General features: G+C 45.3%; 4 protein-coding genes across 4 annotated transcripts; all 4 read right to left on the reverse strand.

Annotated features, from left to right (window-relative positions):
• Window positions 1–440: 440 nt before the first annotated feature.
• Window positions 441–103,465, reverse strand: LOC141106811 (uncharacterized). Its single transcript, XM_073597738.1, has 6 exons — window positions 101,698–103,465; window positions 81,039–82,150; window positions 58,383–59,646; window positions 37,621–39,794; window positions 35,775–35,928; window positions 441–4,205 (listed from the first exon to the last, which is right to left on the reverse strand). Exons 1-6 carry the CDS (start codon window positions 103,453–103,455, stop codon window positions 2,454–2,456), a joined length of 8,214 nt encoding a protein of 2,737 aa, XP_073453839.1. The 5' UTR covers window positions 103,456–103,465; the 3' UTR covers window positions 441–2,453.
• LOC141105463 (uncharacterized) lies at window positions 60,968–65,221 on the reverse strand. The gene is made up of 5 exons (XM_073595315.1): window positions 65,078–65,221; window positions 61,883–62,002; window positions 61,582–61,794; window positions 61,301–61,501; window positions 60,968–61,192 (listed from the first exon to the last, which is right to left on the reverse strand). The coding sequence occupies exons 1-5, from the start codon at window positions 65,219–65,221 to the stop codon at window positions 60,989–60,991; spliced, it is 882 nt and encodes a 293-aa protein (XP_073451416.1). The 3' UTR covers window positions 60,968–60,988.
• Window positions 103,466–103,780: 315 nt separating the features above from the next.
• Window positions 103,781–111,300, reverse strand: LOC141104932 (uncharacterized). Its single transcript, XM_073594739.1, has 4 exons — window positions 111,191–111,300; window positions 105,122–105,391; window positions 104,832–105,032; window positions 103,781–104,738 (listed from the first exon to the last, which is right to left on the reverse strand). Exons 2-4 carry the CDS (start codon window positions 105,317–105,319, stop codon window positions 104,523–104,525), a joined length of 615 nt encoding a protein of 204 aa, XP_073450840.1. The 5' UTR covers window positions 105,320–105,391; window positions 111,191–111,300; the 3' UTR covers window positions 103,781–104,522.
• A 5,998-nt stretch (window positions 111,301–117,298) lies between these two features.
• On the reverse strand, window positions 117,299–134,899 carry LOC141104976 (uncharacterized). The gene is made up of 2 exons (XM_073594786.1): window positions 133,767–134,899; window positions 117,299–118,690 (listed from the first exon to the last, which is right to left on the reverse strand). Exons 1-2 carry the CDS (start codon window positions 134,877–134,879, stop codon window positions 117,455–117,457), a joined length of 2,349 nt encoding a protein of 782 aa, XP_073450887.1. The 5' UTR covers window positions 134,880–134,899; the 3' UTR covers window positions 117,299–117,454.
• Between the last annotated feature and the right edge of the window lie 9,280 nt (window positions 134,900–144,179).

Raw genomic sequence — 144,179 nt, forward strand, 5'->3', positions numbered from 1 at the left:
CGATCACAACTAATGACCTGAAAAAAACAAACAAAATGAGTGAAATGAAAACGAACACATTTTTTTGGGCAGTGCACATGTCTACAGCTTAGTAGATGATAAATTAGACAGATAACTGAGAACCCGCAGATGTCACTCTCTAACGAGCTTTTAGATGTTTTATGAAGTTCCAAGGATTGTCTATGTAAGAGGAAATATATATGTTGTAAACGCCTATAAGAGGCCACTTGGCATCCTGGTGTGAGTCGGTCATTTCGCTGGTGAAATAAAAGGTTTGTTTTCCTGGAGTCCGTGTCCGGAGTCCATTCCTGGTTTCCCAGAACTCAAAGAGCCGTTTCCTGCAACATTTATCTGGTGCATTGGCCGGGAAACCGGGTGTGACCGCTGTGACAGGGGGCAACACTACGAGCAATTGTTGTCATTCCACCGACACACACAACTTTGTTTCTGTTCAATACATTTGTTTATTATAATTTTACTTTTAAAAAGATTACATTTATAGAAACAAGAAATAGTAAAAAGGTAGAAATGCGATTGGTCAGGAAAAAGACTTGTCTGGAATGTGGAGGCGGAGTCGTACTATACAATACACAACATGTTACATTATTATAACAAAGTATTGTAGAAAAGATCACACCATAGAAAATGGGGGAAAAGGAGAAAATAAACCCAGATATTAAGGAGAAGTTTGTGTAAGAGGAACACCTTAACAATCACCACCATTTTATTCTCCAGGGCCTCTGCATTCAGATAATATATGTTTGGGGGTTTTACAAATCTTCAGGCCCAAAATGTGCAAAAATAATGCAAAAACATCTCTGAGAGTGAAAGGGTTAATGTGAGCTAGACGGGATCACTCTGCTGTGCTCACACATTAGAGCTCCCCCTAGCTGCAGCCTGGTAATAACATTGCTAGGAGGTCTATTCATTTATCTGGTACATACTTCCCATCTTTCTCCTGACATTTAGGGGTCTATTCATAAAATATTTGCATAGAAATTCACCCGGGGAAAGTCCATGTGCATTCCTTCTGTGTGAATGGGGGAAAGATGAACGTTATTAGGATATTTGCTGTGCTGGTCGAATGGTTTCCATTCATTTAAAATGGAAATGATTGCATTTGGCCACTAGATGGAGATAATTTCCATGGTACTTAGCGCCATCTAAAGGCCAAATGTGGTATTTTATGTCAATGGTCGGTATTAAAACTACAGTGACAGATTTTTGCCACTAGATGGAGCTGATGATCCAATATTTGTCATGATTGGATAAATGCGTGTCACAATCGTTCTACAATTTGTTTTAAAATAGATCCCTAAATGTCTGTGAAATCTTCCACCACAAAATGTACTCAGCCAATGAGAGGTAATGACTCCATTGTTATTTTAAAAGGCCTAGAGGACTGCCTTTTAAGTGGTGGGGTTAACGTGTTTCGTCCTGGAAGACGATTTGAGAAAACAGACCTCTTGCAGAGTTTACACCACAAAATGTACTCAGCCAATGAGAGGTAATGACTCCACTTTTATTTTTCTCCTGCTATCGATGGCCAATACGGTACAACACTTCATCCATGTCTTTGGTGATCTCCTTATCAACTGTTTCTTACATGGTGAAGATCAGCCATGGAGTATATCTGAGGTGTATATCAGGGTGTGCTTCTTCCCCACATATCCAGCCTGTCGGGTCACCTGAGACCAGGTGACAGATGCACTCTGTAGGAATTGGAAGTGCACCGCTAGGTTGCAATGGATTGAACCCTGGGAGGTTCAGGAAGCAGGTCTACTGGATCACTAACACAGATCCCACTGGGAGCTAGAGCATAGATTTCCCAGGGTGCGGAGTCTAAGAGCCAGCAGGTGTTCACCAGAGCCTCTAGTGGTGAGGATGGACTGAGCTGCAGTCTGGCTCCAGGTCGCGGCCCCCAGGGTCTCACAGCTCACGCTCACAGTAGACTATAGAAGAGGAAGGAGTCAGCAGGCTGGAACAAGGAAAGTAAGGGATAAGCCAAATGTCAGGGCAACTAGCAGACAAGGATAAACATAACACGCCAAAGGTCAGGGTCACAAGCAGACAGGGAAAGTTGGGAACAGGCCAAAGTCGGTAACTGGAATAAGACATAGAAAACACAGCGAGTACACACGAAAGGTAACACACAATGGTTGATCAGCACTGCTGGCTTGCAGTGCACAGGTTAATATAGGGTTCCCTGATAGGGCCTGGGGTGGGGCCATGCTTAGAGGAGAGGTTATAAGACCAGTCAGGTGTGAGTGGCTGGCCTCTTAGTCTGAACACAGGAGGAGAAGGTAAGCTGACAGAGAAAGATTATTGCATAACCATGACACAGCAACATTCATATACAAGACATTTACCGGACTCACTAATACACCTCGAAGGTTGTGTGGGACCCCTGATGTACAGGAAGACAGGACTTCAGTGAGGAACATTTCCCTCACTCAGGACAGGAAAGTGGCATCTCCCCCCGTGTGAGATCTCTGATGTGTGTTAAGACTAGACTTCCGTGAAAAACATTTCCCGCACTCAGGACAGGAATACGGCTTCTCCCCGGTGTGCGATCTCTGATGTCTGTAAAAACTGGACTTATCTGAAAAACATTTCCCGCACTCAGGACAGGAATACGGCTTCTCCCCCGTGTGAGATCTCTGATGTATGTAAAGAGTGGACTTCTCTGAAAAACATTTCCCACACTCAGAACAGGAATACGGCTTCTCCCCTGTGTGTGATCTCTGATGTGTGGAAAGCTTGGACTTCTTTGAAAAACATTTTCCGCACTCAGGACAGGAAAAAGGCTTCTCACCCGTGTGTAATCTCTGATGTGTATAAAGACTGGACGTCTGTGAAAAACATTTCCCACACTCAGAACAGGAATACGGCTTCTCCCCCGTGTGAAATCTCCGATGTGTATAAAGATGGGACTTCTGTGAAAAACATTTCCCGCACTCAGAACAGGAATATGGCTTCTCCCCCGTGTGCAATCTCTGATGTCTGTAAAAACTGGACTTATCTGAAAAACATTTCCCGCACTCAGGACATGAATAGGGCTTCTCCCCCGTATGAGATCTCTGATGTATGTAAAGAGTGGACTTCTCTGAAAAACATTTCCCACACTCATAACAGGAATACGGCTTCTCCCCCGAGTGCAATCTCTGATGGCTGGAAAGATGGGACTTCACTGAAAAACATTTCCTGCACTCGGGACATGAATACGGCTTCTCACCTGTGTGAGATCTTTTATGCTCATTAAGATTGCATTTTAAACTGAAACATTTCCCACACTCAGAACAGGAATGCGGTTTCTCCCCCGTGTGCAATCTCTGATGTCTGTAAAAACTGGACTTATCTGAAAAACATTTCCCGCACTCAGGACAGGAATACGGCTTCTCACCTATGTGAGATCTTTTATGCTCATTAAGATTGCATTTTAAACTGAAACACTTCCCGCACTCAGTACAGGGAAACTTCTTATCTGTTGGAAAAACGGCACCGTCCCTCACAGTCTGAGGTTCCTCAGGATAAGAGGAATACGATGGTCCGGCTCCGTCCCGCACAATCTGAGGTTCCTCAGGATAAGAGCAATACGATGGTCCGGCACCGTCCCTCACAGTCTGAGGTTCCTCAGGATAAGAGGAATACGATGGTCCGGCACCGTCCCTCACAGTCTGAGGTTCCTCAGGATAAGAAGAATACGATGGTCCGGCACCGTCCCGCACAGTCTGAGGTTCCTCGGGATAAGAGGAATACGATGGTCCGGCACCGTCCCTCACAGTCTGAGGTTCCTCAGGATAAGAGGAATACGATGGTCCGGCACCGTCCCTCACAGTCTGAGGTTCCTCAGGATAAGAGGAATACGATGGTCCGGCACCGTCCCTCACAGTCTGAGGTTCCTCAGGATAAGAGGAATACGATGGTCCGGCACCGTCCCTCACAGTCTGAGGTTCCTCAGGATAAGAGGAATACGATGGTCCATCTACACTGTGTGGTGCCGGATGGACATTTGAGGTAGTCGGGTTTTCTTCTGGACTATACTGTGTGATGTCCTCATCTTCTACTTTACAGTCTGGAGACAAAGTGAGACAATCCTCTGAGGTTTTCCTCATCTCCCGTCCATCTACTAAAATAGAAATACAAAGATTATTACTAGACATGAGCAGATTGGTTCCCCTAAACCAGGACTCCGCCCACATCAGGCAGCTTTGTCTCTGAGGATCTTACAATTCCCCCCTCAAGGTAACTAGTAAATGGGTCCTCTGATCTCCTACCAGTTCATTTCTTTATTCATGGACCTTAGTCAGAGAGTGAGGAAACAACGAGAACTGTCTTTTATAGGAGTGACAGTGATGAGGGGATTATAGGATGAGTGTCAGGAGTATGTAATGTACAACATAGAATATATAATGCAGGGGTTAGGAGTATGTAATGTACAACAGAGTATATAGTGTAGGGGTCAGGAGTATATAATGTACAACATACAGTATATAGTGCAAGGGTCAGGAGTATGTAATGTACATGTAGCACCCTGGTGTTTAGGAAGGGTGACTAATAAATTTAGTTTGCGAGGTGGTAGTTATCCTTGCTGATTGTTAGGAGATCTACTGATTCCTCTTTAACGTTGGATTGCTGCACCTTTTCTCTTCTGTCACTGATCATGAGCCACTGGCGTGGCAGGAAAAAAGCCAAGCTCCCCTGACCCTGTCCTAGTGCCATAGTCGCACAGGTACTCATTGATGACCCTCTGCTGCGTGTGCAGCCGCTGCAGCATGGCCAACGTTGAGTTCCATCTGGTGGGCATGTCATAGATGAGGCGGTTCTTGGGCAGGTTGTATTCCTTTTGGAGGTCAGCCAGCCGAGCACTGGCATTATATGACCGGCGGAAATGCACAGACTTTCCTGGCCTGCCTCAGGAGATCCTGTAAGCCCGGGTACCTGCACAAGAATTGCTGCACCACCAAATTAAGGACGTGAGCCAAACAGGGAACATGGGTGAAGTGTCCCTGTCGGAGAGGAGGTTGGTGCCATTGTCGCAAACCACCATTCCTGCCTGAAGCTGGTGTGGCGTCAACCACCTCTGAGCCTGCCCCTTCAGAGCTGACAGAATCTCTGCCCCAGTGTGGATCCTGTCTCCTAAGCACACCAGCTCAAGCACCGCATGGCATCTTTTTCGTGCTTGTGTAGTCCCTTGAATGCCTACGGAGCACCGCTGGTTCCGAGGACAAATCTATAGAGGAAGAGGCCATGGAGGAAGAAGAGGAGAGGGTGGAGGAGAGAGGTGTGCCAAAATCACCACTAGTAGCATTTTGGAGGCGTGGTGGCGGAACAACCTCCAACACTACTGCACCCTGTCCTGCATCCTTCCCAGCTGCCAGCAGAGTCACTCAATGCGCGGTGAAACTTAGGTAACGTCCCTGTCCATGCCTGCTTGACCATGAGTCAGCGGTAATATGCACCTTACCACTGACCGCCCTGTCCAGCAAGGCCAAGACATTGCCTTTCACATGCCGGTAGAGAGCCGGAATCGCCTTCAGTGAATAAAAGTAGCGTTTGGGAACCTGCCACTGAGGTACAGCACATTCCACAAATTCACGAAAGGGGGCAGAGTCTACCAGCTGAAAAGGCAGCAGTTGGAGTGCTAGTAATTTAGCCAAGCTAGCATTCAGCTGCTGGGCATGTGGATGGCTGGGACAGAATTTCTTTTGCCAGTTTAGCAACTGGGGTAGGGAAATTTGCCTGCTACAATTGGACATTGGTGTAGCGATAGCAGATTGCCCACAAGTACTTGTCACACCTAATTCTACAGCTTCATTCCTCTCAGTGCATGTTTCTGAGAGAACTGAAGGTATAGTGGGATTGGAGATCCCAGCTGATGAGGAGCAAGGAGAGGTCCGCTTTGTTCTTTGGTGTGGGTCTTTTAAGTATGCTTGCCAACGGACTGCATGGGAGTTCGACATATGTCTGGTCAAGCATGTGGTGCCCAAGCGGCTGCTGTTTTGGCCACGCTTGATACACTTCAGACATATGTTGCAAACAGCAACGGTGCGATCTGCTGCACACGTCTCAAAAAAGGCCCACATCAAAAAACTTTTGGAAAACGCGCGGAGTCAGTCACTGCGGTGTGATGCTGTTGGTTGGCTGCCCTTAAGCTGGCCCCTGGAGGGCATTCTGCCTCATTGGAGATGTGCCTCCTCATCCCCTCTCCTATCAGGCACCCACGTAGAGTCAGTGACCTCATCATCCTCTCCCACTTCGTCACTGGAGCAAATCTGGCAGTATGCAGCAGCTGGGGGAACATAACTGCCAGTTTGTTGTCCTTCTTGGACACCCCCTCTCTCTAGGCTCACGTTACTGCCTTCCTCAATCTGGGTACCATCATCGGAGCCTTCAAAATGCTGCGCATCCTCCTGCAGCATGTACCCAACACTGTGGTCGAACAGTTCGGGGGACTCCTCAGGGCATGATAGTGGGGCTAGGGAAGGAGTGACTGATGACATTGAGCCGATGGAAGAGGTTTTGCATTGGCAGCCAAAGTACTCTGAGCCTGGGTGACAGAGGATGAGGACGGCTTGGTCATCCACTCTACCAACTCTTCTGCATGTTGTGGCTCAACAGCCAGCTGATGAAAAAAGGGACAAGCGTGCCCCACGGCCACGTGCTGAGGATGCACCGTATCCACGACCAGCACTGTTGGCTGCAGACACAGAGCCTGCTTGCCTTCTTTTAGTGGCCTGTGAGCATCTGCCTCTCCTTTTTGGCCTTCCAGAAATACTGTATTTGATGTATTTGTAATGTATTTGAATAGGTACACCAGGAATAGCCTGCAGTGAGATGTAGCTGAACAAAGCTGGGATGTATATATATACTGATTCAGAATATACTGCAGCTAACTGAATCAACTGCCTGCCTGTAGTATATTAGGAAGAGAACAACAGGAACGGTCTGCAGCGAGATCTAGCTGCACAGGATACAGTACTCAATATATACTGCAGCTAACTGAATGATGATCTGCCTGCCTGTAGTATATTAGGAAGAGAACAACAGGAACGGTCTGCAGTGAGATCTAGCTGCACAGGATACAGTACTGAATATACTGCAGCTAACTGAATGAACTGCCTGCCTGTAGTATATTAGGAACAGAACAACAGGAATGGTCTGCAGTGAGATCTAGCTGCACAGGATACAGTACTGAATATACTGCAGCTAACTGAATGATCTGCCTGCCTGTAGTATATTAGGAACAGAACAACAGGAATGGTCTGCAGTGAGATCTACCTAACTGAATAAACTGCCTGCTCAAAGTAAATGAAATGACACTCTCTCTATCTATCTCTCTATAACGCCAGCAACACACTACACAGGGCCGACGTGCAGGCGGCCTTATATAGCATGGGGCGTGTACTTAACCCCCTCATCCATAATTGGCCAAAGGCACCGTGATTGGCCAAAGCATGCGGGTCATAGTGCATGCTTGGCCAATCATCAGCCAGCAAACCACTGCGAAGACGCAGTGCATTATGGGCCGTGACGCGCCTCTCGAATTTGGCGCGAATGGCCCATAATGTTCGATCTTCGTCGAACAATCGAATAGCCGAGTTTAAATCAAACTCGCGTTCGACTTGAACTCGAAGCTCATCCCTAGTATTGTACAACATAGAGTATATAGTGCAGGTATCAAGAGTATGTATTGTACAACATAAAGTATATAGTGCAGGGATCAGGAGTATGTAATGTACAACGTACAGTATATAGTGCAGGGGACAGGAGTATGTAATGTACAACATAAAGTATATAGTGCAGGGATCAGGAGTATGTAATGTACAACGTACAGTATATAGTGCAGGGGACAGGAGTATATAATGTACAACATAGAGTATATAGTGCAGGGGTCAGGAGTATGTAATGTACAACGTACAGTATATAGTGCAGGGGACAGGAGTATATAATGTACAACATAGAGTATATAGTGCAGGGGTCAGGAGTATGTAATGTACAACATAGAGTATAATTAGGGTCAAGACTCATGATATTGGTAATCAGTAATGGGTTATATGTTCATCAGAGACAAGTTGCAGAGGTCCCACACCGCTGCCTCCCATCTCCTGAGACTGCACTCAGTGACTTGGGTCTGAGACTATACAGACATATCCCTCCCCCCGGCACAGCCAGCAAATAACAGAGCAAGTAACCCCAGGAGAATTCTTATGTCAGAGATCTTGCTAGACCTGGGCATGGGGCAGAAGACCCAAGGTACATACCCCAGGTGCCTGGGTCAAGCAACACCTATAGTGAAAATCAACATTTTGCTGCCAGCTGAACCCCAGAATCTCCATAAATCCAGTCTAGATACATAAATTGTGTCTGCAGCACAGAGAAGGAAGATTATCCGAGAGAAATACAGGAATACAGGACGGGGAACACAGCTCAGGAAAGTGACCAGGGTATTACAGGCTGATATCATCCAGTCCCCGCCCTACTCTAGACCAATCAGTGAGCAGTATGGGTGGAGGAATGTATTTAGTGTTAATGACCCACCTGTGCTGATCTCTGTAGGAGTGTCCTCCTCTATAAATGTCCCCGTTATTCCATCCTCCTCCATAGACTGCTGATCATCCCTCACATACCTCTCTTCTTCTTCTGATTTAACCTCAAATTCTATATCAATTGGATCTCCACTCTAAATCAAGAAAATGAGAGAGAATATCATCTGTAAAATATAAGCTTACATACAAAATACACACATCATCTTCACCAGTCCATGTTTTAGATGTTCCATCCCACCAACCTTGTAACAGTGAGGGATGGTGTGACCTTCCTGTGTGGAATCCCAGGAATACAGAGGACGGGGACATCTCTCTGGTGGGTTCCTGGTATTAGGTGGCTCCATCATATCCCTGTGTCCTTCTGAAAACACCTCCATCACTCCATACTCCTCATCCTCCTCTTTATATGCTTCTTTAACAACAATATTATCATCCCCGAGGTTTCCACTCTGAATATATAATAAACATTCATTTTAATAAACATGTTTGTGTATAAATCAGAACCACCAATAATTGTTCCTCATCTACCTGATGATGGTGAGGGATGGTGTGATCTTCCTGTGTAAAATCCCGGGAATACAGAGGACGGGGACATCTCTCTGGTGGGTTACTGTAGCTGGATGTCTCCACCATGGTGTCCTGGTACAGATCTTTGTGTTCTTCCTCCATCACCCCATCCTCATCATCTTCCTCCTTTATCTCTTCTTTAACCTCAACTTTAGGATCTCTCAGGTTTCCACTCTGAATATATAATAAAAATGACATCAATGGTAACAATGTAGATAATGTACAGATCCTAATGATACTATCAGTGATTGTTCCTCATCTACCTGATGATGGTGAGGGATGGTGTGACCTTCCTGTGTGGAATCCCGGGAATACAGAGGACGAGGATATCTCTCTGGTGGGTTCCCATTACTGGATCCATCTGTAGGAAACACACACACTGACTGAATACATTGTTTCTATGTGTTTATCAGATGATGGGGGATCTAGGTGGAGCCTCCGTACTGCTCTCTCCTTTACAATAAAGTCTCCTCTTACCCGGTGATGTGAGGGGCGGCTGATTGTCCATCATGACGTCCTTGTAGAGATCCTTGTGTCCTTCTAAATACTCCCACTCCTCCATGGAGAAATAGACAGTGACATCCTGACACCTTATAGGAACCTGACACACACAATGATACAGTCACCATCCAGACACATCCCTTGTGTTGAACCTTCACAGACATCAGGAATAGTTATTTCCCCCTCCATAAAGATTATAAATTCAAACATACGTCTTATAAGTTCACCTCTAAATAAACCCCCCAACCCGTATTATCGTATAATCCCTTAGTGTAGACTGAAAAGGTGAAATTGATGGAAGAAAAAACACATTTCCGAGATGAAGAGAATGAGGAACACATGAGTACAAAAGAGGGACTTTGTTGGGAATGAGGGACAGACCCTCCAGATCAGGGACAGTTGGGAGCTATATGTGTGTATCATCATCTGCTGGAGATAAAAGACATTACAGTGACTATGGAGGAAGAGGACGGACATGACGGGGGGTTGGGTGTAAATACAAAATAAGATCTTATTACCTCCTCTGCTCCCGATTCCAGTGATGTTTTCAGAAAAGGTTCCACCTGCTAATGGCACTGTCAGACATTTGGTGTGCAGTACTGATGTCCACCAGCGGGTGTCTCCTGGCAGTCTGGGACTGTCAGGTGAGCTTTCTCCTGCTGGTGGTACTATGTGATCTTTGGGCCGCAGTACTGACGTCCACCAGCGGGTGGTTCCTGGCAGTGTGGAGCCGACACCATCTCCTGCGATCAGGCGTCACCTGAGCCTGATTGCAGATGTGTACAAATACCCGGCAAACACACACACACCTTGTCTTGGTATCTTCCTTGCGCCCTGACCTTAACCTGAGAGCCTTGTACCCTGAACCTGATCCTGTCCCTGAACCCTGTGTACCTGAACCTGTCCCTCCTGTGGCCCTGTTATCCTTACCTTTGCCCTGCAGCCTTATCCACCCATCCCCTCCTTGTCCTGTTTGCTCCCTGTTCCCATCTGCTGACCTCCCGTTGATGACCCTGGCCTGGCAACGTTTATGATATATATATATATTTGTCTGGTTATTGTTATTTGTGGGTCTCTGTCTGTGATTTGGTTGGTTGTGCACTGTATTATATTGGAGGTGGTTGTGTTTATATTTGTCACTTATCTTTAATAAATCACAATATTCTCACTTATATACGTTTGGTTTCCTCTGTTGTTGTCCACGCAGTTCTGGTCTCACCTGATACGTGGCAGATGTCTCCTCGCTACTTCCTACCTCATGGAACTTCCTGTCTTTATCTAATATCACTTCCTATTTGTAGCTGACATCATTTCCTGTCTTCCATAGAGACTTCCTGTCTCTATGGTAGAAGTGAGAAGATCACCACCTCGTGGAGCTCAAAGGAACTGCAGCCCCAAGAAACGTCTCGTAGTGTCAACACGGCCTTGTGCTGGGTGTGTATGTACTGTATATCCTTATAGATGGGGTCATCTCCATTCCCACCAAGGGGGGAGAGAAATATATTACTGCCTAATCCAGTCTTTCTCAGCCAGGGTTCCTCCAAAGGGTTCTAGGGGTTCCTTGAGCAATGGACAATTTCTGTCTCTCACTAACAACTGACATCAATGATCTGTAAAGAGGGCAGTCTTCCTACTGATGACGATGTAAGAATGTCCCTCTATCACTGACCACTGATATAAGGGGGTCCTTCTCTCATTGGTCACCAATGTAAGGGACCACTACACTGACCACTGATATAACAGGTTCTTCTCCCATTGGTCACCAATGTAAGGGACCGCTACATTGACCACTGATATAAGGGGGTCCTTCTCCCATTAATCACCAATGTAAGGGGCCACTACACTGACCACTGATATAAGGGGGTCCTTCTCTAATTGGTCACCAATATAAGGGACCACTACACTGACCACTGATATAAGGGTGTCCTTCTCGCATTGGTCACTAATATAAGGGACCACTACACTGACCACTGATATAAGGGGGTCTTTCTCCCATTGGTCACCAATGTAAGGGACCACTACACTGACCACTGACATAAAGGAGTCCTTCTCCCAATGGTCACCAATGTAAGGGACCACTACACTGACCACTGATATAAGGGGGTCCTTCTCCCATTGGTCATCAATCTAAGGGACCACTACACTGACCACTGATATAAGGGGGTCCTTCTCCCATTGGTCACCAATGTAAGGGACCACTACACTGACCACTGATATAAGGGGATCCTTCTCCCTTTGGTCACCAATGTAAGGGACCACTACATTGACCGCTGATATAAGGGGGTCCTTCTCCCATTGGTCACCAATGTAAGGGACCACTACACTGACCACTGATATAAGGGGGTCCTTCTCCCATTGGTCACCAATGTAAGGGACCACTACACTGACCACTGATATAAGGGGGTCCTTCTCTCATTGGTCACCAATGTAAGGGACCAATAAAACGACCACTTAAAATAAGCTCTGGGTTTGGATTGAACCCATGTTTGAACAGAATTTGGCGAATGGCTGAAGTAAATAGGTGTTCAGCTAACTGCAACTTTTGGCTGCAGTATTAGTACCGCCTCTAAATGTGGCAGCTTCTTGCTCAGGTTGGTTGATAGGAGGTTGGTTGTCACAAGTGTCCTAACACCCAGTGATGTAAATCCACCAGGCTTATTCAGCTGACAACTGGGGATTTGCTGGTTGGCCAGTGAATGTAAATGTTAATAAAAGTACGAAAAAAACTGTATGGACCCCCCACCACCAAGAAATTTATACTAGAGCCTTATTAGAGCATGCAGCCTGACTGGGCAGGGAAGGGTGGGGGGTGGGGAGTGAGCATGCCTCCTCCTGAACCATACCAAACCACATACCCTCAACATGGGGAGATTATCTTGCCAAGTCTATTCCGTCCTGTTTGTTAAGTTGAACAAGTCCAATGTATGAGCTCGTATCGGGGAACATGAGGAATCTGTACAACATAAGACATCGGGAAATGTATAGGGATGGTGAACCCGCGCAGTGGAAGTAAAGGCTTATTTGGTGAAGTTTGGAACTGCTGCCTCCCAACAAGCAGTCACCCTAAATGGGGACAGCTGAGATATATTGAGAATGATAGAAGGGTTTGGCGCTGTTCCTATTTAGTTTCCTACCTTCATATAGGTTACTAGATACAAATAAAAATATAGATTCCTAGGTGCACCGTGCATATGTCAAATATTAAATACAAATTAAAAATATGAATTCCTAAGTGTACCGTGCATATGTCAATTAAATATTCTGCTGCAATATTGTACAATCATAGGTGATACATAAACATTGAATACGTAACTTAAATATGTGGTATTACTAAAGAGGGAGGGGGGGAGGGGAGTGAGATGGGGAAGGGAGGGGGTGTAGGAGATCTGCTCCTGAGGAAAAATTGGCAATGACAAGATAAAGTGCAAACGTGCTTCAAAAAAATTCTTTAGTATGTCTCTTGTGCAATTTCTTGTGCTGTGGTAATAATCCTTCACTTATAATATCTCCTTGCTCTGAAAGTGCAGCCACTCACCAGATCACTTCACCCCTGCGGGGGTAGTAGGCAGTTACAGTTTTTGCGCCACTGTACAGCGATCGCTGGCGGGCTCAGGATCGTGGTATATCATATGTAAAGAGAGAGGGAATGCCCATAGCGTAAAATTGCTTTTAAAAGGTTTTATTACACAAAATGGAAGGGTACTCACACTTTTGCAGTAAAAATCAAGCGAAATGGTAAAAAACGTCAAAACCGTCACAAATGTCCTTCAGTGCTGGTACAGGAGGTGATGTTTGGGAAGCACAAAAGTGTGAGTACCCTTCCATTTTGTGTAATAAAACCTTTTAAAAGCAATTTTACGCTATGGGCATTCCCTCTCTCTTTACATATGATATACCACGATCCTGAGCCCGCCAGCGATCGCTGTACAGTGGCGCAAAAACTGTAACTGCCTACTACCCCCGCAGGGGTGAAGTGATCTGGTGAGTGGCTGCACTTTCAGAGCAAGGAGATATTATAAGTGAAGGATTATTACCACAGCACAAGAAATTGCACAAGAGACATACTAAAGAATTTTTTTGAAGCACGTTTGCACTTTATCTTGTCATTGCCAATTTTTCCTCAGGAGCAGATCTCCTACACCCCCTCCCTTCCCCATCTCACTCCCCTCCCCCCCTCCCTCTTTAGTAATACCACATATTTAAGGCTGGCCATACACTATTCAATTTTCCTGTTCAACTTTCCTTTAGATTTACCAAAACCATATAATAGGAGGTCAAACCTAAACACTTTCAATGTGTATGCAATCAGGCAGGCCCTTGTACTACATAGTTGAAGGTAAATCTAAAGAAAATTGAACAGGAAAATTGTATGGTGTATGGCCAGCTTAAGTTACGTATTCAATGTTTATGTATCACCTATGATTGTACAATATTGCAGCAGAATATTTAATTGACATATGCACGGTACACTTAGGAATTCATATTTTTAATTTGTATTTAATATTTGACATATGCACGGTGCACCTAGGAATCTATATTTTTATTTGTATCTAGTAACCTATATGAAGGTAGGAAACTAAATAGGAACAGCGCCAAACCCTTCTATCATTCTCAATATATCAGGAAATGTATATCTGTCTGCAGAACACAGGGGAGATTTTGGAACTCTAATTTATGGTCACCTGGAAATAATGAAAAGGAGAAAGTCCATCCAAACCGTGAGATTGGTCAGAGACTAATTGGTATCATTCTGGGCATTGCCAGACTAGGTCTTGGTGACAGAGTGAAGGGTGGTGCTGCTCATGCTATATGTAACCCTCATCTACATCATGGACAGCTTCTTCAGCTTCTTAGTAAATAGGATGAAAATCTTCACAATCCTAAAGAAGAGGTTGGGGGCCCTGAGTGGTCAGAGAAAGGCCCAGCACCCCAATGTGATAACAAAAGCCTGCCACCACCCTCATTTATAGCTGGCTACCGCAGTAAGCGGCATTGGAAGGCTAAAACAGGTACCAAAGTCTGGGGAATGCCCAGGATAAAACCAAAGCCTACTTACCACCAGCTTGCAGACAACCAAATTGACCTGTCTAACAGTACGCGTTAAAAAAAGGGGTTTAGTCCGCACGCATTTGCATACGCATGCGTGAGCCACAGAGCCACGTCACGGCACCCTTGTATCTGTGGTCCTAACACTAAACTATGAGTGTCCCCACAGTGGAGGCACATGCATTTTAATGAATAAATGAGAGCAGCCATTGTGCTATTGCTGGGTGTTTGGTGTGCTCCTGTACCTTTAAGGAGGGGTGGGCTCACTTTCAGTCCACCTGCTCTCATTTATCCATTAAAATGCATGTGCCTCCACTGTGGGGACACTCATAGTTTAGTGTTAGTGTCCACAGTCTCTGACCTTCTCTTGTATCATGTCCTCAGTCTGTAACTATTTCTTGTATCATGTCCGCAGTCTCTAACCATCTCATGTATCATGTCCTCAGTCTCTAACTGTAAAGAACATAGCACATATCATGAGGGACTCCATTTTAGTTCTAGGGAACCATTTTATGTTTCACAGGAAAATTGAGAAAACTCAAATATGAGTTTTAACTGAAACCCACATTATCTTTAAGCTGTTATCTATAGAAAACCTTCTCAAGGTTGCCTATACATTTTAGCTAGAATATGGAGTTTGGCCTAGCTCATGTTTGTTCTTGATAAGATTAGTGTGTCCTTCACTTGTTAAGAAATACATATATAGTAGAAATGATGCAAGATTTTGTCTTATAACACCAGCTAATAGTTAAATATTAACTGAACCTATTTTCATTTCAATGACATGTATAAGGTTAGTAAAACTCCTCCCATCCCTCAAACTGCATAAATACTGTCCCTTTTGACCAATACAAATTAGATGTCATAAAGTGGCTAAGCAAACCTGTCTCCTGTGTCACTTTATTGATATCTCCAGGCCTGGGGGTCAACGGAGGTCTTCCTGCATTACCTGAACCTATCTGGGTGGTCTTAGAAGCCGTAATTGCCTACAATCTGGGGGCTCGCCGGGATAAAAAGCCAAATAAAATCATATCTGAAGGTAAGTCTTCATTTTGTCTTTATTGACGAAATATTTCTTGCCTCAGCTCTGATTAAAGCTTTTTAGACCCGTAAATTAGTAGGGGATAAGAACCACGCCAGAGGTTAATATTAGAGGGTTTTTGGGAAACCCACAAAGATAAGCAGTACTGCATACACATATATAGAGACATTCCTTTTGGGAAGGGATATGAAGTGGTTAATGAGGAAATAGACTCCGGTGACCCCAAAATCCTTTGCTTTTTCTTATCTATCGCATTAGAAGTTATAAGATAATCTGTTGTGTGTGTGTGGGTCAGAAGACTGGGTGGTAAGAACAGTCGGCTCCCACTGTCAATATGGGTCAGAAACAAGGTAAAGAAGATCCTCCCCCTCTTCCCAATCCAGGAGAAACGTGTAAGGATTTTGTAGCCAGAATTTGTGGTACTAATTATGAATTCATAGTCCCATGGGTTTCAAATTTAGCGGGATGGACTGAAGCCATACACAGTGTAGACCCCTTTCCCCGGGATGGCGCTAATGATGAATTTCACATAGATATGATAAAAGGATTGTGTTTAGGAGATAAGAGAGCTTTCCCTTGGTACCCCGGGGATCCTCAATGGGATATGGATTATATGGAAAAGGGAGGAGAGAACTGGTTAAAATACGCCCCATATTGGTTTCAGAGGGATAATAAGAAACAGAAAAAGCCCACCAAATGTTTAAGTAAGGAAGATTATGACCAGAAACATAGAGAAGAAGCCGATAAAAAGAGATTTGTCCCTGACCCAATAGCCCCACCCCTGCCAATAGTCAGTCATCCTCCACCCGCATATGTACATGTCTATCCAAGTTTAAGAAAGGAAGATATTGATCTTCTGGCTGGACATTATGCAACCAGACAACGGCAGGTCCCCCCCGCTCCACAACCACAACAGCAGATCCCTCCCACTCCACAACAAGATAGACAGCACCCACAGAGGGCCCGAGTCGAGGTAGGTGAACCAGAAGATGATAAGGGAGCTATAGGAGGGGTAGTTTCACCACCCGGCCAAGAGCAGGAGGAAGAAGACGTTAAAGGGGATAGAATACTTAGTCCCCCTAAAACAAAGAGTGGAACTGTATATAGTAACACTAACCTTCAAACACCTTTCATGACCATTGGAAATGAATTATTAAAAAAGGTAATAGACATTGAGGACATTGACAGGATAGTAAAACATTGCCCCAAACCCACCGCCTCTGCAGGTGGCACTTTAACTTACTTAAAAAAGGCCTGTAAGGGTAGAAATTACACACAGGAAGGCATGCGTCTTATCATTGATGGTATCATAGGACACACCAGTTCCTGGAACTGGACAAATGTTCCAAGTATAAACACTATTGACACTGGAAACGCGGGAGTATATGGGTTAAACACAGTACCAGGTAGGAACGCCATGTGGACAGAATTAGAGACTGAAATGATGAGAGTATTTAAAAATAAAAGTTCCCTCCCTACTGCCATAGCATGCAAACAAAAGTCAGGAGAAACTGTAGTTGAATTCTGGAAAAGGTTTCATGAAAATTGGACAACAGAAGCTGGATTAGCTACAACTACTGATGTGGGAGCTTTGTTTATTCAAACTTTTATGAATAATCTAAAACCCCAGTTCGCCTTGGTGGTGAAACAGATGATATCTGAATGGACCACACAGACGATTGACCAATTTCAGGAAACTTTAATACAGAAAGAAGCAGCAGGGTGTTTTGATGTAATAAAAGAGAAAGCAGTGAGTAGCCTTTATCAGGGTGGAGTGCGAACTCAGCCTCCCCAAGATAATGGTGGACAATGGGGCAGTGGAAACAGAGGCAGAGGAAGAGGAAGAACAAAAGGGAGAGGGCATGGTTTTTCCAGACCACCCCAGCAGTCCCGCACATGTTGTTTTAACTGTGGACAACAGGGTCACTGGAGAAATCAATGTCCTTATGAATGGAATAACCCAAATACTCAAGATCAAGATCAAATGCATACAAAGGGACCCCAATCTAGCCAACCGAATCAAGTTGCCCCAAAGCAACAGGGTCCCCGATTCCCTATACAGTGGAATCAACAGCAACTGAAATGAAGCTGCCCGGAAGGTAGTATCCCAGCATTTCCTTTGATCTCACACTCTTACAATGAACAACCAATTGTGACCCTATATGTCAAAAATAGGCCTGTTCCGTTTTTAACCGATTCAGGGGCAACTCGGAGCACCCTCAGTGAGGACTACTACAGAGGTGAGACTAAAATTGCTGAACCTTCTATGGGAATTAATGGGATACTTACCAAAACATACAAAACACCACCTTTACCAGTAAGTGATGTTGAAAGGGGAGGTGCAACAGTCTTGCATCATTGTTTCAGGATTATACCAAATTGTCCTGTGAATCTCTTGGGTAGAGATTTGATGGGAAAATTGGGTATAACACTGAAAATGACTACTGAAGGAGGGGTCTTCGTACACTCCAAGGTAATACCAATATATTACACTGAGGATAGTGATCTCCCTCCACCAGATGATCCGGTATGGTCAAAAAGCTCCTTGGATGTAGGTCTTATTTCTTGTACCCCATACAAGGCAGCTTTAAAATCATGGGCACAGCCGGTTTATCACAAACAATACCCCATTTCAAAAGAAAAAGAGGAAGGAGTGGCCCCAATGGTGGAAAGGTTCCTGCAGCTAGGAATTCTTAAAGAGACACTGTCACCCTACAACACCCCCATTAACCCAGTAATGAAGCCAGACGGCTCTTACAGGTTTGTACAAGACCTCAGAGCTATAAACAACCTAGTAATACCCATTGCTCCCATAGTGCCTGATGTGCCATCACTCTTAACTTCCATACCATCCGATGCAGAGTATTTTTCGGTCATTGACCTTTGTAATGCATTTTTTTCAGTTTCTGTTGACGAAGAGACACAGCCTATCTTTGCATTCAATTTCAGAAACCGACAGATGACGTGGTGTAGACTACCTCAGGGCTATGTAGACTCCCCTGTAGTGTACACAGTGGCCCTCCAGGCAACCCTGCGGTCTTGGACACCCCGCCATGGTTCCGTCCTACTCCAATATGTTGATGATTTGTTGTTGTGTAGTCCAAGCCAGAAAGCATGTAAAAATGATGGTTTAGATCTGTTACATTGGTTAGCAGACAATGGTCACAAGGTTTCTAAGAAAAAGCTACAATGGTGTCAGGAAACTGTTGAATACCTTGGTTTTGTACTCTCCAAAGGAGAAAGGAAAATCAGTCACAAGAGAGCTGCGGCTCTCGTGGGTCTGCCCCGCCCACTTACTAAGAAGGACATGCTATCCTTTCTTGGAATGATTGGTTACTGCCGCCAATGGATACCTGATTGTTCCTACTATGATAATCTCCTGAGGCAAGCCACAGGTACTGACATGCCAGATTGTGTGAAATGGAATGATGAAATGTACAATGCTTTTGTGTATCTTAAAACTGCAATGGTCACATCTCCTGGACTTGGACTACCTGAATATGGTAAAATGTTTCACTTGTTTGCAAGGGACAACTGTAAAACAATGGCGGGGGTCCTGGCTCAGGAGCATGGGGGGAAACTCCGCCCAATTGCGTTTTTTTCAAAAGTTGTGCCGATGCCAGTACAGGGCATGCCGGCGTGTCTCAGAGCTCTGGCATCCTGTGCGATGGTGGTGGAAATGGCTACATCATTCACTCTAGGGCATGCCACCACACTACACACCACTCACAATGTATCCATTCTACTAAAAAACATCCATACCCAGCACATGTCAGCCCAGAGGCTGAGCGGTTATGAAGTAATTTTACTTTCTAACCCAAAACTTGAGATCAAATATGCCTCTCCCACTTCTGGCCCAGCTCCAATCCTGAATGCCTTGCTAGGCTTGAAAGGTGAAGAAGATGAGGTAGTGCCTCAACATGAATGCATGGACCTCATCCACCAAGACACATCCCCGAGACCAGACATGTCTTCAACTGCTCTCCCTGGAGCACAGAATGTCTTTGTGGATGGGTCTTGTTCAAGACCAAATGATAACACATACCATGCAGGGTATGCTGTTGTACAGCTGCCTGATAAAATACTGGAAGCAAACCCTGTCCCATTCCAATCAGCACAAGCTGCAGAACTTATAGCCCTTACTCGAGCTTGTCAGCTTTTTGAAGGGCAGGATGTAAACATTTACACAGACTCCAAGTACGCGTACGGTGTCGCGCATGATTTTGGAGTCATATGGAAAAGGCGGGGCTACATAGCAGCAGACGGTAAATCCATCTCACATTCCACGCTTGTCACAAGTCTGTTAGAAGCTATACAATTACCAAGGTCCATAGCTATACTACACTGTAGGGCACATACAGGGCAACAGGATGACATAGCCAAAGGCAACGCCTTAGCTGACAAAGCAGCAAGAGAAGCAGCATCCACACAGCCTGCAAACATACAAATGCCATTACTCTCACCAGAAATTCCTCTTTTGGATCAAACATTGCGTGATCTCCAAGCATATGCCACAGACCAAGACATCCAGCAATGGAACTCAATAGGTGTGCAGACAAACCCAGAAACTGATCTTGTCTGCCAAGAGGGGAGACCATGTATCCCTGTAGCCAGTGCACCCATTTTTATTTCACAATACCATGGGATAGGTCACAGAGGGTGGAAAGTCACATGTGAACTTTTGGATAAGGATTTTTACATTCCAGGTCTTCCCTCTCTCGTTAAGGCATATGTTTCCAGATGCATCACATGCATTCGGAATAACCCTAGCAACCCTCACAAAGCAAAACACGAACATCTGATATATCCATCTACACCATTCACTCATCTGCAGATAGATTTTACACACATGCCCAAACTAGGTAAAAGACAGGAATATTTGCTAATAATAGTGGACATGTTCTCAAGATGGATAGAATTGTTTGTAACTACAAAGGAAGATGCACAAACAGTAGTGAGGATTCTGATACAAGAAATTATCCCAAGGTGGGGTTGCCCACTACAGATCAACTCTGACAATGGTCCTGCATTTGTGGCCAAAGTTTGTCAAGACCTGGTAAAAACACTGAAAATAGAATGGAAGTTTCATATTCCTTACCACCCCCAGAGTTCAGGTATAGTGGAAAGGATGAACAGAACCATCAAAGATAAGATCAGGAAGGCCACTGGAGGTACGTATGCAAATTGGAAGAAGGTCCTACCAGCTGTACTAGCCGAGGTAAGAATGACACCCTCTAAAAAGACAGGATACTCTCCTTTTGAAGTCTTAATGGGTAGGCCATTCCCCACCCCATGGGCCAGACAGCCACTTATGTTAGAAAGAGGGGACCTAGATCTTATTCAGGAAGAATATGTAAAAAAACTTATTGAAACTTTGGATAAAGTTGAAAGGAATGTTGCTCGCACCTCTCCTTCTTCTTCACAGGAACCTACACACCCTTTCCAGGTGGGTGACACCGTGGTGGTCCAGAGATTGAACCGCACCAAGAAACAAGAGTTTCCCTTCGGACCCCCAACCACAGTGATCGCAGTCACCCGCACAGCTATTTTGGTAGAAGGACAACAGGCCTGGATTCATGCAAGTCGCGTAAAGAAGGTCAACCAGGACCCTAAGAAGCAAGGCAAAGATAAAGCACAGAGAGGTGAAGCAGGTGATATAAATCCTCGAAAACAGAGTGAAGCAGGTGGTCAAGACTCTGAACAAGATGACGTCGCTTATTTCACCACGGACTTCTGGGAAAGCCTTGTGCCTCCTATGCTGGGCTGCCCTGATTGTGTTCCTGCCAACTTGGCTGATAACTAACTGTATTTATTATTCTGAAGATTTGGGACTCATAAAGGGTATTTGTGGGGCCTCTAACACTCTACAACAGAATAATACACATGACAGACACAAGAGAAATGAAAACTCAGAAAGTTTTACAGATAAAATGTTATTATTGAAGTTTAAATATAGCTACGCCCAGAAATCTGGATTTGAAAAATGTTGGATATGTAGTAAACTCCATCCTAGCACTGCTAGAATCCCCTTAATGGCAGTACCTCTAAACTTCACCCCACTCCTTAATGGCACACCTCCTGTCGTCCTCACAGAAGTCATAAGAACACTTTCAAATAATACCCTTACTTTCCAAATTACTGGTAGAAGTCATTCCCCAGACTGGTGTTTTAGGCTGGGAAACTCCACAAATGGAGCTGAAGTTTGCCAACAAGCTAATATTAATTTTTCAATGACTTCAATTGAAAGCCCTTTCTTTCATACTTCAGAACCTGCCCTAAACACCACTCTAATAAACTTTCTTAACTCCAGTTCCACTTCCACAGTAGGACAATTATTGTCGAGTTTAACTTTTTCCAGTTTTTCTGATGAAATGATGACAATATTCAACAAACGATCCTTAGCTCTAGGAAACAGTATTTATATTTGTTGTGGAAAAATCTGTCACCCTTGGATCCCCACCGAACCCCAAGGATGGTGTTATCTTGCATCCCTAGTCCCCATCATGGGCGTAGTAGGAGATAGCAAGGGAAGACACCTCCTTGAAGCTAGCATGCATCCTAGGTACCCCCTCAAACACCGCAATAAAAGGGAGTTATTTCTTACAAAGGATAAGGCATGGGCTTGGTTCCCCTCATGGACTGGGTGGGGAATAGACTTAATGAAAAGGTTGAATAATTACACTGGAATCATTGATGAAATAATGGAAAAGAATTCTGATGATATTACTAAATTAAATATAGAAACTAGGGCAATTAGAAAACAATTAGAACTACACGAGTTAGCCATAGAAAGCATGAGTGCTGCTTTAACTGGGTTATGTGAAAACACAGAAGATTATGAGTGTTGTACCTGGTTTCATAACACAAGTATGGAGGTACCAGATTATTATGATATAATTGCACAACACCGGAAAGAAGTAAGCAAATTACAAGATGAAGCTAGAAACATTGCTAAGACATGGGATCCTTTTGCAAACCTAAGTTCTGGGATAGGAATTTTGGCATGGATAAAAAGTGCTGCCATAACTATAATTATGATTGTTCTTTTTGTTTTGTTCCTATATGCCTGTTATAAGCTTATAATGTGCATAATTGTTAAAGCATCCCGAACCCCTGATCCTGCTGCTGCGAATAGAATTTATCTGAGTATGTATTATGATAGAAGAAAATTTACATAACTGTGAAAGATAGTGAGCCATATAAATAATGTCTCAAAGAGGGGATTGTAAAGAACATAGCACATATCATGAGGGACTCCATTTTAGTTCTAGGGAACCATTTTATGTTTCACAGGAAAATTGAGAAAACTCAAATATGAGTTTTAACTGAAACCCACATTATCTTTAAGCTGTTATCTATAGAAAACCTTCTCAAGGTTGCCTATACATTTTAGCTAGAATATGGAGTTTGGCCTAGCTCATGTTTGTTCTTGATAAGATTAGTGTGTCCTTCACTTGTTAAGAAATACATATATAGTAGAAATGATGCAAGATTTTGTCTTATAACACCAGCTAATAGTTAAATATTAACTGAACCTATTTTCATTTCAATGACATGTATAAGGTTAGTAAAACTCCTCCCATCCCTCAAACTGCATAAATACTGTCCCTTTTGACCAATACAAATTAGATGTCATAAAGTGGCTAAGCAAACCTGTCTCCTGTGTCACTTTATTGATATCTCCAGGCCTGGGGGTCAACGGAGGTCTTCCTGCATTACCTGAACCTATCTGGGTGGTCTTAGAAGCCGTAATTGCCTACACTAACCATCTCTTGTATCATGTATTCAGTCTCTAACCATCTCTTGCATCATGTCCTCAGTCTCTGACCTTCACTTGTATTATGTTCTCAGTCTGTAACCATCTCTTGTATCATGTCCTCAGTCTCTAACCATCTCTTGTATCATGTCCTCAGTCTCTGACCTTCTCTTGTATCATGTCCTCAGTCTCTGACCTTCTCTTGTATCATGCCCACAGTCTCTAAACATCTCTTGTATCATGTCCTCAGTCTGTAACTATCTCTTGTATTATGTCCACAGTCTCTAACCATCTCCTGTATCATGTCCTCAGTCTGTAACTATCTCTTGTATTATGTCCACAGTCTCTAACCATCTCTTGTATCATGTATTCAGTCTCTAACCATCTCTTGCATCATGTCCTCAGTCTCTGACCTTCTCTTGTATCATGTCCTCAGTCTCTGACCTTCTCTTGTATCATGTCCACAGTCTCTAACCATCTCTTGTATCATGTATTCAGTCTCTAACCATCTCTTGCATCATGTCCTCAGTCTCTGACCTTCTCTTGTATCATGTCCTCAGTCTCTGACCTTCTCTTGTATCATGCCCACAGTCTCTAAACATCTCTTGTATCATGTCCTCAGTCTGTAACTATCTCTTGTATTATGTCCACAGTCTCTAACCATCTCTTGTATCATGTATTCAGTCTCTAACCATCTCTTGTATCATGTCCTCAGTCTCTGACCTTCACTTGTATTATGTTCTCAGTCTGTAACCATCTCTTGTATCATGTCCTCAGTCTCTAACCATCTCTTGTATCATGTCCTCAGTCTCTGACCATCTCTTGTATCATGTCCTCAGTCTCTGACCTTCTCTTGTATCATGCCCACAGTCTCTAACCATCTCCTGTATCATGTCCCCAGTCTCAGCCATCGCTTGTATCATGTCCTCAGTCTCAACCATCTCCTGTTGCTTGTCCTCAGTCTATAACCATTTCTTGTATCATGTCCTCAGTCTTTAATCATCTCATGTATCATGTCTGCAATCTCTTACTTAAACACAATGTTAATAGTTATAGCACAATTTCCATTCGGGGCACCTCTAGCAGACATGATACAGGAGATGGTCAGAGACTGCAGACATAATACAGGAGATGGTCAGAGACTGCAGACATAGTACAGGAGATGATCAGAGACTGCAGACATAATACAGGAGATGATCAGAGACTGCAGACATAGTACAGGAGATGATCAGAGACTGCAGACATAATACAGGAGATGATCAGAGACTGCAGACATAATACAGGAGATGGTCAGAGAATGCAGACATAGTACAGGAGATGATCAGAGACTGCAGACATAGTACAGGAGATGATCAGAGACTGCAGACATAATACAGGAGATGATCAGAGACTGAAGACATAATACAGGAGATGGTCAGAGAATGCAGACATAGTACAGGAGATGATCAGAGACTGCAGACATAGTACAGGAGATGATCAGAGACTGCAGACATAATACAGGAGATGATCAGAGACTGCAGACATAATACAGGAGATGATCAGAGACTGCAGACATAATACAGGAGATGGTCAGAGACTGCAGACATAATACAGGAGATGGTCAGAGACTGCAGACATAATACAGGAGATGATCAGAGACTGCAGACATAATACAGGAGATGATCAGAGACTGCAGACATAATACAGGAGATGGTCAGAGACTGCAGACATAATACAGGAGATGGTCAGAGACTGCAGACATAATACAGGAGATGATCAGAGACTGCAGACATAATACAGGAGATGATCAGAGACTGCAGGCATAGTACAGGAGATGATCAGAGACTGCAGACATAATACAGGAGATGATCAGAGACTGCAGGCATAGTACAGGAGATGATCAGAGACTGCAGACATAGTACAGGAGATGATCAGAGACTGCAGACATAGTACAGGAGATGGTCAGAGACTGCAGACATAGTACAGGAGATGATCAGAGACTGCAGACATAATACAGGAGATGATCAGAGACTGCAGACATAATACAGGAGATGGTCAGAGACTGCAGACATAGTACAGGAGATGATCAGTGACTGCAGACATAATACAGGAGATGATCAGAGACTGCAGACATAGTACAGGAGATGATCAGAGACTGCAGACATAATACAGGAGATGATCAGAGACTGCAGACATAATACAGGAGATGGTCAGAGACTGCAGACATGATACAAGAGATCAAAGCATCCTCACCAGTGCCTATCAGAGGCGGCCTGCCTTTGCCCCGATCAGATCGGCGATCTCCCTGTTTCATGGAGCTGGATTATAATTGGCCGGGCCGCAGTAACAATGTCCCGCCTCCTGTGATTACGTCACACTGATTCAATGTCCCGGCATTGGATCAGTGTGCCGTCTATCACAGGAGGTGGGACTTTGTTACTGTGGCCCGGGCAATTCAGCTCCCTGACACAGAGATCACCGCTCTGCAAGGAGAGGAGGAAGGGGAGGACAAGACCTTAAGCCGCCAGGATTACACCCCGCAATACGCGGCCACCGCGACTGTGCAATTATCTGCACTTTTTTCTTTCGGCAATATGTCGAAAACACCATTTTCCGCCGATATATTTCGGCCGATGAAATTTCGGTGCACCCCTAATTATAAATACACCTCTTAATAAAACCCTCATCCGTAGTATAGTATTATCCATTATTATAAACTGAGAAGCTGAATTAGATGTATCATTTCCGAAATGAAGAGAATGTTTCGGCCCCGTAAGTGGGGGAATGTTCTGACCCTGAAGGGGTTAATGTACGATTCCACACTATATATGTGTACATACCTCCCAACTTTCTGAGATGGGAATGAGGAACTTCTATTAGCAAAAGTATGAAGGCATAGGACACACCCCCTGCCACACCCCTTATTGTAAACATGTACAAAAATAATTGGTTAAACCCACAAGTGCATTTTTACCACTAATATTCCTTTATATTGGCTTTTAAAATTTACAAATGCAGCAGAAAAATGTAGAAATTGGATGGAAGGTTTGGCACCGGGAAGCACTTTTTGATAGATAAATAGTGCATTTTATATACATGTATATAGATCAGACCAACATGAGGAGGAAAGAGGGACTTTGTTGGGAATGAGGGACAGTCCCTCCAAATCAGAGACAGTTGGGAGCTATATGTGTGTATCATCATCTGCTGGAGATAAAAGACATCACAGTGACTATGGAGGAAGAGGACGGAACATGACGGGGGGGTTACTGGGTGTAAATAGGAAATAAGATCTTATTACCTTCTCTGCTGCCGATTCCAGTGACGTCTCCTCTCTACTTCCTCCCGCCTCACCTCTCACCCAGAACTTCCTGTCTGTGCCTGACATCATTTCCTGTCTTCCATAGAGACTTCCTGTCTCTATGGTAGAAGTGAGAAGATCACCACCTTGTGGAGCTCAGAGGAACTGCAGCCCCGAGAAACGTCTCGTAGTGTGAACACGGCCTTGTGCTGTGTGTGTATGTACTGTATATCCTTATAGATGGGGTCATCTCCACTGCCACCAAGGGGGGAGAGAAATATATTACTGCCTAGTCCAGCCTTTCTCAGCCAGGGTTCCTCCAAAGGGTTCTAGGGGTTCCCTGAGCAATGGACAATTTCTGTCTTCCAGTAACAACTAACATCAATGATCTGTAAGTGGGGGGGAAGTCTTCTCACTGATGACAATATAAGGGGGTCCTTCTCCCATTGGTCACCAATGTAAGGGACCACTATACTGACCGCTGATATAAGGGGGTTCTTCTCCCATTTGTCACCAAAGTAAGGGACCACTACATTGACCGCTGATATAAGCGGGTCCTTCTCCCATTGGTCACCAATGTAAGGGACCACTACACTGACCACTGATATAAGGGGGTCCTTCTCCCATTGGTCACCAATGTAAGGGACCACTACACTGACCATTGATATAAGGGGGTCCTTCTCCCATTGGTCACCAAAATAAGGGAGCACTACATTGATCACTGATATAAGCAGGTCCTTCTCCCATTAGTGACCAATGTAAGGGACCACTACACTGACCACTGATATAAGGGGGACCTTCTCCCATTGGTCACCAATGTAAGGGACCACTACACTGACCACTGATATAAGGGGGTCCTTCTCCCATTGGTCACCAAAGAAAGGGACCACTACATTGACCACTGATATAAGGGGAACCTTCTCCCATTGGTCACCAAAGTAAGGGACCACTACATTGACCACCGATATAAGGGGGTCCTTCTCCCCTTGGTCACCAATGTAAGGGACCACTACATTGACCACTGATATAAGGGGATCCTTCTCCCATTGGTCACCAATGTAAGGGACCACTATACTGACCACTGATATAAGGGGGTCCTTCTCCCATTGGTCACCAAAGTAAGGGACCACTACATTGACCACTGATATAAGGGGGTCCTTCTCCCATTGGTCACCAAAGTAAGGGACCACTACATTGACCACTGATATAAGGGGGTCCTTCTCCCATTGGTCACCAAAGTAAGGGACCACTACATTGACCACTGATATAAGTAGACATGTGCATGAAGAAAATATTTGTTTAGTTTTGTTTAGATTTGGTAATCTAGGTATTTTGTTTAGTTTAATTCGGTTGATTAGTTCAATTCGTATTCGGAATTCATTTAATGTATTTTTCAAATTTTCTTCTAATTTACAGATTTTTTTCGATTGGAAACATTCGAATCGATACATTTTGAATTGGCCGATTTGAAAACTTTAGATTTTTTTTTTCCGATTCAAATGTGGCAAAGTGAACAAATAAAAGAAAATCTTCATCAAATGATTACAATGACTCTTTAAATCACCTTTGGCTTAACTAAAACCGCATTATTTCCAAATGGTCCTCTAATAACACACACAGTCTTTGATTTCAGAAACATGTTTACAGTTCAAATTCGACTGGAATTCCATGTAAATATTTAATTTTTGGAAATTCGGACAAATTTTGTTTCCTTATTCGGAGCATTCGGTAATTCGGGTATCCAGATATATCCAAATTATGAAAAATTTGTTTGAATATTTATTCGGAACGAAACAAACCGCACATGTCTAGATATAAGGGATTCCTTCTCATGTTGGTCACCAAATGTAAGGGACCATTAAACACTTAAAATGAGCTCTGGGTTTGGATTGAAGCCACGTTTGAACAGAATTTGGCTTGTTTAGGCGGTTGGCGAATGGCTGAACTAAATAGGTTTTCATCCAATTCCAACTTTTAGCTGCAGTCTTATTACCGCCTCTAAATGTAGCAGCATCCTGCTCAGGTTGGTTGACAGGACAAAGGAGAAATGGAAAAAAAAGAGGGCGCATCAACCTTGTGCATTATCCTTTAATGTATTTTATTAAACAAGTAAAATTAAAAACTACTCAGAAACATTTGGAAAAAAAACGCAATGTAAAAAGCCTTCAGATGATGGCCATCGGTCTCACGACAACAGACTCCAGATGGTAATGGAGAAGATTATAAGGGCCACTGCCGGCTGACGCGTTTCGAAGGAATACCTTCTTCCTCAGAGCCCAGCAGTGATATCTCCTTCAGTTTCTCATATATACACACATATGAGAGAGTGCGCACCAATGAGGCACCTCCCAGAGGTGCCCAACAAGATGGTGGCACCCAAATAACTGACACGTGACTTTCTCAAGGCCTTGATGCAATGCGTGGGAGGAGCCTAGGACACAGTCTGCTGAATACATTGTATCAAGCAGCAGCAGCTTGCGTAGCAAGCCTTGTCCTTACAAGCCAGCTGAGATCTGCCTATCTGCTTATCTGCATGCCTAAAACAAGTCAGGCACACGTGAGTGTATCACTGTGCTGTTTTGCCTGTGAACTTTTATTGTAACAATATTGCGCAATGTTTTCTCTCTTTGTTTATTTTACATAAAACCACTTGCTACTGAGAATATTACCATTCATTGTGGCTGTGGAAGAAATAGCTCAGAGGATGAACAAATAAGTACTGCAGGAATCCAGATATCCCAGATTACTGAGGATTGAACTGTCGCCTGTTACTTATCCTATCTCATGAATTTAATCATCTATATTTAATCAGATTCTATTGGCACTATTTATCTATTTATACTCATCAATTGTATATATATTGCACCTTTATAAGCATATCATTTTTATTTTTTATTACGGAGGATTCAACACTTATCACAGGGAATATATCTAATTTATTTATTTATTGGCACTAATTTGGATTGATTACTATTTGCAAACGCATTTTTAGTATATCTATACACAATTGTTGCTTAGTTTACTTTGGAGATATCGCACCACTTCCAGTGGATTGGTATAACTGGAGGAACACAGTTTTTAAATATCTGCGATTTTTTCATATATTTGCGATTTTATATATATGCGATTTTTTAGCAATTTGGTAGCAATTTTTTTCACATTGGTTTTTTAGCACAAAAAATTATTTTCTCACATTTATTGAACTTTGTATCAGAGCGCATCAAGCTATGTTATATGTTTTAATTTTTAGGGGATTCTGACCACTATATAATTGATACCAGCTTGATATCATTGTCAATCCAACAATTTTTTTATTTAATTAATTGCACGTGCATTCACATACATTTGATTTACACTTATTTGATTGTATATGTCACGCTAGAACATTATTGCGCTTGGTGTTTTTGTTTATTTGCAGACTGTCCTAAAGATTTCTTGACTTAAATCCCCGAGCCACTCCGGAAATAGATTTCCCCCGAAGCAACTCTCTGTAAATGATCAACGATCAGATGGATAGCTATCCTCACTAGAAGGGAAATTTGGCCTAGACTCAACTATATTTACTACTTGTTTATATTTTTACACAATCTTATGTATTTCGGGATCCTCATTTAGGCCTCCAGGGGTGAGGCTCCCAAGGGTGAAGATCCAGAAGGCTTCTCGCTTACATAGCCTCTGGTGTCTCCTCCCCTTATCTAAATCACCTCAAATAGACTCTATCCCAAAGAACCTTCATACCCGATGGGTCGCCTTGGTGAGCTTCTTGGATGTGCCGAGGGACTGGGTATTTCACTCTTGTTCTAATAATGTCGCATTTATGGTCAACAATCCTAACTTTCATGGGCTGAGATGTCTGGCCTACATAAAGGCGACCACAAGGGCAAATAATGCCATACACAACGTACTCTGTGCCACAATTAATAAAGTGTTTCAATTGGTGGACCCTTCCATCTTTCCCTACTACAGTCTTCTTCCTGTGCCACATATACATACTCTTTGTACATCTTGCCGCATGTATGCGTTCCTTGATCATCCGATCGAGGGCGAATACTGCTGTGCAAAATGTAAGCACATTGTTTCCCTGGAAGCCCAGGTTCTGAATCTGGGGAAGCAACTGTCAGCACTGAGAAGTCCCTCCATACTAAAGGTGAGCCAGGAACGTACACGGCAGGTGCCGGCAGGGGCCAGCACAGAGGCGGGTGGAGACAAAGAGGTGCTGGCAGGGGCCAGCACAGAGGCGGGTGGAGACAAAGAGGTGCCGGCAGGGGCCAGCACAGAGGCGGGTGGAGACAAAGAGGTGCAGGCACTAGCAAAGAGTAGATGGGTGACAGTCAGGAGGGGTAGAGGGGGAAGTGCCAGGGAGGCCAATCCAGGACTGGAGCATCCCAATAAGTACGCTCCATTGAGTGACATTGGTGTAACCAGTCAGGGACCAGCACTGCTGGAGATGAGGGACTCTCCTAGCTGCCAGGGGAAGAACTCCTCCAGTGAGAGTGGGGGGGCAGCAAAGGGAAAGGAAAGACAGATTCTGGTGGTAGGGGACTCAATTCTTAGAAGGACAGAGAGGGCAATCTGTAACCAAGACCTGAAGCGCCGAACAGTATGTTGTCTACCGGGCGCTCGGGTTCGGCACATCACGGATCTTGTGGACAGATTACTGGGAGGGGCTGGGGAAGACCCAGCTGTCATGGTGCACGTTGGCACCAATGACAAAGCCAGAGGCAGATGGAGTGTCCTAAAGAACGATTTTAGGGACTTAGGAGCTAAATTGAGGAAAAGGACCTCCAAGGTAGTGTTCTCAGGAATACTACCGGTACATCGAGCCACACCAGAGAGGCAGAGGGAGATTAGGGAAGTAAACAAGTGGCTGAAGAGCTGGTGTAGTAAGGAGGGGTTTGGGTTCCTGGAGGACTGGGCCGACTTCTCAGTCGGTAACCGGTACTATAGAAGGGACAAACTGCACCTAAATGAGGAGGGTGCAGATCTGCTGGGAATGAAGATGGCCAAAAAGTTAGAGGGGTTTTTAAACTAGGCGATGGGGGGGAGGGTCCAGAGACAGTGATAGCCAGCGCGGAAGATATTCCAGAGGGTAGTATTGGGGGCATTAGTGGTAGGTTAACCAAAGCACAAAAACACAAGGTGAGTATAGTAGCAAGTCCAAGTTGCAATCTTGAAACACCCAATACGGGGACAATATGCGACCAGTCTAAACTATGTGGCATGTTCACCAATGCCAGGAGCCTGGCGGACAAGATGGGTGAACTAGAGATACTGTTGTACGAGGAGGATTTGGATTTTGTGGGAATTTCAGAGACCTGGTTCAACAGCTCTCATGATTGGCTGGCAAATATTCAAGGGTATACCCTATACCGCAAGGACAGAGAGGGTAAAAAAGGGGGAGGGGTATGCCTATATATCAAGAATAATGTACAAGTGAATGTGAGAGATGACATCACTGAGGGAGCTAGGGAGGAGGTGGAATCTTTATGGGTAGAGCTCCAAAGGGATGAAGCTAAGGGGAAAATAATACTGGGAGTATGCTATAGGCCCCCTAACCTGAGGGAGGAAGTGGAGACGGATCTCCTATCACAAATTGGATTAGCAGCAAGGATGGGAAGTGTTATCATAATGGGGGATTTTAATTATCCAGACATAGACTGGGCGGAGGGAACCGCGCATTCATTTAAGGCTCGCCAGTTCATTAGTGTTTCTTGCAGGACAATTTTATGGGTGAGATGGTAGACGCACCAACTAGAAATAAAACATTACTAGATCTACTGATTACCAACAATACAGACCTGATAACAGATGTGGAAATACGGGGCAATTTAGGTAACAGCGATCACAGGTCAATTAGTTTCAGTATAAATCACACAAATAGGAGACATGAAGGGAACACAAAGACACTGAATTTCAAAAGAGCCAACTTCCCTAAACTACAAACCTTGCTAAAAGGCATAAATTGGGATAAAATATTAGGAACAAAGAATACGGAGGAGAGATGGGTTTGCTTTAAGAGCATATTAAATAAGGGCATTAGCCAATGTATCCCATTGGGTAATAAATTTAAAAGAGTGAACAAACATCCTGGATGGCTTAACTCCAATGTAAAAATGCGTATAAAAGCAAAGGAGAAGGCCTTCAAAAAATACAAGGTTGAGGGATCATCCACAGCATTCAGAATTTATAAAGAATGCAATAAGAAATGTAAGGGTGCAATTAGGATGGCTAAGATAGAACATGAAAGACACATAGCGGAGGAGAGCAAAAAAAATCCCAAGAAATTCTTTAAGTATGTAAACAGTAAAAAAGGGAGGACAGACCATATTGGCCCCATAAAGAATGAGGAAGGACATCTGGTTACAAAGGATGGGGAGATGGCAAAGGTATTGAATTTATTCTTCTCCTCAGTCTTCACGAGTGAATCGGGGGGCTTCAGTAACCAAAACTGCAGTGTTTATCCTCATGACACAACACAGGAAGCACCTACATGGTTAACAGAGGACGGAATTAAAATTAGACTTGAGAAACTTAACATTAATAAATCACCGGGACCAGATGGCTTGCATCCGAGGGTACTTAGGGAACTCAGTCAGGTGATTGCCAGACCGTTGTTCCTAATTTTTACAGACAGTCTACTGACTGGAATGGTACCAGCTGATTGGAGAAAAGCCAATGTAGCACCAATATTTAAAAAGGGCCCAAAAAACATCCCTGGGAATTACAGACCAGTTAGCCTAACATCAATAGTATGTAAACTCTTGGAGGGGATGATAAGGGACTATATACAAGATTTTAGTAATAAGAATGATATCATTAGCAGTAATCAGCATGGATTCATGAAGAATCGTTCTTGCCAAACCAATCTATTAACCTTCTATGAGGAGGTGAGTTGCCATCTTGATAAAGGAAGGCCCGTAGACGTGGTGTATCTGGATTTTGCAAAAGCATTTGACACAGTTCCCCATAAACGTTTACTGTACAAAATAAGGTGCGTTGGCATGGACCATAGGGTGAGTACATGGATTGAAAACTGGCTACAAGGGCGTGTTCAGAGGGTGGTGATAAATGGGGAGTACTCAGAATGGTCAGGGGTGGGTAGTGGGGTTCCCCAGGGTTCTGTGCTGGGACCAATCCTATTTAATTTGTTCATAAACGACCTGGAGGATGGGATAAACAGTTCAATCTCTGTATTTGCAGACGATACTAAGCTAAGCAGGGCAATAACTTCTCTGCAGGATGTGGAAATCTTGCAAAAAGACCTGAACAAATTAATGGGGTGGGCGACTACATGGCAAATGAGGTTCAATGTAGAAAAATGTAAAATAATGCATTTGGGTGACAAAAATATGAATGCAATCTATAGACTGGGGGGAGAACCTCTGGGGGAATCTAGGATGGAAAAGGACCTGGGGGTCCTAGTGGATGATAGGCTCAGCAATGACATGCAATGCCAAGCTGCTGCTAATAAAGCAAACAGAATATTGGCATTAAAAGGGGGATCAACTGCAGAGATAAAACGATAATTCTCCCGCTCTACAAGACTCTGGTCCACCCGCACCTGGAGTATGCTGTCCAGTTCTGGGCACCAGTCCTCAGGAGGGATGTACTGGAAATGGAGCGAGTACAAAGAAGGGCAACAAAGCTAATAAAGGGTCTGAAGGATCTTAGTTATGAGGAAAGGTTGCGAGCACTGAACTTATTCTCTCTGGAGAAGAGACGCTTGAGAGGGGATATGATTTCAATTTACAAATACTGTACTGGTGACCTCACAATAGGGATAAAACTTTTTCGCAGAAGAGAGTTTAATAAGACTCGTGGCCACTCATTGCAATTAGAAGAAAAGAGGTTTAACCTTAAACTATGTAGAGGGTTCTTTACTGTAAGAGCGGCAAGGATGTGGAATTCCCTTCCACAGGCAGTGGTCTCAGCGGGGGGCATTGATAGCTTCAAGAAACTATTAGATAATCACCTGAATGACCGCAATATACAGGGATATGTAATGTAATACTGACACATAATCACACACATAGGTTGGACTTGATGGACTTGTGTCTTTTTTCAACCTCACCTACTATGTAACTATGTAACTATGTGCCACAGTTTTTGATGCTACACTTATAGTTCCCCTTTTGGTCGAAGATTGTTGACCATATACTTGTAGATTTATTTGAAGATTTTTTCACCCTACTTGGGGCTACCAAGCTCCTCAGATCTCTAGGTTTTCTAAACACAATATTAGGTCTACCTAGGAGTTTGCTACGTAGCACAAGCCCCAAGTAGGGTGAAAAAATCTTCAAATAAATCTACAAATATATGATCAACAATCTTCAACCAAAAGGGGAGCTCTAAGTGTAGCATCAAAAACACCAGGCTTATTCAGTTGTCAACTGGGGATTTACTGGTTGGTCGTTGAATGCAAACAAAATTTAAAAACAAAGTACAACAAAACTGTATGGACCCCCCACCACCAAGAAATTCATACTAGACCCTTATTAGAGCATGCAGCCTGACTGGGCAGGGAAGAGTGGGAGGTGGGGAGTGAGCATGCCTCCTCCTAAACCATACCAAACCACATATCCTCAATGCGGGGAGAGTTTCTTGCCAAGTCTATTCCCTCCTGGTTGGAAAGTTGAAGTCCAATGTATGAGCTCATATCGGGGAACATGAGGAATCTGTACAACATAAGACATCAGGAAATGTATATCTGTCTGCAGAACACAGGGGAGATATTGGAACTCTAATTCATGGTCACCTGGAAATAATGAAAAGGAGAAAGTCCATCCAAACCGTGAGATTGGTCAGAAACTAATTGGTATCATTCTGGGCATTGCCTGACTAGGTCTTGGTGACAGAGTGAAGGGTGATGCTACTCATACTATATGTAACCCTCATCTACATCATGGACATCTTCTTCAGCTTCTTAGAGAATAGGATAGAAATCTTCACAATCCTATAGAAGAGGTTGGGGGTCCTGAGTAGTCATAGAAAGGCCCAGCACCCCAATAGTAGAGGAAGAGGTGGTCTGGTGACATGGAGAAGAAGACTCCGGTCAGTCTCTGGATCTCCATCATTGGAAACATGGTGAGACAACAAATACAGCGGGATGGTGGAGGAGATGTTGGTGACGATGTGGAAATGGACAGAACACGGGATGATGACACTGAAAGAACAATACGGCTTCATTCTACGATATGTCAAGGAGAGAACAGAACAGGAGAGACTTTTCTCTCTAATTAATATCAGTAGAAGACCCTGGGAAAGCCTGTTCTGTGTTTTGATAGAGCAGATGCAACACTTCTCCTTGTGTGTTCTTATCATTATTATTACTCTATACCTAGTGACTGTATGACTGGCATGGTTCTAATACTCTACTTTTCCTGACCACTGCACTCTGTACACAGGGCTGTATATGATATACTCCTGACCACTGCACTCTATACACAGGGCTGTATATGATATACTCCTGACCACTGCACTCTATACACAGGGCTGTATATGATATACTCCTGACCACTGCACTCTGTACACAGGGCTGTATATGATATACTCCTGACCACTGCACTCTATACACAGGGCTGTATATGATATACTCCTGACCACTGCACTCTATACACTGGGCTGTATATGATATACTCCTGACCACTGCACTCTATGCATTGGGCTGTATATGATATACTCCTGACCAATTCCCTCTGATAATTTGGAAATCCCAAGATTCGAAAATCGATAATTTGGAGATTCGGAGATTCGAAGATAAGAACGAAAATCTGAAATTTCAAAAAGAATTAAAATCCGAAAATGAGAAAACCCGAAACAATAACTAACTACCCAAAATAACGAATGCTGCATCTAAACGAATGGAATGTAACGAATAATAATAAAAATGTATAAATAATAACAAATGTTTTGTTATCATTATTTATTCATTACGTTCCATTCGTTTAGATGGAATTCGTTATTTCGGATAATTCGTAACTTTGGATAAATTAGTAAGGAAATTCTGATACCTATAATTTAATAGCTAACTATTATTTCAGATTTTCTTTCTTATTTTCGGATTTTCACATTTTGAATTTTCGCCTTTTCTTGATTTTCAAATTTATTTGAAATAATGAATTTCGATCATAAATAATGACCCGGAAAAAAAAAAAAAAAATGAAATGAAAACGAACAAATTTTTTGGGCAGTGCACATGTCTACAGCTTAGTAGATGATAAATTAGACAGATAACTGAGAACCCGCAGATGTCACTCTCTAATGAGCTTTTAGATGTTTTACGAAGTTCCAAGGATTGTCTATGTAAGAGGAAATATATATGTTGTAAATGCCTATAAGAGGCCACTTGGCATCCTGTAGTGAGTCGGTCCTTTCGCTGGTGAATTAAAAGGTTTGTTTACCTGTCCATGTCCGGTGTCCATTCCTGGTTTCCCAGAACTCAAAGAACCGTTTGCTGCAACATTTATCTGGTGCATTGGCCGGGAAACCGGGTGTGACTGCTGTGACAGGGGGCAACACTACGAGCAATTGTTGTCATTCCACCGACACACACAACTTTTTTCTGTTCAATACATTTCTTTATTATAATTTTACTTTTAAAAAGATTACAGTCATAGAATCAGGAAATAGTAGAAGGTAGAAATGCAATTGGTCAGGTAAATGACTTGCCTGGAATGTGGAGGCGGAGTCGTACAATACAATACACAATGTGTTACATTATTATAACAAAGTATTGTAGAAAAGATCACACAATAGAAAACTGGGGAAAAGGAGAAAATAAACCCGGATATGAAGGGGACATTTGTGTACGAGGAACACCTTAAGAATCACCACCATTTTATTCTCCAGGGCCTCTGCTTTCAGATAATATCAATATCACTCAGGACAGGAATATGGCTTCTCCCCTATGTGAGATCTCTGATGCTTGTTAAGACTAGACTTCTGTGAAAAACATTTCCCACACTCAGAACAGGAATATGGCTTCTCCCCCGTGTGCAATTTCTGATGTTTGTAAAAACTGGACTTATCTGAAAAACATTTCCCGCACTCAGGACAGGAATACGGCTTCTCCCCCGTGTGAGATCTCTGATGTATGTAAAGAGTGGACTTCTCTGAAAAACATTTCCCACACTCAGAACATGAATACGGCTTCTCCCCCGTGTGTGATCTCTGATGTGTGGAAAGCTTGGACTTCTTTGAAAAACATTTCCCGCACTCAGGACAGGAATATGGCTTCTCCCCCGTGTGAGATCTCTGATGTATGTAAAAACTGGACTTATCTGAAAAACATTTCCCGCACTCAGGACAGGAATACGGCTTCTCCCCCGTGTGAGATCTCTGATGTATGTAAAGAGTGGACTTCTCTGAAAAACATTTCCCACACTCAGGACAGGAATACGGCTTCACCCCCGTGTGAGATCTCTGATGTCTGAAAAGATGGGACCTCTGTGAAAAACATTTCCCACAGTCAGGACAGGAATACGGCTTCTCCCCCGTGTGCGATCTCTGATGGTTGAAAAAACTGGACTTTTCTGAAAAACATTTCCCGCACTCAAGACAGGAATACGGCTTCTCACCCGTATGAGATCTCTGATGTATAAATAGACTGTCCTTCACTGTAAAACATTTCCCGCACTCAGAACAGGAATACGGCTTCTCCCCCGTGTGAGATCTCCGATGTTTGTAAAGATGGGGCTTCTGTGAAAAACATTTCCCGCACTCAGGACAGGAATACGGCTTCTCCCCCGTGTGAGATCTCTGATGTTTGTGAAGATTTGACTTCTCTGAAAAAGATTTCCCGCACTCAGAACAGGAAAAAGGTTTCTCCCCCGTGTGTGATCTCTGATGTGTGGAAAGACTGGACTTCTCTGAAAAACATTTCCCGCACTCAGAACAGGAATACGGCTTCTCCCCCGTGTGTAATCTTTGATGTGTGGAAAGACTGAACTTACTTGAAAGCCTTTTTCCGCACTCAGGACAGAAAATTGGCTTCGCCCCCGTGTGAGATCTCTGATGTGTGGAAAGATTGGACTTCTGTGAAAAACATTTCCCACACTCAGAACAGGAATACGGCTTCTCCCCCGTGTGAGATCTCTGATGTATGTAAAGAGTGGACTTCTCTGAAAAACATTTCCCACACTCAGAACAGGAATACGGCTTCTCCCCCGTGTGTGATCTCTGATGTGTGGAAAGCCTGGCCTTACGTGCAAAACATTTCCCACACTCAGGACAGGAAAAAGGCTTCTCCCCCGTGTGTGATCTCTGATGTGTGGAAAGCCTGGACTTATGTGCAAAACATTTCCCGCACTCAGGACAGGAATATGGCTTCTCACCTGTGTGAGATCTTATATGCTCATTAAGATGGCATTTTAAACTGAAACACTTCCCACACTCAGTACAGGGAAACTTCTTATCTGTTGGAAAAACTGCACCATCCCGCACAGTCTGAGGTTCCTCAGGATAAGAGGAATATGATGGTCCGGCACCGTCCCTCACAGTCTGAGGTTCCTCAGGATAAGAGGAATACGATGGTCCGGCACCGTCCCTCACAGTCTGAGGTTCCTCAGGATAAGAGGAATACGATGGTCCGGCACCGTCCCTCACAGTCTGAGGTTCCTCAGGATAAGAGGAATACGATGGTCTGGCACTGTCCCTCACAGTCTGAGGTTCCTCAGGATAAGAGGAATACGATGGTCCGGCACCGTCCCTCACAGTCTGAGGTTCCTCAGGATACGAGGAATACGATGGTCCGGCACCGTCCCGCACAGTCTGAGGTTCCTCAGGATACGAGGAATACGATGGTCCGGCACCGTCCCTCACAGTCTGAGGTTCCTCAGGATAAGAGGAATACGATGGTCCGGCACCGTCCCGCACAGTCTGAGGTTCCTCAGGATAAGAGGAATACGATGGTCCATCTACACTGTGTGGTGCCGGATGGACATTTGAGGTAGTCGGGTTTTCTCCTGGACTATACTGTGTGAGGTCCTCATCTTCTACTTTACAGTCTGGAGACAAAGTGAGACAATCCTCTGAGGTTTTCCTCATCTCCCGTCCATCTACTAAAATAGAGATACAAAGATTATTACTAGACATGAGCAGATTGGTTCCCCTAAACCAGGACTCCGCCCACATGAGACAGCTTTGTCTCTGAGGATCTTACAATTCCCCCCTCAAGGTAACTAGTAAATGGGTCCTCTGATCTCCTACCAGTTCATTTCTTTATTCATGGACCTTAGTCAGAGAGTGAGGAAACAACGAGAACTGTCTTTTATAGGAGTGACAGTGATGAGGGGATTATAGGACGTGTGTCAGGACTTTGTAGTATACAACATAGAGTATATAGTGCAGGGCTCAGGAGTATGTAATGTACATGTAGCACCCTGGTGTTTAGGAAGGGTGGCTAATAAATTTAGTTTGCGAGGTGGTAGTTATCCTTGCTGATTGTTAGATCTACTGATTACTCTTTAACGTTGGATTGCTGCACCTTTTCTCTTCTGTCACTAGATTGATAAGGGTGTTGCAAGGTCGGATTATGAATGGATGGGGTGTCTCAGACAATTGGCAGGGGTTTCTTTGGTCCCCTGGCCTGCTGGGAGAGCCTATTTATTTGGGTGGAGTCATGTGTTCTGGGTTCTGTGCCACCCGGACGGCTGTCTGGGTGGACATGTGTTATGTCGCCCGGGTTGCTAGGCCGGAAGCCTAAGGCCTATCCTGGGGGACACCTGGCTGCTAGGCTGCCTGAGGCCTATCCAGAAGCAAGAGAAGCAGCGCAGGGTTGGGACTGCAGGATTGGAATCCAACCGAGAGAAAAGATTCGGCCGTACCGGGAACCAGTTGTGGTTGAAGGTAGAGGGGAAGCTGTCGCCACTAAGGGACCATCCACCTTGTTACTGGAGACTACAGTTAGTAAGCTAGAGCCAGTACAAGAGAAATCTTCTCACCAGCCGGGGACGGTGAAGAAGTGGGAAAGCTTACCCCCATACCATTTCACACAGGGGGGAGGGCTGGGATCTGGGGGTCCCCTTGTTAAAGGGGGCTTCCAGTTTCCGATAAGCCCCCCACCCACAGACCCCCACAACCACTGGCCAGGGTTGTGGGGATGAGGCCCTTGTCCTCATCAACATGGGGACAGGGTGTTTTGGGGGGCTACCCCAAAGCACCCTCCCAATGTTGAGAGCATGTGGCCTGATACGGTTCAGGAGGGGGGGGGGCACTCTCTCATCCCCCCTCTTTTCCTGCGGCCTGCCAGGTTGCGTGCTCTGATAAGGGTCTGGTATGGATTTTTGGGGGGACCCCACACTGTTTTTTTTTTAAATTTTGGCGCGGGGTTCCCCTTAATATCCATACCAGACCTGAAATGCTTGGTATGGAATTTAGGGGGACCCCCACGTCATTTTTTTTAAAATTTTGGTTCGGGGTTCCCCTGTGGGGAATTCCCATGCCGTTTTTATCAATGAACTTTTATGTTTATTGTTGGACCGGCCGTTCATTAATAGCCGCGAGTAGTTTTAAATGACTTTTTTTCCTTTGAAATGTCATTTTGCTGTCAGACTGTTCTAAACACAGGAAACATGCGCCCCTTTACAGGCATACTATAGACACCCCCCAGGTACGAAATTTAAAGGAATATTACACTTTAATTGTTTCACTTTAAGCATTATTAAAATCACTGCTCCGGAAAAAACAGCCGTTTTTAAAACTTTTTTTTGCATTGATCCATGTCCCCTGGGGCAGGACCCGGGTCCCCAAGCACTTTTTATGACCATAACTTGCATATAAGCCTTTAAAATGAGCACTTTTGATTATTCATGTTCGTGTCCCATAGACTTTTAAAGGGTGTTCCGCAGCATTCGAATTTGCCGCGAACACCCCAAATTGTTCGCTGTTCGGCGAACAGCCGATGTTCGAGTCGAACATGAGTTCGACTCGAACTCGAAGCTCATCCCTATTCATCAGAGACAAGATGCAGAGGTCCCAAAATCAACATTTTGCTGCCAGCTGAACCCCAGAATCTCCATAAATCCAGTCTAGATACATAAATTGTGTCTGCAGCACAGAGAAGGAAGATTATCCGAGAGAAATACAGGACGGGGAACACAGCTCAGGAAAGTGACCAGGGGATTACAGGCTGATATCACCCAGTCCCCACCCTACTCTGGACCAATCAGTGAGCGGTATGGGTGGAGGAATGTATTTAGTGTTAATGACCCACCTGTGCTGATCTCTGTAGGAGTGTCCTCCTCTATAAATGTCCCCGTTATTCCATCCTCCTCCATAGACTGCTGATCATCCCTCACATACCTCTCCTCTTCTTCTGATTTAACCTCAAATTCTATATTGATTGGATCTCCACTCTAAACCAAGAAAATGAGAGAGAATATCATCTGTAAAAAATAAAATTAAATACAAAATCCACACATCATCTCCACCAGTCCATGTTTTAGATGTTCCATCCCACGAACCTTGTAACAGTGAAGGATGGTGTGATCTTTCTGTGTGGAATCCCGGGAATACAGAGGACATCTCTCTGGTGGGTTCCTGCTATTAGGTGGCTCCATCATATCTTTGTGTCCTTCCATCACTCCATACTCCTCATCCTCCTCTTTATACTCTTCTTTGCCAACAATATTATAATCCCAGAGGATTCCACTCTGAATATATAATAAAGCATTCATTATAATAAACATTCTTGTGTATAAATCATAACTACCAATAATGTTAATCATCTACCTGATGATGGTGAGGGATGGTGTGATCTTCCTGTGTGGAATCCCGGGAATACAGAGGACGGGGACATCTCTCTGGTGGGTTCCTGTAGCTGGATTGTTCCACCATGGTGTCCTGGGACAGATCTTTGTGTTCTTCCTCCATCACCCCATCCTCATCATCCTCCTCTTTTATCTCTTCTTTAACCTCAACTTGAGGATCTCTCAGGTTTCCACTCTGAATATATAATAAAAATGACATCAATTGTAACAATGCAGATAATGTACAGATCCTAATGATACTATCAGTGATTGTTCCTCATATACCTGATGATGGTGAGGGATGGTGTGATCTTCCTGTGTAGAATCCCGGGAATACAGAGGACGGGGACATCTCTCTGGTGGGTTCCCATTACTGGATCCATCTGTAGGAAACACACACACTGACTGAATACATTGTTTCTATGTGTTTATCAGATGATGGGGGATCTAGGTGGACCCTCCGTACTGCTCTCTCCTTTACAATAAAGTCTCCTCTTACCCGGTGATGTGAGGGGCGGCTGATTGTCCATCATGACGTCCTTGTAGAGATCCTTGTGTCCTTCAAAATACTCCCACTCCTACATGGAGAAATAGACAGTGACATCCTGACACCTTATAGGAACCTGACATACACAATGATACAGTCACCATCCAGACACATCCCTTGGGTTGAACCTTCAGAGACATCAGGAACAGTTATTTCCTCCTCCTTTAAGATTATAAAATCAAACACATGTATCATAAGTCCACCTCTTCATAAAACCCCCAACTCATATTATCATATAATACATTAGTAGAGACTGAAAAGTTAAAAAAACACATTTCCGAAATGAAGAGAATGTTTCGGTCCCGTAAGTGGGGGAATGTTCTGACCCTGAAGGGGTTAATCTAGGTTTCCACACTATATATGTGTACATACCGCCCAACTTTCTGAGATGGGAATGAGGGACACCTATGAAGTTAAAAAGACATCACAGTGACTATGGAGGAAGAGGACGGACATGACGGGGGGTTACTGGGTGTAAATAGAAAATAAGATCTTATTACCTCCTCTGCTGCAACTTCCAACGATGTCTGCTCACTACTTCGTACCTCATGGAACTTCCTGTCTTTATCTAATATCACTTCCTGTTTGTACCTGACATCATTTCCTGTCTTCCATAGAGACATCCTGTCTCTATGGTAGAAGTGAGAAGATCACCACCTTGTGGAGCTCATAGGAACTGCAACTCCGAGAAATGTCTCGTAGTGTGAACACGGCCTTGTGCTGTGTGTTTATGTACTGTAAATCCTTATAGATGGGGTCATCTCCACTCCCACCAAGGGGGGATAGAAATATATTACTGCCTAGTCCAGCCTTTCAGCCAGGGTTCCTCCAAAGGTTTCTAGAGGTTCCCTGAGCAATGAACAATTTCTGTCTCTCAGGAACAACTGACATCAATGATCTGTAAAGAGGGCAGTCTTTCTACTGATGATGATGTAAGAATGTCCTTCTATCACTGACCACTGATATAAGGGGTTCCTTCTCTCATTGGTCACCAATGTAAAGGACCACTACACTAACCACTGACATAAGGGGGTCCTTTTCTCATTGGTCACCAATATAAGGGACCACTACACTGACCACTGATATAAGGGGGTCCTTCTCCCATTGGTCACCAATATAAGGGACCACTACACTGACCACTGATATAAGGGGGTCCTTCTCCCATTGGTCACCAATATAAGGGACCACTACACTGACCACTGATATAAGGGAGTCCTTCTCCCACTGGTCGCCAATGTAAGGGACCAATAAAACGACCACTTAAAATAAGCTCTGGGTTTGGATTGAACCCATGTTTGAACAGAATTTAGCGAATGGCTGAAGTAAATAGGTGTTCAGCCAATTCCAACTTTTGGCTGCAGTATTAGTACCGCCTCTAAATGTGGCAGCTTCTTGCTCAGGTTGGTTGATAGGAGGTTGGTTGTCACAAGAGTCCTAACACCCAGTGATGTAAATCCACCAGACTTATTCAGCTGTCAACTGGGGATTTGCTGGTTGGCCGGTAAATGTAAATGTTAATAAAAGTACGAAAAAAACAGTATGGACCCCCCACCACCAACAAATTCATACTAGACCCTTATTAGAGCATGCAGCCTGACTGGGCAGGGAAGGATGGGGGGAGGGGAGTGAGCATGCCTTCTCCTGAACCATACCAAACCACATACCCTCAAAATGCGGAGAGAATCTTGCCAAGTCCATTTCGTCCTGTTTGTTAAGTTGAACAAGTCCAATGTATGAGCTCGTATTGGGGAACATGAGGGATCTGTACAACATAAGACATCGGGAAATGTATATCTGTCTGCAGAACACAAAGGAGATATTGGAACTCTAATTTATGGTCACCTGGAAATAATGAAAAGGAGAAAGTCCATCCAAACCGTGAGATTGGTGAGAGACTAATTGGTATCATTGTGGGCATTGCCAGACTAGGTCTTGGTGACAGAGTGAAGGGTGATGCTACTCATACTATATGTAACCCTCATCTACATCATGGACATCTTCTTCTGCTTCTTAGTAAATAGGATGAAAATCTTCACAATCCTATAGAAGAGGTTGGGGCCCTGGGTAGTCACAGAAAGGTCCAGCACCCCAATAATTGAGGAAGAGGTGGTCTGGTGACATGGAGAAGACTCTGGTCAATCTCTGGATCTCCATCATTGGAAACATGGTGAGACAACAAATACAGCGGGATGGTGGAGGAGATATCGGTGTGGAAATGGACAGAACACGGGATGATGACACTGAAAGAACAATACGGCTTCATTCTACAATATGTCAAGGAGAGAACAATACAGGAGAGACTTTTCTCTGTAATTAATGTCAGTAGAAGACCCAGAGAAAGCCTGTTCTGACCACTGCACTCTGGGCAGTCTCTAACCATCTCTTGTATCATGTCCACAGTCTCTAACCATCTCATGTATCATGTCCTCAGTCTCAACTATCTCTTGTATTATATCCTCAGTCTCTAACCATCTCTTGCATCATGTCCTCAGTCTCAACCATCTCTTGTATCATGTCCTCAGTCTCAACCATCTCTTGTATTATATCCTCATTCTCTAACCATCTCTTGTATCATATCCTCAGTCTCAACCTTCTCTTGTATTATATCCTCAGTCTCAACCTTCTCTTGTATTATATCCTCAGTCTCAACCTTCTCTTGTATTATATCCTCAGTCTCTAACCATCTCTTGCATCATGTCCTCAGTCTCAACCATCTCTGGTATCATATCCTCAGTCTCTAACCATCTCTTGTATCATGTCTTCAGTCTCAACCATCTCTTGTATCATATGATCAGTCTCTAACTATCTCTTGCATCATGTATAAAAACCATTATCATTATTTCCAGGTGACCATGAATTAGAGTTCCAATATCTCCCCTGTGTTCAGCAGAGAGATATACATTTCCCGTTGCCTTATGTTGTACAGATTCATCATGTTCCCCGATACGAGCTCATACAACGTTCAAAAAAAAAAACCTTCCATCCAATTTCTAAATTTTTCTGCTGCATTTGTAAATGTCAAAATCCAATATAAAGGAATATTAGTGGTAAAAATGCACTTGTGGGTTTTACCAATTTTTAATTTTTTTTCCCCATTAAGGGGTGTGGCAGGGGGTGTATCCAATGCGTAATAAAAAACGCAATGGGCGGGGTCCTGATGACCAGTATCGTTGGTCAATTCAGGTAACAGGTTACCGGCTCACCTAATAGGGTGGTGTTCCTTATCAAGACAGGAGAAGTAGTCAAAATAAAAGCGGAGTGGGAATAGGACACGAGGTGTCCTTACCTTCAGTGAAGGAAAAGGAACAAACTGCGGTTTAACCTGATATAACTTTATTAGAACAATTAGTAGAAAAAATTATTTACCATTGAAAGGAAAACATAAACAATAGGAGATTGCACATAGTAAAAACTGACAACGTTGTCACTTAAAAACGCATGTCCATGAGCTCAGCCATATCCCAGTCATCCACACGTGTCAATCATCTCAAGTCATTAAGTGTGACTTAATAGATAATGCTTACATATGTTTAGGTGAGGCGAGTTCTGGGAAACCTTGGTAGTACAAGTCGGTACCCGTATTGTGCTTAACCATGGACCTCCAGACTCCCTATATGCCTGTAGAGCTGCTGCATTAAGTCTTTACAATGTTGAAGAAAGCATTGGTCATCACAGACCAATAAATGCAATTCTGGCTAGAAAGTATCCCTGCTAGTTAGTGAACAAGACAGGTTTGATTTCTGGATGTAGCACGGTCAATCATAAAAATAGTAAAAAAATAAATTAAAAAATTGCAGCACGCTGTGTTGCAAGCATGCGACTTGAGTCAAGGAGAAACAATAGATCCACAACAAGCCTGTTAGTCATTCAGCACCATGTTTCCATGAAGCATTAAAGATGGCACCGCATATAGGATGGATAGGTAAAATATAGTCAGCTGAGTCAAAACACAGAGCCTCAAAGAAAATGTTCAGGCTGTGATCGCTTGCTGGATATACCAGTTGAAAAGAGACTTTCTGTTTAGACGATATCCAGATCGGCCCTCAATTGCAGGGACAAGGTGGTGAATCCAGAGTCCTTTGCAGGGGCCCACAGGTGTGCAGGATGCGACTCTCTGTATTCCTAGTCCTGGTGACACGCACAGGATGTTATCCACTCAAAACCAGCATGGGGCCGCCTGGCCATTTACTTCCAGTTTTCGGTTGTTCGTGGATTTCCAGTTTGCGGAGATAGGACGAGGGCTAAAGAGTGATGAAAAGCCCAGGTTGGCTATCGGCAGAGGGCATGTGTAGGCGCACACACACCGACATGTTTCACCCACTCCTGACATGGGTTTCTTCAGGGTGGAAGTAAATGGCCAGGCGGCCCCAATGCTGGTTTTGAGGCTCTGTGTTTTGACTCAACTGACTATATTTTACCTATCCATCCTATATGCGGTGCCATCTTTAATGCTTCATGGAAACATGGTGCTGAATGACTAACAGGCTTGTTGTGGATCTATTGTTTCTCCTTGACTCAAGTCGCATGCTTGCATCACTATTTTTATGATTGACAGTGCTACATCCAGAAATCAAACCTGTCTTGTTCACTAACTAGCAGGGATACTTTCTAGCCAGAATTGCATTTATTGGTCTGTGATGACCAATGCTTTCTTCAACATTGTAAAGACTTAATGCAGCAGCTCTACAGGCATATAGGGAGTCTGGAGGTCCATGGTCAAGCACAATACGGGTACCGACTTGTGCTACCAACGTTTTCGAGAACTCACCTCACCTAAACATATGTACCGTATATACTCGAGTATAAGCCGACCCGAATATAAGCCGAGGCACCTCATTTTACCACAAAAAACTGGGAAAAAACTTATTGACTCGAGTATAAGCCTAGGGTGAGAAATGTGCAGCTACTGTAAGTGGAAAAAGAGGGTCAACAATGCCCATTTGCAGCCTCACTGTGCCCATTTGCAGCCTCACTGTGCCCATTTGCAGCCATAGGTCCCTCGAACTTCAAACTCGGTAGTTAAGGGTTCCTAGATGCCCCCCTAGCTGCAGCCAAAATTAGGGGTCTCTGGACCCAAAGGGTCCCGAAATGACATTGCTGCAGATGGACACAGTTGACCGACTTTGGGGCCCTGTATCTCGGGGCCGCTTGGTGCTAGGAACTCCAAATTTGGTGTGCAAACCCAGTGGAACTAGCACTACAACACTACAGCACCGAGTGGCCCCGAGATATGGGGTCCCAAAGTTGGGTTCGGAAAAGTGTCAAGCACTTTTCTGCAGCAGAGAATGACATTTTCTGAACCGAATTTGGGGCCCCGTATCTCGGGGCCACTTGGTGCTAGGAACCCCAGCTTTGGATATGTTGTAGTGCTAGTTCCACTGGCTTTGCACACAAGTGGTACCGAGATACGGGGCCCCAAAGTCGGTTCGGAAAATGTCATTCTTTGCTGCAGAAAAGTGCTTGACTCGAGTATAAGCCGAGGGGGGCACAAAAAAATGTGCTGAAAAACTCGGCTTATACTCGAGTATATACCGTACACATTATCATATTATATTAAGTCACACTTATGATGACTGACACGTGTGGATGACTGGGATATGGCTGAGCTCATGGACATGCGTTTTTAAGTGACAACGTTGTCAGTTTTTACTATGTGTAATCTCCTCTTGTTTATGTTTTCCTTTCAATGATAAATCATTTTTTCTACTAATTGTTCTAATAAAGTTATATCAGGTTAAACCGCAGTTTGTTCCTTTTCCTTCACTGAAGGTAAGGACACCTCGGGTCCTATTCCCACTCCCCTTTTATTTTGACTACCTCTCCTGTCTTGATAAGGAACACCACCCTCTTAGGTGAGCCGGTAACCTGTTACCTGAATTGACCAACGATACTGGTCATCAGGACCCCGCCCATTGCGGTTTTTATTACGCATTGGACACACCCCCTGCCACACCCCTTAATGAAAAAAAAAAAAAATTGGTATAAATTGGTGTCCTATGCCTACATACTTTTGCCAATAGAAGTCCCTCACTCCCATCTCAGAAAGTTGGGAGGTAGGTACACATATATAGTGTGGAAACCTAGATTAACCCCTTCAGGGTCAGAACATTCCCCCCACTTTCGGGCCCGGAACATTCTCTTCATCTCGGAAATGTGTTTTTTTTTCCCCATCTAATTCAGCTTCTCAGTTTATAATAACAGGTCTTCCGATAATACGGGATGAGGGTTTTATTAAGAGGTATATTTATAATTAGAGATGCACCGACATTTCGCCAGCCGAAAATGGTGTTTCTGGCATATTGCCGAAAGGAAAAAAAAAAGTGCAGATAATCGTGCAGTCGCGGTGGTGGCACCGCCGGGGGTCCACCCATTGTGGGGTGCCATCCTGGCGGCTCAAGGTCCTGTCCTCCTCTTCTTGCACAGCGGCGATCTCCCTGTGTCAGGGAGGTGAATTGCCCGGGCCGCAGTAACAATGTCCCGCCTCGTGTGATAGACGGCACACTGATCCAACGTTGGGACATTGTTACTGTGGCCCGGCCAATTCAAATCCAGCTCCGTGACATGAATTAGAGTTCCAATATCTCTCCTGTGTTCTGCAGACAGATATACATTTCCCGATGCCTTATGTTGTACAGATCCCTCATGTTCCCCGATACGACCTCATACATTGGACTTGTTCAAAAAAAAAAAAAAACCTTCCATCCAATTTCTACATTTTTCTGCTGCATTTGTAAATTCCAAAAGCCAATATCATCTTGTAAAAAAAACGGGAAATGCTTTTTATGGTATATAGATCAGACCAACATGAGGGACACATGAGGAGGAAAGAGGGACTTGGTTGACGGGGGGGTTACTGGGTGTAAATAGAAAATAAGATCTTATTACCTCCTCTACTGCCGATTCCAGCAATGTCTTCTCTCTACTTCCTCCCGCCTCACCTCTCACCCGGAACTTCCTGTTTGTACCTGACATCACTTCCTGTCTTCCATAGAGACTTCCTGTCTCTATGGTAGAAGTGAGAAGATCACCACCTTGTGGAGCTCATAGGAACTGTAGCACTGAGAAACATCTCGTAGTGTGAACACGGTCTTGTGCTGTGTGTGTATCTACTGGATATCCTTATAGATGGAGTCATCTCCACTCCCTCCAAGGGGGGAGAGAAATATATTACTCCCTAGTCCAGCCTTTCTCAGCCAGGGATCCTCCAAAGGGTTCTAGGGGTTCCTTGAGCAATGAACAATTTCTTTCTCTAAGTAAAAACTGACATCAATGATCTGTACAGGGCAGTCTTCCCACTGATGACAATATAAAGGGGCCCTTCTCCCATTGGTCACCAATGTAAGGGACCACTACACTGACCACTGATATAAGGGGGCCCTTCTCCCATTGGTCACCAATGTAAGGGACCACTACACTGACCACTGATATAAGGGGATCCTTCTCCCATTGGTCACCAATGTAAGGGACCACTACACTGACCACTGATATAAGGGGGCCCTTCTCCCATTGGTCACCAATGTAAGGGACCACTACACTGACCACTGATATAAGGGGGCCCTTCTCCCATTGGTCACCAATGTAAGGGACCACTACACTGACCACTGATATAAGGGGGCCCTTCTCCCATTGGTCACCAATGTAAGGGACCACTACACTGACCACTGATATAAGGGGGCCCTTCTCCCATTGGTCACCAATGTAAGGGACCACTACACTGACCACTGATATAAGGGGGTCCTTCTCCCATTGGTCACCAATGTAAGGGACGACTACACTGACCACTGATATAAGAGGTCCTTCTCCCATTGGTCACCAATGTAAGGAACCACTACACTGACCACTGATATAAGGGGGTCCTTCTCCCATTGGTCACCAATGTAAGGGACCACTACACTGAACACTGATATAAGAGGTCCTTCTCCTATTGATCACCAATGTAAGGGACCACTACACTGACCACTGATATAAGGAGGTCCTTCTCCCATTGGTCACCAATGTAAGGAACCACTACACTGACCACTGATATAAGGGGGTCCTTCTCCCATTGGTCACCAATGTAAGGGACCACTACACTGACCACTGATATAAGAGGTCCTTCTTCCATTGGTCACCAATGTAAGGGACCACTGCACTGACCACTGATATAAGGGGGTCCTTCTCCCATTGGTCACCAATGTAAGGGACCACTACACTGACCACTGATATAAAGGGTCCTTCTCCCATTGGTCACCAACGTAAGGGACCACTACACTGACCACTGATGTAAGGGGGTCCTTCTCCTATTGGTCACCAATGTAAGGGACCAATAAACCGACCACTTAAAATGAGCTCTGGGTTTGGATTGAACCCATGTTTAAACAGAATTTGGCTTGTTTAGGCGGTTAGTGAATGGCTGAACTAAATAGGTGTTCAGCCAACTCCAACTTTTGGCTGCAGTCTTACTACCGCCTCTAAATGTAGCAGCTTCCTGCTCAGGTTGGTTGATAGGACACTTGTGACAACCAATTTCCAAACACTCAGTGTCACGATCAGGCGTCAGACTTGAAGACCAGTTGCTATAGCAGTTGCAGGACTATCACCGACCAGCAGGATAGGTACACAGGCAGTCACCCTGGCAAATGACACAGGCTCACCTGAGGTGCGGAGTCTAAGTACTAACCGGTGTTCACCAGAGCTCCTGATGGTGGATAGGAATGAGCTGGCTGTTTGAGTCAAACATGAGTTTGACTCGAACATTGGCTGTTCGATGAAGATCAAACATTATGGGCCGTTCGTGCCAAATTCGAGCGGCGCGTGACGGCCCATAATGCACTGCGTCGTCGCAGTGCATTGCTGGCTGATGATTGGCCAAGCATGCACTATGACCCGCATGCTTTGGCCAATCACAGCGCCATCAGCAAAGAGAGCCATAATTGGCCAAAGGCAGGGTGCCTTTGGCCATTACGGCTCAGGGGGTTAAGTCCACGCCCCACACTATATAAGGCCGTCTGCACGTCGGCCCTGTGTAGCGTGTTGGTGATGTTGCTAAGAGAGAGACAGAGAGAGACAGAAAGAGGCAGAGAGAGTGTCATTTCATTTAGTTTGAGCAGGCAGGCGATTCAGTTAGCTTCAGTATATATATGCATCCCAGTTTTGTATATATATATATATATATATATATATATATATATCTATATTATATATATATATATATATATACACTGTATACAGTTTAGCTGGATCTCACTGCAGACCGTTTCTGTTGTACTGTTTCTAATATACTTTAGGCAGGCAGTTGATTCAGTTAGCTGCAGTGTATTTCATAGATACATATATATATATATATATATATATATATTCAGTCTAATATAAATATATATATATATATATATATATATACACATATATATATATATATATATATACACACTGTATACAGTTTAGCTAGATCTCACTGCAGACTGTTCCTGGTGTACTGTTGCTAATATACTTCAGGCAGGCAGGCGATACAGTTAGCTGCAGTGTATTTAGTATATATATATATACATCCTGGCTTTGTATATATATATATATATATACACTGTATACAGTTTAGCTTCATCTCACTGCAGAACGTTCCTGGTGTACTGTTTCTAATATACTTCAGGCAGGCAGTTGATTCAGCTAGCTGCAGTGCATTTAATATATATATATACAGGCTTGTATATATATAGTCTGGCCAAGCCTATACTTGACTGTAGGCCATTCCTGGAGTATGTGTTCAAAGACACTTTCAGGCAGGTGACACAGTGAGCTGCAGTTCATTTAATATATATATTCAGGCTTGTATATATATAGTCTAGCCAAGCCTATACCTGACTGTAGGCCATTCCTGATGTACTGTTTTTAGTAAACTTCAGGCGTTGTTTTGCTAATCTAATTGTACAGTATGTCTGGAAGGCCACCAAGGAGAGGCAGATGCTTACAGGCCACTAAAAGATGACAGCAGGCTCTGTGTCTACAGCCAAGAGTGCTGTTCGTGGAGACGGTGCATCCTCAGCACGTTGCCGTGGGGCACGCAACATGCAGAAGAGTTGGTAGAGTGGATGACCAAGCCGTCCTCATCCTCTGTCACCCAGGCTCAGGGTACTTTATCTGCCAATGCAGCTGCCAAAGCGGCCTCTTCCATCGGCTCAATGTCATCAGTCACTCCTTCCCTAGCCCCACCATCATGCCCTGAGGAGTCCCCCGAACTGTTCGACCACAGTATAGGGTACATGCTGCAGGAGGATGCGCAGCGTTTTGAAGGCTCTGATGATGGTACCCAGGTTGAGGATGAAGGCAGTAACGTGAGCCCAGAGAGAGGGGGTGCCCAAGAAGGACAAGAAATTGGCAGTCATGTTCCCCCAGCTGCAGCATACTGCCAGGTTTGCTCCAGTGACAAGGAGGGAGGGGATGATGAGGCCACTGACTCTACGTGGGTGCCAGATAAAAGAGAGGAGGAGGAGGAGGAGGCACATCTCCAACGAGGCAGGATGCCCTCCAGGGGCCAGCTTAAGGGCAGGCAACTGACTGCATCACACCGCAGAGCTCCGCATGTGCAGGGCACTGCTGACTCCGCACGTTTTTCCAAAAGTTCTTTGGTGTGGGCCTGTTTTGAGACGTGTGCAGCAGATCGCACCGTTGCTGTTTGCAACATATATCTGAAGCGTATCAAGCGTGAAAACAGCAGCCGCTTGGGCACCACATGCTTGACCAGACATATGTCGAGCTCCCATGCAGTCCGTTGGCAACAGTACTTAAAAGACCCACACCAAAGAACAAGGTGGACCTCTCCTTGCTCCAAATCAGCTGGGATCTCCAACCCCACTATACCTTCAGTCTTCTCAGAGACCTGCACTGAGAGGAATGAAGGTGTAGAAATAGGTGTCCCAAGCACTTCCGGGCAATCTGCTCGCGGTACACCTAAATCCGATTGTAGCAGTCAAATTTCCCTATCCCAGTTGCTAAACCGGCAAAATAAATTTGGTCCCAGACATCCACATGCTCAGCGGCTGAATTCTTATCATTAATAATATTACTCTATACCTAGTGACTGTATGACTGGCATGGTTCTAATACTTTACCTGACCACTGCACTCTATACACAGGGCTGTATATGATATACTCCTGACCACTGCACTCTATACACAGGGCTGTATATGATATACTCCTGACCACTGCACTCTAGGCCCATTATTCAGGGTTACCTTTAAACTGATGACCTGTGAAGGCATTTAAAGTGTCTCCTAGTGTGGCAGTGGGCTCAGATGGCTGAATTTGAACAAAATGGTTGCTTCTGATAAAATGATTTACATGTAAAGTTTTAAGTAAGATTTTAGACATGTATGTGTGACGAGCAGACAGTTAAGAGATTCTAAACACTTGCATCTAACTTCCCTCCCCCCCTCCTTACCCGTGAAGTCAGGATGCACGGCCGCTTAGTAGACATGTGCAATTCGTTTCGTTCCAAATTCATTTTTCAACGAAATTTAGCAAATTTGTTATTTCGGAAATATTTGAATTAACAAAAAACCCGAAGAACTTTTCCAAAATTTGAAAATCGATAATTCGGAGATTCGGAAATCCCAAAATTCGGAAATCCGAAAAACTATCATTTTGAAATTCAAGAATCGATAATTCGAAAATCCCAAGATTCGAAAACCGATAATTTGGTGATTCGGAAATTCGAATATAAGAGCGAAAATCCGAAAATTCAAAAGAATGAAAATCCAAAAATGAGAAAACCCGAAAAAATAACCAACTACCCGAAATAATGAATGCTGCATCTAAATGAATGGAATGTAACAAATTAATAATAATAATAACAATTAAAAAAAAAACATTTTGTTATTATTATTTATTTGTTACGTTCCATTCATTTAGATGTAGAATTCTTTATTTTGGATAATTCGTAACTTCGGATAAATTCGTATACATTATGTTCACTGACAGCTAAATTTGAAAGGAAATTCCGATACCTATAATTTAATAGCTAGTTATTACTAGTTATTATTTCGGATTTTCACATTTTGGGATTTTCTTTCTTATTTTTGGATTTTCGAATTTTGAATTTTTGAATTTTCTAATTTATTTGAAATAATACATTTCGATTATAACTAATGACCCGAAAAAACAAAAAACAAATGTAATGAATGAAACGAAAATGAACACATTTTTTTGGGCAGTGCACATGTCTACAGCTTAGTAGATGATAAATTAGACAGATAACTGAGAACCCGCAGATGTCACTCTCTAACGAGCTTTTAGATGTTTTACGAAGTTCCAAGGAATGTCTGTGAAAGAGGAAATACATATGTTGTAAACGAGTCGGTCCTTTCGCTGGTGAAATAAAAGGTTCGTTTTCCTGGAGTCCGTCTCCGGAGTTCATTCCTGGTTTCCCAGAACTCAAAGAGCCGTTTGCTGCAACATTTATCTGGTGCATTGGCCGGGAAACCGGGTGTGACTGCTGTGACAGGGGGCAACACTACGAGCAATTGTTGTCATTCCACAGACACACACAACTTTGTTTCTGTTCAATACATTTGTTTATTATAATTTTACTTTTAAAAAGATTACATTTATAGAATCAAGAAATAGTAAAAAGGTAGAAATGCGATTGGTCAGGAAAACGACTTGTCTGGAATGTGAAGGCGGAGTCATACAATACAATACACAACATGTTACATTATTATAACAAAGTATTGTAGAAAAGATCACACCATAGAAAATGGGGGAAAAGGAGGAAATAAGCCTGGATATTAAGGGGAAATTTGTGTACGAGGAACACCTTAACAATCACCACCATTTTATTCTCCAGGGCCTCTGCTTTCAGATAATATATATAGAACGTCCTGTGAGCCTCCACTAACAATAATAAACCAATGAATCCTCTTTGAATCAGCTGCAAGCGGTAAACATGTCTCATAAACCATGTAAAAGTATGAAAATCACATTAAAAACGCTGCGCTATCAAAGGTATACCGTATATACTCGAGTAAAAGCCGACCCGAATATAAGCCGAGGCACCTAATTTTACCACAAAAAACTGGGAAAACTTATTGACTCGAGTATAAGCCTAGGGTGAGAAATGCGCAGCTACTGTAAGTGGAAAAGAGGGTCAACAAAGCCCATTTGCAGCCTCACTGTGCCCATTTGCAGCCATAGGTCCCCCGAACTTCAAACTCTGTAGTTGCGGGTTCCTAGATGCCCCCCTAGCTGCAGCCAAAATTGGGGTCTCTGGACCCAAAGGGTCCGGAAATGACATTGCTGGAGATGGACACAGTTGACCGATTTTGGGGCCCCGTATCTCAGGGCCACTTGGTGCTAGGAACCCCAAATTTGGTGTGCAAACCCAGTGGAACTATCACTACAACATATCCAAAGCTGGGGTTCCTAGCACTAAGTGGCCCCGAGATACGGGGCCCCATATTTTGGTTCGAAAAATGTCAAGCACTTTTGGGCAGCAGAGAATGACATTTTCCGAACTGACTTTGGGGCCCCGTATCTTGGGGCCACTTGGTGCTAGGAACCCCAGCTTTGGATATGTTGTAGTGCTAGTTCCACTGGGTTTGCACATCAAATTTATATATCTTCCTCAGGGGGTGATGTCGATACAAAAAACGAATGATTGAAACCGGCCGGTAACAGGATGGTATGCTGATCGTTACTAACAGCTGATCTGCTAAGCCTGCCATCCTGTCCCCTTCCCCTACACGTGTCGACACAAGGGAATTTCATATCTTCCTCAGGGGGTGATGTGATCACCCCCTGAGGAAGATACGAAATTCCCTTGTATCGACATCACCCCCTGAGGAAGATACAAAATACAGGGGAAATCTTGTTACCGGACGGTTTCACCCATTAGTTTTTTGCTTGATATATAATGGCGCACTGAAGGGCCTGGATATTGTGAGTACCCTGTGTGGGACCTGTTTATTTTTTGGTTCAATAATTTGCATAAACATACTACACTATGAGATCCCTTTTTCATTGATTTACTGAGGCACATTGGCGATTGATCCAGGATCCCGGACGAACTGTTGAACCCTGTAGTGGTTCCAAAGCGTGTATTGACCAAGCTTAACAGCAAGGTCACACGCCTTAACGTGGGGGGGGCACCTGAGTGAGAACACAGCGTCTGATTATTGCATCGATTTCACAGCATACTGAATCGCATGGAGTGTGGAGCACCTGTAAATTGGATCAATTTGAACTTTGCACAGTGCACTTAAGCACTTTTATAATTCCAGTATTTGGATCTATCTAAATTTCCACTGACTTATTTGCTTAAAAAAAAAAAAATATCACTATATGAATACACGTTGTCACTTTATTATTTGGCTATTAAGCATGTGTCATTTTATATATTTTTCATTATATATTTTATACATTATTATTACCACGGTGTAGAGGATATATTTTTTCCAGTTCAGAGGCTTTTTGCTTACACCTTTGATAGCGCAGCGTTTTTAATGCGATTTTAAGATAATATATGTTTGGGGGTTTTATCTAATCTTCAGGCCCAAAATGTGCAAAAATAATGCAAAAACATCTCTGACAGTGAAAGGGTTAATGTGAGCTAGACGAGATCACTCTGCTGTGCTCACACATTAGAGCTCCCCCTAGCTGCAGCCTGGTAATAACATTGCTAGGAGGTCTATTCATTTATCTGCTACATACTTCCCATCTTTATATAAACGTCTCCTGACATTTAGGGGTCTGTTCATAAAATATGTGCATAGAAATTCATCCGGGGGAAGTCCATGTACATTCCTTCTGTGTGAATGGGGAAAAGATGAATGTTATTAGGATATTTGCTGTGCTGGTTGAATGGTTTCCAGTCATTTAAAATATAAATTATTGCATTTGGCCACTAGAGGGAGATAATTTCTATGGTACTTAGCGTCGTTAATGGCCAAATGTAGTATTTTCTGTTTTATGTCAATGGTCAGTATTAAAACCACAGTGACAGATTTTTGCCACTAGATGGAGCCAATGATCCAATATTTGTCATGATTGGATGAATGCGTGTCACAATCGTTCAACAATTTTTTTTAAAATAGATTCCTAAATATCTGTGAAATCTTCCACCACAAAATGTACTCAGCCAATGAGAGGTAATGACTCCATTTTTATTTTTCTACTGCTATCAATGACCAACACGGTACAACACTTCATCCATGTCTTTGGTGATCTCTGATCTCCTTATCAACTGTTTCTTACATGATGAAGATCAGCCATGGAGTATATCTGAGGTGTATATCAGGGTGTGCTTCTTCCCCACATGTCCAGCAACATTCATATAGAAGACATTTCCCGCACTCACTAATACACCTCGAGGGTTGTGTGGGACCCCTGATGTACAGGAAGACAGGACTTCAGTGAGGAACATTTACCGCACTCAGGACAGGAATACGGCTTCTCCCCCGTGTGCAATCTCTGATGCGCATAAAAATTGGACTTATCTGAAAAACATTTTCCGCACTCAGGACAGGAATACGGTTTCTCCCCTGTGTGCAATCTCTGATGTCTGGAAAGATCGGTCTTCTGTGAAAAACATTTCCCGCACTCAGAACAGGAAAATGGCTTTTCCCCCGTGTGACACCTTTGATGTGTGACAAGTTGTGATTTTTCTGCAAAACATTTCCCGCACTCAGGACAGGAATACGGCTTCTCCCCCGTGTGCAATCTCTGATGTCTGGAAAAAGTGGACTTATCTGCAAAACATTTCCTGCACTCAGGACAGGAATATGGCTTCTCCCCCGTGTGGGATCTCTGATGTATAAAAAGGTAGGACTTCTGTGAAAAACATTTGCCGCATTCAGAACAGGAAAAAGGCTTCTCCCCCGTGTGAGATCTCTGATGTTTGTAAAGACTGGACTTCTGTGAAAAACATTTCCCACACTCAGGGCAGGAATACGGCTTCTCCCCCGTGTGAGACCTCTGATGTGTGACAAGTACTGATTTTTCTACAAAACATTTCCCACACTCAGGACAGGAAAGTGATTTATCCCCTGTGTGAGATTTCTGATGTTTATACAGACTGGACTGCAATGAAAAACATTTCCCACACTCAGGACAGGAATACGGCTTTTCACCTGTGTGAGATCTCTGATGTGTGATAAGACTGGACTTCACTGAAAAACATTTCCCGCACTCAGGACAAGAATATGGCTTCTCTCCCATGTGCAATCTCTGATGTCTGGAAAAAGAGGACTTATCTGCAAAACATTTCCCGCACTCAGAACAGGAATACGGCTTCTCCCCTGTGTGCAATCTCTGATGTATAAAAACATAGGTCTTCTGTGAAAAACATTTTCCGCATTCAGAACAGGAAAAAGGTTTCTCCCCCGTGTGAGATCTCTGATGTTTGTAAAGACTGGACTTCACTGAAAAACATTTCCCACACTCAGGACAGGAATACGGCTTCTCCTCCGTGTGGGACCTCTGATGTATGACAAGTTGTGATTTTTCTACAAAACATTTCCCACACTCAGGACAGGAATACGGCTTCTCCCCTGTGTGCAATCTCTGATGTATAAAAAGATAGGACTTCTGTGAAAAACATTTCCCGCATTCAGAACAGGAATACGGCTTCTCCCCTGTGTGAGATCTTTTATGCTCATTAAGACGGCATTTTAAATGGAAACAATTCCCACAATCAGTACAGGGAAATTTCTTATCTGTTGGAAGGACGGCACCATCCCTCACAGTCTGATGTTCCTCAGGATAAGAGGAATACGATGGTCCGGCACCGTCCCGCACAGTCTGATGTTCCTCAGGATAAGAGGAATACGATGGTCCGGCACCGTCCCTCACAGTCTGAGGTTCCTCAGGATAAGAGGAATACGATGGTCCAGCACCGTCCCGCACAGTCTGAGGTTCCTCAGGATAAGAGGAATACGATGGTCCGGCACCGTCCCTCACAGTCTGAGGTTCCTCAGGATAAGAGGAATACGATGGTCCGGCACCGTCCCGCACAGTCTGAGGTTCCTCAGGATAAGAGGAATACGATGGTCCGGCACCATCCCTCATAGTCTGAGGTTCCTCAGGATAAGAGGAATACGATGGTCCATCTACACTGTGTGGTGCCGGATGGACATTTGAGGTAGTCGGGTTTTCTCCTGGACTATACTGTGTGATGTCCTCATCTTCTACTTTACAGTCTGGAGACAAAGTGAGACAATCCTCTGAGGTTTTCCTCATCTCCCGTCCATCTACTAAAATAGAAATACAAAGATTATTATTAGACATGAGCAGATTGGTTCCCCTAAACCAGGACTCCGCCCGCATCAGGCAGCTTTGTCTCTGAGGATCTTATAATTCCCCCCTCAAGGTAACTAGTAAATGGGTCCTCTGATCTCCTACCAGTTCATTTCTTTATTCATGGACCTTAGTCAGAGAGTGAGGAATAGAGTGACAGTGATGAGGGGATTATAGGACGAGTGTCAGGAGTATGAAATGTACAACAGAGTATATAGTGTAAGGGTCAGGACTCATAATATTGGTGATCAGTAATCAGTGGCGGATGAAATGTTTACTGGAGACAAGTTGCAGAGGTCCCACACCGCTGCTTCCCATCTCCTGAGACTGCACTCAGTGACTTGGGTCTGAGACTATACAGATATATCCCTCCACCCGGCACAGCCAGCAAATAACAGAACAAGTGACTCCGGGAGAATTGTTCTGTCAAAGATCTTACTAGACCAGGGCATGGGGCAGAAGACCCAAGGTACATACCCCAGGTGCCTAGGCTGAGCAACGCCTATGGTGAAAATCAACATTTTGCTGCCAGCTGAACCCCAGAATCTCCATAAATTCAGTCTAGATACATAAATTGTGTCTGCAGGACAGAGAAGGAAGATTATCCGAGAGAAATACAGGAATACAGGACAGGGAACACAGCTCAGGAAAGTGACCAGGGGATTACAGGCTGATATCACCCAGTCCCCGCCCTACTCTGGACCAATCAGTGAGCAGTATGGGTGGAGGAATGTATTTAGTGTTAATGACCCACCTGTGCTGATCTCTGTAGGAGTGTCCTCCTCTATAAATGTCCCCGTTATTCCATCCTCCTCCATAGACTGCTGATCATCCCTCACATACATCTCTTCTTCTTCCGATTTAACCTCAAATTCTATATCGATTGGATCTCCACTCTAAACCAAGAAAGTGAGAGAGAATATAAACTGTAAGATATAAGCTTACATACAAAATACACACATCATCTCCACCAGTCCATGTTCTAGATGCTCCGTCCCACCAACCTTGTAACAATGAAGGATGGTGTGATCTTCCTGTGTAGAATCCCGGGAATACAGAGGACATCTCTCTGGTGGGTTCCTGGTATTAGGTGGCTCCATCATATCCTTGTGTCCTTCTGAAAACTCCTCCATCACTCCATACTCCTCATCCTCCTCTTTATACTCTTCTTTGCCAACAATATTATCATCCCCGAGGTTTCCACTCTGAATGTATAATAAAACATTCATTCTAATAAACATGCTTCTGTATAAATCATAACTCCCAATAATTGTTCCCCATCTACCTGATGATGGTGAGGGATGGTGTGATCTTCCTGTGCAGAATTCAGGGAATACAGAGGATGGGGACATCTCTCTGGTGGGTTTCTGTAGCTGGATGACTCCACCATGGTGTCCTGGTACAGATCTTTGTGCTCTTCCTCCATCACCCCATCTTCATTATCTTCCTCCTTCATCTCTTCTTTAACCCCAACTTTAGACTCTCTCAGGTTTCCACTCTGAATATATAATAAAAATGACATCAATGTAACATTGCAGATAATGTACAGATCCTAATGATACTATCAGTGATTGTTCCTCATCTACCTGATGATGGTGAGGGATGGTGTGATCTTCTTGTTTGGAATCCCAGGAATACAGAGGACGGGGACATCTCTCTGGTGGGTTCCCATTACTGGATCCATCTGTAGGAAACACACACACTGACTGAATACATTGTTTCTATGTGTTTATCAGATGATGGGGGATCTAGGTGGACCCTCCGTACTGCTCTCTCCTTTACAATAAAGTCTCCTCTTACCCGGTGATGTGAGGGGCGGCTGATTGTCCATCATGACGTCCTTGTAGAGATCCTTGTGTCCTTCTAAATACTCCCACTCCTCCATGGAGAAATAGACAGTGACATCCTGACACCTTATAGGAACCTGACACACACAATGATACAGTCACCATCCAGACACATCTCTTGTGTTGAACCTTCAGAGACATCAGGAATAGTTATTTCCTCCTCCATAAAGATTATAAATTCAAACATGAATCCACCTCTAAATAAAACCCCCATCCCGTATTATCGTATAATCCGTTAGTATAGACTGAAAAGGTGAAATTGATGGGAAAAAAAAACGGAAAATTTATTATCAAATACTTACCATAATTTTCCTTTCCTGATGGACTCCAGGGCAGACTACGTGTGGGTTAACCCCACCTCCGCTCCAATGCTATAGGACCCCACTTCCATAAATTTGAGCTCACCACTAGAGACTGCGTTCCGTAACTAGCCAACTTTTGACCAATGGGTGGGAACTCCGTCTGCCATGGAGTCCATCAGGAAAGGAAAGTTACGGTAAGTATTTGATAATAAATTTTCCATTTCCCTGGCAGACTACGTGTGGGAAATAACTAGCCAAACCACACGGGTGGGTATGTTTGAACAAAAAAGATTTAATCGACCTGTCAACCAACAGGATTCTTAAACCAAAGTTCACAGAAGATAGAAAGCAGGTTCTATGCAATACTGTGACATAAAGGTATTAATGGAGGCCCACAATGCCACTTTGCAGACGGCATCAGAAGCCGCATGCCGAGCTGATGCCCACAAAAGCCACCATACCCCTGGTGGAATGAGCCGTCGCCACCTCTGGAGGAGCCAAGCCTTTTAGCCCTATAAGCCTGCTTGATGGATTGGACAAAACGGGCCGAGATCAATCTGGTCGAAGCTCGCTTCCCTTGTTACTGCCAGATAAACAGATAGTCAGAAAGTCTAAAGGAGGAAGTAAATTGCAGGTACTCCTACAGTATTTGCCCTACCTCCAGGAGGATGAACCTCAATGGAGCCTGGGGCCCTGAATGTAGGCAAGACAATTTCTTGGCTCTCATGGAACAATGATTTAACTTTTCGGGCTTGAGCTGAGCATAGAAATAATGACCATCCAGTCCGGCAAGAAAGTCAGAAATGGTTCTTTATGGCCTAAGGACCCGATCTCAGATACCCCCTTTGGCCGAAGCAATGGCAACTAAAAAGGCAACTTTGCAGAAAGCTCTTTAAAAGAAAGCAGAGCGGATCTTGCGGTACTAAATCCAGCCAGTGAGTCGAGGACAAGAGGAAGATTTCACATGGGCGATCTTGGCCTTCATTGTGGCCCGAGTCGTGCCGTCCCTGTGGAAGAGCTGCCGGATTAAAGGGCGAACAGCCTACGACATTCCAGAGAAGGCTGATAGAGCTGAGACTTGAACCCTGAGGAGGCTGATGGAAAAAGCCAGACCTAGGCCGGATAGAAGGAAGCCGAGGATATCTTGGATTCCCGGACCTCTGAACGATCTACGCGTAGGATGAGAATTCAACGAGCTTGGACCAAATTCTCCAATCATGCTTGCCTTTCCCGAGCTCATGAGGGTGGAAATCACTCTTGACGCATAACCGAGTATCCAGGCCCTCCCTCTCAAGAACCAGACCATCGGTCTCAGTAACGCTGGAAGGGGTTCCGGGCTGCTCCCTGAAAAAGAAGGCCCGGTCCAAGAGGAAGAGGAACCAAGTTCTGGAAGCTGGGCTGGGTCAGGAGGGGAAACCATGGCCTGTTTGGCCAGTAAGGTGCCACCGCCACACCCTCGTCCACTTCCGCTTGGAGCCTCTGAAAAAACTTGAGGACGGGTGTCAGGAGACACAGGTCGCCTCTGTCCGCCGGGCTGCGGGGCGCATGCGCAGCGGGCTGGTGTTGAGACGTGCACCCGTTCGCGGCCTGATGGTGCGGCGCGCGCGGGTGCACGGTGGTCCCCGTGTGCGCGCCGTCGTCCGTGCGGGTGCCCGGTAGCGCGTCACGCTGACGCGCTCGCCGGGAGGCTACTTCAGACGACTCCAGCGCCCAGTCGGGTTGCTGGTTTGTCGTCAGCTGTACCTTGCCCTGAGATAAGTTCCTTGTTCCTGATTACCAGATACCCCTGACCACTGCCTGTTAAACGACCACTCTACCTGCCTGCCGGATACCCCTTGATCTCTGCCTGTTTAAAGACCACTCTACCTGCCTGCCGGATACCCCTTGATCTCTGCCTGTTTAAAGACCACTCTACCTGCCTGCTGGATACCCCTGACCTCTGCCTGTTTAAAGACCACTCTACCTGCCTGCCGGATACCCCTGACCTCTGCCTGTTTAAAGACCACTCTACCTGCCTGCCGGATACCCCTGACCTCTGCCTGTTTAAAGACCACTCTACCTGCCTGCCGGATACCCCTGACCTCTGCCTGTTTAAACAAGCAGAGGTCAGGGGTATCCGGCAGGCAGGTAGAGTGGTCTTTAAACAGGCAGAGGTCAGGGGTATCCGGCAGGCAGGTAGAGTGGTCTTTAAAGGACTATTCTCCCTGCCTGCCTGATACCCCTGATCTCTGCTTGTAATAAGGACTACTCTATTTACCTGCTCAGTACCTCTGACCCCTGCTTACCTATGGACTTTCCTATGGTCAGTTACACCGGTCCTGCACGGTGCCCGCCAGGTGTCTCCCTACATCTATAGTGAACCTGAGTCTACCTTCCGCAACTACCGGAAGCCCATGCCTCCGCGTGCTTCCGATCCCCTGTATCACCCTCGGGGGTTCGGGTGCGCGTGGTCGTAAGGGCGAGCCGCTCTCGGCATCTCGGCCTCGGTGAGTATTGACGTGACAATGGGGGAAAGGCATATGCCCTGCTAGAAACTCCACCGACCTGTCCGGGCATCTATTCCGAAGGCCTGGCTGCAACGCCCCCGGTCTTCCTAATCTCGAAGTTGTAGGGGAAATGTAAATAGATCTACTTTGGAATCGGCTCCCAAGGCCAGGATACACTCAAACGTCTCCACAAGAAGGGCCCACTCATTGTTGTCTAACTGTGTGTGAGACAGGAAGTCCTCTTGGACGATCTGGACTCTGAGATATTGGCCAGGTTTTTCTGAGCCCATGATATAATGGACTTGATTTTTTTTTTTTTTTTTTTTAGGCCAAGGTGGAGCTCGGAGTGTCCCCTTGTCTCCTCATATAGGAGACTGCTGTGATATTGTTCAGTCTCAGAAGAACTGCTTTCCCTTTTCAGGAGATGACTGAAGACTTGAAGGGCACACCAGGCTGCCCGTAGGTCCAGGACATTCGAGCCTGTGTGGCCAGGACGGGCATCCTACCTGCCTTATGCAAGCTCTGATCAGCAGAGGGTTCCCCTTCCAACACCACTGGTATCGGTCGTGACCGTGACCCATGAAACGGGGGCGATGGAGCGGCACGTGAGCATATTCTTGCACTGAAGCCACCAGAAGAGCCTGTTCCTCATCACTTATGTTTTGTGAATAGATTGGTTATTGTCTCCTAAGTTCCACTGCTGGAGAAAACCTATCCGGAAAGGGCGTAGCCTCCACAGTGACCATTTGACCCTGGGGGGCACAGAGACCATTGTGCCAATAATTTTGAGACACTTGTGAGGCCCTCAGGCATGAGGAGCTCAGAGCCCATGATATTCTTCCTCGTATGACTGGGATCTACTCTACTGGGAGACAGATGGTACTTTCCATAGTGTCGAGCTAGGCCCCCAGGTATACCAGGCGCTGAACTGGATGCAGGTGGCTTTTCTCTAAGTTTAGGAGCCAACCAAATTTGAGCAGTATGATGATAACCTGCTCTCTGTGGATCAACAGCTGCTCTTTGTCTTGGGACAGTGGCAGGAGGTCGTCGGGATAGTGGTACAAGCGTTCTGTTCTGGCATGACAATGGGGCTTGTGTCCAACCAACAGCGGACCTGCCCTTCCTCCTCACACCCCCACGTACCAAGAGCGTGAGGGTTGGCCGCACAGAGAGGAGTAAGGTGGCAGCACAAAGGAATGTACTTCCCCTTTAAGAGACATCTCTCTCTCCCCTCCCCCTCCTGCACCATGGTCCCAGGCTGGTGCCTACCTTAATCCTGGGTGCCTGAAGAGACTGCCACAGTCTGCTCACAGATAATCCCAATGTGACATAAGGTTAGCAGGGATTTAATTTTCCTGCTGTAGAGATGTCAACGCTATGCCTCATGTGCGCCTGAGCTGTAGCGACTCGCCACAATGCTCCTCTGCGGCTGCCAGGTCCCTCACCGAGCTGCGCATGTGCGAACCAAGCCTCGGTTTCACCCGAGGATTCGCACATACGAGGAAGCTTGCCAAAGCCGCAACCCAGAAGAGGGAGATGCGTCCTGGAACGCAGAAGCGTTCCAGGTGCCATAGAGATACCAAGGTAGAAAAACAGTATGAGGGGGAGACAATACAACACAACAAAGACTTCTGCCATGGAGAAAAGTAATCTTAGAAGCTTTCTGAAGCCACACACCCGCCCATGGCTGGGCCCTGGGCTATCTTGACACCGATAACATTGTATGCCCAAGACCAACCCACTTGGGGCTTTTAAATTGTTCGATCTTTGGACATCAGGAAATGTAAGTGCATTGCTTGTAGGTCCAAATGAGGAGGACAAAAAAGGAACACAGTCTCTAGTTGTGAGCTCAAATTTATGGGAGTGGGGTCCTATAGCATTGGAGAGGAGGCGGGGTTAACCCACACATAGTGTTCCATGGAGTCTGTCAGGAAAAAACATTTCCGAAATGAAGAGAATGTTCCGGCTCCGTAAGTGGGGAAATGTTCTGACCCTGAAGGGATTAATCTAGGTTCCCACACTATATATGTGTACATACCTCCCAACTTTCTGAGATGGGAATGAGGGACACCTATAAAGTATGTAGGCATAGGACACACACCCTGCCACAACCCTTAATGGAGAACATTTTTAAAAAAGTAAATTTTTACCACTAATATTCCTTTATATTGGCTTTTGGAATTTACAAATGCAGCAGAAAAATGTAGAAATTGGATGGAAGGTTTGGCACCAGGAAACACTTTTTGATAGATAAATAGTGCATTTTATATACATGTATATAGATCAGACCAACATGAGGGACACATGAGGAGGAAAGAGGGACTTTGTTGGGAATGAGGGACAATCCCTCCAAATCAGAGACAGTTGGGAGCTATATGTGTGTATATCACCATCTGCTGGAGATAAAAGACGTCACAGTGACTATGGAGGAAGAGGACGGAACATGACGGGGGGGTTACTGGGTGTAAATAGAAAATAAGATCTTATTACCTCCTCTGCTGCTGATTCCAGCGATGTCTCCTCTGTTATACGTACCTCATGGAACTTCCTGTCTTTATCTAACATCACTTCCTGTCTTCCATAGAAATTTCCTGTCTCTATGGTAGAAGTGAGAAGATCACCACCTTGCGAAGCTTATAGGAACTGCAGCCCCCGAGAAGCGTCTCATAGTGTGAACACGGCCTTGTGCTGTGTGTGTATGTACTGTATATCCTTATAGATGGGGTCATCTCCACTCCCAGCAAGGGGGGAGAGAAATATATTACTGCCTAGTCCAGCCTTTCTCAGCCAGGGTTCCTCCAAAGGGTTCTAGGGGTTCCTTGAGCAATGAACAATTTCTGTCTTCCAGTAACAACTAACATCAATGAACTGTAAGGAGGGCAATCTTGCCACTGATGACAATATAAGGGGGTCCTTCTCCCATTGGTCCCCAATGTAAGGGGCCACTACACTGATCACTGATATAAAGGGGTCCTGCTCCTATTGGTCACCAATGTAAAGGATCACTACACTGACCACTGATATAAGGGGGTCCTTCTCCCATTGGTCACCAATGTAAGGGACCACTATACTGACCACTGATATAAGGGGCTCCTTTCTTCCATTGGTCACCAATGTAAGGGACCACTACACTGACCCCTGATATAAGGGGATCCTTCTCCCATTAGTGACCAATGTAAGGGACCACTACACTGACCACTGATATAAGGGGGTCCTTCTCCCATTGGTCACCAATGTAAGAGACCAATAAACCAACCATTTAAAATGAGCTCTAGGTTTGGTCTGAACCAATGTTTGGACAGAATTTGGCTTGTGGTTGGCGAATGGCTGAACTAAATAGTATGGATGGTCCAGATGTTGTAGTCGAACGTAAGTTCAACTCCATCATCGGGCGTTCATTTTGTTCACAGAACAAATGAACATATGGGGCTTTGCAGCAAATTTGAGTGCCGCAGAGTACTCCATAATGCACTGCGAGATCGCAGTGCATTGGCGGCTGCTGATTGGCCAAAGCATGCACCTGACCTGCATGCTTTGGCCAATCACAGCCCGATCTGCTGTGAAAGCCATATTTGGCCATGGCTCAGGGGGTTAAGTCAGCCTATGCCCCACACTATATAAAGCTGCTTACACGGTGGCCGTATGTAGTGTGACGTGAAGATCGAGACTTGATAGAACTTGAGCTAGATTAGGTAGGTTAGTTAGTGGCGTGCAGGCAGTTTAGTATAAATATATATATATATATATATATATATATATATATATATATATATATATATATATATATATATATATATATATATATATACACACATATACACAGTGTAGTCAGTGTAGACTATATATACGGTGCTGGCAGTCTATATATGTTACACTGTCTGCACTATATATATATATATATATATATATATATATAGTGCAGTCAGTTTACAGTATATATTACAGTGCAGGCGGTGTACAGTATATAAATGCAGTGTACAGTAAATAATACAGTGCAGGTGGTGTACAGTATATAAGTGCAGGCAGTGTACAGTATATAATCCAGTGCTGGTGTACAGTATATAATACAGTGCAGTCAGTGTACAGTATATAATACAGTGCTAGCGGTGTAAAGTATATAAGTGCAGGCAGTGTACAGTATATAATACAGTGCAGGTGGTGCACAGTATATAAGTGCAGGCAGTGTACAGTATATAATACAGTGCTGGCAGTGTACAGTATATAATACAGTGCTGTCGGTGTACAGTATATAAGTGCAGGCAGTGTACAGTATATAATACAGTGCTGGCAGTGTACAGTATATAATACAGTGCTGTCGGTGTACAGTATATAAGTGCAGGCAGTGTACAGTATATAATACAGTGCAGTTGGTGTACAATATATAATACAGTGCAGTCGGTATACAGTATATAAGTCTGCCTGGTAATGGACTAGGGGGGAACTCACAACGTTTTTTTCAATGATTTTAATGTATATTGCTGGGATCCGGCAATACATTACAGCCGCGAGCAGTTTTAAATGACATTTTTTCCTTTAGAAATGTCATGCTTTGGCCAATCAGCAGCCATCAATGCACTGTGATCTCGCAGTGCATTGACGGTCTCGCAGTTCATTATGGGGAGTTCAGCGGGAGCTCAAATTTCCCGCGAACACCCCATAATGTTCTAAATTCCGCAAACACTCAATGTTACGTTCGACTCAAACATCGGGCTCATCCCTTTATATAATACAGTGGAGGCAGTGTACAGTATATAATACAGTGCAGGCGGTGTACAATATATAATACAGTGCAGGCAGTGTACAGTATATAATACAGTGCAGGCGATGTACAGTATATAATACAGCGTAGTGCGGTGTGAAAAAAAAAATCCCGATCATGTCCAGGAGGCCACCAAGGAGAGGCAGATGCTCACAAGCCACTAAAGAGGGCAAGCTGCCTCTGTGTCTATAGTAAACAGTGGTGGTCGTGGACATGGTGCATCATCTGCAACACTTGTTCTTTTTTTCCTGCTGCTGGCCGTGTTATTGAGCCACAACATCTAGAAGAGTTGGTGGAGTGGATAACTAAGCCGTCCTCATCCTCCGTCACCCAGGCTCATATTAGTTTGCCTTCCAATGCAGCTGCCAAAGCAGACTATTCCACCGGCTCCTTGTCCACAGTTATTCCTTCCATAGCCCCACCATCATGCGTGGAGGAGTCACCAGAATTATCCGACCATAGTGTCTGTTACATGCTGCTGGAGGATGCGCAGCAATTTGAAGGCTCCAATGTTGGTTCTCAGGTTCAGGAAGGGAGTAATGTGAGCCTAAAGAGAGGGGGTGCCCAGGAAGGACAAGAAACTGGCAGTCATGTTACCCCAGCTGCAGCATACTGCCAAGTTTGCACAATTGTGACGAGGAGGGGGAAGGAATGATGAGGTCACTGACTGTATTTGGGTGCCTGAGAGAAGAGAGGAGGAAAGTGAGGAGGATGTCCCCCAGGGGCCATCTTAAGGGCAGCCACCCTACTGCATCACACCACAGAGCTCCACAGATGCAGGGTACACACAGCACCCCATATTGACAGAAAAACACAGAATTGTTGACATTTTTGCAGATTTATTAAAAAAGAAAAACTGAAATATCACATGGTCCTAAGTATTCAGACCCTTTGCTGTGACACTCAGGTGCTGTCCAATTCTTCTGATCATCCTTGAGATGGTTCTACTCCTTCATTTGAGTCCAGCTGTGTTTGATTATACTGATTGGACTTGATTAGGAAAGCCACACACCTGTCTATATAAGACCTTACAGCTCACAGTGCATGTCAGAGCAAATGAGAATCATGAGGTCAAAGGAACTGCCTGAAGAGCTCAGAGACAGAATTGTGTCAAGGCACAGATCTGGCCAAGGTTACAAAAAATGTCTGCTGCACTTAAGGTTCCTAAGAGCACAGTGGCCTCCATAATCCTTAAATGGAAGACGTTTGGGACGACCAGAACCCTTCCTAGAGCTGGCCGTCCAGCCAAACTGAGCTATCGGGGGAGAAGAGCCTTGGTGAGAGAGGTAAAGAAGAACCCAAAGATCACTGTGGCTGAGCTCCAGAGATGAAGTTGGGAGATGGGAGAAAGTTGTAGAAAGTCAACCATCACTGCAGCCCTCCACCAGTTGGGGCTTTATGGCAGAGTGGCCCGACGGAAGCCTCTCCTCACTGCAAGACACATGAAAGCCCGCATGGAGTTTGCTAAAAAACACCTGAAGGACTCCAAGATAGTGAGAAATAAGATTCTCTGGTCTGATGAGACCAAGATAGAACTTTTTGGCCTTAATTCTAAGCGGTATGTGTGGAGAAAACCAGGCACTGCTCATCACCCATCCAATACAGTGCCAACAGTGAAGCATGGTGGTGGCAGCATCATGCTGTGGGGGTGTTGTTCAGCTGCAGGGACAGGACAACTGGTTGCAATCGAGGGAAAGATGAATGCAGCCAAGTACAGGGATATCCTGGACGAAAACCTTCTCCAGAGTGCTCAGGACCTCAGACTGGGCCGAAGGTTTACTTTCCAACAACACAATGACCCTAAGCACACAGCTAAAATAATGAAGGAGTGGCTTAACAACAACTCCGTGACTGTTCCTGAATGGCCCATCCAGAGCCCTGACTTAAACCCAATTGAGCATCTCTGGAGAGACCTAAAAATGGCCGTCCACCAACGTTTACCATCCAACCTGACAGAACTGGAGAGGATCTGCAAGGAGGAATGGCAGAGGATCCCCAAATCCAGGTGTGAAAAACTTGTTGCATCTTTCCCAAAAAGACTCATCAAAAGGGGCTTCTACTAAATACTGAGCAAAGGGTCTGAATACTTAGGAGCATGTGATATTTCAGTTTTTCTTTTTTAATAAATCTGCAAAAATGTCAACAATTCTGTGTTTTTCTGTCAATATGGGGTGCTGTGTGTACATTAATGAGGAAAAAAATGAACTTAAATGATTTTAGCAAATGGCTGCAATATAACAAAGAGTGAAAAATTAAAGGGGGTCTGAATACTTTCCGTCCCCACTGTATGTCTGAATTGGATCAATCGTGGCCAGAACAGCAGTCGCTTGGGCACCACATGCTTGACAAGACATATGATGACCTGCCATGCAGTCCGTTGGCAACAGCACCTGAAAGATCCACATCATAAAAAAGGCGGACTTCTCCTTGCTCCTCATCTGGGATCGCAACCCCTACTATACCTCCAGTCCTCTCAAAAACCTGCACTGAGAGGAATGAAGGTATAGCAATAGGTGTCCCAAGTACTTGCAGCCAATATGCTAGCAGTACACCACCAATTGATTTTAGCAGGAAAATTTCCCTACCCCAGTTGCTGAACCATAAAAAAATACTGTTCCGGTCATCCACATGCTTAGGGTCTAAATGCTAGCTTGGCCAAATTGCTATCACTACAACTGTTGCCTTTTCAGCTGGTAGACTCTGCCCCCTTTTGTGAATTTGTGGAATATGCTGTACCACAGTGGCAGGTTCCCAAAAGAAATGTATCTTCACGTAAGGCCATTCCAGCTCTCTACCGTCATGTGAAAGGCAATGTTTTGGCCTCGTTGGACAGGGTGGTCAGCAGCAAGGTTCATATTACTGCTGACTAATGGTCCAGCAGGCATGGACAGAGACGTTACCTTTTCTGCACTGCGCACTGGGTAACTCTACTGGCAGCTGGGAAGGACGCAGGACAGGGTTCAGTGTTGGAGCTTGTTTCGCCACCACGCCTCCAAAAAGCTGGTGGTGATTCTGCCACATCCTCTCTGCTCCACCCCCTCCTCTTCTTCTTCTTCCTCTATGGCCTCTTCTGCAGAATTGTCCTCTGAACCAGCAGTGCTCCCTAAGGGGCTATGCAAACAGTCAGGCTAAAATATGCCATGTGGTGCTTCAGTTGGTCTGCCTGGGGAACAGGAGCATCACTGGGGCAGAGATTCTTTCAGCACTTTTGTTTTTTCATGTTTGTGTCCCACAGAATTTGATGGCGTTCAAACTTTTTGCATGTTCGCATGTTCTGCTGCGAACCGAACCAGGGGGTGTTCGGCTCATGCCTACTCCTGACCACTGCACTCTGTACCCTGGGCTGTATATGATATACTCTTGAGCACTGCACTCTGTTCCCTGGGTTGTATATGATATACTCCTGACCACTGCACTCTGTACCCTAGACTGCATATGATATAGTCCTGACCACTGCACTCTGTACCCTGGACTGTATATGATATACTTCTGACCTCTGCACTCTGTACCCTGGACTGTATATGATATACTCCTGACCACTGCACTATGTACCCTGGACTGTATATGATATACTCCTGACCACTGCACTCTTGTACCTGGGCTGTATATGATATACCCCTGACCACTGCACTCTGTACCCCGGACTGTATATGATATACCCCTGACCACTGCACTCTGTACCCTGGACTGTATATGATATACTCCTGACCACTGCACTCTGCACCCTGGGCTGTATATGATATACCCCTGACCACTGCACTCTGTACCCTGGACTGTATATGATATACTCCTGACCACTGCACTCTGCACCCTGGGTTGTATATGATATACTCCTGACCACTGCACTCTATACCCTGGGCTGTATATGATATACTCCTGACCACTGCACTCTGTACCCTGGACTGTATATGATATACTCCTGACCACTGCACTCTGCACCCTGGGCTGTATACGATATATTCCTGACCACTGCACTCTGTACCCTGGACTGTATATGATATACTCCTGACCACTGCACTCTGCACCCTGGGCTGTATATGGTATACTCCTGACCACTACACTCTGTACCCTAAGCTGTATATGATATACTCCTGACCACTGCACTATGTACCCTGGACTGTATATGATATACTCTTGACCACTGCACTCTTGTACCTGGGCTGTATATGATATTCTCCTTACCACTGCACTCTATACACAGGGCTGTATATGATATACCCCTGACCACTGCACTCTGTACCCTGGACTGTATATGATATACTCCTGACCACTGCACTCTGTACCCTGGGCTGTATATGATATTCTCCTGACCACTGCACTCTGTACCCTGGGCTGTATATGATATACCCCTGACCACTGCACTCTGTACCCTGGACTGTATACGATATACTCCTGACCACTGCGCTTAAGGCCCATTATTTAGGATTCCCTAAATAATAAATAAACAAGTTTATTTGTATGTAAAGTATATAAGCACGGTACATGTCATGTAGTACATATGACAGATGACGGACATTCATATACATGATGTGAGTCTCCAGGTGAAGCAATTACAGATTACGTCACATTCAAGTGTTTTCACATCCCATAATATATCATATAGCTCTGTTCTAGGGGTTCCTATAGGCATTTATTGGGGTACATATAACTGCATTGCATGAGGGAGACTCCAACCATTCTCCTATTGTCTATTTGGGCCCAGAGCAAGGCCCTGCTCCAGAAAGGTTCAGCCACCCGTCCCGGACCTTATTATATTTGGTGGGGCATCCCAGATGACGGTAAATAACTTTCTTATAGGGTAGGTTTAAATCGATTTCTGTGACCCAGGCTTGACAGGTAGGGGGGAGGGGGGTTCCTGCATCCAGTGGTGGGCCACTAGTTTCCTAGCACTAAATAGAGTTTCATAAAGGAAAGTGGAAAGAAACGTATCTACAGTGCTGTCTGGGAGTAGACCTAGCACACAAGGCTTCGGGTCTAGCTGGAGGGGGGGCCCCATGTGGTGCTGTAAGAACCTAATAAATTGCATCCAGTAATTTTGTCCACATTAGATGGAAGAATGTACAGGGATGACCAGCCCATCTAGGACAGAGTGGGTTGTAATTTGGGAGGTACATCAGCCACAGAAGCCTTCATGTCAGACCCCACACCGGCCAACGTTTCTGCGCTTAAGGTCCAAACTCATATCGTTGGCCAATTACATTTTGAACAGGCCAGGCAGAAGCTGTTTTTTTCGAGACAACAAGTGTTTGAGCAAGGAGAGCGGGCAGGGAGGCTTTTGGTTTATTTAGCTCATCGAGACTCTAGGTCGCCAGTGGTAGTCTCCCTAGTGGGCGAAAAAGGAACACATATCACAGACCCCCCACTGGTCGCTGCAGAGTTTCGTCCTTATTATGCCAACCTATACTCATCCCAAACAAATACTACTGGGCCAGAAACTCAAGCCTTCCTGCAGAATATAATATTTCCCCAACTGTCTGAGGCTCAGGTGACACCTCGAGGCCCCTCTCTCCACAGATGAAATTTCTACGGCCATAGCATCCCTTGCCCCTGCTAAAGCCCCCGGTCAGGACGGCCTACCTTCTACACAACATACTCGGAGGTATTGATTCAGTGATGCAGTGTTTATCCTCAGGACACAACACAAGAAGCACCTACATGGTTAACAGAGGACGGAATTAAAATTAGACTTGAGAAACTTAACGTTAATAAATCACCGGGACCAGATGGCTTGCATCCGAGGGTACTTAGGGAACTCAGTCAGGTGATTGCCAGACCGTTGTTCCTAATTTTTACAGACAGTCTATTGACTGGAATGGTACCAGCTGATTGGAGAAAAGCCAATGTAGCACCAATATTTAAAAAGGGCCCAAAAAACATCCCTGGGAATTACAGACCAGTTAGCCTAACATCAATAGTATGTAAACTCTTGGAGGGGATGATAAGGGACTATATACAAGATTTTAGTAATAAGAATGATATCATTAGCAGTAATCAGCATGGATTCATGAAGAATCGTTCTTGCCAAACCAATCTATTAACCTTCTATGAGGTGAGTTGCCATCTAGATAAAGGAAGGCCCGTAGACGTGGTGTATCTGGATTTTGCAAAAGCATTTGACACAGTTCCCCATAAACGTTTACTGTACAAAATAAGGTGCGTTGGCATGGACCATAGGGTGAGTGCATGGATTGAAAACTGGCTACAAGGGCGAGTTCAGAGGGTGGTGATAAATGGGGAGTACTCGGAATGGTCAGGGGTGGGTAGTGGGGTCCCCCAGGGTTCTGTGCTGGGACCAATCCTATTTAATTTGTTTATAAACGATCTGGAGGATGGGATAAACAGTTCAATCTCTGTATTTGCAGACAATACTAAGCTAAGCAGGGCAATAACTTCTCCGCAGGATGTGGAAATCTTGCAAAAAGACCTGAACAAATTAATGGGGTGGGCGACTACATGGCAAATGAGGTTCAATGTAGAAAAATGTAAAATAATGCATTTGGGTGGCAAAAATATGAATGCAATCTATAGACTGGGGGGGAGAACCTCTGGGGGAATCTAGGATGGAAAAGGACCTGGGGGTCCTAGTAGATGATAGGCTCAGCAATGGCATGCAATACCAAGCTGCTGCTAATAAAGCAAGCAGAATATTGGCCTGCATTAAAAAGGAGGATCAACTCCAGAGATAAAACGATAATTCTCCCGCTCTACAAGACTCTGGTCCGGCCGCACCTGGAGTATGCTGTCCAGTTCTGGGTACCAGTCCTCAGGAGGGATGTACTGGAAATGGAGCGAGTACAAAGAAGGGCAACAAAGCTAATAAAGGGTCTGGAGGATCTTAGTTATGAGGAAAGGTTGCGAGCACTGAACTTATTCTCTCTGGAGAAGAGACGCTGGAGAGGGGATATGATTTCAATTTACAAATACTGTACTGGTGACCCCACAATAGGGATAAAACTTTTTCGCAGAAGAGAGTTTAATAAGATTCGTGGCCACTCATTACAATTAGAAGAAAAGAGGTTTAACCTTAAACTACGTAGAGGGTTCTTTACTGTAAGAGCGGCAAGGATGTGGAATTCCCTTCCACAGGCGGTGGTCTCAGTGGGGAGCATTGATAGCTTCAAGAAACTATTAGATAATCACCTGAATGACCGCAACATACAGGGATATACAATGTAATACTGACACATAATCACACACATAGGTTGGACTTGATGGACTTGTGTCTTTTTTCAACCTCACCTACTATGTAACTATGTAACTATGATTCCTGAACTCCTGAAGCTATATAAACATATATTTGAATACAAAACCCTGCCTGAATCCCTCCGACAAGCTGTAATTATAGTAATACCCAAACCGGGCAAAAATCCTTAGTACCCTGACTCCTACCATCCAATATCACTACTACAGGTGGACACTCGCCTCAACCAAGTAATTCTCTCCCTTATCCATCCTGACCAAACAGGATTCATGCCCGGGGAAAACACAGCCATGAATATTCGTCATCTATACATGAATATTCAAGCTTGCCACGATGTACTTGGTACTAGAGCGGGGATAGCCGCTAAGGCATTCGATTCGGTAGAGTGGGGCTACCTATGGGAATGCATGAGAGGCTTTGAGTTTCCCCCAAATTTCATCTAGTGGGTGCAACTACTATATTACTCCCTGGAAGCACGGGTAGCAGTGAATGGTTGAAGCTTGTTGAAGCAATATTTTAGAGGATGCTTTCAGTCCGTTTATATGTCTGGAAAGGGTAGAGCGGACATGTAATTTAAAAGCCTCCCAGACTAGGCCAATGGGTGCTGAGTCTTGATGAGCTAAGCCAAAAGCCTCCCCGCCCGCTCTCCTTGCTCAAACACTCGTTGCCTCGAAATAAACAGTTTCTGCCTTGCCTGTTCAAAATGTAATTGGTCAACGATTCGAGTTTGGACCTTAAGCGCAGAAACGTTGGCCAGCGTGGGGTCTGACATGAAGGCTTCTGTGGCTGAAGCCAGTTTCTCTGAAGCTTGTTGAAGCAATATTTTAGAGGATGCTTTCAGCCGGTTTATACGTCTGGGAAGGGTAGAGCGGATATGTAATTTAAAGGCCTCCGAGAACAGGCCAATGGGTGCTGTGTTGGGCGGGTTAAGGACCATATTAAAGTCCCCGAGCCATGTGGCTGGGATCGTAGAATATTGGGCCATATACAGAAATCCCATATTGATCACGGCAGAGTTATAATGGGGAGGAATATAGCAGGCTAGAATCAGATATGGTTTGCCATATATAGTACCATGCAGAAAGTCAAACCTGCCCTGAGGGTCCACACGCACCAAAATGATCCCAAATTGAACTGTTTTGGCAATTAAAATTGAAACGCCTGGGGAGTAAGGGGTATGGGTAGCATGATAAGCTCACATGGAGCGGGGGGGGGGGGCATAGTACCCGTAACTTGTGCCGAGCTGTCCAGAAACAAAAACAAAAAGAACGCTCAGATCTGCTGGATCTATACTGAGACAGAGAGTTATCTCTGGGATAGTACAGACAGTAAAAAGTCTATGAGGGGCAAACTTTCACTGTGGGAAGGACCTAACAGTAGGACTCACAGTGTGGTCGAAGTCATTCAGTGTTCCACAGGATATTAGGTAGGGACTGCGAGTATGCTCGCGGTGAAGAGTAATAATACCTGGTAATAAAAGGACAGGGGAAAAGAATTTCACCAACTGGTGAGGTCTCGTATCGTGGTGCCCATTAGGATGGGTATATCTGAAGGCATACGACACATCAAACAGGGGGGGGGGCGTGGCACACACACATATGGCAGATCTACTGTTGCCGAGAAGAGTGGAGAAACATTCCAACAGAGAGGAAACTTGCTCGGGCAACATTGTATTAGTGCAGGGAAAAATCAAGGCCAATATGCAAAGCTGCGATGTGCCCACATGAAGCAGAGCCTACTCACATTCTATAGAAAAAGAATGTTCTCAATCAAGCAGGACGATTTCTTTCCGCATCACGTTGATCCAGCCAAGCAGAGGCAAACTCCGGGTGGTCAACAAAAATTTGCCCAGCATCGCCCACAATGCAGAGCCGGACCGGGAACAACTTGGCGTATTTTAAAAGGTGGCTTCTGAGGTGCCGTTTAACATCGACGAAGCAGGATCTCTGCTTCTGGACCTCTGCCGAAAAGTTGGGGGAAAGACTGAGATGTGGCCATTCTGGAAGGGGATAACTTTGCTATGAAGGTACGGGCCGGTGAACCCACTGGAGGTTGGCGTGCTGGCATGCGATGCGAGCGCTCGATCACAAATGTAGTGGAGAAGGCCTCTCTTCTAAATGTAGTGATCAGGAGCTGTTCCAGAAAAGTGGCAGGGTCAGGGCCCTCAGATCCCTCAGGGAGCCCAGTAAAGAGGAGGTTGGATCTGCGAGCACGGTTCTCCTGGTCATCATGCTTTTGGGCTAGTTGCTGAATCTGGCGTTGCATGGGTTCTGAAGAGTGTTGTCCTCTGCACGGCTGATTCTGGTCTCTGTCACCTGTCTGATTAAGGATTTAGTCATGTCCTGTCTGATTAAGGATATGGCCACCTTGACCTCCTCTATTTTGGACGTCAAAGTGGATTGGCATGTGGATATGGCGTCTAGTACCTTGGTGGTGTCGGCCGTGGGATGTTCCGCTATCAGGGTAGCAGAGTCGCCATCTTCCCCTCGTGGTCCCGTTCCTGCCTGCCCGTACTTTTGCAGCGATGGAATGGCTGTATTGTTCCTCTTCGGTGGAGACATGATGAGAAGAGTCCAGGAGGGTCAGGCGTTTGTTGGTGTAGGAAATAAAAGCAGTGGTGGGCACTCAGGATAGCTGTGTCAGGATACACCGAGAGCAGAGCTCAGCTCACACGCGTCCTTCTCCATTGCCGTCCAGGCCACGTCCCCCATTCAGGGTTCCCTTTAAACCGATGACCTGTGAAGACTTTTAAAGTGTCTCCTAATAGAAATTGTTGGGGATTGAAGTTTGTTGTCATTCCACCGACACACACAACTTTTTTCTGTTCAATACATTTGTTTATTATAATTTTACTTTTAAAAAGATTACAGTCATAGAATCAGGAAATAGTAAAAGGTAGAAATGCGATTGGTCAGGAAAATGACTTGCCTGGAATGTGGAGGCGGAGTTGTACAATACAATACACAACGTGTTACATTATTACAACAAAGTATTGCAGAAAAGATCACACCATAGAAAATGGGGGAAAAGAAGAACATAAACCTGGATATTAAGGGGAAATTTGTGTACGAGGAACACCTTAACAATCACCACCATTTTATTCTCCAGGGCCTCTGCTTTCAGATAATATATGTTTGGAAGTTTTATCTAATCTTCAGGCCCAAAATGTGCAAAAATAATGCAAAAACATCTCTGACAGTGAAAGGATTAATGTGAGCTAGATAGGATCACACATTAGAGCTCCCCCTAGCTGCCGCTTGGTAATAACATTGCTAGGAGGTCTATTCATTTGTCTGCTACATACTTCCCATCTTTATATAAACGTCTCCTGACATTTAGGGGTCTATTCATAAAATATGTGCTCAGCAATTCACCCGGGGGAAAGTCCATGTACATTCCTTCTGTGTGAATGGGGAAAAGATGAATGTTATTAGGATATTTGCTTTGCTGGTCGAATAGCTTCCAGTCATTTACAATGGAAATGATTGCATTTGGCCACTAGAGGGAGATAATTTCTATGGTACTTAGCGCCATCTAATGGCCAAATGTAGTATTTTCTGTTTTATGTCAATGGTCGGTATTAAAACCACAGGGCCAGATTTTTGCCACTAGATGGAGCCGATGATCCAATATTTGTCATGATTGGATGAATGCGTGTCACAATCGTTCTACAATTTGTTTTAAAATAGATCCCTAAATATCTGTGAAATCTTCCACCACAAAATGTACTCAGCCAATGAGAGGTAATGACTCCATTTTTATTTTTCTCCTGCTATCAATGGCCAACACGGTACAACACTTCATCCATGTCTTTGGTGATCTCTGATCTCCTTATCAACTGTTTCTTACATGATGAAGATCAGCCATGGAGTATATCTGAGGTGTATATCAGGGTGTGCTTCTTCCCCCCATGTCCAGCAACATTCATATACAAGACATTTCCCGCACTCACTAATACACCTCGAGGGTTGTGTGGAACCCCTGATGTACAGGAAGACAGGACTTCAGTAAGGAACATTTCCCTCACTCAGGACAGGAATATGGCTTCTCCCCTATATGAGACCTCAGATGTCTGTAAAGATTGGAGTTATTTGAAAAGCATTTCCCGCACTCAGGACAGGAAAGTGGCTTCTTCCCCTTGTGATACCTCTGATGTGTGATAAGTTGTGATTTTTCTACAAAACATTTCCCACACTCAGAACAGGAATACGGCTTCTCCCCCATGTGCAATCTCTGATGTCTGGAAAGACCGGACTTTCGTGAAAAACATTTCCTGCACTCAGAACAGGAATATGGCTTTTCCCCCGTGTGAGTCTTCTGATGTGTGACAAGGTATGATTTTTCTACAAAACATTTCCCGCACTCAGGACAGGAATACGGCTTCTCCCCCGTGTGCAATCTCTGATGTCTGGAAAAAGAGGACTTATCTGCAAAACATTTCCCGCACTCAGGACAGGAATACGGCTTCTCCCCTGTGTGCAATCTCTGATGTATAAAAAGATAGGACTTCTGTGAAAAAAATTTCCCGCATTCAGAACAGGAAAAATGCTTCTCCCCCGTGTGAGATCTCTGATGTTTGTAATGACTGGACTGCTGTGAAAAACATTTCCCGCACTCAGGGCAGGAATACGGCTTCTCCCCCGTGTGAGATCTCTGATGTATGACAAGTTGTGATTTTTCTACAAAACATTTCCCGCACTCAGTACAGGAATACGGTTTCTCCCCCGTGTGCAATTTCTGATGTATAAAAAGACTGGACTTCTGTGAAAAACATTTCCCGCATTCAGAACAGGAAAAAGGTTTCTCCCCCGTGTGAGATCTCTGATGTTTGTAAAGCCTGGACTTCACTGAAAAACATTTCCCGCACTCAGGGCAGGAATACGGCTTCTCCCCTGTGTGAGACCTCTGATGTATGACAAGCAATGATTTTTCTACAAAACATTTCCCGCATTCAGAACAGGAATACGGCTTCTCTCCTGTGTGAGATCTTTTATGCTCATTAAGATGGCATTTTAAACGGAAACACTTCCCGCACTCAGTACAGGGAAATTTCTTATCTGTTGGAAGGATGGCTCCGTCCCTCACAGTCTGAGGTTCCTCAGGATAAGAGGAATACGATGGTCCGGCACCGTCCCTCACAGTCTGAGGTTCCTCAGGATAAGAGGAATACGATGGTCCGGCACCGTCCCTCACAGTCTGAGGTTCCTCAGGATAAGAGGAATACGATGGTCCGGCACCGTCCCTCACAGTCTGAGGTTCCTCAGGATAAGAGGAATACGATGGTCCGGCACCGTCCCTCACAGTCTGAGGTTCCTCAGGATAAGAGGAATACGATGGTCCGGCACCGTCCCTCACAGTCTGAGGTTCCTCAGGATAAGAGGAATACGATGGTCCGGCACCGTCCCTCACATTTCGAGGTTCCTCGGGATAAGAGGAATACGATGGTCCATCTACACTGTGTGGTGCCGGATGGACATTTGAGGTAGTCGGGTTTTCTCCTGGACTATACTGTGTGATGTCCTCATCTTCTACTTTACAGTCTGGAGACAAAGTGAGACAATCCTCTGAGGTTTTCCTCATCTCCCGTCCATCTACTAAAATAGAAATACAAAGATTATTACTAGACATGAGCAGATTGGTTCCCCTAAACCAGGACTCCACCCACATCAGGCAGCTTTGTCTCTGAGGATCTTACAATTCCCCCCTCAAGGTAACTAGTAAATGGGTCCTCTGATCTCCTACCAGTTCATTTCTTTATTCATGGACCTTAGTCAGAGAGTGAGGAAACAACGAGAACTGTCTTTTATAGGAGTGACAGTGATGAGGAGATTATAGGACAAGTGTCAGAAGTATGAAATGTACAACATACAGAACATAGTGCAGGGGTCAGGACTCATAATATTGGTGATCAGTAATCAGTGGTTGTTGAAATGTTTACATGAGACAAGTTGCAGAGGTCCCACACCGCTGCCTCCCATCTCCTGAGACTGCACTCAGTGACTTGGGTCTGAGACTATACAGACATATCCCTCCACCCGGCACAGCCAGCAAATAACAGAGCAAATGACTCCGGGAGAATTGTTCTGTCAGAGATCTTGCTAGACCCGGGTATGGAGCAGAAGACCCAAGATGCATACCCCAGGTGCCTGGGTCTAGTAACATCTAAGGTAAAAATGAACATTTTGCTGCCAGCTGAACCCCAGAATCTCCATAAATCCAGTCTAGATACATAAATTGTGTCTGCAGCACAGAGAAGGAAGATTATCCGAGAGAAATACAGGAATACAGGACGAGAAACACAGCTCAGGAAAGTGACCAGGGGATTACAGGCTGATATCACCCAGTCCCCGCCCTACTCTGGACCAATCAGTGAGCAGTATGGGTGGAGGAATGTATTTAGTGTTAATGACCCACCTGTGCTGATCTCTGTAGGAGTGTCCTCCTCTATAAATGTCCCCGTTATTCCATCCTCCTCCATAGACTGCTGATCATCCCTCACATACCTCTCTTCTTCTGATTTAACCTCAAATTCTATATCGATTGGATCTCCACTCTAAAGCAAGAAAGTGAGTGAGAATATAAACTGTAAGATATAAGCTTACATAAAAAATACACACATCATCTCCACCAGTCCATGTTCTAGATGCTCCGTCCCACCAACCTTGTAACAGTGAGGGATGGTGTGACCTTCCTGTGTGGAATCCCGGGAATACAGAGGACGGGGACATCTCTCTGGTGGGTTCCTGGTATTTGGTGGCTCCATCATATCCTTGTGTAATTCTGAAAACTCCTTCATCACTCCATACTCCTCATCCTCCTCTTTATACTCTTCTTTGCCAACAATATTATCATCCCCGAGGTTTCCACTCTGAATGTATAATCATTCTAATAAACATGCTGTGTATAAATCATAACTACCAATAATTGTTCCTCATCTACCTGATGATGGTGAGGGATGGTGTGACCTTCCTGTGTGGAATCCCGGGAATACAGAGGACAGGGACATCTCTCTGGTGGGTTTCTGTAGCTGGATTGCTCCACCATGGTGTCCTGGTACAGATCTTTGTGCTCTTCCTCCATCACCCCATCCTCATCATCTTCCTCCTTTATCTCTTCTTTAACCTCAACTTTAGGATCTCTCAGGTTTCCACTCTGAATATATAATAAAAAATGACATCAATGGTAACAATGCAGATAATGTACAGATCCTAATGATACTATCAGTGATTGTTCCTCATCTACCTGATGATGGTGAGGGATGGTGTGATCTTCCTGTGTGGAATCCCGGGAATACAGAGGACGGGGACATCTCTCTGGTGGGTTCCCATTACTGGATCCATCTGTAGGAAACACACACACTGACTGAATACATTGTTTCTATGTGTTTATCAGATGATGGGGGATCTAGGTGGAGCCTCCGTACTGCTCTCTCCTTTACAATAAAGTCTCCTCTTACCCGGTGATGTGAGGGGCGGCTGATTGCCCATCATGATGTCCTTGTAGAGATCCTTGTGTCCTTCTAAATACTCCCACTCCTCCATGGAGAAATAGACAGTGACATCCTGACACCTTATAGGAACCTGACACACACAATGATACAGTCACCATCCAGACACATCTCTTGTGTTGAACCTTCAGAGACATCAGGAATAGTTATTTCCTCCTCCATAAAGATTATAAATTCAAACATGAATCCACCTCTAAATAAATCCCCCATCTCGTATTATCGTATAATCCGTTAGTATAGACTGAAAAGGTGAAATTGATGGGAAAGAAAAAAAAAAACGAAAATTTATTATCAAATACTTACCATAATTTACCTTTCCTGATGGACTCCATGGCAGACTACCTGTGGGTTAACCTCACCTCCTCTCCAATGCTATAGGACCCCACTCCCATAAATTTGAGCTCACCACTAGAGACTGCATTCCATAACTAGCCAACTCTTTGACCAATGGGTGGGAACTCCATCTGCCATGGAATCCATCAGGAAAAGAAAATTATGGTAAGTATTTGATAATAAATTTTCCATTTCCCTGGCAGACTCCATGGCAGACTGTGTGTGGGAAATAACTAGCCAAACCACACGGGTGGGTATGTTTGAACAAAAAAGATTTAATTGACCCGTCAATTGGATGGAGTGGCACGTGAGCAGATTCTTGCGCTGAAGCCACCAGAAGAGCCTGTTCCTCATCACTTATGTTTTGTGAATAGATTGGTTATTGTCTCCTGAGTTCCACTGCTGGAGAAAACCTATCCGGAAAGGGCGTAGCCTCCACAGTGACCATTTGACCCTGGGGGGGGGGGGGGGGGCATAGAGACCATTGTACCAATAATTTTTAGGCACTTGTGAGGCCCTCAGGTTTGAGGAGCTCAGAGCTCATGATATTCTTCCTCATATGACTGGGATCTACTCTACTGGGAGAGAGATGGTACTTTCCATAGTGTCGAGCTAGGCCCCCAGGTATACCAGGCGCTGAACTGGATCCAGGTGGCTTTTCTCTAAGTTTAGGAGCCAACCAAATTCGAGCAGTGTGATGATAACCTGCTCTCTGTGGATCAGCAGCTGCTCTTTGTCTTGGGACAAAGGCAGGAGGTAGTCGGGATAGTGGTACAAATGATCTGTTCTGATGAGGGCCACCATGGCCAGAAGAATTTTCAAAAAAGACTCAGGGTGAGGATGTCAGCCAGAAAGGGAGGCAGGTGAACTGTAGATTTTCTTGCCCGACCATGAACCAGAGATATTAGAAAAATTCTCCTGCTATAGGCACGTGGAAATAGGCCTCCTTTAGGGTCGTTTGAAATTAGACAATCACCTGGCTGCACTGCTTGTTGGATGGCAGACAGAGTCTTCATCTTGAATCTCTTGCGTTTTCCAAACTTGATTAGGTAGGTTAGGTGCATCACAGAACAACATAAACCGGTTTTCCTTTAGCACCAATAAGAGAGGGGAGTACGCCCCTTGGAATTCTTCTCCCTTCGGGACAGACACCCTAGCTCCCGTTGCCATCAGCGAATCCGCATAGGACAGTGACACCTGCTTCTTTTCTTCTGACCGTGACTGTTCTAATTCCTTCTAAAAGCCGGGCCGGGCCTGTAAAATGGTACTTCACTTGAACGCTCGGTACTGCGTCTTCTTCACTGGAGCCTCTTCTGGCCCAGCAGACGCCCATCCTGGGGCAAGAAGCCCGACCCCCCCACCCGTGGCCCGGACTATGGCGCTAACCAGCCTGTCGCCAAAAAAAAGGGCCCTAAAAAGGGGAATCCTACACCAGGCTCGCTCAGGTACTAGATCAAAGAGCCAAGAGCGTAATCGTAAGACCCGCCTAGTCGTAACTGAAGACAGCACAGTCCGGGCCAACAGGCAGATCAGGTCAACAGAAGCTTCCCCCAGGAAGACCACTGCCAGCTTCAAAAGGTCTTGATCTATTCTCTTAAGCTTGTCTTCACAGGATACAGAGTCTTTTTAAGGAAGAGTGACATATTTAGCTAATCACATCAATGCTGCGTCTACCAGGGGAGCGTTTTTCAGATGCTTCACTTCCTCTGCCTTGAAGGGGAATAATCTGGAGGTTTTGCTTGACAAAGAAGTTTCATTGTCTACTTTGCTCCCACAATGATATCCTTTAACTCTGAAAGGAGAGGGAAATTGGAGCGCTCCTTCCCCCGGATGCTTGGGGAATTTCCTTTGTTTAGCCGGGGAAGTGAAAGTGTCTTTCCAATTAAGGGCCTTCTTTGACCGCTTTAATCAATGGTGAAACTTATGCCGCGTACACGCGACCGGACTTTACGGCATACTTGGTCCGGCGGACCGGAATCCGTCGGACAATTCGATCGTGTGTGGGCTCTAGCGGACTTTTTTTCCCCAAAAGTTTGACGGACCTAGAAATGAAACATGTTGCAAATCTTTACGACGGACTTGAGTCCGGTCGAAAAGTCCGCTCGTCTGTATGCTAGTCCGATGGACAAAAACCGACGCTAGGGCAGCTATTGGCTACTGGCTGTGAACTTCCTTGTTTAAGTCCGGTCGTACGTCATCACGTACCAATCCGTCGGACTTTGGTTGATCGTGTGTAGGCAAGTCTGTTCATTCGGAAAGTCCATCGAAAAGTCCGCCGGACAAAGTTTGCCGTAAAGTCGGCTCATGTGTACGCGGGATAAGGCGAAGTTGAAGCCTCCGACAAACTCATCTCGCTGTCCGAAGAATCAGGGGAGGCATCATGAGGCTGGAATGGGCCTGGATCCTCCTGGGCCTCGTCACCCAGGGAGCCAGATAAAGTGATGGACTGGCTCCATGTGCGGAATGTACCCTACTCCTTTAGGGATTGATGCATCACATGCAAAACTAGAGACTCCATCTGTAGGATCTCAGTCTCTTTTTCCCTGACCGCCTGGGCATAGCATGGGTCACATAGCGATTTGCCCCCTGGGACTTGTGTCCTGCGTCCCCAGCAGGCTCTGTGATCAGAGTGGCTGTCGTGGTGGTGGGTGCAGTGTCTGGAGGAGGAATGGGAACATCTTCACTTCACTTGAACGCTCGGTACTGCGTCTTCTTCGCTGGAGCCTCTTCTGGCCCAGCAGACGCCCATCCTGGGGCAAGAAGCCCGACCCCCCCACCCATGGCCCGGACTATGGCGCTAACCAGCCTGTCGCCAAAAAAAAGGGCCCTAAAAAGGGGAATCCTACACCAGGCTCGCTTAGGTACTAAATCAAAGAGCCAAGAGCGTAATCGCAAGACCCGCCTAGCCGTAACTGAAGACAGCACAGTCCGGGACAACAGGCAGATCAGGTCAACAGAAGCTTCCCCCAGGAAGACCACTGCTGGTGGCGGTGGGTGCAGTGTCTGGAGGAGGAATGGGAACATCTCCTCTGTTTGGAGGAGGAATGGGAACATCTCCTCTGTCGATGGGTCCCAGACAAAGGGTCACGTCTGATGACCTGGATGAAGTTGCGGCCTGGCAAGGTCCCTGTCGTCTCGTACAGTGAACTGGTGGCCTGGTCTGGGCGAGCTAAACTAGGGAAGGGTAAGAAAAAGGGCATGACAATGGAGCATGTGTCCAACCAACAGCGGACCTGGCCCCCCTCCTCACACCCCCACGTACCAAGAGCGTGAGGGTTGGCCGCACAGAGGCGGTGCCCTGTCCATGGCACCCTGGAGGACTAGGCGACAAACCTGCGGGCTGTAGGAACACTCCATGTCCCAGAAGAAAGGAGTAAGGTGGCAGCACAAAGGAATGTACTTCCCTTTTAAGAGACATCTCTCTCTCTCTCCTGCCCCTCCTGCACCATGGTCCCGGGCTGGTGCCTACCTTAATCCTGGGTTCCTGGTGCCTGAAGAGACACAGATAATCCCAATGTGACAAAAGGCTAGCAGGGATTCTATTTTCCTGCTGTAGAGATGTCACCGCTGTGCCTCATGCGCCTGCGCTGTAGTGACTCGCCACAATGCGCCTGCGTGGCTGCCGGGTCCCCCGCCTAGCTGCGCATGCGCGAACCAAGCCTTGGTTTCACCCAAAGATTTGCGCATGCGGGGAAGCTCGCCGCGGCCGCAACCCGGGAGAGGGGGATGCGTCCTGGAACGCAGAAGCATTCCAGGCGCCATAGAGATACCAAGGTAGAAAAACAGTATGAGGGGGAAACAATACAACAATACAAAGATTTCTGCCATGGAGAAAAGTCATCTTAGAAGCTTCCAAACCTTGCCAGCTGATCCCTTGAAGATGCCTGAAGCCACACACCCGCCCATGGCTGGGCCCTGGGCTATCTTGACACCGATAACATCGTAGGCCTGACACCAACCCACTTGGGGCTTTTAATCATTCGATCTTTGAACATCAGGAAATGTAAATGCAATGCTTGAAGGTCCAAATGAGGAGGACAAAAAAGGAACGCAGTCTCTAGCGGTGAGCTCAAATTTATGGGAGTGGGGTCCTATAGCATTGGAGAGGAGGCGGGGTTAACCCACACGTAGTGTTCCATGGAGTCTATCAGGAAAAAACATTTCCGAAATGAAGAGAATGTTCCGGGCCTGTAAGTGGGGGAATGTTCTGACCCTGAAGGGGTTAATCTAGGTTTTCACACTATATATGTGTACATACCTCCCAACTTTCTGAGATGGGAATGAGGAACACCTATAAAGTTTGTAGGCATAGGACACACCCCCTTTAATGGAGAAATGTACCAAAAAAAAAAAAATCGGTTGAACCTACAAGTGCATTTTTACCACTAATATTCCTTTATATTGGCTTTTGGAATTTAAAAATGCAGCAGAAAAATGTAGAAATTGGATGGACGGTTTGGCACCGGGAAACACCTTTTGATAGATAAATAGTGCATTTTATATACATGTATATAGATCAGACCAACATGAGGGACACATGAGGAGGAAAGAGGGACTTTGTTGGGAATGAGGGACAGTCCCTCCAAATTAGGGACAGTTGGGAGCTATATGTGTGTATATCACCATCTGCTGGAGATAAAAGACGTCACAGTGACTATGGAGGAAGAGGATGGACATGACGGGGGGTTACTGGGTGTAAATAGAAAATAAGATCTTATTACCTCCTCAGCTGCCTCTTCCAGCGATGTCTCCTCTGTTATACGTACCTCACGGAACTTCCTGTCTTTATCTGACATCACTTCCTGTGTTCCATAGAGACTTCCTGTCTCTATGGTAGAAGTGAGATCACCACCTTGTGGAGATCAGAGGAACTGCAGCCCCCGAGAAACGTCTGGTAGTGTGAACACGGCCTTGTGCTGTGTGTGTATGTACTGTATATCCTTATAGATGGGGTCATCTCCACTCCCACCAAGGGGGAGAGAAATATATTACTGCCTAGTCCAGCCTTTCCCAGCCAGGGTTCCTCCAAAGGGTTCTAGGGGTTCCCTGAGCAATGGACAATTTCTGTCTTCCAGTAACAACTAACATCAATGAACTGTAAGGAGGGCAATCTTCCCACTGATGACAATATAAGGGGGTCCTTCTCCCATTGCTCACCAATATAAGGGACCACTACACTGACCATTGATATAAGGGGGTCCTTCTCCCATTGGTCACCAATGTAAGGGACCACTACACTGACCACTGATATAAGGGGGTCCTTCTCCCATTGGTCACCAATGTAAGGAACCAATAAACCGACCATTTAAAAAGAGCTCTAGGTTTGGACTGAACCAATGTTTGAACAGAATTTGGCTTGTTTAGGTGGTTGGCGAATGGCCGAACTAAATAGTACGGATGGTCCAGATGTTGGAGTCGAACATAAGTTCGACCCCATCATAGGGTGTTCATTTTGTTCACAGAACAAATGAACATATGGGGCATTTGTAGCAACACCCCACACTATATAAGGCTGCTTACATGGTGGCCGTATGTAGTGTGACGTGAAGAATGAGACTTGATAGAACTTGAGCTAGATTAGGCAGGTTAGTTAGTGGTGTGCAGGCAGTTTAATATATATATATATTGTATTCAGTGTAGACTATATATACAGTGCTGGCAGTCTATATATATTACACTGTCTGCACGATATACATATATATAATAGTGCAGTCAGTTTACAGTATATAATACAGTGCAGGCGGTGTACAGTATATAAGTGCAGGCAGTGTATAGTATATAATACACTGCAGGTAATGTACAGTATATAATAAAGTGAAGGCAGTGTACAGTATATAAGTGCAGGCAGTGTACAGTATATAAGTGCAGGCAGTGTACAGTATATAATACACTCCAGGCGGTGTACAGTATATAATACAGTGCAGGCAGTATACACAGTATATAATACACTTCAGGCGATGTATAGTATGTAATACAGTGCAGTTGGTGTTGTACAGTATATAATACAGTGCAGGCAGTATACACAGTATATAATACACTTCAGGCGATGCATAGTATGTAATACAGTGCAGTTGGTGTTGTACAGTATATAATACAGTGCAGGCAGTGTACACAGTATATAATACAGTGTGTACAGTAAATAATACACTTCAGGCGGTGTACAGTACATAATACAGTGCAGGCAGTGTACAGTACATAATTAGGGATGAGTCGAACACCCCCCGTTTCGGTTTGCAGCAGAACAGGCAAAAAATTTGTGCTAACACCATTAAAGTCTATGTGAAACGAAAATGAAAAATGAAAAGTGCTCATATTAAAGGCTTACATACAAGTTATTGCCATAAAAACTTAAAGCTTAACGTGAAACAATAAAATTAAGTATTCCTTTAAATATCGTGTGTGGGGGGTCCCCTTAGTCCACTTGTAAAGTAGCGCACCCTTCCCATGTTTAGAACAGTACCGCAGCAAAATTACATTTCTAAAGGACAAAATATAATTTAAAACTGCTCGCGGCTGTAATGTATTGTCAGGTCCCGGCAATATACATAAAAATCATTGAAAAAAATGGCGTGACTTCCCCCCCAGTCCATTACCAGGCCCCTCGAGTCTGGTATGGATATTAAAGGGAACCCTGTGCCAAAATGTAAAATAAAATAGCGTGGGGGTCCCCCCCAAAATCCATACCAGACCCTTATTCGAGCACGCAACCTGGCAGGCCACAGGAAAAGGGGATGGGATGAGAGAGAGCCCCCTTCCTGAACTGTACCAGGCCACATACCCTCAACATGGGGGGGTGCTTTGGGGTCACCTCAAAACACCTTGTCTCCATGTTGATGGGGACAAGGTGCTCTTCCCCACAACCCTTGCTCAGTGGTTGTGGAGGTCTGTGGGCGGGGGGCTTATTTTATAAGGGGAACCCCAGATCCCGCCCCTCCCTATGTGAATGGGTATGGGGTACATTGTACCCCTACTCATTCATCCAAAAAGTGTCAAAAAAGTAAACACGACAGGAGACAGTTTGGGACAAGTCCTTTATTAAAAAAAGAAAAAAAATGTCCCATGATGTCCATATATCTTCGATCACAGCGCCGCGACCAGAGAAAAAAAAAATGGAAAAGCTCCACCTCAATGGGAGGCGTCCTGCGACTGCAGCTTTTTGGCACTGACAGCTCTTATATAGCTGAGGGCAGGGCCACCCAGTGACATAAGCGGGTGGCCCCGTCCCCTTCTGACATCACGTAATATCACGGGACAGCGCATGTGGACTGGTACGGTTCAGGAGGGGGGGCGCTCTCTTGTCCCCCCCCTTTTCCTGCGGCCTGCCAGGTTGCGTGCTCGGATAAGGGTCTGGTATGGATTTTGGGGGGATCCCACGCCATTTTTTTTTCATTTTGGCACGGGGTTACCCTTAAAATCCATATCAGACCTGAAGGGCCTGGTATGGATTTTAGGGGGGACCCCCAGACCAAAGGGCCTGGCAATGGACTAGGGGGGGGACGTTTTTTTTCAATGATTTTTATGTATATTGCCGGGATTCGGCAATACAGTACAGCCGCAAGCAGTTTTAAATTACATTTTTTCTTTAAGAAATGCTATTTTGCTGCTCTCATTCATAACACTACATACGGCCGCTATGTAAGCAGCTTTACATAGTGTGGGGCGTGGACTCAGCCCCCTGAGCCATGGCTCTCACAGCAGAGCGCGCTGTGATTGGCCAAACCATGCAGGTCAGGTGCAAAATCAGCAGCCGTGAATGCACTGCGATCTGTGCATTGACGGTCTCGCAGTATGGGGCATTCGGCGGGCGCTCGAAATTCCCGCGAATGCCCCATAATGTTCTAAATTCGGTGAACACCCGATGTTACGTTTGACTCGAACATCGGACTCATCCCTATATATAATACAGTGCAGGCAGTGTACAGTATATAATACAGTGCAGGTGGTGTATAGTATTTAATACAGTGCAGGCGGTGTATAGTATATAAAACAGTGTAGTGCGGTGTGAAAAAAAAAATCCCCATCATGTCCAGGAGGCCACCAAAGAGAAGCAGATGCTCACAGGCCACTAAAGAGGGCAAGCTGCCTCTTTGTCTACAGTAAACAGTGGTGGTGGTGGACATGGTGCATCTTCTGCAGGCGGGGCACACTTTTTTTCTGCTGCTGGCCATGTTATTGAGCCACAATATGTAGAAGAGTTGGTGGAGTGGATAACTAAGCCGCCCTCATCCTCCTCATCCTCTGTCACCCAGGCTCATATTTGCCTTCCAATGCAGCTGCCAAAGCAGACTATTCCACTGGCTCCTTGTCCACAGTTTTCCCCTTCCATAGCCCAACTAACATGCATGGGGGTGTCACCAGAATTATTCAACCATAGTGTCTGTTACATGCTGCTGGAGAATGCGCAGCTATTTGAAGGCTCCAATGTTGGTTCCCAGGTTCAGGAAGGGAGTAATGTGAGCCTAGAGAGAGGGGGTGCCACAGAAGGACAAGAAACTGGCAGTTATGTTCCCACAGCTACAGCATACTGCCAAGTTTGCACAATTGTGACGAGGAGGGAAGGAATGGTGAGGTCACTGACTGTACTTGGGTGCCTGAGAGAAGAGAGAAGGAAAGTGAGGAGGATGTCCTCCAGGGGCTAGGTTAATGGCAGCCACCCTATTGCATCACACCAGAGAGCTCCACAGATGCAGGGCGCTGCTGACTCCCGCTGACTTCCAAAAGTTCACTGGTGTGGGCTTTTTTCAATGCGTGTGCTGTAGATCGCACCATTGCTGTTTTCAATCTATGTCTGAAGTGGACCAAACGTGGCCAGGACAGCAGCCGCTTGGGCACCACATGCTTGACAAGACATATGATGACCTGCCATGCAGTCCGTTGGCAACAGCACCTGAAAGATCCACATCATAAAAAAAGGTGGACTTCTCCTTGCTCCTCATCTGGGATCTCAACCCTACTATACCTCCAGTCCTCTCAAAAACCTGCACTGAGAGGAATGAAGGTATAGCAAAAGGTGCCACAAGTACATGTAGCCAGTATGCTAGCAGTACACCACCAATTGATTTTAGCAGGCAAATTTCCCTACCCCAGTTGCTAAACCATAAAATAAAATACTGTTCCGGCCATCCACATGCTCAGCGTCTAAATGCAAGCTTGGCCAAATTGCTAGCACTGCAACTGCTGCCTTTTCAGCTGGTAGACTCTACCCCCTTTTGTGAATTTGTGGAATGTGCTGTACCACAGTGGCAGGTTCCCAAAAGAAATTTATTTTCAAGTAAGGCCATTCCAGCTCTCTACCGTCATGTGGAAGGCAATGTTTTGGCCTCGTTGGACAGGGTGGTCAGCAGCAAGGTTCATATTACCGCTGACTCATGGTCCAGCAGGCATGGACAGAGTTGTTACCTTTTCTGCACTGCGCACTGGGTAACTCTGCTGGCAGCTGGGAAAGACGTAGGATAGGGTTCAGTGTTGGAGTTTTTTTCGCCACCACGCCTCCAAAAGGCTGGTGGTGATTCTGCCACATCTCTGTTCCACCCCCTCCTCTTCTTCTTCTTCCTCTATGGCCTCTTCTGCAGAATTGTCCTCTGAACCATCAGTGCTCCCTAAGGGGCTATGCCAGCAGTCAGGCTAAAAGATGCCATGTGGCGCTTCAGTTGGTCTGCCTGGGGAACAGAAGCCACACTGGGGCAGAGATTCTTTCAGCTCTGCAGGGCAGGCTCAGAGGTAGTTGACGCCACGGCAGATTGAGCCAGGAATGGTTGTATGCAACAATGGCACCAACCTTCTATCCACCCTCCGACAGGGACACTTGACCCATGTTCCATCCTTGGCTTACGTCCTGAATGTGGTGGTGCAGCATTTCTTGACCAGGTACCCAGGCTTACAAGATCTCCTGAGGCAGGTCATAAAAGTCTGTGGGCTTTTCCAGTGGTTAAAAAATGCCAGTGCTCGGCTGACTGACATCCAACGGGAATTCAACTTGCCCACCAACCGGCCTCATTTCTGACATGTCCACCAGGTGGAACTCAACATTGGCAATGCTGCAGCGGCTGCACACACAGCAGAGGGCCATCAATGAGTACCTGTGTGAGTATGGCACCAGGACATGCTCAGGGGAGCTTGTCTTTTTTTCGCCACGCCAGTGGCTATTGATAAAGGATGCATGCACTGTCCTGTCATCATTTGAGAAGGCCACAAGGATGGTGAGCAGCGATAATGCATGCATCAGTGACACTGTCCCTCTAGTCTTCCTGCTGGAGCACATGGAATCGTGGAATCATGGACAGGGCACTTGAGGCAGAACAGTGGGATTAAGAGGAGGACTTCCTTTCCTCTCAAGGCCCCCTTTATGCAGATAGCATTCCCGTGGGGCCACCAAACACACAGGAAGAAGAGGAGGGGGAGGAGGATTGTGTCAGTATGGATGTAGAGGATAACACGCAGCAGTCTTCAAGGGATGATTTTCAGTCCCCAGAAACCCAAGGAGTTGTACGTGGCTGGGAGGAGGTAGTTCCTGACAATATCATCCTTAGTGACCCAGAGGACTCAGAATCGAATGCCTCTGCAAACGTACGCTGCATGGCCTCCCTAATTCTGCAAAGCCTGCGAAAGGACCCTAGGATTCGTGGTATCAGGGAGAGGGACCATTACTGGTTGGCAACCCTTCTTGATCCACGTTACAAAGGTAAATTTCCAGAGCTCATCCTGCCTTTGAGGAGGGAGCAGAGGATGGAACATCTTCAGGACACCTTGATGAAAAGTTTGAAACAGAAAAAGAGAAAAAAAATAAAGGTGACTGAGACCAACAGAGTATACAATAAAAATGAATTTTTATTGAGTATACAAAAACATTCATAAGTTAAAGGTAAGTTCATGTGGAATATACAAACCAAGTAGAATATAAAATTGTATACATATGTAAGAACGGCTCTTTGTAGGACCCAACAATCATTTCTGGCTTGATGCCCTTCTTCAGGGGTTTTTACAAACGCATAGAGTCAAATGTCTAGTAGAAAAACACATATTACATTAATATACAAAACACATATATATATATATATCATATTATGCAGATGTATTGTGTAAGTGTATTTTAAAAAAAGGGCAATACAATGGACTTTCATCAATAGAAATTCTGCAAGGTGCCCCACATGACAAGAAGATGGTGTGCGGCTACTGTACAAGTTCTCTCCAGATTTTGCAAAAAAGCGTTCAGTACGTCTCAGCGAGGGTCCCACATGATCTCCAAAAGGGGGAACCACTTCACAAACTGAGAATCAAAATTGACAGCAAGATATTTAATATGTATTCAAAGAAAAACGCATATGGAATTTTGTAGGATACAAAAAGTATTGGTGAATAAAGCACCTACCTAAATTGATAATAGAAAGGATATAATCAGCATACCACAAAAGCCCACTTCACAATAGCAATGTGTCCCAGTGTGGAAAAAGGATAAGAGTAATCCTATAGTCCCAGGGGTATACCTATGGATACAAGCAAGCAGCTCATGTAGAAATCCCAAAAAAATGCTGAAAATAGCCAAATGAAGGTACAACAAGTATCACGCTAGTTACCTGACTATTAAGAAGTTCAGGTATACCCCTCGGACTATAGGATTACTCTTATCCTTTTTCCAACATTTAAATGCCCATCAATACAGCCTTGTGAGTGTCTATCTGTAGCCTTGTCCATCATTGCAGCATTGTCAGTGTCAGTGTAGCCTTTTGAGTGTCCATCTGTAGTCTTGTCCATCATTGTAGCCTTGTGAGTGTCATTGCATTGCAGCCTTGCTCCTGTGTCATTTGCTGAGCTGCCATTTAAAAATGGCGCCGCCGCTCTCGGCGGCTTTCGGCTGCTCTTGGCCATTCTTGGCAGCTCTCGGCGGCTTTCTGCGGCTCACGCGGGACTGCGAGAGCCGCCGAAAGCCACCGAGAATGGCTGAAAGCGGCCCAGAGCGGCCGAGAGCCGCCGAGAATGGCGGAAAGCGGCCGAAAGCCGCCCAGAGCGGCCAAGAGCTGCAGAGAATGGCCGAAAGCCGCCGAGAAAGGCCGAGAGTGGCCGAAAGCCGCCGAAAGCTGCCAAAAGGCTCCCAATCGGCGGGGGATCGGCGTATAACATGCACCCACGATTTTCCCCTGATTTTAAGGGGAAAAAAGTGCGTGTTATACGCTGATAAATACGGTACTTCGTTGGTCTCAGTTACCTTTAAAGTCCCACTCCTTGGGGTTTTTTTTCTCTTTTTCTGTTTCAATACCTGGGATGTGGAGACTGTGAATCAACCAGTTTTCTGTGAATTTTGGATTTCCTATTTTCCATGAAGAAAAGTTTGTGTAACGCCTTTCCAGACCATGGAAGGTTACCATTTCCTGGTGCTGGACAAAGTATTTCTGAGGCTTTGTTTGGTCAGAGGAAGAGCGGTGGAGAAGGTGGCCAGCTGACTGATGCTAAATGATGCCTTTAACCACTTCAATACCAGGCACACCTCCTTCCTGCTCAAGCTTTTTATCATTTTGTTCCCACCAATAGAGCTTTCTTTTGGTGGTATTTGATCACTGCTGGGATTTTAATTTTTTGCACAACAAATAAAAAAAGACTGAAAATTTTGAAAAAAAAAGTTTTCTTTGTTTCTGTTATAAAATTTTGTAAATAAGTAAGTTTTCTCCTTCACTGACGGGCACTGATGAGGCTGCACTGATACGACGGCACTGATGAGGTGGCACCAATGAGGGGGCACTGATGAGGTGGCACTGATGGGCACTGATAGGCGGCACTGATGGGCACTCATAGGCGGCACTGAAAGGCTGCACTGATGGGTATTTATGGGTGGCACTGATAGGTGGCTAGGATGGGCACTGATAGGTGGCACTGATGGACACTTATAGATGGCACTGATAGGCATCACTGATAAGGATACATCCTGCAGACATTAGTAATGGGCACTGACTGGCACTATTTGTGGGCACTGATTAGCATATTTTGGGCACTGTGTGACATTTCTGGTGGCCTTGGGTGGCATACATGGTCATCCATCAGTGGTGGGCATCCCTGGTGGCATCCCTGGTGGTCCAGTGTGGGCATCCACGGGGGCTGCGCTGATAATCAATCAGCGCAGACCCCCTCTGTCAGGATAGCTGCCGATAGGCTCTCCTCTACTTGCATCTGTCAGACGCGAGTGATGAAAAGCCGATACACGGCTTTTCCTGTTTACACTGTGGTCGGCCGTGATTGGACACGGCTGAACGATGTAGCGGTGTGTCAGACTGACACGCCGCACCACCGATCACCACGCCCCCACGGGCGTGCGCTGGCAGTTATCCTGAAAGACGTCATATGACGTCCAGTCAGGATAACTGAACCACCGCCTGGCCGTCATTTTTCTATAGGCCAGGCAGGAAGTAGTTAAACAATTCTTTAGTCCTCAGCGCCGAGGGCTGATAGGTTCAAGCAACCATTGGCAGCATCTGCATTATATAGTGCAGGAATATCTAGGGGCAAGAGCAGACTTGGAGACTTTTCCAACTGAGCATCCACTGGGTTACTGGGTCTTGAGGGATGAACCACTGGCCAGAACTTTCTCAATATGCAATCGAGCTACTGGCCTGTCCTGCATCCAGCGTGCTTTCTGAATGGACATTTAGTGCTGCTGGAGGGTTTGTAATGGATCAAAGAGTGCGCCCGTCCACAGACTCCGTTGATAGGCTCACAGTTATAAAAATGAATCAGTACTGGATCAGCAGCTATCAAGCCCCTGATGCTGATGTAACTGTTTGAATTTGCTAGGGATGCCTATGCTGACTATCCTATTCCTCTTGATGATGCTAGCTTCCGACAATATTTTTGGTTTAGGGCACCACCAACACCCAAGGCCCAATTTTTCTGCACCTGTGTAACAGGGGCATTTGATTACAATTTTTGAAATCATTTTTAACAGTAGGGCCAGTTCCTGTGCCCAACGAGAGTAAATGTGAGGGGTTCTGGCGCTACCAACACCTAAGGCCCAATTTTTCTGCAGAGTATATAGCACAGTCTATATAGTACACTTTTTTTTTCTTGTTAAATAAAGGAGTTGTCAAAAATTGTCTGTTGCGGTTTTTACTTTTTGACACTTTTTTTGGTGAATGGGTAGGGGTACAATGTACCCGATTCCCATTCACATAGGGGGGGCTTCCAGATTCCAATAAGCCCTTTGCCCACAGACCCTGACAACTAATGGCCAGGGTTGTCAGAAAGAGGCTCTTGTCCCCATCAACATGGGGAAAAGGTGCTTTGGGGGGATGTTGAGGGCACGTGGCCTGGTATGGTTCAGGAGGGGGGGGGGCTCTCTTGTCCCCCCCTCCTATCCTCCAGGCTGCATGCTCGGATAAGGGTCTGGTATGGATTTTGGGGGAGACCCCACACCAATTATTTTTAAAATTTTGGCATGGCGTTCCTATTAATATCCATACCAGACCCGAAGGAGTCAAGGGCCTTGATTTTTTATCTATATTGCCGGGAACCATCAATACATTACAGATGCGAGTAATTTTAAATTACGTTTTTTCCCTTTAGAAATGTCATTTTGCTGCGGCGCAGATGCGCTACTTTACAGGCAGACTAAGGGGACCCCCCATGCACGATATTTAAAGGAATATTACATTCTTATTGTTCCATTTTAAGCACTATTAAAATCACTGCTCCTGAAAAAACTGTCATTTTTAAAACTTTTTTTGCATTGATACATGTCCCCTGGGGAAGTACCTAGGTCCCCATACACTTTTATGGCAATAACTTGCATATAAGCCTTTAGAATGAGCACTTTTGATTTTCGTGTCCCATAGAGTTTAATAGGGTTCGCATATTCGCTAGAACTGGTGTGAACCAAACCAGGGGGGGGGGGGGGGTTCCGCCCAACCCTACTAAATAGGTGTTCAGCCAATTCCAACTTTAATGTGGCAGCTTCCTGGTCAGGTTGGTTGATAGGAGATTGGTTGCCACAAGTGTCCTAACACCCAGTGATGTAAATTCACCAGGCTTATTCAGCTGTCAACTGGGGATTTGCTGGTTGGCCGGTGAATGTAAATGTTAATTAAAGTAGGAAAAAAACTGTATGGACCCCCCACCACTAAGAAATTCATATGTGTCCCTTATTAGAGCATGCAGCCTGACTGGGCAGGGAAGGGTGGGGGGTGGAAAGTGAGCATGCCTCCTCCTAAACCATAATAGACCACATATCCTCAACATGGGGAGAGTATCTTGCCAAGGTTATTCCCTCCTAGTTGGAAAGTTGAACAAGTCCAATGTATGAGCTCGTATCGGGGAACATGAGGGATCTGTACAACATAAGACATTGGGAAATGTATATTTGTCTGCAGAACACAGGGGAGATATTGGAACTCTAAATTAAGGTCACCTGGAATTAGTGAAAAGGAGAAAGTCCATCCAAACCGTGAGATTGGTCAGAGACTAATTGGTATCATTCTGGGCATTGCCAGACTAGGTCTTGGTTACAAAGTGAAGGGTGAGGCTGCTCATACTCTAAGTAACCCTCATCTACATCATGGACATCTTCTTCATAAATAGGATAGAAATCTTCACATTCCTATAGCTGAGTGGTCATAGAAAGGCCCAGCACCCCAGTAGTAGAGGAAAAGGTGGTCTGGTGACATGGAGAAGAAGACTCTGGTCAGTCTCTGGATCTCCATCATTGTAAACATGGTGAGACAACAAATACAGCGGGATGGTGGAGGAGATGTTGGTGTCATTGTGGAAATGGACAGAACACGGGATGATGACACTGAAAGAACAATACGGCTTCATTCTACGATGTGTCAAGGAGAGAACAGTACAGGAGAGACTTTTCTCTCTAATTAATATCAGTAGAAGACCCGGAGAAAGCCTGTTCTGTCTTCTGGTAGAGCAGATGGAACATTTCTCCTTGTGTGTTCTTATCATTATAATTATAATGCCCTGTACACACGATAGGATTTTCCGACAACAAAATCCATCAGATTTTTCCAGACGGATGTTGGCTCAAACTTGTCTTGCATACACACGGTTGCACAAAGTTAAATTCTGATTGCCAAGAACGCGGTGACGTACAACACGTGCGACGGGATGATAAAGAGGAAGTTCAATAGCCAGTAGCTAATAGCTTCCGTCACGTAATCTATTCTGAGCATGCGTGGCACTTGCGTGCATCGGAATTGTCTACACACGATCGGAATTTATGCGATCGGATTTTGTTATCGAAAAAGTTTATATCCAGATCTCAAACTTTGTGTGTTGGAAATTCCGATGGAAAAAGTCCGATGGAGCCTACACACAGTTGGAATTTCTGAAAACAAGCTCCAATCTCACATTTTCAGTCGGAAAGTCCGACCATGTGTACAGGACATTACTCTATACCTAGTGGCTGTATGACTGGCATGGTTCTAATACTCTACTTTACCTGACCACTGCACTCTGTACACAGGGCTGTACATGATATTTTCCTGACCACTGTACTCTAGGCCCATTATTTAATAGTCAAGCATAGTGAAGTGCTATCATCCCAATATATACAGAAACCAAAATATCCTCCAAGCAACTAAATGGAACTATAAATCTATAAATAAATAATATATAAATCTATACATCTATAACTCTGTAGTCCCGTTGGGTTGCTTGGAGGGTATTCCTGTTTCTGGGCCCATTATTCAGGGTTCCCTCTACACTGATTACCTGTGACGGCTTTTATAGCGTCTCCTATGAGTAATATTTGGATACAAAGTTTGTCCTTATTGCACCGACACACACAATCTTTTCCTCATTCAATACATTTTTTATTATCATTTTACTTTTAGCAAGACTGCAGTCATATAATCCAGAAATAGTAAAGTTCCAAATCCAACAAATACACCACGAGGGTTGTGTGGGATCCCTGATGTACAGGAAGACAGGACTTCAGTGAGGAACAATTCCCTCACTCAGGACAGCAATACGGCTTCTCCCCCATGTGAGATCTTTGATGTCTGCAAAGACTAGACTTGTCTAAAAAACATTTTCTGCACTCAGGACAGGAATACGGCTTCTCCCCCGTGTGAGATTTCTGATGTGCATTAAGCCTGGACTTCCGTGAAAAACCTTTACCACACTCAGGACAGGAATACGGCTTCTCACCTGTGTGAGATCTCTGATGTGCCTTAAGATTGGACTTCTGTGAGAAACATTTCCCGCACTCGGAACAGGAATACGGCTTCTCTCTCATGTGAAATCTCAGATGTGTGTAAAGATGGGGCTTCTGCGAAAAACCTTTCCTGCACTCGGGGCAGGAATACGGCTTCTCCCCCGTGTGAGATCTCTGATGTTTGTAAAGATGCGACTTCTGTGAAAAGCATTTCCCACACTCAGGACAGGAATACAGCTTCTCCCCCGTGTGCAATCTCTGATGTGCGTAAAGAGTGCCCTTTTCTGAAAAACATTTACCGCACTCAGGACAGGAATACGGCTTCTCCCCTGTGTGAGACCTTTGGTGTTGGTTGAGATTCCATTTCCTTGAAAAACTTTTCCCGCACTCAAAACAGAAATATGGTTTTTCCCCAGTGTGAGACCTTTGATGTGTGACGAGTTCAGACTTTTTTAAAAAACATTTTCCGCATTCAGAACAGGAATATGGCTTCTCACCCGTGTGAAATCTCTGATGATTATAAAGATCGGACTTGTCTGAAAAACATTTCTCGCACTCAGGACAGGAATATGGCTTCTCACCTGTGTGAGACCTCTGATGTATGATAAGAAGGGACTTCTGTGAAAAACATTTCTCGCACTCAGGACAGGAATATGGCTTCTCCCCCGTATGAGACCTCTGATGTATGATAAGGAGGGACTTCTGTGAAAAACGTTTCCCACACTCAGGACAGGAATACGGCTTCTCCCCCGTGTGAGATCTTTGGTGTCTGTTGAGATCGGTTTTCTCTGAAAAACATTTCCTGCACTCAGGACAGGTATATGGCTTCTCACCTGTGTGAGACCTTTGGTGTCTGTTGAGACTGGATTTTCCTGAAAAACATTTCCCGCACTCAGGACAGGAATACGGCTTCTCACCTGTGTGAGACCTTTGGTGTCTGTTGAGATCACTTTTCTCTGAAAAACATTTCCCGCACTCAGAACAAAAATATGTTTTTTCCCCCGTGTGAAATCTCTGATGCCGGTAAAGATGGGCCTTCTGTGAAAAACATTTCCCGCACTCAGGACAGGAATACGGCTTCTCACCTGTGTGGGAATTTTTATGCTTATTAAGACTGCTTTTGGAACTGAAACACTTCCCACACTCAGGACAGGAAAACCTCTTATGTGTTGGAAGGACGGCACCGTCCCTCACAGTCTGAGGTTCCTCAGGATAAGAGGAATACGATGGTCCGGCACCGTCCCGCACAGTCTGAGGTTCCTCAGGATAAGAGGAATACGATGGTCCGGCACCGTCCCTCACAGTCTGAGGTTCCTCAGGATAAGAGGAATACGATGGTCCGGCACCGTCCCTCACAGTCTGAGGTTCCTCAGGATAAGAGGAATACGATGGTCCGGCACCGTCCCGCACAGTCTGAGGTTCCTCAGGATAAGAGGAATATGATGGTCCATCTACACTGTGTGGTGCCGGATGGACATTTGAGGTAGTGGGGTTTTCTCCTGGACTATACTGTGTGATGTCCTCATCTTCTACTTTACAGTCTGGAGACAAAGTGAGACAATCCTCTGAGGTTTTCCTCATCTCCCGTCCATCTACTAAAATAGAAATAAAAAGATTATTACTAGACATGAGCAGATTGGTTCCCCTAAACCAGGACTCCGCCCACATCAGGCAGCTTTGTCTTTGAGAATCCTACAATTCCCCCCTCAAGGTAACTAGTAAATGGGTCCTCTGATCTCCTACCAGTTCATTTCTTTATTCATGGACCTTAGTCAGAGAGTGAGGAAACAACGAGAACTGTCTTTTATAGGAGTGACAGTGATGAGGGGATTATAGGACGAGTGTCCCCACCTCCTCTATCACTCATTGCCATCTTCCCAACACAAGAAGTCCTGCACTTCCTTATTTAGTCCATGATTTAGTCATGAATAACAGCGGGGCTGAGCCCCACCAGAGGTCAGAGAGTGAGGATGGGGGGAGAACAACCAAGATGAAGACTGGACTGATCCTGAAGACCCCCTTCATTGGGTTACTGACTCCTCCCTCAACACTTTCTGTTTAAAGTATAACTAAAGGCAAAACTTTTCGTTTGTTTTGGATGGAGTGGAGAGCGATTAGAACCCCAATCAGTTTTTATTTCTGTCGGCATCCCCATTAAGGAGATTCACCCTCTCTGTTTGTCCTGTTTACCATTATCATTGAAAATGAAAGTATTAGAAAACCAGAAATGTTGAGTTTTCCTCAGAAAAGTAATAGAGGGGAAATCTTCCAATGGGGACACTAGTTCTGGTGATCTGGGAGGAAATTTCCTTAATTTACAGAGATTTCCTCACTTCCTGTCTGCCTGGGGGACAGGAAGTGATGTGAAATCTCCGCAATAGGACACATACAGTAGGAAAAAAATCTGAACTGGGTTATCGCCCTCACTCTATCCAAAATGGAAAAAAAAAAAGTTTTGCCCATAGTTTTACTTTAGGGTTCCAAAGTTGGAGGAAGTTATCACATTATTATCACCATGTAAAAGTCTGTGCTCCAATCAAATCATTAGATATAAAATGTCCAGCTGGTAGGAAATGGGTGCAACAAAAGAGAATATATATTATGTGTATATATAGCAGTGGGTAGAGGGGAGAGAACAGAAGTCAGGACTATGTAATGTACAACATATTGTATATAGTGCAGGGGTCAGGAGTATGTAATGTATTTAGTGTTAATGACCCACCTGTGCTGATCTCTGTAGGAGTGTCCTCCTCTATAAATGTCCCCGTTATTCCATCCTTCTCCATAGACTGCTGATCATCCCTCACATACCTCTCTTCTTCTTCTGATTTAAACTCAAATTCTATATCAATTGGATCTCCACTCTAAATCAAGAAAATGACAGAAAATATCATCTGTAAGTTTACATACAAAATCATCTCCACCAGTTCATTTTGTAGATGCTCCATCCCACCAACCTTGTAACAGTGAGGGATGGTGTGATCTTCCTGTGTGGAATCCCGGGAATACAGAGGACGGGGACATCTCTCTGGTGGGTTCCTGGTATTAGGTGGCTCCATCATATCCTTGTGTCCTTCTGAAAACTCCTCCATCACTCCATACTCCTCATCCTCCTCTTTATACTCTTCTTTAGAAACAATATTATTGAGATTTCCACTCTGAATATATAATAAAAATGACATCAATGGTAACAATGCAGATAATGTACAGATCCTAATGATACTATCAGTGATTGTTCCTCATCTACCTGATGATGGTGAGGGATGGTGTGATCTTCCTGTGTGGAATCCCGGGAAAACTTCTCCATCACTCCATACTCTTCATCCTCCTGTTTATACTCTTCTTTAATATCAATATTCTTATCCCCATGACATCTCTCTGGTGGGTTCCTGGTATTTGGTGAATCCATTGTGCAATCCAAGTGTCCTTCTGAAAACTCCTCCATCACTCCATACTCCTCATCCTCCTCTTTATACTCTTCTTTACCAACAATATTATCATCCCAGACGTTTCCACTCTACATATTAAAAAAAAACTTTAATTGCAACAAACATGCTCATATCTGCATATATTTCATAACTACCAATAATTGTTCCTAATCTACCTGATGATATTGAGGGATGGTGTGATCTTCCTGTCTTTATGACTGGATAATGTCCCAGAATTCCCAGCACCGCTCACTTCTCCTGTCAGCAGCTCGATGATCTCTCTGGTGACTTCTAGAATCTTCCTTTTATCTATTTATTCTATCAGGGAGGGAGGTGGAGGAAATGTGATGGTTTATATGATCTCCAGACTTCACAGGAGGAAAACTCTAGATCAGAACACGAATAGTAAATCAAATGATATTCTCAGAACCCTCTTCACCAGTCACGTCTCCATTTTTATTAAAGCTCCACTGAGATATATTTTATTCACACAGGACCCCCCCACTCTGTAGGTTAAAAGCTTGTTGCAAGGAATTCGGGTGTTATTACACACAATGCAGGAACAACACTCTTGCTTTGCTTGTAAGGATGCAAAAGGTCCGTCCACATTCTAAGACCAATGGAAAAAAATAATGAAGGAACATTGGGAGGAGGAGCTGTGAGGTCAGTGTGATGTCATAGGATTGTCTGACTCTGGTTGGAGGGACATTGGGAGGAGGAGCTGTGAGGTCAATGTGATGTCATAGGATTGTCTGACTCTGGTTGGAGGGACATTGGGAGGAGGAGCTGTGAGGTCAATGTGATGTCATAGGATTGTCTGACTCTGGTTGGAGGGACATTAGGAGGAGGGGCTGTGAGGTCAGTGTCATGTCATTGGATTGTCTGACTCTGGTTGCAGAGACATTAGAAGGAGGAGCTGTGAGGTTTCTGTAAGTAGCACCCTCTAGTGTGTGCTAAAAGTTAGTTAAGGCAAAATATAATTTGTCTCAGGGTTAAGCCAGAGCTGTGGAATCTGGGTCAGGGTTCATTAAGTTCAGGGCTGGGTGACTCATCATGGCAGCTCTCTGGTGCCTCCCCCTGGTCTAGAAGGTTGGAGAATCTTCTAGAACCTAGAGGGCAGGGGGATAGGTGGAGTTGCTATGCATGTTTATGAGGCCTCAGCCAATCCCCAGTAATGGGCTGGCAGAGAATACCTCATAAATAGACATGGGCCTTGCCAGCATTGATCGAGTTGACGGAGAGGCTGTGTCTACTGTGTCCTGGCTGCAGGAGAGACTTATTGCAGTGGTCAGTTCCTGTATCTGGTGTGGGCACTGAGACAAAATGCTTACCAAACTGTCACAGAGCGAGCAGGAACAGCTCACCTACATCGTAGACCTGCAGGCAGGTCTTGGCACAGAACAGCCGCGGAAGTCCCGGAAGGCTGGAATGGGCCAAAGAGTGACTGCCAAAGGTAGGGTTGAGTCTGAGGTTGGGGACTTACCTGCGAAGACAAGCGACATCGGGGAAGAGAACTGGAAATCTGCCTCGGCCTGCCGCCCGGCCAGAGAGCTGGTAACTGTTAGGGCTGCCCAGCAGGAACCAGACAATGCTCTCAGAAGGGGAAGGAGTTGTTTTTTACTAGCTGATTTTTAGGGGGGGCTGAGTGTAGCACCCTCTAGTGTGTGCTAAAAGTTAGTGTAGGCAAAAAATAGTTTGGCTCAGGGCTAGGCCTGGGCTGTGGAATCTGGGTCAGGGCTCATTAAAGTTCAGGGCTGGGTGACTCATCGTGGCAGCTCTCTGGTGCCTCCCCCTGGTCTAGAAGGTTGGAGAATCTTCTAGAACTAGATGGCGGGAGTTACATAGTTAGTCAGGTTGAAAAAAGACACAGGTCCACCCAGTTCAACCTTAAAAACAATAAATAAATAAAATAAAAAATATCGTACAATCCAATATACCCAATTTTATACCCTCAGTTGATCCAGAGGAACGCAAAAAACCCCAGCAGAGCATGCTCCAATTTGCTACAGCAGGAGAAAAAATTCCTTCCTGATCCCCCAAGAGGCAATCGGATTTTCCCAGGATCAACTTTACCTATAAATGTCAGTACCCAGTTATATTATGTACATTTAGGAAAGTATCCAGGCCTTTCTTAAAGCAATCTACTAAGCTGGCCAGAACCACCTCTGGCGGGAGTCTATTCCACATTTTTACAGCTCTTACTGTGAAGAAACCTTTGCGTATTTGAAGATGAAATCTCTTTTCCTCTAGACGTAAAGAGTTCCCCCTTGTCCTCTGTGTTGACTGTAAAGAGAATAACTCAACACCAAGGTCACTATATGGACCCCTTATATATTTGAACATGTTGTTCATATCCCCTCTTATTCTCCTCTTCTCAAGAGTGAATAAATTCAGTTCCTCTAATCTTTCCTCATAGCTGAGCTCCTCCATGCCTCTTATTAGTTTGGTTGCCCTTCTCTGCACTTTCTCCAGTTCCCCGATATCCTTTTTGAGAACTGGTGCCCAAAACTGAACTGCATATTCCAGATGAGGTCTTACTAATGATTTGAACAGGGGCAAAATTATCTCTCTCTCTCTAGAGTCCATACCTCTCTTAATACAAGAAAGGACTTTGCTTGCTTTGGAAACCGCAGCTTGGCATTACATGCTATTATTGAGCTTATGATCTACCAAAACCCCCAGATCCTTCTCCACCACGGATTCCCCCAGTTGTACTCCCCCTAGCATGTATGATGCATGCATATTCTTAGCCCCCAAGTGCAGAGTTAGGAGGGGCTGTCATGCATATTTCTAAGGCCTCAGCCAATCCCCAGTCATGGGCTGGCAGGGGGCAGAGAATACCTCAAACAGACATGGGCCATGCCAGCAGGATCAGTCGGATAGAAGATGGAGATGCAGTGTTGAGGAGGCTGTCAGTAGTCCTCAGGGGTGCCCCCTAGTCTGATGGGGTGTCCTGCCTTTGGCCAGGGCTTGGGTGCTGGAAGAATTCTGCTAGAACTCAGAGGAGGAGGTCTTCCTGGAAGCACAGGAGCAAGAGAGGAAATAGTGAGTAGTGCAACACTGTGGAAACTAATGAAGGGGGGAGACTGCCACATGTAGCCTCCCTTGAAGATAGTGGTGTGCTTAAATCTTCAGTCCTTTCCCTGAGAGATCACCTGAGAGTCAGCCAGGTAGGGTTGGTGAAGAGTCAGTCGGGTGGGGCTGGTGAAGAGTCAGTCGGGTGGGGCTGGTGAAGAGTCAGTCGGGTGGGGCTGGTGAAGAGTCAGTCGGGTGGGGCTGGTGAAGAGTCAGTCGGGTGGGGCCGGATGAAGAGTCAGTCGGGTGGGGCTGGTGAAGAGTCAGTCATGTGGAATGGTGAGGAGTCAAACTGGGGGGGGGGGCTGGTGAAGAATCAGTCAGGTAGGGCTGGTGAAAAGTCAGTCATGTGGGCTGGTGAAGAGTGAAACTGGGGGGGAGGGTGGGCTGGTGAAGTCAGTCATGTGGAATGGTCAAGAGTCAAACTGGGGGGGGTTGGTGAAGAGTCAGTGAGGTGGCCTGATGTGGAGAGGCAGCCTGGAGGGCTGGTAAAAAAGGGCAGCTGCAGCCTGGTGGATTGGCAGTATCTGAAGACGTGGTGCTTGGATCAGTGGCCACAGAGGTGAACTTAAATGCTCTTTCACTATATCAGAGCTACACGTAAAGAGGCTGGGAGTTCCTGCCTGTAATGGACTATTGCTAAATCTGACTGGGATCCGGTCAGATCATCTAGACCAGTGATGGCAATACTTGGCACCCCAGATGTTTTGGAACTACATTTCCCATGATGCTCGTGCACTCTGCAGAGTACTTAAGCATCATGGGAAATGTAGTTCTAAAACATCTGGGGTGCCAAGTATTGCCATCACTGGCCTAGAGAGTGATTCAGCTGGAGCAAGCAAGGGTTTGTGCTGAAGGAAAGAGACTGTATATATATGTAGCGCTGGTAGATTTGCGATCTACCTTCTGATAGGTAAATTTAGTAAATTGCTCGTTAGGGGAAGTTAGATTTGCCTCTGTTCCAGCTTGGCTGACATTGTATGTGTTTCCATACTGAGCCATGGGTGTCGTTGTTACTATCGGCTAGTGTTGGAAAGGCACCATGTCAAAGCGTATGGATGCTCTTCTGTCCCGGAGACAACTCGGTGGAGGTGGTCCTCCGAGTGGGATTCTGGGAGAGGGTATTTATGGAACAGATGCCATGTTTTAGGGTCGTTTTACAGCCACCTGCTGGCCCTCCTGGCCGACAGGTATGCGTTAGAGTGCTATCTCGTGGTCCTCTGTTCCGGAGGCCCGCGTCGCTGCGGCGCATGGGTGGGCCCAGAAGCTTGTCTGGGGCCTACCACAGCAGCCTAGGAATGGTCCTGAGCTGTCTATCCAGAGTGAAGAAGCTGGACAACCGAGGAGATCCCAGGGGAGGACCCGTCATGGAAGGATCATGCAACGTGCTGGTCTGGAGAGGGGCCTGGTGACTCGGTTGGAGGACGTATCCTAAAGTAACTTTACAGCATAGTGTTGCCGGGTTTGGCTTAAAGGTTCAAGCACTGTGACTGACATTCACCGCAAAACCAATACATCCTGTGGCAGAGGATCGTACGGGTTCATCCCAAGCAAGTCTGTGGCAGAGACTTTTGTTCGTGCTACGTACTGGCTGCTAGGCAAGTGAGAGAGGCCTATCCAGGCGAGCAAGGAGTGTGTCCCACAAAGGGAGCGCATTCTACTGTAATATTCAACTCTAAAGGACATTTGTCAAGAATCCTACAGAAAGGTATTTGAGTTTCCCCTGCAGTTTCCCTTCTACCTCTTTCCTGCTACTTCCTTCGTTAATTGTTTAATAAAGCATTGAAAACGTACTCAAGTTAGTGCTACATATGTATATAGGAAGTTGTCCCTAAAGTTGTTGAAGTCAAGTGGGCATCCCATAACCTCTCATCCCTATCCAAGTTATTAACCCATAATAAATAAAAAAAAAAAACAAAGCTACGGACTGACCTCTGACTCTGGGTGCTTGTGAAGATTCTGTGTGCCTGGATGTGCAGGGGTGGGGGGGGACCCCTTTCATCTGCAACTCCTATGGGGGTAGTGCTACATGTACACAGAATCATTTCCCGGGGGGGGGGGCACCTATCCTAAACTGAAACATGAACTTTGTCTTTGGGCTTTGGCAGGACACCTCATATTCTTGTGATCTCCATGTACTCCGGGGACTTTACTGATCACATTTTAGGATGAACTTCTGAGACTTGGATCATTATGGAAAAACCCATTTTCCTTGCATTTACTACAAATTACATTTTTCCCTCTTCCTTTCTATTTGAATCTTATAAATAAAGACAAAAATATTACAATCTCTCCTAAATAAACCCCCCCCCCCCCATCCCCAACTAAAAAAAGTGGTATAATCCGTTAGCAGAGATGTTCTCGGGCGTGTTTGAAATCCCACGTGCCCGATCCTGCCAGGAAGCCGACACTGTACACGGCTAATCACCTCCACATTTCCCGATCTGTACAGCTGCAGACCAGGCAACGTGTCACTGCTTCTGATTAGCCGTGTACAGTGTTGGCTTCCTAGTGGGATCGAGCACGTGGGATTTCAAACACGCCCGAGCCCATCTCTATCCATTACTATAGACTGATGAGGTGAGAAGGTGATTAGTGGAGGTGAAGGTGATTTGGACACATCTCCAGAATGAAGAGAATGTTCCGGACCCATAAGTGGGGAAATATTCTGTCCCTGAAGGTGTTAATCTAGGTTTCCACACTATATATGTGTGTATCATCATCTGCTGGAGATAAAAGACGTGACTATGGAGGAAGAGGACGGAACATGACGGGGGATTACTGGGTGTAAATAGGAAATACGATCTTATTACCTCCTCTGCTTCCTTTTCCAGCAAGGTCACCTTTGTTCGTTGTACCTCATGGAACTTCCTGTCTTTATCTAATATCACTTCCTGTTTGTACCTGACATCACTTGCTGTCTGTACCTGATATCACTTCCTGTCTTCCATAGAGACTTCCTGTCTGGGTAGAGGTGAGAAGATCGCCATCTTGTGGAGCTCAGAGGAACTGCAGCCCCGATGAACATCTCGTAGTGTGAACACGGCCTTGTGCTGTGTGTGTATGTACTGTATATTCTTATAGATGGGGTCATCTCCACTCCCACCTGGGGGGGGGGGGGGGGATAGAAATATATTACTGCCTAGTCCAGCCTTTCAGCCAGGGTTCATCCAAAGGTTTCTAGGGGTTCCTTGAGCAATGAACAATTTCTGTCTCTCAGTAACAATGATTTCATGATGATGTAGGGATGTCCTTCTCTTACTGACTACTGATATATGGGGTCCTTCTCCCATTTGTCACCAATATAAAACCAATAAATGGACCATTTGGAATGAGCTCCAGGTTTGGACTGAACCCATGTTTGTACAGAATTTGGCCTGTTTGAGGTGTCAGCGAGTGTCTGAATGAAATGGGTATTCCCCCAAGTTGAACCTCCAGTTGCAGTATTATTATCGCTGCTAAATGTGGCAGCTTCCCGCTCAGGCTGGTTGATGGGGAGCCAGAGGTTGCAGGCACCCCAACACCTGGTGATGTATCCCCCCTCCCACCCATTCTGCTGTCAACTGGGGATTCCTGGCTAACAGGTGAATGCAAACAAAATGTAACAAAAAAAAACTGCAAAGGGACCCCAAAAATTCATACTGGGCCCTTCAGGTCTGGTATGGATTTAAGGAGGGAACCCTATGCAAAAAAACAAGAAAAAGGAAATGTTGGGCACCCCCCAAAATCCATACCAGAAGCCAAGCTCAGCATGCAGCCTGTCTGGGCAGGGAAGGGTGGGGGGTGGGGAGTGACAATGCCCCCTCCTGTATCATACTAGACCACATTTAGGATGTAGACCTATCACCAAGGTGTGTGGCTTTCAGTTAGTAGTATCAGGGTATGTGCTGGGTGTGCTGGAGGGTCTATTGATGCTGGCTGCTGGTCGATCTGTTTTCACTGCGGAGGTCTATTTTTACTGGGAGGGATCTATTGTTGCTAGGGAGGTCTATTGTTGCTGGTGGGGGAACAGTTGTTGCTGAGAGTGATCTGCTATTGAGGGAGGGGTCTAATGTTGCTGGCTGATGAAAGCTCTGTTAATGCTGGCTGCTGGGAGAACTATTGTTACTGGGGGCCTGGGTGGTTACTTTTGGGGTGGATCTATTGTTGCTGGGGGCCTATTGTCCCTCCTGGGGATCTATTGCTGCTGAGGTATCTATTATTCATGGGGTGTATCTACTGTTGCTGAGGGGTCTATTGTCCCTGGGGTGTAGCTATTGCTGCTGGGGGTCTATTGTCCCTGGGGTGTATATATTGCTGCTGGGGGTCTATTGTCCCTGGGCTGTATATATTGCTGCAGGGAGTCTATTGTTGCTCGGGGTCTATTGTCCCTCCCTCAGAATAATTTGTTTCTGGGGGCCTATTTTACTGCTTTTCTTGTAATCATTAACACATTCCATACAAATAACTTTTATAAAATGATACCAGTGTGGAACCCTCTAGTGTGAGTGCAGGAAACTTTACTCTGACTCATGTTTAAAACCTGTGAGTCTTAATTGGGTCAGAGGTTACAGAGTTCAGGGCTGGATGACTCATATAGGCAGCTCTCTGGTGCCTCCCCCTGGTTCTAGAAAATAGGAGAACATTCTGGAAGCTGGACGGCGGAGGGCAGGAGGGTTGTTCTGCATACTTAAAGTGGTTCTAAAGGCAGAAGGTGCATTCTATGCATCAAGATAAAAATACCTTCTGTGTGCAGCAGACTGGTGGAGAATCGGTTGGGTAGACTGGTGGAGAATTAGTTGGGTAGACTGGTGGAGAAAGTCAGTTGGGTAGACTGGTGAAGAAAGTCAGTTATATAGACTGGTGAAGAAAGTCAGTTGGGTAGACTGGTGCAGATTCTGTTGGGTAGACTGGTGTCAGGGAGGTCATCCGCAGAGTACAGCTGATGCTCTCAGGCACACACCTGTGCACAGGCACCAACAGGGTATTCACAGAACAGCCACGGGTGCATCAGTAAATGTGCATGCGGAATAATGCGCGTTCGCGTGCGCACGCCTGTCATCAGAACTGCCGCCAGACGGCCTATTTAAACACAGACTCGGTACCTTGAAGCAGTTTCCGCTGGTCTCCTGAAGCCCAGGTGGCCTTCGAGACTCTTAAAGGACTTTTTTCAACTGCCCCTGTACTAAGTCATCCAGACCTGGCACTACCTTATATCCTGGAGGTAGATGCTTCCGAAAGTGCAGTCGGGGGAGTTCTGTCTCAGTGCCAAGGTCCCAAGCATTTAATCTATCCGGTAGCCTTCTTCTCTATGAAACTTGCTCCGGCAAAGAGGAACTATGATGTTGGAGATCGGGAGCTTCTTGCCATAAAGGCCGCCCTGGAAGAGTGGAGGTATTTGTTAGAAGGAGCTGCTCATCCAATATTGATTTATACAGATCACAAGAACCTCGAATATTTAAGGACTGCCAAAAGACTAAAACCCCGCCAGGCCCGATGGGCACTTTTCTTTTCGAGGTTCTTGTTCCATATTACCTATAGACCCAGATCAAAAAACGTCAAGCCTGATGCACTGTCATGCATGTTCGAGGATCCAAAAGACTTACCAGTACCTAACACCACTGTTGTTTCACCTTGTTTGTGCAGGATGACTGGGTATCACTCTTACCTCTAACCAAGTTTGCTTATAACAACTCTTGTCATGCAGCTACCAAGCAATCTCCATTCTTTTCAAATTATGGCTTCCATCCCACCTTTTTTCCCGACCTTGTCCCTGAGTCTTCGGTACCAGCCATCCAAAGCACTGTGGACTTCTTCAATTGCAACAACAAGCTGTTGCAAGAGACTGTGACCAAGGCACAAGAGTATAATAAGAGAGCTTTGGATAGAAAGAGGAGAGAGGAACTCATTCTGCAACCAGGGGACCGGGTTTGGTTGACGACAACCAATCTGAGACTGGCCTGTTCATCAAAGAAGTTAGCTCCTAAATTTCTTGGGCCATTTCCTGTGAGGAGAAGGATTAATGATGTTTCCTATGAACTATCTCTACCAGAATCCTTCAGCATACATACGGTATTTCATGTAACTTTGTTAAAGCCCGCATTGCCCGATCCCTTCCCTAATCAGGAGTCTAGACCACCTGAACCAGTGATGATCAATGGGGACGAGGAGTTTGAGGTGGAAGCAATTGTAGATTGCAGGAGGAGAAGGGGTCAACTGCAATATCTAATCAAGTGGAGAGGAAAACTCCTGGGAACCAGAGCAGAATGTACATGCTATGGACTTAATACAAGCCTTCTTCCGCAGTAAGGGGGGGGCAATGCCCGTAAGGGGGGGGGGGGGGGGCAGAGTACAGCTGATGCTCTCAGGTGCACACCTGTGCGCAGGCGCCAACAGGGTGTTCACAGAACAGCCACGGACGCACCAGTAAATGCGCATGCGCGTGCGCCTGTCATCAAAAAATTTAAACACAGACTCGGTACTGGCTGGTGGCTGCTTGGTCTACAGCGTGTACCTGAATTCTTGTTACCTGTATTGACTCATGATTACCGTTCCGGCCTGCTACCTGACTTCTCTCCTGCCTGCTGTTTGTACCTGATCTGCCTACGTGCTGCCAAACCTGCCTGTGACCTGACTACTCTCCTGCCTGCTGTTGTACCTGATCTGCCTAGCCGTTGCCAAATCTGCCTGTGACCTGACTACGTTCCTGCCAGCTGCGACATCTGATCTGCCTCTCTGCTGCCGAGACCTGCCAGTGATCCAGCTATGCTCCTGTCTGCTACCAGTCAAGTCCAGCTGTCCACCTGTGTGTTCCTGGCCACTACCTACACAGACTTCAGGACTTTCCCTAGGCACTCTTTTCCAGGGATGTCCATCCATCTTCAATCACTCCGCCCGACAGACCCAAAAAATAGAAATAAACCCTGAAAAAACTGCACCTCCATGGGAGACTACCATCGAGGCGGAGCTTTTTCATTTTTTCTATTTTTCGTGTCCGTCGGGTGGCGTGATTGAAGATGGATGGACATCGCCGGACACTATTTTTCTTTTTTAATCACTTAAGGACCGGGCCTATTTTTCAAATTTGTTGTTTACAAGTTAAAATCATTTTTTTTTTGCTAGAAGATTACTTAGAACCCCCCCAAACATATATTTGTTTCCTAACACCCTGTTCAGAGAACAGCGCATAGCCGGATTATACTACCATTCCTATGGACGCGAGGCTATCTGCAGGGACATGTCATGGTCCCTCTACGTGCTGATCAGACACATAGAAAGACACGAGCGGACATCCCTCCGCAAAGGCAGATCGATATCAAACGGATAAAGTCTTCGCAGAGCAAATATATCCCCACCAAACGAACGTCCGCACATAACGCAGGGGCCCTCGCTGGTGGACATATCTTCACAGGGCGAACACCTCTCCACCTCCACAGGAAGCTTTTCACTACCAATGGTCCTTTACCAGTTCCGGTTCGCTCTTATAAACGAGCTGCAAGTAGAACTAATGCCCCATACACACGATCAGAAAATCCACCAGCAAAAGTCCGATGTGAGCTTTTGGCCGGAAATTTCCGACCATTGTGTATGCTCCATCTGACTTTTGCTGGTGAAATTTCCGCCAGCAAAAGATTGACAGAAATTTCTCTATTTTTGCGATGGAAAAAGTTCCTATCGGAAATTCTGATCATCTGTGGCAATTCCGACGCGCAAAATTCCTGCGCATGCTCGGAAACAATTCGATGCATGCTGGGAAGCATTGGACTTCATTTTCTCGGCTCGTCGTAGTGTTGTACGTCACCGCGTTCTTGACAGTCGAAAGTTCAGAGAAATTTTGTGTGACCGTGTGTATGCAAGCCAAGCTTGAGCGGAATTCCGTCGGAAAAACCATCCAAGGTTTTTCTGATGAAAATTCGGATCGTGTGTACGGGGCATAACACTGGGAGACACTGTGATAATACATATTGAATACATCTTTACAAAATTTCTACAACAACACACGTAGCCATCTATTCTTCAGCTGCCATTTTATCTGTGACTTTCTTTTTCCAATCAGCTGAGCTCGGATCTTGGGGTCTCTTCCAATAGATGGGAATGAGTCATGTAGCAGCATTGAAGAGAAGTGGCACCACACGTTTCTTATAATAGCTGATGGGGGAAAAAGTGTATCAGAGAATCAGGTGTGTCTACATCAAAGATAGATTGAATCTGGGTCCTAACGTCCGACCAGAACAGAGGAATCTTGGGACAGTCCCACCAAATATGTAGGAGACCTCCGTATCCACAACCCTTCCAGCAATGGTTGAACTGCGAGGGATAAATGGCAGCAAGCTTGGAGGGGACTCAGTACCAACTGGTAAATCATTGGTAATTGTTCTCTTGCTTTGTGTTTACAGAACTGAAAAGAGTCAGATGGTGTAAATGATCCATCTTATGGCAGCATATGACATGTTCCTGACCACTGCACTCTGTACCCTGGGCTGTATATGATATACTCCTGACCACTGCACTCTGTACACAGGGCTGTATATGATATACTCCTGACCACTGCACTCTGTACACAGGGCTGTATATGATATACTCCTGACCACTGCACTCTGTACCCTGGGCTGTATATGATATACTACTGACCACTGCACTCTGTACACAGGGCTGTATATGATATACTACTGACCACTGCAGTACCGAGGCTGTGCTTTGTTTGGAATCTCTTCGTTTATCTCTGTAAAGGACAATGAGACTTGTTAAGAAACATTTGTTTTCATGCTGCCCTTTGAAGTTTCTCCCTTCTTAATATCGTTATATGCTGGAGAGCATTTCTGTTTCTGGGCCCATTATTCGGGGTTCCCTCTACACTGATGACCTGTGACGGCTTTTATAGCGTCTCCCACGAGCAATATTTGGATACAAAATTTATCTTCATTGCACCAACACACACAATCTTTTCCTCATTCAATAGATTTTTTATTATCACTTTAACAAGACTGCAGTCATAAAATCAGGAAATAGTAAAGGTTGAAATCCAACAAATACACCTCGAGGGTTGTGTGGGACCCCTGATGTACAGCAAGACAGGACTTCAGTGAGGAACACTACCCTCACTCAGACCAGGAAAGTTCATTCTCCTCCATCTCCAATCTCAGATGTCTGTAAACAGAGGACTTCTGTGATTGACAATTCCCGTACTCAGGACAGGAAAGTGGCTTCTCCCTCGCGTGAGACCTCTGATGTGTGACAAGTTTTGATTTATCTATAAAATATTTCCCACACTCGGGACAGGAATATGGCTTCTCCCCCGTGTGAGATATCTGATGTGTGTAAAGATGGGACTCCAGTGAAAAACATTTCCCGCACTCAGGACAGGAATACGGCTTCTCCCCCGTGTGAGATCTCTGATGTGCGTTAAGCCAGGACTTCTGTGAAAAACATTTTCCGCACTCAGGACAGGAATATGGCTTCTCCCCCGTGTGAGATCTCTGATGTATGGCAAGTTTTGATTTAACTTTAAAACATTTTCCACACTCAGAACAGGAATATGGCTTCTCCCCCGTGTGAGATCTCTGATGTGCGTTAAGACCGGACTTCTGTGAAAAAGATTTCCCGCACTCAGGACAGGAATACGGCTTCTCCCCAGTGTGATATCTCTGATGTGCGTTAAGACCGGACTTCTGTGAAAAACATTTCCCGCACTCAGAACAGGAAAACGGCTTCTCCCCCGTGTGAGATCGCTGATGGGTGGCAAGTTTTGATTTCTCTATAAAACATTTTCCACACTCAGGACAGGAATACGGCTTCTCCCCCGTGTGAGATCTATGATGTGCGTTAAGACTGCACTTCTGTGAAAAACATTTCCCACACTCGGGACAGGAATACGGCTTCTCCCTCGTGTGAGATCTCTGATGTATGGCAAGTTTTGATTTATCTATAAAACATTTTCCACACTCAGAACAGGAATATGGCATCTCCCCCATGTGAGACCTCTGATGTCTGTAAAGATGGGACTCCTGTGAAAAACATTTCCCGCACTCAGGACAGGAATACGGCTTCTCCCCCGTGTGAGATCTCTGATGTTTGTAAAGACTGGATTTATTTGGAAAACATTTCCCACACTCAGGACAGGAATACGGCTTCTCCCTCGTGTGAGATCTCTGATGTATGGCAAGTTTTGATTTATCTATAAAACATTTTCCACACTCAGGACAGGAATACGGCTTCTCCCCCATGTGAGACCTCTGATGTCTGTAAAGATGGGACTCCTGTGAAAAACATTTCCCGCACTCAGGACAGGAATACGGCTTCTTTTCTGTGTGAGATCTTTTATGCACATTGAGATCGTATTTAAAACAGAAACACTTCCTGCACTCAGTACAGGTAAACCTCTTATCTGTTGGAAGGGCAGCACCGTCCCTCACAGTCTGAGGTTCCTCAGGATAAGAGGAATACGATGGTCCGGCACCGTCCCTCACAGTCTGAGGTTCCTCAGGATAAGAGGAATACGATGGTCCGGCACTGTCCCTCACAGTCTGAGGTTCCTCAGGATAAGAGGAATACGATGGTCCATCTACACTGTGTGGTGCCGGATGGACATTTGAGGTAGTCGGGTTTTCTCCCGGGCTATACTGTGTGATGTCCTCATCTTCTACTTTACAGTCTGGAGACAAAGTGAGACAATCCTCTGAGGTTTTCCTCATCTCCCGTCCATCTACTAAAATAGAGATACAAAGATTATTACTAGACATGAGCTGATTGGTTCCCCTAAACTAGGACTCCGCCCACATCAGGCAGCTTTGTCTCTGAGGATCTTACAATTCCCCCCTCAAGGTAACTAGTAAATGGGTCCTCTGATCTCCTACCAGTTCATTTCTTCATTCATGGACCTTAGTCAGAGAGTGAGGAAACAACGAGAACTGTCTTTTATAGGAGTGACAGTGATGAGGGTATTACAGGACGAGTGTCCCCACCCCCTCTATCACTCATTGCCATCTTCCCAACACAAGAAGTCCTGCACTTCCTTATTTAGTCCATGATTTAGTCATAAATAACAGCGGGGCTGAGCCCCACCAGAGGTCAGAGAGTGAGGATGGGGGGAGAACAACCAAGATGAAGACTGGACTGATCCTGAAGACCACCATCATTGGGTTACTGACTCCTCCCTCATTATCACTTTCTGTTTCAAGTATAACCAAAGGCAAAACTTTTTGTTTGTTTTGGACGGAGTGGAGAGCGATTAGAACCCCCGTCAGTTTTTATTTCTGTCGGTGTCCCCATTAAGGAGATTTACCCTCTCTGCTTGTCCTGTTTACCATTAGGGATGAGCCTGTGGTCCAAGTCGAACCAAATATACAGGGCGTTCGCGGGAAATTCGAGGGCTGCAAAACCCCCCATAATGCACTGCGAGATCGCAGTGCATTACATCTGATGATTGGCCAAAACATGCATAAAGCTGCTTACATAGCGGCCGTGTATAGTGTGTGGACGGAGATAGAACGAGCTAGATTAGGCAGGCAGGTTAGTTAGTGGTGTATACTCTGCATTTAGTGTAGACTAGATATTCAGTGTATACTCTATATTCAGTCAGTGCAGGCAGTGTATTATATATAACACAGTCAACATGGGGACAAGGTGCTTTGGAGGGGACCCGAAAGCACCCTCCCCATGTTGAGGGAATGTGGCCTGGTACGGTTGGGAGGGGGGGGCGCTCGCTCATCCCCCCTTATCCTGACTTTTCAGGTTGCATGCCCTGATAAGGGTCTGGTATGGATTTTGGGGGCCCCCCCACCACATTATTTTTTTTTTACAATTTGGTGCGGGGCTCCCATTAAAATCCATACCAGATCTAAAAGGCCGTCACGCCATTTAAAAAAAAAATTGGGGTGGAGTTCCCCTTAATATTCATACCAGACCCGAAAGGCCTGGTAATGGACTGGGAGGGGGGCCACGCCATTTTTTTCCTTGATTTATTATCTATATTGCCGAGACCCGATAATACATTACAGCCGCGAGCAATTTTAAATGACATTTTTTCCTTTAGAAATGTCATTTTGCTGTGGTATTGTTCTAAACACGGGAAAGATGCGCTGCTTTACAGGCAGACTAAGGGGACCCCCAGGCACGATATTTAAAGGAATATTTCATTTTTATTGTTTCACTTTAAGCATCATTAAAATCACTGCTCCCGAAAAAATGGCCGTTTTTAAAACTTTTTTTTTTGCATTGATACATGTCCCCTGGGGCAGGACCTGGGTCCCCAAACACTTTTTATGACAATAACTTGTATATAAGTCTTTAAAATTCACACTTTTGGTTTTTCATGTTCGTGTCCCGTAGACTTTAATGGATTTTTTGCCTGTTCGCAAGTTCTGGTGCGAACCAAACTGGGGGGCGGGGGGCGTTCGGCTCATCCCTATTTACCATTATCATTGAAAATGAAAGCAAAAGAAAACCACAAATGTTGGGTTTTCCCCAGAAAAGTAATAGAGGGGAAATCTTCCAATGGGGACACTAGTTCTGGTGATCTGGGGGTTCTCCAAGAAATTCCTTAATTTACAGAGATTTCCTCTCACTTCCTGTTTGGCTGGGGGACAGGAAGTGAAGTGAAACCTCCACAATAATACACAAATGGTGGGGAAAAAAAAATCTGAACGGGGTTATAACCCTCCCTCTATCCAAAATGGAAAAAAAAAAGTTTTGCCCATAGTTCTACTTTAAGGTTCCAAAGTTGGAGGAAGTTATCACATTATTATCACCATGTAAAAGTCTGTTCTCCAATCAAATCATCAGATATAAAATGTCCAGCTGGTAGGAAATGGGTACAACAAAAGAGAATGCATATTATGTGTATATATAGCAGTGGGTGGAGGGGAGAGAGCAGAAGTCAGGAGTATGTAATGTACAATATAAAGTATATAGTGCAGGGGTCAGGAGTATGTAATGTACAATATAAAGTATATAGTGCAGGGGTCAGGAGTATGTAATGTACAATATAAAGTATATAGTGCAGGGGTCAGGAGTATGTAATGTACAACATAGAGTATATAGTGCAGGGGTCAGGAGTATGTAATGTACAACATAGAGTATATAGTGCAGGGGTCAGGAGTATGTAATATACAACATAGAGTATATAGTGCAGGGGTCAGAAGTATGTAATTTACAACATAGAGTATATAGTGCAGGGGTCAGAAGTATGTAGTGTATTTAGTGTTAATGACCCACCTGTGCTGATCTCTGTAGGAGTGTCCTCCTCTATAAATGTCCCCGTTATTCCATCCTCCTCCATAGACTGCTGATCATCCCTCACATACCTCTCTTCTTCTTCTGATTTAACCTCAAATTCTATATCGATTGGATCTCCACTCTAAATCAAGAAAATGAGAGAAAATATCATCTGTAAGATATAAGCTTTATTGTGACATCACATAAGAACTCCGCACATCATCTCAATGAGTCTGTGTTTTATAATCCCCGTCCCACCAACCTTGTAATATTGAGAGATGGTGTGACCTTCCTGTGTGGTATCCCGGGAATACAGAGGACGGGGACATCTCTCTGGTGGGTTCCTGGTATTAGGTGGCTCCATCATATCCTTGTGGTCTTCAGAAAACTCCTCCATCACTCCATACTCCTCATCCTCCTCTTTATACTCTTCTTTAATATCAATATTATCATCCCCAAGGCTTCCACTCTGAATATATAATAAAAATGACATCAATGGTAACAATGCAGATAATGTACAGATCCTAATGATACTATCAGTGATTGTTCCTCATCTACCTGATGATGGTGAGGGATGGTGTGATCTTCCTGTGTGGAATCCCGGGAATACAGAGGACGGGGACATCTCTCTGGTGGGTTCCTAGTATTAGGTGGCTCCATCATATCCTTGTGGTCTTCAGAAAACTCCTCCATCACTCCATACTCCTCATCCTCCTCTTTATACTCTTCTTTATGAACATTATTATCATCCCCCAGGTTTCCACTCTGAATATATAATAAAACATTCAATGTAGCAAACAAGCTTGTGTATAAATCAGAACTATCAGTGATTGTTTCTCATCTACCTGATGATGGTGAGGGATGGTGTGACCTTCCTGTGTGGAATCCCGGGAATACAGAGGACGGGGACATCTCTCTGGTGGGTTCCCATTATTGGATCCATCTGTAGGAAACACACACACTGACTGAATACATTGTTTCTATGTGTTTATCAGATGATGGGGGATCTAGGTGGACCCTCCGTACTGCTCTCTCCTTTACAATAAAGTCTCCTCTTACCCGGTGATGTGAGGGGCGGCTGATTGTCCATCATGACGTCCTTGTAGAGATCCTTGTGTCCTTCTAAATACTCCCACTCCTCCATGGAGAAATAGACAGTGACATCCTGACACCTTATAGGAACCTGACACACACAATGATACAGTCACCATCCAGACACATCCCTTGTCTGTTACTGGATAATGTCCCAGAATTCCCAGCACCGCTCACCTCTCCTCGATGATCTCTCTGGTAACTTCTAGAATCTTCTTTGTATTTCCTAATTCTATCAGGGCGGAAGGTGGAGGCAATGTGATGGTCATATGATCTCCAGACTTCACAGGAGGAAAACTCTAGATCAGAACACGAATAGTAAATCAAATGATATTCTCAGAATCCTCCTCACCAGTCAAGTCTCCATTTTAATTAAAGCCCCACTGACATATAATTTATCCACACAGGACCCCCCCCCCCCCCACCCACCCAATTTGTTGGTTAAAAGCTTGTCGCAAGGATTTCTGGTGTTATTACACACAACATAGGAACAACACTCTTGCTTTCCTTGTGAGGATGCAAAAGGTCCGTCCACTTTCTAAGACCAATGGAAAAAAAAGAATGGAGGGACATTGGGAGGAGAAACTTAGAGGTCAGTGTGATGTCATAAGATTCTATGACTTTGATTAGAGGGACATTGGGAGGAAGAGCTGTGGGGGGGGGGGGGAGCGCTCTGTGAGGTTTCTGTATGTAGCACCCTCTAGTGTGTGCTAAAAGTTAGTGTAGGCAAAATATAGTTTGGCTCAGGATTAGGCCAGAGCCGTCGAATCTGGGTCAGGGTTCATTAATGTTCAGGGCTGGGTGACTCATCATGGCAGCTCTCTGGTGCCTCCCCCTGGTCTAGAAGGTTGCAGAATCTTCTAGAACTAGAGGGTGGGGGTTAGGAGGAGTTGCCATGCATGTTTATGAGGCCTCAGCCAATCCCCAGTAATGGGCTGGCAGACAATACCTCATAAATAGACATGGGCCATGCCAGCAGGGGTAGTCGGGTGGAAGATGGAGATGCAGTGTTGAGGAGGCTGCCGGTGGCCCTCAGGGGTGCCCCCTAGTCTGGGGGAGGGTCCTTCCTTGGGTGGGGGGCTCGGGTGCTGGAGAAATCCTGCTAGAATACAGAGGAGGAGGTCTTCCTGGAGGGACGGGAGCAAGAGAGGACAGTGAGTAGTGCAACACTGTGGGGACTAACAAAGGGGGGAGACTGCCACATTTGGCCTCCCTTAAAGACAGTGGTGTGCTTAAGTCTTCAGCCTTTCCCTGAGAGATCTGCTGAGAGTCAGCCAGGATAGCTGGTGAAAGGGTCAGCTGTGATCACGCCTATAGATTACAAAATGCCCAGCAGTCTGCATAAGGCTGGGGAAAGTGACTGTATGCTTCAATGGACTGCTAGAAACAGTAAAATGTGCACAGAAATGTCTGCTTTTACCCATGGTGATTGGTGTAAGCCAGTGGGTTCCTGCAGGAGGGGGTCTGTCAGTTCTCCAACCACAGCTGAAGTCAAAGACTGCCCTGACCCTGCTAAAAACAGTGTGGTTTGTGTTACAGGTTTCGCTGTTGCTCATGGCAACCACAGTGAACGCTCAACTACTGTCTGCCTTTTAGTTGGTCTGCCACAGTCAGTGTCAAACGGCCGAATACAGGCAGTGGGTAGTGAGGAAAGGCAAGCCATGGGACCTGCAAAGATTCTTAAGGTTTCAGAGAGAAGTGCAGCAGAGGACAGCACTCGAGTGGAAGTTGGACTACCCATATGTCCCCCAGGATGTTATGGACATTATTGAAGATTTCGGGCCAAATAGGAGGAAGACAGGTCTGGGACTTCATGCATGTCCCCAAAACCCTGAGTGGACCTCATAACGAGGAGGTTTGGACCCGGTTCCAGGACATTTGTCAGGAATGGCGGCTGGGGAGAGCCATATACAAAGACCGGGTGGCAGTTGTTAAGGCTGGACGGCCCACCAGAAGCCACTCTGCTGCTGTCAGGGAAGCTGATGGCAGTCTCAGAAGACTCCCGAATCCTAACATGTATTTGTGAAGGGACTGAAGTGAATTGGTCAACTTGGAAACTGCAGAGATAAACAGCAAGTAGAGGACTGCTGCCTGTATCTTTATGGGCGGCTGCTCCTGGGCGAAGAAGTTGTTATTTTCTAGCCGATGGGGACACGGCTGCTTTTTTTTGGGGGGGGGACCCGTGAAATCTGGGTTAGGGTTCGTTAATGTTCAGAGCTGGATGACTCATCATGGCAGCTCTCTGGAGCCTCCCCCTGGTCTAGAAAGAATGGAGAATCTTCTAGAACTAGAGGGCGGGGGTTAGGGGGAGCTCCCATGCATATTTTTAAGGCCTCAGCCAATCCCCAGTCATGGGCTGGCAGGGGGCAGAGAATACCTCAAATAGACATGGGCCATGCCAGTAGGGGCAGTTGGGTGGAAGACGGAGATGCAGTGTTGAGGAGGCTTTCAGTAGCCCTCGGGGGTGCCCCCTAGTCTGGGGGTGTCCTGCCTTTGGCCGGGGTTCGGGTGCTGGAAGAATCCTGCTAGAACACAGAGGAGGAGCTGTTCCTGGAAGCATGGGAGCAAGAGAGGACAGAGTGTGCACTGACTAGTGCAACTCTGTGCAGACTAATGAAGGGGGGAGACTACCACATGCAGCCAGTCTCCCTTGAAGATAGTGGTGTGCTTAAGTCTTCAGTCCTTTCCCTGAGAGATCTCCTGAGTCAGCCGGGTGGGCTGGTGAAGAGTCAGCTGGGTGGGCTGGTGAAGAGTCAGTCTGGTGGACTGGTGAAGAGTCAGTCAGGTTGTCTGGTGAAAAGTCAGTCAGGTGGTCTGGTGAACAGTCAGGAGGTCTGGTGAATAGTCGACACAGTTGACCACCTGCTCCTCCTCAGCAAACTCCACATCCTTGGCCTCGTTGATTCTGCTTTATCCTGGTTCTCCTCCTCTCAGCGCACTTTCAGTGTCACTTACAACTCCATCGTCTCTGCTCCTCTTCCTCTTTCTGTTGGGGTACCCCAAGGCTCCATCCTTGGGCCTCTCCTATTCTATCCCTTATCTATATCTCTTCCCTGGGCCAGTTGATAATCTCCCATGGCTTCCAATACCACCTCTACGCTGACAACACCCAGATCTATCTCTCCACTCCTCAACTCACCCCCTCGATCTCCTCACGGATCTTAAACTTACTGAATGACATATCGGTATGGATGTCACAACACTTTCTCAAACTCAATCTTTCTAAAACTGAGCTTGTAATATTTCCTCCTTCCATCCTCTGGAACTTCCTGCCCCGGTATATCCGATCAGCCACTAACCTATCCACCTTTAGGACTTCTCCAGAGTCTCTCCCATCCTCTGGAATGCCCTGCCCCGGTATATCCGATCAGCCCCTAACCTGTCCATCTTTAGGACTTCTCCAGAGTCTCTCCCATCCTCTGGAACTCCCTGCCCCAGTATATCCGATCAGCCCCTAACCTGTCCATCTTTAGGACTTCTCCAGAGTCTCTCCCATCCTCTGGAATGTCCTGCCCCGGTATGTTTGATCAGCCCCTAACCTGTCCACCTTTAGTTGATTCCTGAAAACTCACTTATTCAAGGAAGCCTATCCCACACCCACCCCCATCAAACCATTCCCCGCATCTATTACCTTTTGTAGCACCACCCCCTCCCTTTAGAATGTAAGCTCTACAAAGCGGGCCCTCCTGTCCCTTCTGTATTGAACTGTAATTGTGCTGTCCCCCCTCTACATTGTAAAGCACTGCGTAAACTGTTGGCGCTATATAAATCGTGAATAATAATAATATATGTATCATCATCATCTGCTGGAAATAAAAGATGTCACAGTGACTATGGAGGAAGAGGACGGACATGACGGGGGGTTACTGGGTGTAAATAGAAAATAAGATCTTATTACCTCCTCTACTCCCACTTCCAGCGATGTCTCTTATTTACTTCCTCCCGACTCACCTCTCACCCAGAACTTCCTGTCTGTAACTGACATCACTTCCTGTCTTCCATAGAGACTTCCTGTCTCTATGGTAGAAGTGAGATCACCACCTTGTGGAGATCAGAGGAACTGCAGCACCGAGAAACGTCTCGTAGTGTGAATACGGCCTTGTGCTGTGTGTGTATGTACTGTATATCCAGGGGCGGACTGATAACTCATGGGGCACCCAGGCAATAGGAGATTATGGGGCCCCCAGGCAATCAGAGATTATGGGGCCACACAGTATACACACACACAGTATACAATCAAACAGTATGCACATACATGTACACAAAGTATACACAGACAGATGTAAAAAAAACAGATATATACATACTGTCCCTGGTTTTACTGAGGCTGGCAACCCTGATAGGGCCCCCTAGTGGCCCAGGGCCCTCGGGCAGTGCCAGAGTGGCTCAATGGTCAGTCCGACCCTGTGTATATCCTTATAGATGGGGTCATATCCACTCCCACCAAGGGGTGAGAGAAATATATTACTGCCTAGTCCAGCCTTTCTCAGCCAGGGTTCCTCCAAAGGTTTCTAGGGGTTCCTTGAGCAATGGACAATTTCTGTCTGTCAGAAACAATGATTTCATGATGATGTAGGAATGTCCTTCTCCCACTGACTACTGATATATGGGGTCCTTCTCCCATTTGTCACCAATATAAAACCAATAAATGGACCATTTGGAATGAGCTCCAGGTTTGGACTGAACCCATGTTAATATAAAATTTGGCCTGTTTGGGGGGTCAGCGAGTGTCTGAACGAAATGGGTATTCCCCCAAGTTGAACCTCCAGTTGCAGTATTATTATCGCTGCTAAATGTGGCAGCTTCCCGCTCAGGCTGGTTGATGGGGAGCCAGAGGCTGCAAGCACCCCAACACCTGGTGATGTATCCCCCCTCCCCGCCCATTCTGCTGTCAACTGGGGATTCCTGGCTAACAGGTGAATGCAAACAAAATGTAAAAAAAACTGCATAGGGGCCCCAAAAATTCATACTGGGCCCTTCAGGTCTGGTAGGGATTTAAGGAGGGAGTCCTATGCAAAAAAACAAGAAAAAGAAAATGTGCCCCCCCCCCCCAAATCTATAACAGAAGCTGATCTAAGCATGCAGCCTGTCTGGGCAGGGAAGGGTGGAGGTGGGGAGTGGCCATGCCTCCTCCTGTACCATACCAGACCACATACCCTCAATACGGGGAGAGTATCTTGCCAAGTCCATTAGGCAATAGAAATAACGTGCTTCAGTCACCCTGACACCAGCATAACACTGTCTAGTTGCAGGGAAACAAGCTCGGGGCTCCCACTGATTCTACATTACGGTAAGTTGAACTATATAATCATTGCATTCTATTGTCATAATATAAATAATGTGCTTCAATCGTTCTGATATTACGGTATCAGGATGATTGAACCGCTAACGTAACACATCGCGATTCCTCCCCCCCCTCCTACCAGGCCTTGGAAAAATATTCTTCTACAAAACCGGTCCTTGGTGCCAAAAAGGTTGGGGACCAATGGTCTAGCAGCATTGAAGAGAAGTGACACCACACGTTTCTTATAATGGCTGATGGGGGAAAAAGTGTATCAGAGAATCAGGCGTTTCTACATCTAAGATAGATTGAATCTGGGTCCTAACGTCCGACCAAAACAGAGGAATCTTGGGACAGTCCCACCAAATATGTAGGAGACCTCCATATCCACAACCCTTCCAGCAATGGTTGAACTGCGAGGGATAAATGGCAGCAAGCTTGAAGGGGACTCGGTACCAACTGGTAAATCATTGGTAATTGTTCTCTTGCTTTGTGTTTACAGAACTGAAAAGAGTCAGATGGTGTAAATGATCCATCTTATAGCAGTATATGACATGTTCCTGACCACTGCACTCCGTACCCTGGGCTGTATATGATATACTCCTGACCACTGCACTCTATACACTGGGCTGTATATGATATACTCCTGACCACTGCACTCTGTACCCTGGGCTGAATATGATATACTTCTGACCACTGCACTCTGTACCTTGGGCTGTATATGATATACTCCTGACCACTGCACTCTGTACCCTGGGCTGAATATGATATACTTCTGACCACTGCACTCTGTACCTTGGGCTGTATATGATATACTCCTGACCACTGCACTCTATACCATGGGCTGTATATGATATACTCCTGACCACTGCACTATGTACCCTGGGCTGTTTATGATATACTCCTGACCACTGCACTCCATACCATGGGCTGTATATGATATACTCCTGACCACTGCACTCTGTACACTGGGCTGTATAGGATATACTCCCGACCTCTGTACCCTGGGCTGTATAGGATATACTCCTGACCTCTGTACCCTGGGCTGTATATGATATACTCTTGACTAGGGATGAGTTTGAACACGCGAACACCGTTAAAGTCTATGGGACACGAACATGAAAAATCAAAAGTGCTCATTTTAAAGGCTTATATGGAAGTTATTGTCATAAAAAGTGTTTGGGGACCCGGGTCCTGCCCCAGGGGACATGGATCAATGCAAAAAGAATTTTTAAAAACGGACGTTTCTCCGGGAGCAGTGATTTTAATAATGCTTACAATGAAACAATAAAAGTGTAATATTCCTTTAAATTTCGTACCTGGGGGGTGTCTATAGTATGCCTGTAAAGGGGCGCATGTTTCCCATGTTTAGAACAGTCCCACAGCAAAATGACATTTCAAAGGAAAAAAAGTCATTTAAAACTACTAGCGGCTATTAATGAATTGCTGGTCCGACAATATACATAAAAGTTCATTGATAAAAACGGCATTGGAATTTCCCCACAGGGGAACCCCGAGCCAAAATTTTTTAAAAAATGGTGTGGGGGTCGCCCTAAATTCCATACCAGGCCCTTCAGGTCTGGTATGGATATTAAGGGGAACCCCGCGCCAAAATTAAAAAAAAAATGTCGTGGGGGTCCCCCTCAAAATCCATACCAGACCCTTGTCCGAGCGCGCAACCTGGCAGGCCACAGGAAAAATGGGGGGGGGCGAGAGAGCGCCCCCCCTCCTGAACCGTACCAGGCCACATGCCCTCAACATTGGGAGGGTGCTTTGAGGTAGCCCCCCAAAGCACCTTGTCCCAATGTTGATGGGGAGAAGGGCTTCATCCCCGCAAACCTTGGCCGGTGGTTGTGGGGGTCTGCGGGTGGGTGGCTTATTGGAATCTGGAAGCCCTCTTTAACAAGGGGACCCCCCAGATCCCGCCCCCCCTGTGTGAATTGGTAATGGGGTACAAATGTACCCCTACCATTTCACAAAAAAAGTGTCAAAAAGATTAAAAAACACAAGAGACGGTTTTTGACAAGTCCTTTATTAATTTCTTCTTCTTTCGACTTCTTCTTCCATCTTCTGGTGTTCTTTCGGTGTTTTTCTTCTTCCTCCGTCTTCTTCTTCATCTTCTTCTTCCTCCGCTCTTCTTGTCCCGCATCTTCCTCCAGGCTTCTTCTCCGCTCCGTCTGCACAATCAGCCTCAGTGGGAGTCTTCAGCCGCGTGACGCTTCGCTTCTTCTGACATTTCTTATATAACGGAGGGCGGGGCCACCCGGTGACCCCGTCCTCCTCTGACGCACGGGGAATTCACTGGATTTCCCTGTGGCTTTCCCGTGTTGTCAGAGGGGGTGCGGGGTCACTGGTTACGTAAATGGGTGACCCCGCCCCCTCTGACAACACGGGGAATGCCATAGGGAAGGGAATATACTCCTGACCACTACACTCTGTATATGATATACTCCTTACTAGAACACTCTAGGCCCATTATGCAATAGGCAAGCATGTGGAGTGTCATCATCCCAATATTACAGAAACAGAAATACCCTCCAAGCAACTAAATGGGGCTATAAATCTATAATCTATATAAATATATATAAATATATATATATATATATATAAAATTAATATCTTGCACTTACCCTAACACAAACTGTGAAGCAAAAAAGTGTAGGTGCTGCTATTTTAAATCTAAATACTCAATTGAACACACACATATATATATATATATATATATATATATATATATATATATACACACACAAGAAGGTGCGCAATCCTAAGGATGAATTTTCAATAAGGTAAAAAATAGAAAAATTTAACAAATTCTCTACACATATAAAGTCCACTTTAATAATCAAAATTGGTCCATTATTGTTCTTAGTGTAGAATCATGAGATTCCGTGCTGTCCTACAATGTGTTCTCTTACAACAAAGGGAAAATTTAGCCTCTTACCAGAAAGGATGGATCCCAGGTTATGGGGATCAGACACTTATGGGGGTCAGATACTTCACTCTTTCGGTTTCAACGAGAGACCCTCCTCCTGTTGTGATGGTAACTTTACCAGAGTATGGCAACAATCTTCAAAGAATTCCAGTGGTGCGTGGTGACGTCACAGATTGCAGCTCTACCCGACGTGTTTCCCCGTAAGAGGCATCGACTGGGAAAGGAGGCCTCCGCAACGGGTGGAGCTGCAGTCTGTAACACCACACACCAGCCTCCAGGACAAGTACTGAGGCTGTGTTTTGTTTGGATTCTCTTTGTTTATCTCTGTAAAGTGCAATGAGACTTGTTAAGAAACATTTGTTTTCATGCTGCCTTTTAAAGTTTCTCCCTTCTTAATATCGTTATATTACATTGTATATCCCTGTATGTCAAGAAACTTATCTAATAGTTTCTTGAAACTATCAATGCCCCCCTGCTCAGACCACCACCTGTGGAAGGGAATTCCACACCCTTGCTGCTGTTACAGTAAAGAACCCTCTACGTAGTTTAAGGTTAAACCTCTTTTCTTATAATTTTAATGAGTGGCCACGAGTCTTGTTAAACTCCCTTCTGCGAAAAAGTTTTATCCCTATTGTGGGGTCACCAGTACGGTATTTGTATATTGAAATCATATCCCCTCTCAAGCGTCTCTTCTCCAGAGAGAATAAGTTCAGTGCTCGCAACCTTTCCTCATAACTAATATCCTCCAGACCCTTTATTATTTATTATTTTTTTACTTTCTTTGTAGTCGCTCCATTTCCAGTACATCCTTCCTGAGGACTGGTGCCCAGAACTGGACAGCATACTCCAGGTGCGGCCGGACCAGAGTCTTGTAGAGCGGGAGAATTATCGTTTTATCTCTGGAGTTGTTCCCCTTTTTAATGCCAATATTCTGTTTGCTTTATTAGCAGCAGCTTGGCATTGCCTGCCATTGCTGAGCCTATCATCTACTAGGATCCCCAGGTCCTTTTCCATCCTAGATTCCCCCAGAAGTTCTCACCCCAGTCTATAGATTGCATTCATATTTTTGCCACCCAAATGCATTATTTTACATTTCTCTACATTGAACCTCATTTGCCATGTAGTTGCCCACCCCATTAATTTGTTTAGATCTTTTTGCAAGGTTTCCATATCCTGCGGAGAAGTTATTGCCCTGCTTAGCTTAGTATCACCTGCAAATACAGAGATTGAACTGTTTACGCCATCCTCCAGGTTGTTTATGAACAAATTAAATAGGATTGGTCCCAGGACAGAACCCTGGGGGACCCCACTACTCACCGTTGACCATTCCGAGTACTCCCCATTTATCACCACCCTCTGAACTCGCCCTTGCAGCCAGTTTTCAATCCATGTACTCACCTTATGGTCCATGCCAACAGACCTTATTTTATACAGTAAACAGTATGCTGGAGAGCACTCAGCAGAATTATCAGTGGAGCTGGAATTATTTGAAAATGATTCCCATACTCTGGTGAAGTTACCATCCTAACAGGTGGAAGGTCTTTCGTTGAAGCCAAAAGAGTGGAATATCACAGTTGGTTTAATTAAGAACCAAGCATGTCTGATCCCTAAAACCTGGGATCCATCCTTTGTGGTAAGAGGCTAAATTTTCCCTTTGCTGTAAGAGAACAGACCATAGGGACAGCATGGAATCTCGATTCTACACTAAGAACAATAATGGACCAATTTTGAATATTAATGTGGACTTTACATGTGTAGAGAATTTGTTTAATTTTTCTATATTTTACCTTATTGGAAATTCATCCTTAGGCATGCGCACTTTCTTGAATATACAGTATAAAAATCTACAACATGTAAATCTATATAAATCTTTAACACATAAATCTATAATATATAAATCTTTAATATTTAAATCTATAATATATAACATATAAATCTATAATATATAAATCTATAATATATAAATTGATATAAATCTGTAATATATAAATCCATAATATATAACTCTGTAGTTCCATTGGGTTGCTTGGAGGGTATTCCTGTTTCTGGGCCCATTATTCAGGGTTCCCTCTACACTGATGACCTGTGACGGCTTTTATAGCGTCTCCTATGAGTAATATTTGGATACAAAGTTTGTCCTCATTGCACCGACACACACAATCTTTTCCTCATTCAATACATTTTTTTTATTATCATTTTACTTTTAACAAGACTGCAGTTATAAAATCAAGAAATAGTAAAGGTCGAAATCCAACAAATACACTTCGCGGGTTGTGTGGGACTCTTGATGTACAGGAAGACAGGACTTCAGGGAGGAACAATTCCCTCACTCAGACCAGGAAAGTTCATTCTCCTCCATGTCCAATCTCAGATGTCTGTAAACAGAGGACTTCTGTGACTGACAATTCCCGTACTCAGGACAGGAAAGTGGCTTCTCCCTCGTGTGAGACCTCTGATGTGTGACAAGTTTTGATTTATCTATAAAACGTTTCCCACACTCAGGACAGGAATATGGCTTCTCCCCTGTGTGAGATCTTTGATGTGTGTAAAGATGGGACTCCAGTGAAAAACATTTCCTGCACTCAGGACAGGAGTACGGCTTCTTCCCCGTATGAGATCTCTGATGTGCGTTAAGCCAGGACTTCTGTGAAAAACATTTCCCGCACACAGGACAGGAATATGGCTTCTCGCCTGTGTGAGATCTCTGGTGTGCGTTAAGCCAGGACTTCTGTGAAAAACATTTCCCGCACTCAGGACAGGAATATAGCTTCTCCCCCGTGTGAGATCTCTGATGTGTGACAAGTTTTGATATATCTTTATAATATTTTCCACACTCAAGACAGGAATATGGCTTCTCCCGAGTGTGAGATCTCTGATGTACATTAAGAATGCATTTCCGTGAAAAACATTTCCCGCACTCAGGACAGGAATACGGCTTCTCCCCCGTGTGAGATCTCTGATGTGCGTTAAGACTGGACTTCTGAGAAAAACATTTCCCGCACTCAGGACAGGAATATGGCTTTTCCCCCGTGTGAGATCTCTGATGTACAATAAGAATGCCCTTCCGTGAAAAACATTTCCCGCACTCAGGACAGGAATACGGCTTCTCCCCCATGTGAGATGTCTGATGTTTGTAAAGACTGGACTTCTGTGAAAAACATTTCCCGCACTCAGGACAGGAATACGGCTTCTCCCCCGTGTGATAACTCTGATGTGCTTTAAGACCGGACTTATCTGTAAAACATTTCCCACACTCAGTACAGGAATACGGCTTTTCCCCCGTGTGAGATCTCTGATGTGTGGCAAGTTTTGATTTATCTATAAAACATTTTCCACCCTCAGTACAGGAATATGGCTTCTCCCCCGTGTGAGATCTCTGATGTCTGTAAAGACTGGACTCCAGTGAAAAACATTTCCCGCACTCAGGACAGGAATACGGCTTCTCCCCCGAGTGAGATCTCTGATGTACGTTAAGACCAGTCTTCTGTGAAAAACATTTCCCGCACTCAGTACAGGAATACGGCTTCTCCCCCGTGTGAGATCTCTGATGTGTGGCAAGTTTTGATTTATGTATAAAACATTTTCCGCACTCAGGACAGGAATACGGCTTCTTTCCCCTGTGAGATCTTTTATGCACATTGAGATCGTATTTAAAACCGAAACACTTCCCGCACTCAGTACAGGTAAACCTCTTATCTGTTGGAAGGGCAGCACCGTCTCTCACAATCTGAGGTTCCTCAGGATAAGAGGAATACGATGGTACGGCACTGTCCCTCACAGTCTGAGGTTCCTCAGGATAAGAGGAATAAGGTGGTCCGGCACTGTCCCTCACAGTCTGAGGTTCCTCAGGATAAGAGGAATACGATGGTCCATCTACACTGTGTGGTGCCGGATGGACATTTGAGGTAGTCGGGTTTTCTCCTGGACTATACTGTGTGATGTCCTCATCTTCTACTTTACAGTCTGGAGACAAAGTGAGACAATCCTCTGAGGTTTTCCTCATCTCCCGTCCATCTACTAAAATAGAGATACAAAGATTATTACTAGACATGAGCAGATTGGTTCCCCTAAACCAGGACTCCGCCCACATCAGGCAGCTTTGTCTCTGAGGATCTTACAATTCCCCCCTCAAGGTAACTAGTAAATGGGTCCTCTGATCTCCTACCAGTTTATTTCTTTATTCATGGACCTTAGTCAGAGAGTGAGGAAACAACGAGAACTGTCTTTTATAGGAGTGACAGTGATGAGGGGATTATAGGACGAGTGTCCCCTCCCCCTCTATCACTCATTGCCATCTTCCCAACACAAGAAGTCCTGCACTTCCTTATTCAGTCCATGATTTAGTCATGAATAACAGCGGGGCTGAGCCCCACCAGAGGTCAGAGAGTGAGGATGGGGGGAGAACAACCAAAATGAAGACTGGACTGATCCTGAAGACCACCATCATTGGGTTACTGAATCCTCCCTCATTATCACTTTCTGTTTAAAGTATAACTAAAGGCAAAACTTTTTGTTTGTTTTGGATGGAGTGGAGAGCGATTAGAACCCCTGTCAGTTTTTATTTCTCTCGGTGTCCCCATTAAGGAGATTTACCCTCTCTGTTTGTCCTGTTTACCATTAAGGATGAGCCCGTGGTTCAAGTCGTCCCAAACATAGGGGAAGTTTGAGGGAAATTCGAGGGCTGTGGAACGCCCCATAATGCACTGCGAGATCGCAGTGCATTACATCTGATCATTCGCCAAAACATGCATAAAGCTGCTTACATATCAGCCGTGTACAGTGTGTGGACGGAGATAGAATGAGCTAGATTAGGCAGGCAGGTTAGTTAGTGGCGTATACTCTGCATTTAGTGTAGACTAGATATTGTTTATACTCTATATTCAGTCAGTGCAGACAGTGTAGTATATATAACACAGTACACTGAAGTGGTTAAGGGGAACCCCGTGCCAAAATTTAAAAAAAAATGGCGTGGGTGCTTGCACGCCCCCCCATCCTCACTCGTCCCCCCCCAAAATCCATACCAGACCCTTATCCGAGCATGCAACCTGGCAGATTAGGATGGGGGGGACGAGCGAGCACCCACCCCCTCCTGATCCATACCAGGCCACATGCCCTCAACATGGGGAGGGTACTTTGGGGTCCCCCCAATGCACCTTACCCCCATGTAGATAGGGACAAGGGCCTCATCCCCATAACCCTGGCTTGGTGTTTGTGGGGGTCTACGGGCGTGGGGCTTATCAGAATCTGGAAGCCCTCTTTAACAAGGGGGCCGCCAGATCCCGCCCACCCCATGTGAATGGATATCGGGGAAATTGTACCCCTACCCATTCACCAAAAAAAGTGTCAAAAAAGTGAAAACGACAGGAGACAGTTTTGGACAATTCCTTTATTTAAAAAAAAAGTGTCCCGTGATGTTCATCCATCTTCAATCACGGCTCCGATGGACCGAAAAATATAAAAAAAAGCTCCACCTCGATGGCTGTGACAGCTGTTTTATAGGCAAGGGCGAGGCCACATGGTGACATAACCTGGGTGACCCCGCCCACTTCTGACATAATGTGACGTCAGAAGGGGGCGAACATCACGGAACACTTTTTTAAAATAAAGGAATTGTCCAAAACAGTCTCCTGTATTTTTTACTTTTTTGGTAAATGAGTAGGGGTACAATGTAACCCATACCCATTCACATGGGGGGTGGGATTTGGGGGTTCCCTTGTTAAAGGGGGCTTCCAGATTCCGCTAAGCCCACCGCCTGCAGACCTCCACAACCACCGGCCAAGGGTTGTGGGGATGAGGCCCTTGTCCCCATCAACATGGGGACAAGGTGCTTTGGAGGGGACCCGAAAGCACCCTCCCCATGTTTAGGGCAAGTGGCCTGGTACGGTTCAGGAGGGTGGGGGGGGGGCGCTCGCTCCTCCCCCCCATTCCTGACCTTTCAGGTTGCATGCCCTGATAAGGGTCTGGTATGGATTTTGGGGGGCCCCCCCCACCACATTTTTTTTTTTACATTTTGGCACGGGGTTCCCCTTAAAATCCATACCAGATCTGAAGGGCCTGGTAATGGACTGGGGGAACCCACACCATTTTTTCCCCTTGATTTATTATCTATATTGCCGGGAGCCGACAATACATTACAGCCGCGAGCAATTTTAAATGACATTTTTTCCTTTAGTGATGTCATTTTGCTGTGGTATTGTTCTAAACACGGGAAAGATGCGCTACTTTACAGGCAGACTAAGGGGACCCCCGCCCCCAGGCACGATATTTAAAGGAATATTACACTTTTATTGTTTCACTTTAAGCATTATTAAAATCACTGCTCTCGGCCGTTTTTAAAACTTTTTTTTGCATTGATCCATGTCCCCTGGGGCAGGACCCGGGTCCCGAAACCCTTTTTATGGCAATAACTTGTATATAAGCCTTTAAAATGAGAACTTTTAATTTTTCATGTTTGTGTCCGATTTTAACCACTTCAATATTGGGCACTTAGACACCTTCCTGCCCAGGCCAATTTTCAGCTTTTAGCGCTGTCGCAAATTGAATGACAATTGCGCGGTCATGCTACACTGTACCCAAACAAATTTTTTATCATTTTGTTCCCACAAATAGAGCTTCCTTTTGGTGGTATTTGATCACCTCTGCGGTTTTCATTTTTTGCGCAACAAATAAAAAAAAAAACAAAAAACGTTTTCTTCTTCAATGATGGGCACTAATATGGCTGCACTGACAGGCACTGATAAGACGGCACTGATGAGGTGGCACTGATGGGCACACGTAGGCGGCACTGATGGGTATTTATGGGTGGCACTGATGGGTACTTATGGGTGGCGCTGATAGGTGGCACGGATGGGCACTGATGGGTGGCATTGGTGGGCATCACTGATTTTATTTGTGCCATAGAGGTGCCAGTCAGTGCCCATTTGTGAGCACTGATTGGCATATGTTGGGCATTAATTTGCACATGTAGATGGCCATGGGGGATGTACCTGGCCATCCATGTTAGGTGCTTCCCTGGTGGTCCTGGCGGCTTCCCTGGTGGTCCAGTGTGGGCATCCGAGGGGGGGGCAGGACCTGGGTCCCCAAACCCTTTTTTAGGACAATAACTTGTATATAAGATTTTAAAATTCACACTTTTGGTTTTTCATGTTCGTCTCCCATAGACTTTAACGGATTTTTTGCCTGTTGACAAGTTCTGGTGCAAACCGAACCGGTGGGGGCGGGGGGGGGGGGGGGTGTTCGGCTCATCAATATTTACCATTATCATTGAAAATGAAAGTAAAAGAAAACCTCAAATGTTGGGTTTTCCCCAGAAAAGTAATAGAGGGGAAATCTTCCAATGGGGACACTAGTTTTGGTGATCTGGGGATCCCAAAGAAATTTCCTTAATTTACAGAGATTTCCTCTCACTTCCTGTTTGGCTGGGGGACAGGAAGTGAAGTGAAATCTCCGCAATAATACACAGATGGTGTGGAAAAAATCTGAACGGGGTTATAACCCTCCCTCTATCGAAAATGGAAAAAAAAAAGTTTTGCCCATAGTTCTACTTTAAGGTTCCAAAGTTGGAGGATGTTATCACATTATTATCACCATGTAAAAGTCTGTGCTCCAATCAAAATATTCAGATATAAAATGTCCAGCTGGTAGGAAATGGGTGTAACAAAAGAGAAGACATATTATGTGTATATATAGCAGTGGGTGGAGGGGAGAGAGCAGAAGTCAGGAGTATGTAATGTACAACATATTGTATATAGCGCAGGGGTCAGAAGTATGTAGTGTATTTAGTGTTAATGACCCACCTGTGCTGATCTCTGTAGGAGTGTCCTCCTCTATAAATGTCCCCGTTATTCCATCCTCCTCCATAGACTGCTGATCATCACTCACATTATTATTAATAAACAGGATTTATATAGTGACAACTTGAGGGTAGACAGTACAAATACAATACACTTTAATACAGTAGGAATCAGAGGGCCCTGCTCCTTAGAGCTTACAATCTAAGAGGAAAGGTCAAGAGATACAAGAGGTAATAACTGTGGGGGATGTGCTGATTGAGAAAATAAATGTACAGTTTTTAGGTGGGGGCCAGATAGGCTTCTCTGAAGAGATGAGTTTTCAGGGATCGTCTAAAAGTGGATAAAGTAGGAGAAAATCAGACGGATTGAGGTAGAGCATTCCAGAGGATGGGGGAGGCTCTGGAGAAGTCCTGAAGGCGAGCATGGGATGAGGTGACAAGGGAGTTAGAGAGCAGGAGGTCTTGGGAGGAGCGAAGAGAATGATTAGGTTGGTATTTTGTGACTAGGTTAGAGATGTAGCTGGGGCCAGGTTGTGGATGGCTTTGTAAGTTATAGTTAGTATCTTGAATTTAATTCGGTGACTGAGTGGCAGCCAATGGAGGGATTGGCAGAGGGGTGTAGCAGACGCTGAGCGGTTTGTGAGGTGGATGAGCCTGGCAGCAGCGTTCATGATGGACTGAAGTGAGGAGGAGCCTATTTAGAGGTAAACCAATGGAGGAGGGAGTTGCAGTAGTCGGGGCGGGAGATGACCAGGAAGTGGATTAGAAGCTTTGTGGTGACATTGGTTCGGAAGGGGCGTATCTTGGAGATGTTGCGGAGGTTGAGGCGGCAAATTTTGGATAGCGATAGGATGTGGGGCCGAAAGGTTAGTTCAGAGTCCAGGGTTACACCGAGGACCTTGGCGCGGGGAGACAAGTTGATAGTTAAGCCGTTGATATTGACAGAGGATTCAGGGGAAGCGGCACCTGAGGGAGGAAATATCATGAGCTCAGTTTTGGATAGGTTGAGTTTAAGGAAGTGATGTGACATCCAGGCTGATATGTCTGCTAGTAAGCTGGTGATGGGTGAGGAGACAGATGGAGAGAGCTGGGGGGATGGAGAGATAGATTTGGGTGTCATCAGCGTAGAGATGATATTAAAAGCCATGGGAGGCAATCAACTGACCCAGGGAGGTGGTGTAGATTGAGAAAAGGAGAGGTCCAAGAACAGAACCTTGGGGGACCCCAATGGAGAAAGGAAGAGGAGAGGAGGAAGTAGAGTTGTAAGTGACACTGAAGGAGCGGTGGGATAGGTAGGATGAGGACCAGCAAAGAGTACAGTCAGGGAGACCAAAGGAGTGGAGTTTTTTGAGGAGGAGGGGGTGGTCCATTGTGTCAAAGGCAGCAGAGAGATCCAGGAGAAGTAGTACAGAATAGTGTCCGCTGGTTTTAGCCATTCGTAGGTCATTTGAGAGTTTAAGGAGAGCAGTTTCCGTGGAGTGTTGAGGGCGAAATCCGGACTGAAGGGGATCAAGAAGTTTATTCATGGTCAGATGGTCGCTTAGTCGGTTGTAGACCAGTCTTTCAAGAAGTTGAGTAAGGAGATGGGACGTAGGTTGTTAAGATTGGTGGGGTCCAGTGAGGGCTTTTAATGGGGGTGACTAGCGCATGTTTTAGAGAGTTTGGGAAGATGCCACAAGAGAGGGAGAGGTTGAAAATGTGAGTTAGAGAGTGTAGAATCGAGTCAGAGGGTGAGCGTAGCATTTGCGAGGGAGCAGTATCCAGGGGGCAGGTGGTTAGATGAAAGTTTAGCAACCTCATTAATAGTAGCAGGGTTAAATGAGGAAAGTAATGATTGGATCTGTGGACATGGGGTGTTGCATTAGGGAGGTTTTTGCGCGTTGGAGATCTCCTCATGAATTGTATCAATCTTAGTTTTGAAGTGATTGGCGATCTCCTGGGCAGTGAGTGAGTTGGTGGGTGGAGGCAGTGGAGGACAGAGTAGAGTGTTGAAGGTAGAGAAGAGTTGACGTGGACTGGATGAGAAGGTCTTAATGAGTGCGATAAGGTAGGTCTGTTTGGCAGTGTGAAGGCAGGAATAGTATTTTAGGAGGGCAGATTTATATTGTGTAAAGTCTTCCCGGATCTTAGTCTTATGCCACAGACACTCAAGAGCGCGGCTACGTTTTCTGAGACTTCTGGTGTCGTCTGTTTGCCAGGGTTGTAGCAGTCGGGGCCTAATTCTGCGTGTAGTTAGGGGAGCAAGCTTGTTTAGGGAGGAAGACAGTGAGTTGATGTAGATGAAAGTGGCTATAGGTTGGGGCAGGACAGGGGTGAGATTTTGGTGGCCCAGGGTTTGGGGATATGGCACCAGAGGTTAGGAGAAGCAGGAGGGTGAGGGAGGTCATGTGGGAATGTGAAGGGGCATGTCTCAGAGTACTGGAGGTTTTATCAGTATATGGATGTAGAATGAGCGAGAGTTGGTAGGAGCAGTAGTAGGGAGAGGACAGAAGGCAGGGTGATATGTATAAGCAGGCGGGTGGAGAAGAGGGGTGAAGGTAAGAGAGGACACGAGTGTCAGAAGCAGTGGTAGAGAGTGCATGTTACAGAGTGGAAGGAGAGCTTAATAGAGAGACGGGTCACCTGCAGTCTGTTAGGTGCTTTCCAGTGCAGTTTGCTATATTTGTTTGCTTCGTGCAATCACTGAAGTGCAGAGATTGAAGTGCATATCACTTATAGAAAGAATCACTTAGAGATAGAAGCCTTAAGGATAGAAGCCCCTGCGATGTGCCCCCCCAGCAATGTGCTGACCCCTTAAGGATGTTCAAATTTATACTGTTATGAGGGTGGGGTGGGAGTTCGTTAATCAATCAGGAGTGAATATAAGAATGCCCAACAATCAAAGTGGACCTTTTGCTTCTAAAGTCAGAATAGCAAGAGGCCAGAGGCCAAGATAAGATTGACACATAAAACTTAGGTAAGATAGTCCAGAGCAACAAAAAACAACGTCATGGTTATGCACACAGGGCAACAGATAGAGAAGGCCACATACCAAAGACACACACACAGAGACAGCAAGCAGATCCCAATTTCATTTAAAGGTGGAAGATGTGGTTGAGCTGACACATATACGTAGTGTATAAGGTATTAATGACCCACCTGTGCTGATCTCTGTAGGAGTGTCCTCCTCTAGAAATGTCCCCGTTATTCCATCCTCCTCCATAGACTGCTGATCATCCCTCACATACCTCTCCTCTTCTTCTGATTTAATCTCAAATTCTATATCGATTGGATCTCCACTCTAAACCAAGAAAATGAGAGAAAATATCATCTGTAAAATATAAGCTTTATTATTGTGACATCACATAAGAAATCCACACATCGTCTCCATGTGTTTTATAATCCCCGTCCCACCAACCTTGTAATATTGAGAGATGGTGTGACCTTCCTGTGTGGAATCCCGGGAATACAGAGGACGGGGACATTTCTCTGGTGGGTTCCTGGTATTAGGTGGCTCCATCATATCCTTGTGTCCTTCTGAAAACTCCTTCATCACTATATACTCCTCATCCTCCTCTTTATACTCTTCTTTAATATCAATATTATCATCCCCGAGGTTTCCACTCTGAATATATAATAAAAATGACATCAATTGTAACAGTGCAGATAATGTACAGATCCTAATGATACTATCAGTGATTGTTCCTCATCTACCTGATGATGGTGAGGGATGGTGTGACCTTCCTGTGTGGAATCCCGGGAATACAGAGGACGAGGACATCTCTCTGGTGGGTTCCTGGTATTAGGTGGCTCCATCATATCCTTGTGTCCTTCTGAAAACTCCTCCATCACTCCATACTCCTCATCCTCCTCTTTATACTCTTCTTTTACAACAATATTATCATCCCCGAGGTTTCCACTCTGAATATATAATAAAACATTCAATGTAACAAACACTACTGTATCTGCATATATATCATAATTACCAGTGATTGTTCCTCATCTACCTGATGATGGTGAGGGATGGTCTGATCTTCCTGTGTGGAATCCCGGGAATACAGAGGACGGGGACATCTCTCTGGTGGGTTCCCATTACTGGATCCATCTGTAGGAAACACACACACTGACTGAATACATTGTTTCTATGTGTTTATCAGATGATGGGGGATCTAGGTGGACCCTCCGTACTGCTCTCTCCTTTACAATAAAGTCTCCTCTTACCCGGTGATGTGAGGGGCGGCTGATTGTCCATCATGACGTCCTTGTAGAGATCCTTGTGTCCTTCTAAATACTCCCACTCCTCCATGGAGAAATAGACAGTGACATCCTGACACCTTATAGGAACCTGACACACACAATGATACAGTCACCATCCAGACACATCCCTTGTCTGTTACTGGATAATGTCCCAGAATTCCCAGAATCCTCCTCACCTCTCCTCTATGATCTCTCTGGTGACTTCTAGAATCTTCTTTTTATTTCTCTATTCTATCAGGGAGGGAGGAAGAGGACGGACATGACGGGGGGTTACTGGGTGTAAATAGAAAATAAGATCTTATTACCTCCTCTGCTGCCACTTCCAGCAATGTCTCCTCTCTACTTCCTCCCGACTCAACTCTCACCCGAAACTTCCTGTCTGTAATTGACATCACTTCCTGTCTTTCATAGAGACTTCCCTATCTCTATGGTAAAAGTGAGATCACCATCTTGTGGATCTCAGAGGAACTGCAGCCCCGAGAAATGTCTCGTAGTGTGAACATGGCCTTGTGCTGTGTGTATATGTACTGTATATCCTTATAGATGGGTCATCTCCACTCCCACCAAGGGGGAAAGAACTATGTTACTGCCTAGTCCAGCCTTTCTCAGCCAGGGTTCCTCCAAAGGGTTCTAGGGGTTCCTTGAGCAATGAACAATTTCTGTCTCTCAGAAACAATGATGTCATGATGATGTAGGAATGTCCTTCTCCCACTGACTACTGATATATGGGGTCCTTCTCCCATTTGTCACCGATATAAAACCAATAAATGGACCATTTGGAATGAGCTCCAGGTTTGGACTGAACCCATGTTTATACAGAATTTGGCCTGTTTGGGGTGTCAGCGAGTGTCTGAACGAAATGGGTATTCCCCCAAGTTGAACCTCCAGTTGCAGTATTATTATCGCTGCTAAATGTGGCAGCTTCCCGCTCAGGCTGGTTGATGGGGAGCCAGAGGCTGCAGGCACCCCAACACCTGGTGATGTATCCCCCCTCCCCGCCCATTCTGCTGTCAACTGGGGATTCCCGGCTAACAGGTGAATGCAAACAAAATGTAAAAAAAACTGCATAGGGGCCCCAAAAATTCATAATGGGCCCTTCAGGTCTGGTATAGTTTTAGGGAGGGAACCGTATGCAAAAAAACAAGAAAAAGGAAATGTGGGCCCCCCCCCAAAATCCATAACAGAAGCTGATCTGAGCATGCAGCCTGTCTGGACAGGGAAGGGTGGGGAGTGGCCATGCCCCCTCCTGTACATACCAGACCACACACCCTCAAT

The sequence above is a fragment of the Aquarana catesbeiana genome, linkage group LG08 (assembly GCF_042186555.1).
Source record: "Aquarana catesbeiana isolate 2022-GZ linkage group LG08, ASM4218655v1, whole genome shotgun sequence".
Classification (NCBI taxonomy): Eukaryota; Metazoa; Chordata; class Amphibia; order Anura; family Ranidae; genus Aquarana; species Aquarana catesbeiana.

What these genes read in the sequence shown, in the direction of transcription:
- LOC141104932 (XM_073594739.1), bottom strand. Translation starts at nt 105,319, where the DNA reads ATGGAGGAGTTTTCAGAAGGACACTTGGATTGCACAATGGATTCACCA. An exon ending in CCATCCCTCACCATCATCAG is followed by an intron (nt 105,033 to 105,121) that starts GTAGATGAGGAA and finishes TTATATATTCAG; the next exon opens with AGTGGAAATCTCAATAATAT. An exon ending in CCATCCCTCACTGTTACAAG is followed by an intron (nt 104,739 to 104,831) that starts GTTGGTGGGATG and finishes TTCTTGATTTAG; the next exon opens with AGTGGAGATCCAATTGATAT.
- LOC141104976 (XM_073594786.1), bottom strand. Translation starts at nt 134,879, where the DNA reads ATGAGGAAAACCTCAGAGGATTGTCTCACTTTGTCTCCAGACTGTAAA. An exon ending in AATGTTTTTCACGGAAATGC is followed by an intron (nt 118,691 to 133,766) that starts ATTCTTAATGTA and finishes TGTTTTAAATAC; the next exon opens with GATCTCAATGTGCATAAAAG.
- LOC141105463 (XM_073595315.1), bottom strand. Translation starts at nt 65,221, where the DNA reads ATGGGCTCAGAAAAACCTGGCCAATATCTCAGAGTCCAGATCGTCCAA. An exon ending in CCATCCCTCACCATCATCAG is followed by an intron (nt 61,502 to 61,581) that starts GTAGATGGGGAA and finishes TTATACATTCAG; the next exon opens with AGTGGAAACCTCGGGGATGA. An exon ending in CCATCCTTCATTGTTACAAG is followed by an intron (nt 61,193 to 61,300) that starts GTTGGTGGGACG and finishes TTCTTGGTTTAG; the next exon opens with AGTGGAGATCCAATCGATAT.
- LOC141106811 (XM_073597738.1), bottom strand. Translation starts at nt 103,455, where the DNA reads ATGAGGAAAACCTCAGAGGATTGTCTCACTTTGTCTCCAGACTGTAAA. An exon ending in CAACTTATCACACATCAGAG is followed by an intron (nt 59,647 to 81,038) that starts GTATCACAAGGG and finishes TGAGCATAAAAG; the next exon opens with ATCTCACACAGGGGAGAAGC. An exon ending in AAGCCATATTCCTGTCCTGA is followed by an intron (nt 35,929 to 37,620) that starts GTGATATTGATA and finishes GACATATCGTAG; the next exon opens with AATGAAGCCGTATTGTTCTT.